The sequence below is a fragment of the Macrosteles quadrilineatus genome, unplaced genomic scaffold (genome assembly GCF_028750875.1).
Source record: "Macrosteles quadrilineatus isolate MER2022 unplaced genomic scaffold, UCM_ALF_1.0 Scaffold_2__2_contigs__length_208266976, whole genome shotgun sequence".
NCBI lineage: Eukaryota > Metazoa > Arthropoda > Insecta > Hemiptera > Cicadellidae > Macrosteles > Macrosteles quadrilineatus.
In genome coordinates this window covers 155,948,925-156,093,103 of record NW_026542595.1, presented here as the reverse complement: position 1 = coordinate 156,093,103, position 144,179 = coordinate 155,948,925, and the positions used below count along the sequence as shown (strand labels likewise).

Genomic DNA, 144,179 nt, shown 5'->3' with positions numbered 1-144,179 from the left:
GGTACACGTTGAAAGCATTTAATTGTATTCATGGATTTAAATTAGCTAAGGATTTTACAAACCATTCCTGCATAAAAATTAGTATATTTCATAGCGAGGGGTCCCATTGCAAATTTGCACATTTTCATAGGGTTCAACACCTTTTCTAAGGTAAAACTAACGGTGCTATACCCCTTTATTTTCAAAGATCATGTTTGTTTAAAGCAGTTATTAAAAGTGAATAAACTTACTAATTTACAATAATTTCCATTCATTGATTTTAGATCTACACCATGAAGACTAAAGTCACCTACCTTAATCAAGTCGCAATTATTAAAAAGTAGCCTATTTAAAATCCATTTTTATAAAATAAAAGAAATCTAAATGTGGTTTAACATTCAACTGAAGGATCAGCTTTTATATTGCAATTTAAATTCGAAAGTTAAAGTGTACGGCCTGGTAATTTGTTGATACATTAGTTTGGTAATAAGTTGCACTAGAAAAATATACCTGAATCAATGGTGTAATCAGTGAGGCGGGACTAATGGGATTTACTCGCAGGCATTGTCTTGTTCAACCCTCGTAAGTAAGGGATTAGTTCCTTGCACGGGTAGGACCAAGGAGCGCAAGCACCTCTGCGCTCCTTGGTCCTACCCCGACGAATTCTTCGGCCGAGGGGTTGACAGTTTTACGACTTGCGCTCCTCTGTCCGTTTCCCATGTGTTTTCGCTCCGGCGTATCCCCTTATTTTGAAATTATAAACCGTTATGTGAAGACAGAATTTTGAGTGCTGTTTAAAGAACTATTTTATTTGTATTTTGCTCGGACAATTATAATAATGTGCTTGTCAGGTTTAAGTACTGACTTGGGTCCTGCGAATCTGCAAGTATACATCTACTCCTCTTAAATAGGAGGGCATCTGCGGTCAAAGTAACATTTGAATCTTAGGCTTCACGAGACAAAATAACTTTAAGGTTGTTTTTAATAACTTTCCCTTTCTCGATACTTAACTTTCTTGGAGCACAATTAAGGTGAAAAATTTAATTTAACTGGTGTAGTGTTACGCATCAGACACATCAACCACTATTTTAGCCAGTGTAATGACGTAGTCGTTTCACGAAGCCCGAGGTACTTAGTAGAAGCTTACAACTTTTTACGTGTCTCATAATTTGCTCATAACGAATTGCGCTGAAATTTAACAACTATATTTTTGTCTATTTAGGTTAACATCATGAACTTAAACCTTTGGTTGTAATGAAAGAAGACTGTTTATACTGTTTATAATGACTAAACATTAGCCTAAACGCATCAAAAAGGTTCCACATTTTACAATAGGATGGAAACTGACGTTATTTAAATTCAATGAATATAAAGTATAAGTGGGTGTGTGGACATTTCCCATGACGATTAGTAAATGTTTTTCATCCAAAACAGTGTTTTAAGTAAAAACTTGGCTTTATTACAAATCATGATTGATAGAAAATATCACACAAATCTGTTGAATAAAATAAGTAGATATTCCTACGCTTTATTCACGTCTTGGACATATTGCAATTCCACTTCCAAATCACGCCCCCGAGCCGGTGGGTCGCGTCGTTTTGGAAAGGTGTCCTGAGGTCCGTCTTTCCAGTTTTGTCAGTCCCGTTTGATTTGATTGGGCCAATTAACAACCTTGTCCGGCAAAGGTAGTTGCAATTAGAGGTAGCAGAAGGAACCTGTCCCTTTTTTGGTCGGAGTGTGTCATTTGGCGGGTTATTTACCGCGCTAATGCGTCGATATCGTTATTTATGAGGAAAAGCGGTCGAAATCTCCAAACGCTATCCACTGGTGACAAATTAGTGATGCTATTAGAACATTTCTCTTTCAGACACGTTTCACTGGGGAAATGGCCTAATTTGATATAAGCTTTTATAGGTGAGTATTCTTGTCCCCGGTTCGATCCTGAGAAAAGCAGTTATTTCTTGATAGTTCCAAACTGTGACAGCTGTCCTTAATGATTGGGCTTTTAATGATCTTAAAGAAACAGTGGATTTTACTAACAAAGCTACACGAGGCATCTCACTCAATTTTACACTCATTCTTCGCTCATTTTTGGGTTGAATACCCTTAGCAAAGTCCCCATTCTAATTCATTTCATAATATTCATCTAAATTGCCAACAGTGTTCAGCTAGCAATCAGAAGATCGCCGGTTACCTATTACTCGTCCTTTGCTATTATAACCGAACAGTAAAGAGCACTCAGTGGGAAATTTCCCCGAACAAGATAAAAACACTTGGTTTACATCATCGTATTCAATTTAGCTATTGTTGTTTCTTGTTTTGATGTATAAGTGCTAACCAGGTACGCCAGCCGCAAAAGACGGGCTTTATGTCAATTGTTGTATTTAGTGCAGAAAAATTGATTGTAGTATATTTATTTATTTTGTTAATAAAAGCACTTTTCATTTCATTTCATACATCATCGCACTCAATCGTTCCCGGATATGAAACAATTAATTAGAAGAGACAATTGAAAAGACTAATTGTAGTTTTAAAATACAATACTATTATTGTCCTTAGTTGGCCTATGATCAATGTATAGTCCACACGAGCCTCGATTCGACGTAAAAATCACGTTAACGATCCATACCTACTTGAAAAAAACTCGTATAACACCTAATTCCCAAAGCTTGCAGGTCACGTTCTGATGATTAACGGCGGATCATTTTCAGCGACTGCTAACGAATGATTTTCGCATGATACATGTGTTGATCCCGATATCACAGTCGGATGAGGGCTAAAGGTGGCGACCCCAGCCAACCTGTCTGAGTCTCTATAAATCCCTCTAACTTGTAATCTTTCTCACCGCTAACTAATAGAGCCGATTTGTCTGCTGTAAACTAAGTGTAATTCCCCTCGATCTGGTATTCAACACTGACAGTTCGTAATTTTCGTTTCCCTTTTGCATATTGGAGAATTATGGGGCTGAAAACTCTAAATGTGTGGCAGGTGAATATAATGGTGGTTTAGTCTGTGGTAACAGCTTTGACTATAGATACAATCCAGTGGATGTGATTTTGTACTTTAAAATAAATTGTTTCTTAGGAACGAAAAGCCCTCTGCATGAACCAGGACCGTTTATTCGGTTTGACAAAATCATCAAAACGCTGTTCACAATTTGGGAGTCAATCATACCGTCATAAATAACTACAGATCCGCTCTTTCACTTAATTTCAATTTTGTACATATCGGATAGACAGGGACTAAAAAAACCGGGTCGTATTTTCACATCATGAAATTTTCTGCAATAAATTTCAAATAATTCCAGTGATCGAAAACGCCACAGAATGTCAAGCTCCCGTGTTAAAAAGTAATAATAACTCATAAATACCCGACCTTAATTCCGGTTCTATGCAAAATCTGTAATTTCAAACCATAAAACGATCAAAAATCAATCAGCAGGCTGTTAGCGATTATGTAAATCGATTGATGATTGATTTTAACCGCGCTTCAGACTGGACCGCGACACCTAACGTGTTATTATCTGCGCCTGCAAACGCGCCCGGTGGTTTTAATTGGCCAACGATTGCTCGATTTTGTGTAGCAATAATAAATGGGAACATGCCTCACTTCACCGCCGTCTGACATCTTTATGATCCTCAGTTGTATTCGGGAAATTATACGTTCAACATGCTCGGCGAGTTAATCCGTCACATGTTGCCGGTAAGGGGATTGTTTTGAGTTGAATTGGTATAGATTGATAGGGGTGGTTTACAAATGCATTTTTGAGTGTTTCCAGTATACATGGTGCCTATACATTACAATCGTCATACAATAGCATCTCCTCCTTCAAACACTTTCTCGGTGAGCATGACAACCTTTACCAAAGAAGACTCTTAAAATCAGACCTTCCAGAGAGTTTTCAGAAAGAATCTTTCTCCACACATCCAATGAATACACAAACTATACACAGATAACTTACAATGTGTTGTATCATTGAGTTGTATCAACAGTCAAAGAAATGTAAGTACGTAGTAAAAGTGAAGAGAAAAGGTGTCTTGTTTCACACAAAACTGGGTTAAGTTAGATCAGGGTTTAAGTGCCCAAAGACATTCTCAACAGTTCAGTGAATATAGGAAAAAGAGTTTACTAAATTAGTCTTGATCAATGCTCTAATGATGCTCTATAATGATCAATGCTCTATAGTTCTAGTTTTCCCGTAGGACGCGTAAATTGCCTTCTAGAGCGTCATCGACAGCCACACAATCAGAAATTGAGGAAACACTCGAATTGATTTAAGGCTTAAAGACTTAATAAATTATTTACAGCATTTAATACTTCATTCAATAAGCATTTGCTGCCTTCTATATTTATCGTCGTAGTTTTAGATTTGGGTCGCCGGAATTGTACCCCCCTGGAATTGTACCCCCCGGCGATCGTTGACGTCATTTTGACTTCACGCCTAGAGGGGGTACAATTCCACCCCGTACACTTTGATTTTAACGAAATCTAATCTATTTAATGTGGTCAAGTGATCAGTGAAGCGGATGATTATATAAGATATTAAAAAGAGCAGGAGATGTACGGCCCGGAATTGTACCCCCTGGAATTGTACCCCCCGGAATTGTACCCCCTGCCAACATCAAAATATTTATGTACGGGGTGGAATTGTACCCCCCTGGAATTGTACCCCCCATCAAAAAGCCAAATGTGTACGGGGTGGAATTGTACCCCCCGGAATTGTACCCCCCTCTTGGACAGCTAGCTTGGCTTCTGTACGGGCTGGAATTGTACCCCCCACCCACTCGATAACCTACTGTAATTGGTATTATGAAAATGAAGTAGTAGAGAATGCCTTCTTCGACATATGTTGGATTTTCAAACCTGTACAGAATATAGTGATTGTACCAAGGAACTATAACTGGCTTCGCCACTTTACTTGGCCTCGGGCTATATATTGTTTTATTTTCCTTAAACCATGAACAACTTGAATGCATTATTGCTTAGTTTGTTTTTACTGTAATACTTTTTATACACTATTATCTAATAATATAAAACCTTCAAACTTTGAAAATACACAAGATGAAGCCACAATCACATCATAGGTCAACGCTTTTTCTAAGAGGCTATTAAGCAAATAGCAATGCAGGCCCGAAGATATAGGGATTATTGTAAGAGCCATGACCTTCGGTAATGATTCTTCGTAAAGCAACAAATCGCTCACAAGTAAGTGAGTGACAGGGTTTCCGGTCATCTAAGAACCGATTTGGTCTCAAAAATGCACTGAATTCCCGCACTGCGTACTCATTACACTAACATTCAGCCATTGGTGACATGGTTGTGACACAAACACAGGCAAAAAGTGCTCAACTGTATACAATGAAAATTAATGTCTACATACATACATACATTAAATGTGAGTAAAATTTAAGTGTGTGTCATTGTGTTAAATGTGCATGCTATTTTATTAATTATTGCTTAAGTGTACGTATTATGGTATACATATTAATTTGAGGTTAGCTTGTATCACAATAATTATGTTACACATATTATCCAACCCCATACTAAGTCTTGTAGGCTACTCTGTTTATTTATTATATAAACAATCGCTGTAATGTGTTTAAGAGTGATAGTGGAACATTACATTTTGTACCTATATTGTTAACGTTATAAGTAGTTTACATTGTTATTATTTTGTATTAAATCAGTTTAATAAATTTATTTCATTGCGATAGATAGATAGATCGATAGAGGGATAGATAGAAGGATAAATAGGATGGGTGGATAGATAAATGCATAGAATTTCTCTGAATAATATAGTTAACGTAGCCGTTATTGTACTGAATGTCTTCTTCAAGTTTGTTTAGGAGTTTTGGATTTATTATCCTGGCTTTCGTCCAAGTACACATCATACAGATATTAGTAACATTGAATATTTATCGTAAACATAATTGTAAATTAATTTCTTTGGACCGTTGGAAGCAAAATTAATAAAATAAATAAATAAATACAGTTAATACTAGGTAGTAAACGCATCGTTGATTTAAGTATGCGTCCTTACTTCAGGAATAGACGCGGGTTTACATTTTGGATAGTTAACTTATTCAAAATATAATGTTAATCTACGTTTTTACATGTTTACAGAGCTTCTTTGAAGACTGTGTTATAAACAATGTGGTCATATACGTTGTTTTAATGGCTTTGCTATTATACAGACATAGTTTTCACTGAAAAATTGCACCCAGCAAAGCCACAAACAACTTGTGTAAAAAGAAATCATTTTGTTTTAAAGAAAAGAAACATATTCTTTTAAAATGACTTGACTTTTATGAACACCTATTAATGGCCTTGCCGTACCAGATTAATTCAGCCTTAGAGTTTTCCTTTGCCAATCATCGTAAAGTTAAGTTTATGTTTCCTACAAAATAGTAGTACTTTGGCTAACATACTTCTTCATTGTTTGTGGGAATCTTCATATAATAGGTGTTCTTCATTATATAGGTTGATAACGTTAGTAATTTAAAAAAAAATAAATCTCTATTTTTTCCACTTGGTGTCGTTCTATGACTTTCCTATGTTTCCATTTTTAACACCCGGTTCTTTCTTTCAATGATTGCTCAAGAAATACAGAAGTAGGCCTACTATATCAATTCATTTTTCTTATTTGGTAAAAAACATTAAATTGTCCAGGCTTTCTATATTGTTTTACATTGTAATATTAACGAATGTAAATGAAAATAGTAAATATTGAATTTCAACAAAATCGGTAAATGTATTTCATTGAATTGAAAAATAAATAACAGTAATTAAATTATACAGCTGATCAAAATGTAAACAATTATGTTCTTCATAAGGATAACATTGGAGCTTACAAAGCCAATGGGGGAGAGCCCAAGGGACTGTAAAAAATGGAAAGTTAGTTTGCAAATCTACGCGACACGCTCTTTCCAATGAGACCTCAATGGATAAAATCGGTTAAGAAATGGCGGAGGAGTTCAACCGACAAAGTTTCATGTAGCGTTAATTATATAGATTGAAAATCTATATCCGTACATTTTAAGCAGACTCAATATTGTCATAGCCCAGTAATCAATATTTCGTAAATACAAAAATAACATTAGCTGCTTCCAAACTAAACAGCTGTTACAAAACCACTTGCGGCGTTGCCACTTCGAAGGCCGCGGCCTAGGAGGCCGTTTTTGGTTATCAAGCTTTCTTGATGAAATATTAAAATTATCTTATTTAAAATTTCAATAATAGTGGGGTCGTATAGCTGCATATAGTGGCAGAATATTTCAGTTCCGGCAGACAGGCTGCAATTTTAGGTGGTTATAGTATACAAGTTTCTGAACCTAAAACCGCCCAGACCCCAATTTTTAAGGACCTCGGTCGTCCGTAATGACGTCATCAAAATGGCGGCCGTAAGAGGATGCTGGGTCCCCATGAATTGGCTATAACGACCGAATGCTTGAACCGATTTTCATGAAATTTGGCACACAAGTGCTTGAATACATTATCTCGGCCTGGGTTGAAAATGGTCAAGTTTCATCAAGTCATTTTAAAATGGCGGCTGATCAAAGCTATAAAAAATTACAGTATGAGGAAAATAATTGTGAATTGTTTTATACAGGGAGAGTTTTAAAAGAGTTCCCCCCCTCCTTTTTTATACATTTCTTAAGATATCAACTTTGAACCATGTCAGATCATTGTAGAGTAGCAAGAACTTCATTTTGATTGGGTTTACATTTTTGGCCGCCATCTTGGATCCGCCATTTTGAAATGTGATAAATTATTTTAAATATGAAGGTGGTGTTGTGACCCATTATTATGAACTACTTTTTTATGTTGAATTCAATGCTGCAATCCGTATTCCATTGTCATGTTTGGTTTTTGAAATATTGACATTTTAAATAAAAATAATTGTTATATTTTATCAAGAAAGCTTGATAACAAAAAACTGATACAATAAAAAGTAGTCGAAATGAAGTAATCGCTACTCTACAATTATCTGACGTGGTTCGGAGTTCATATCTTAAGAAAAGTATAAAAAAGTAGGGGGGGAACTCATTTAAAACTCACCCTGTATAAAACAATTCACAATTATTTTCCTCATAATTTTTTTAGTTTTGAATGGCCGCCATTTTGAAATGACTTGATGAAACTTGACCATTTTCAACCCAGGCCGACATAATGTATTCAAGCACTTGTGTGCCAAATTTCATGAAAATCGTTTCAATCATTCGGTCGTTATAGCCAATTCATGGGGACCCAGCATCCTCTTACGGCCGCCATTTTGATGACGTCATTACGGACGACCGAGGTCCTTAAAAATTGGGGTCTGGGCGGTTTTAGGTTCAGAAACTTGTATACTATAACCACCTAAAATTGCAGCCTGTCTGCCAGAACTGAAATATTTTTCTGCTACCCAACCTGACTATAATTCAAAAACCAAACATGCAAATGAAAAACTGATTGCGGCATTGAGTTCAGCATAAAAAAGTAGTTCAAAATGATGGGTCACAACACCACCTTCATATTTAAATTAATTTGTCACATCTCAAAATGGCGGATCCAAGATGGCAGCCAAAAAAATACATCCGTCATAACCAAGTGAAAATAGGTCGACAATGAATGGTGGTGTATACTTATCTTAATCTAGCACTATTTTGAGATTATGGTCTTAGTTTGTAAATGCACAATGTTTAAATGGGTTAAAAATAAAGTTATAAAAAGTCCTTATAACTTTAGAACGGATCAAGATTTGTAAAAACTAATTGCTGCATTGTAATCAGCGTAAAATGTTAGTTTGGAATAATGGGTCACAACCCTACCTTTACATTTGAAAAAAAACTTTGTATCCAATATGGCGGATCCAAGATGGCGGCCAAAAATCTATACCCAGTCAAAATGAAGTACTTACTACTCTACAATGATCTGACGTGGTGCGGAGTTGATATCTTAAGAAATGTAGAAAAAAGTAGGGGGGGAACTCATTTAAAAATCACCCTGTATAAGACCACGTTGAGCGAGAACTGGCAACGTTGCGTATGTATTGTGTCTTGGTGCACGACCGCCTTACCATTACAATCAATGGAAGAGTCTCTCTGGCAAACGCCCGTACTGCGCCGACACTAGTCCAGATAGGCGAGGGTGCTTCATCTGGTTAACCTACCCATTGGAATTTGGAATGTAAACAAACCACACACCCTTATGCACCATTTGGTATTCCAAATGTGGTTAGTTACCTTATCACGTCTTGTTTTGTGTGTCTCTTAAATCGCGTTATCGGTAAATTACCACATTGTATCACATTGTATCGCAAGAGATGATAACAAACAGCGTTGCCGTAATCGTGGGAGATGACGACAAATTTGCTGTGATCTTTTGGGATAACTGCGATGTTCTTGTGATCGCTGGATATACCTGTTGCCTTCCTTAGTGACTTAATAAAAGTCCAAGCAATAAGGAATAAACGTTTACGAATTAATGCTGAGCTTGATTCCCTCATGCACAAAGCTTCTAAATAATTTTATAACCCAAGCTAATTGATTTTTTTAAACGATACAAGCAGTGCAAATCCTAAGAAACTTTGTTTTTAAGAGGAGTCGCAAGCAGCAAATTTCGGCTTGGTTATATAGATTTGAAATACTTACCTTTTGATTACTGCACATAGGCCTAATAACTAAGCTAAACTAGTTTGTATACAATAACTACGCTATAAAAGTGGAATGTTTATTTGTTCACGTCACTTTTCTTCGTTCTTTTTCATCGTAATTTAATATGACCGTGAAAAGAAGTTGATGTATTCCATTTTTGTCCATTCAAACATAATGTGCATTATTGTTCATTCGGTAACAAATTATGAACAGTTATTACTGGCAAAGGTAGACAAAATACCTGTTGTAAAATTTAATTCGGGACCACGTAAGTTTGCAGATGGTGCCAGCCAATCACAAGACAAGGCTAGAGCGACTTTGACACATCGCCCGTTGACAACACTAATTAAAATATACTAAGCAATATTATCAAATCAGCTGGTATTATTAGATTTGGCAACACCGCACGGTTCTCATTGGTCCATTCAAAACCATATGGTAAATAGGCTCCTCCCTCAACTGCAAACTTACGTGGTCCCGAATGTAGGTATCTGGTACAAAGTAAATTACCCTTAAAGTTCACAGTTTGTCAAAGTGTTAACCTTTGTTAATTTAAGCTAACCCATGAACAGTTAGTACTTGGGAAGGTTAAGAAAATATTAATGAATAACGTACAAATAAGTCTGTTAGGCCTCTCGCACGTTACTCTGAATGGCCTTAATTTGCAGTTTCTTAGAATATCCTTTTACAACAAGCAATTCATTAGGTGTCGGGTAACTTACTTCATTTCATATTTGTGTGATTCCCCTCTAATATCCAACATAACTATTGTTTTAATTTTAGTTGGTAATCATAATAGACAAGCTCCTCGGTTAAATGGGGGGGGGTACAATTCCAGGGGGGTACAATTCCGGGCCGTACATCTTCTTCTGCCGTGACCAGGGGGTACAATTCCAAAGGGGTACAATTCCAGGGGGGTACAATTCCGGTCCTATAAGAAGGTCTAGACAGACGGGGGGTACAATTCCAGGGGGGTACAATTCCACCCCGTACACTGGTCAAATAATAGTGAGTTCTAACTGAGGGGGTACAATTCCAGGGGGTACAATTCCGGTCCGTACAGTTTTTTAGATGCCAGTGGATTTAATCAAACCACACGTGCATAACAATATCAAAGTTTTATGAGGGGGGTACAATTCCAGCCCGTACACGCCGTTTTGGTCGAGAAAATGAGACGTCATCGTGACGTCACAAACCAGCAGGGGGTACAATTCCAGGGGGGTACAATTCCGCCACCCCTTAGATTTGTTAAAAGCGGGGCGATTGTGCCATGTTTCAAATAAGCACACACGTATCTCCAACACTACCTGCATTACATAAATTTACTGCGGAAAGTATCTATCTATATATTAATAGGCAATCATGTTTCTTTAAAACCTTTTTTCTCAGCTTGTGTGCATCGTGGGGTAAATCTGCGCATACCGTTAGAAAGCAATTTTCCTGTAGGTGTGCAGAATCCCTTTGTAAATTTAAATAGGCTCAAAGATAAGCACAAAAAATTAGATTAAAAATTTTAAAAAATTAACATGGATCTTATGCGTTGTCATGCTGGTGACGAAATAACAACGAAATATAAACAGAAAATCAAAACAAATGGAAGAAACTCCAATCACATGTTTTATTTACAGTGTGGGGTGAAAATAGAGAAGTGAGTACATTACATATTTTTGGTCGAGTTTCGACCACTGGACGACCTCTCGTCAAAAATAAACAGGCGTTTTCCTTGTCTGTCTCTCCGCTCGTATGTTCATCTAGTAACGTGAATTAATTGTACTTACTAGTTGCTCAATATTACTGATTTATCTTCGTCATGGCCTGTATGGTCGTTATGGCCTTTGAATTTCAATAGTTTTTTCCTTTAAAAAACACTCACTTATAGATTTGATATATTTTAGAGATTATGATGTACATATTATAAATTAAGAATTTAATAGATGGATGAAGCTCTAACTGTGAGTGCTTAAATTGTTATGTACTATAACTCTTATTTCTATATCTCAAAACGAACGGAGATGAAAGGAAATGGTATAAATAGGTAATATAGGACAAAGTTCATCAAAACACCAAAACAAGTAGTTTTCCCCTACTTTATTGGAATATGTATATATCACTGTGTGTGGATAGCCATAGTGAATGCGTTTCTTGGTATTGAGTGTTAAACTTGTTTTTCGCCATATTTATAAAACAGGAAATTTCTTTATCTCGGAAACCCTTTCAAATGCAGGTCTGATTGAAAATTTGTCTCCACCTTTATTCGTTTTCAGAGTAGTCATAGCGTACAGAACAAATTTAATGTTAGGCCTAGACGTTTGGTATTTTAGTTAAATAAAAAGAGAACAATTATAAGCAATATTGTTTATTGACGAAAAGTGAACATAATACTAAATAAAGACAATAGGAGCATAAAATTATGTTGAAATAAAATAAAATATAAATCTCAATTTAACATTGAATAAATAAAGCAATCAATAATGACACCTTATAATGCAAGATGAAAAGAGATGATAAACAAATAAAGACTATATAATCTGCGTATAGAATACTATAATATATAACAATGTTAAATCAACTCGTGATAAAAAATTATAGCGTTAAATTTATTTACAGCGTATAATTAACACATAGGACAGTAGGAGTAGATCAAGAGAATAGACACTTACAAAACATACACTAATACGCAGGTGAAATGAACTTAACAGTTCACACCAAACATAATACATTGAGCAGGTCGGCCAAAAATGTTAAGCCAGTGCTTGTACAACCTCCAGTCTTTCATTAACTAGGATAAACTAAAGTGCAACAACAGTTTGCAGAACTGTAACCAAGCTGAAAAGGACTTTGTGTTATAGTACTAATTCACATACATCTTTGGGATTCGATTTTTACATGTGTTATTATGTTAAAACTTTCTTGGTTACTTACTACACAGTTAAAAATAATACTTCGGGGCAGTGGAGGCTTTAAGCTACCTTATGTTAGTTTATAAGTAGGCAATGTCTAAACTACAACTAAATTTTTGTTATATTATATTAATGTTTACCCAATTATTTTTTTTTTTTTAGTTAAAGGAACTGGCCATTACAGCACATGCACCTAGATCATCACAAATATTAAAAACAGTTTAATTAGTCGTTATTTCCTTTTCAAAAATAGTTTTATAATAACTATCAGTTTTATCAGTTTGGCTTGGATGATAATGTTAGGTTAAAATGCAGATGCTTAGAATGCAAACATTAAAACTTTGTGATATTAAAATTTCAGAAAAACTACAAATTAAAATTAATATAACTAGGCTAAAATTAAATTTTACTATACTTTTTCACCACATTACAGTAAATTGGTCTAAATAAATAAAAAAACCATTTTTATTTGAAAAAATCTAAATCTCACAATGTCAAATAACATTGACCTTTGTTATAATAATAATAAATAAATTTGTCATGTCAATAATACAAGTTTAAAATATACCATTTATGGCTTCTTTGACACACTAGAAGATATATATATTTATTCTTCATAAAAAATCATGCAGCATGCAGGTATAAAACTAATGATACATAAAATATAAAATCCAAAAACCTAACACCCATGAAAAGTTACGTCATTTGAGCTTGAATGAAACTACTGTACTTTTAAAGACTAGCGAAATGAGGTTGCATCAAAACATTAGTAAAACTACTTTCTTGGTATAAAACTGGATGTAAATATTTACTATAATAGTTTTGGTTCGCACATAACAACAATTGACACAGGATTTACTACTAGTCAACTAGATGATTTGCAATGAAACTTATCAATTATACAAACTTTTACTATATAAACAATAAATTCACACTCCATTTGGTGGAATTTCTCTCATTGTTTAACTAAAAAATATTAGTTCTCAAAATGTATTCCAATTTCTTTTATACATTTGTAATAGTACAGTACTAATAAGTACGTTAAATGAGTCATCTATTTACCAAATTGGACATATTAAAAACCAATTGCAACATCAAACAAAATACAATTTAATTTCAGTTACCGTAATAATTAACTAAACTATTTTTCCACAAAATAAATATGTTTCGCTCCTCTCGTAACACTACTTAATTATGTACCAATGATTACATAAATTATGGCTTTTTCGTGATTTGTCAATAGATACATGTAGATGATCAAGATTTCATAAAATCTTTATGTTATTCAAAACCATTATTAACATTAATTCACATAGTTTTTTCTTCTTCTGTACTGACAGTCTGACTGAACCAAAAATGTTTAAATAGTTTATTTTCAAACTTTGAAATAATCCAACATCAAACCTCCATCAAAAGATGTAAATTTATGAAAAAAGATAGCTTTGAAAGACCTGAAAAAGGTGCCATGCAAACTAAAATCTCAAACGAAATGGGATGACAAAATAAATAAATGAAGAAGTCTTTATATTCTGCTTCGGCAGCGATTCACTCTTCCTCCTCTTCATGTTCCCCATCATCCTCCTCCTTAGCAACTACTTCTTCCTCTTCTTTTACTGGCTGAAACAAAATGTAAAACGTTAATAGGTGATTAAAGAGGAAAATCTTGACAGTCAACTATATCTAAAATACATGAAGAAGTTTTTTTAAACACTACTCCTCCCTTATTTGTGGGCCAATTTCAACGTTTGAGGTGTCAAAAGATTCGTCTCAATTTGCAGTTTTGCAATAAGGTTTTAGAATTTAAAGGTTCCCACTATTAAGGGCGCGAGGTACTATCAAAGGTCGATAATTCCCCATTAAAATTACATACAACCAATTTTAAAATAAAAAAAAAACAGGTTTTTATAAAGAGAAACCGCAGTTTTTTGGGAGTAAATATTGATGTTTGTAATATTCAGGAGGTTATAGACCAATGTAAACAGTTAATCATTTTTGTTGGAAGATCAGAAAATGGCTCATTGAAAGCAGGAGGAAGAGACAACTACCGTAATAAGAGATCTTATTCATATGAGAAGAGTAGAAGAAGAGAGGTCTGGTCTAACATTAAGGAATCCAAATACACTCACTTGGAGAGATGAATAATATTTGCCAGTTCTGTTGTGCAACTTATTTTCTAAGTGAAAAAATACACATAGAAAAAAAGCCTACACATCATTTGTCTCAGTGGTAAAGTAAACTTGGCTAATGTCAGATCAAATGAATACATGTAAGAAATGTTAACTGGTACAGCTATGGGTACAGTAAGTCGGGAAAAATTTGTAGAAAACAAGACCAGATTCTGAAATATGATATAATATACAAGGAGTGTTTATTATATCAAACTGTTATTAACAGTGTGAGTATTTCCATTAGTTACATAAGCTTTTCTTTGAGTCTTTTAAAACTCATAAAAAATTATGGATGTACCGGTACTAATAATTGCTCAATTTCGAGCAACAGGTACACTAATACATTATAATTTTTTGCTTGGGAAATGTGTGACGAGACTACGCGGACATGATAAGATTATTCTGAGTGAGGGGATTAAGAGGTTTTAAAGTACTAAGATTCACAGTAGTTATAAAAATAGGTTTAATAGATATGTTATTAGAATATCTACAGTATTCTTCTTTGTAATGTTTAGGTTTTACTGACATTCTCAACTGTTATTTAACAATTTCTCCCTCCAAAGTTTGTATTTTTTTTTATGATTATCAATTCAACTAAGGGCTTCTTAGGGGGGAGCTTAATCACAATGAATGTTGTCATAATTTTTACAAGCAAAGAAATCTTTATATGCAACCAATCTGGGAACCCCTGTTAGGCCGCGTGTGATAGCACCACAATGCACATAAAGTAGTAAAACGAATTTGTAATGGGAAAATGTTAGTACAGAAAGATTGAAGAAGAAGTCTGTGCGATAGTCATTGTCAAAACGATGTTTTTTTTTTAATTTATATTGAGTTAGTTTCTTTGAAACTTTTATAAACGGTGACTTTTTATGGAGGGTCTTGTTGCCAAGGTTCCACTGTAAAATCCCTAATCAGGAGTAAAACCCACAAACTGAGGATTTGGATTAAACTTGAGCTGAAGAAAATGCAGACGACCAGTGAAGGTGGCAGGGATATGTTGAAGCTGCTCGATATTTTCTTAATACAGACATTAGCTTAACACTACAGAATTTCTGATCTGTTACAAAATTGTAAAAGTAGCCTACTGTTAAATTGTATTGTAAGTAAAGTATGTAAACAGTGGTAACAGCAGTGTTAAGATAGTTAGGCGATTGGTTTCAAACCAGCAATTTATAGCTAATTAGTCTTGAACGCTACTGTGAACCGCTACTGTGAATTTACTTAGTTATAAATTGCCCTGAGAGTTTAAGTAAGTAATGTAAGTAGCTTTATACTAATTCTCTTACACAACAACTACCAATTGTTAACTAAAAATTAATTTTATAACAAAAACGTTATTCATTGAAGTGTTGATTCAACTGTCTATCTAATTGCTACATAAAACAAATTTTTAGTAGTTTACAAGATTAAATGCATCTTAGTTATCACACAAAGTTCCTAAGTCTAGTAAAAACACCAGAGGTAGTATTGTCAATATCAGCAGGCCAGTTAGTTCCAGGCAATATCACTGTTAACAGTAAACGTGAAATATCACCTCTGTATTGTTATCAACGACCATCTCACTGTCCTCCGCTGGTGGATTCTCCTGGCTAACAACAATAAAAAATGATTTTACCAAATCACTAAAAATGTAACACAGTAAAAAAATTCTTTATAGGCCTACACAATGTAGGCTACTGTAAATGTGTTAAGTTTTATGATTAGATAGTTTAAAGGAGCACAAAATGTTTAACGAGGAAGGCAAGGAAATTTGTTTGGCACCTGGGAAGCTTTCCTTGACTCATTGAGCTGCACAAGATATTATCAAAAGTAAGTGACTCAATTTTAACCGATCATATAGTAATCTGTAGTTGGTTTGTTTCAATAATTAAATTACTTTAAGTAAGATCGGGATCAGCCTATGCACTGCACAGTGATAAATAAATCTTAACTGCAATACTTAACCTTTGAATAGACTTCAGAGAAAAATGGCACTAAGTTCAAAAATAATTAAAAAAATTATCTTAAAGATATTCCATGAATCCTTTCTGAGATCCCAGGCTTAATTTTTTTTTTGTATTTTAGTTTTATGAAAATAAATAGGCCTGGCTTATTTTTTGTTTGATTTCAACAACATTATTGAATAGTATCTCTTTCATAAATAACTATGCACTAACAAACTCAAGCCAAAATTAACTAGTTAATAAAAATTGATGCAACATCTTTAATGTCCAAGTAAAATCACAACTAAGCTATGTGTTGGCCTGTATAAAAACAGTCCAAGTGTTAGTCGCAATCTGTTACATATTTTGTCAAACAATTTCATCCATTTAATGAACAGCAAGACGTAAAATGATGAAAACGCTTACCGAAAAACAGAAAATTACAGCTGAAAAACATCTCTCAAAGATGTTATCACAACTGCTTTTGCTCCGAGTGATTTTCTCACAAAAATCTTACAATTGGCTGTCCAAACTTGGTAGTTTTTCGCCCGTGCTATATCATTCGCTATCTTAAAAAGCCTTTGGCTCTTCAGTGAGAGTGATTCGCTTACACTCACTGGAACTTTGTCAACAAAGCCTAGGTCTGCAGCTGTTAGAATTCTCCTCGCCTTGAATTTTCTCAGAAACTCTTCTTTGACAAACCGTCTGATAAACTTTACCACAATTGGTCGATTGGCAATATTCATTGGGTCAAAACAATCTGATCTATGTGCACAATTGATAGTGGCTATTGAGAAATCAAAGAACTCTATGACCTTAGCCATCTTTAGGATGATTTTCTCAATATTTTCGTTTTCAAACTCTGGAACCCCAGTGATAACGAGGTTGTTTCTGTATGAATATTGCTTTATATCAACATCAGTAGGCTTGATAGGTGCAAACTGTGAAAACTTTGGAACCTTCAGGATCCTTCGTGGTGGTCTGATATAGTTCAAGTTAAAACTCATCTGTGTCAATGAATTTGAATTACTTATATTTTCATACTTAGTATATAGAAAACTAAACTATTAATGTTTGCTGTGATTATTTGCAAATCAAGTTTTTACTAACGTTGAGGAAGTCAGACTTATTCAAACATTGACATAGTAAAGATACAAACACCAACACAACAGAACTAATACAAGATAAGATTTTGTTGTCATGCAATGATGAGTAGGAAAGGCAATAAATGACAGAGTAATCAGACATCAAATAACAATGATTCACAAACAATCTTATGAATGAGTAACCAATGTATCTGACCATACACTGACAAACCACAAGTAACATGACACAGCCGATGTGATGTAGACTACATTATATACATTTCCTGGTAAACAAATTAGTTCACCATGAACACTTCTTCCCGTTTCTATTATTTTCTGAAATGGCAGACTATCCCAAGGTGAGAATTTTTGGGAAGTTTTGGGAAATTGCAACAACTTAGATTTGGAGGGGAGGTTTGAGGGAGTTAACATTAGAATTTTATACGACACCGGGTGTAAAAGATTTCTATTTATCTTTGGGTTCCATAGCTGCTCCCTGACAGTAGAGGTTAAATCTAAAACTAACTTTAGAAAGCTATGTAATAATGTAAAATGTAATTTTTTTAAACACCTTTAAAGATTAAATTTATACTGCTAACATGTATTAAGACAGTATTTCAAACTTTCTCCGACTCAGCCAATTCAAGGAGTTTATAAGTACATCAAGGAGAGAAATGTGACTTTTTGCTAGATATATCAGCTTATTTCCCCCTAAAATAACAAATAACAGTACAGTGGACCACTGACCTCACATTAACCGATAATTGGATTACCTCCCCTCGCGCATAAAATATTACAGTTTTTTAGCCGACCTTGTTTTGAGATCAGTTTGGTTTAACCGCAGTTTTTTAGGAATCTCGGCATTTCCGCTCCATCGCTCGGTGATGGGAACAATACGCTAAACTCTACCAGAATGTTACAGGCTATAAATAAACATCCTGTCTCCTAAAGAAACAGCTGCTTTTATCTTTAATTTTGACAATAATTTCTGTAGCCTACTGTCTTACGATGGATTTAAAACATCAACTAATACTACTAAAATAGGTATTGAAAAAGATTTTTTTGACACATGCTTACGATTCCACTGAAAGTATTTGACTTTACCGTGTTTTGGTTATTTATTTATTATTTATTTGGTTATTTATTTATTACTTTTCCATCGTCAGGAAGTAAAGTGTAATTTATTTTGTAAATAATACACGCACAACTTCAGAATAGTGATTATGTAATTCAAAAAGAATAGCTTTTAATTTTTTAAAGCATTTAGGGAAAGCCCATTTTAACCGACCTAGGTCCGGTCCCATTAGGGTCGGTTAAGAGGGAGTTAAATTTGCGGGGAGTTAAAAAAATCCACTATATTTTATAACCAACACCATTGAAAAATCTTTAAAAAGCTTAATAAGCCTTAGTAATTTATCAAATATATCACCTTAATTCAATTACTTAAACTCAAATCTCTTTATTTTTGGCTGTTTCAAACTGCATAATAGTGTCAACAAAAATTTATCATTTATCAAAAATGCTGTGTTCCAAAAATTTCTCAAATTAATTACAATAACTTATACAAGTATTAAGATTAAAGATATTTTACAAACACAATTTTCCCTTAGTCAAAAGTGAAAACGAATAGTACTGTCAACTGGCCAGAGTAAAAAAATGTTGCGTTGTAAACAAGACATTAAATAGCTAAGAGAGAAAGAGATCGCTTGCCAAACTATTTGATTCGTTACCAAACACCGACCTTCATTGTTCACTAATTCAGTAGGTTCATTATTTATTCTCCGACCATTCAAACACATGTGGATGGTTTATATCTGTTAAATATACCAACTCATCTCTGCAATACAAAATTCACATAGCAGTGAGACTTTTTTTAAATTTAGCAATATTGGAGAAATAACTGTCTAATTTGTATAGCAGATAAGACAAAAACTTGTGAAAGTTGTTCACAATATTTCAGCCATAAATATTACGCTATTAGTTTTACTGAACCAGTAACTGTAATTATGTTTTATTAATCTAAAATTGTATTTAGTAAGGTATTATGAGTTAATGTTAAAAACTCTTTATTAAAAATAACATTATTTATTATTTAAGAAAACAAGCCACATTCAGTTAATGTTATATTTGATTTTTTTAGTATTTTAACTTCACTGTCACTTTATTTGTTGAGAAAAAATATCTTAGTTTCGAGTTATCATAAAAAGGAGCACAAGCCCATTCAAAGTTTTATGGAAATAATTATTAATATTGTCATTGATAAAAATTGTCAAAATGCAAAATACCTTGCAACAGAATGCCGAAGATTTTAGTGAATATTTTTAAAGTTCATTCCTATTACCCTATTAAACTTCCAACTGCTTAAACCAACAGAATAAACCCTAGAGATTTTGTAAGAAGCATATCTTTACACCATTGTTTCTCAAAAGTGTAGTTAGCTTACAGCGTTTAACTTCCGAAATATGAACAGACAATCATGAAAATAAGAAAACAAACTGCCATGTAGCGATGTGGTACGAGTATGAGACAGTGAATAACAAAGTAAATGATTGCCTTTTGATATCTCTTCCTGATGTATTGCCCATTATGATGTGAGAAAAGCTAGACTTCAATGTGTTAGTTCTTTGGTGTTGGTTAAGGCAAAGTTTTTTTATGGTTGTAATACCATAGGATATGTATACAAGTTTGTTAATATAGTCAATTCCTATCAATTTTGCTCAACCTGTGCAGCGACACATATAAATGTTTCTTTCCTGTCCCTACCCAGGGTTTCTCCTTGTCTATATCCAACAAACTTCAGATTTTAATTAGGCCTACTGTTGGTTTAAGCAGCTTTCACTATACACCATGTCCAACCATGTGTCTCGTCATGATGCCAAAGTTTTCATTAGTGTTAAATGCATTTATGCTTTTACATTACGATTCTTACTCAGACTAACACCGGACACTTTTCTACTCCTTTTATTGGATTCGGTTGAAAATTGATACGAATCTTAAGCTGAAATGTCAACTGTGGTCTGGACACTCGGCTCAATCTAGAAGCAGAGAGGAGGCAAAGTAATCAAAAGAGATAGCAGGAGAAGGTAGCAACCAGAAGTAAGCAATTTGGTAACAGCTCTGGAAGATTGGGAGGTTTTAAAGCATAAGCATGTTCTTTAAATCTGCATGAGTTTATTTCTGGTGAATAATAACCTTGGATTTGCCCCACCACATAAGACTCGTGTGTGTGTAATGCACGTTGAATTCACAGTACTGATGTATTTTCAGTGACAAAACCAGGACTTAGTTTCTTTATTGTAATTGTATTACTTGTACACATTTTGGCAATTAATTAGTAATTGTCATTCATTGTACATTTATGTATGTATAGCCCGTTATTGATTGATATGTTTATTAATAGCTTTACCATTAGAATCTATTTTTAGCTTTATCTTGTTATCTTTTAGAGTTATATTGTTGAGGAGGAAGGACTAGTCATGGGTCTGATTAGATATCCTAATATCACTTGTCCTTCAGTAGAAAACATACAGACAGAAACTGGCATTAAATATACCATCCAAAACAGGAATTTTTAAAACTGTTGTACAAGCTTTTGTGGCCATGATTCACACAGTTCTTAAAAGCGTATTTTGAATGGGAAATAAATATGTATAACATAAACAAACTCACCGAGATATCAAAATAACAGAAACATTGAAACTAAATTTGCATTTCATTGTTTTAATTTGCCACTTTAAAGTGATTAACCAAGCATTTGAAAAATGTAAGCTAAACTATTATTGAAATTTGTGGGTAATCATTTTGTTGTCATGGAAAGAACCAGTGTTTACCTCCTAAAATCCATCTCAGAACTAAAGAGCCCGGAGGCGGACTCCTAAATTGATATTGTAACGAGAACTGCCTTAGAAATCCTGGTTTCATTGATAATTTTTAACAAGATTTTGCTCATTTGATTTGGTGGTCTTTGTGTGTTGGAAAGGCAAGGCAGCACCAGATTTTTTTACAGCAGAATTGATGCACCATTGTTTTATTTTATAATTTAAAAAGTATCAAACAGATTTAAAGAACTTAAGAGCAAAGAGCAAATTTTGGAAAAAATTACCTTTCTGGTACCAGTTGATCTCCTCCTTCCTTTTCTGCTGAGTTCTGAAAAAGTCGACAGTATCGGTAAATTGTGTAATTGTGTCCTGTTGAATATTCAGAGGCTGCTATAGCTTTACTGTCACCGCTTAATTTATCTTGAACTGTTTTTAAATCGGCTGTTTCTATTCTACGGATGTTTCTTATAATTGACAATCTATTTAAAAACAAAATGTTGCCTTTTTGCATTTATTTCAAAAGTTTTCTTTTTCCTTTTCTTCTGTATTTTAGAAGTGATTAGTGATTTTTAACCTTTTTCAAGTTAAGTGACAAAGCGATAAATTGTTTACCTTCAGTAGGAAAGATACTTGTAATTTTTTAAATTTGGAGGTAAATGAAATTAAATTAAATAAAAATCCTTTATTTCAACAGGCAAAGTTAGGCCATAGATAAAACATACTCCCTTAGTAGATTAGTCATCCTAATGGAACAGCTGAAGCCAATTTTATTGTTAGTTCTGTACGTCCAACTATAGAGGTTATGTTTTGTTTACAATTTGTTTCTTGTTATTGCAGTCATTTAAAACCTCGTTTAACCTAATAAAACGATATAATCATAAACAATAACTGGTCTCCTAGTTATATAACCAAATAGTAAAGCACAAATCATGAAAATAACCGTAAAATAATAGAAACAAAATGTTGTCTACACTAGCGATCTGTGTGGACGTACATGAACTAGACGCAAAAAACAAGCATCAAAATTTACAATAGGATGAGGAGTCTACTTGTGTTGCTTAGTCTATGGTTAGGCCCACATGGCCCTTTCTTACGCTTAACTTGCAGGAACTGGTATGCAATATTATATTGAAAACCATCTGACATGTAAGGCAAGTTGGTTTTCCTAAAATGTATAAGAGAACCAAACAATGTTAGAAAATAGTGTTCTCTCAAACATACTAGTTTTGAGTTACCAAATGTGTGATAACTAAGCACTACTATTTAGACTTTTGGTTAAGCACACAATGATTCCACAAGTAATATTTCAATACATGTGAATTTAACTGTAAAATAAATTATTTGTTCTGCATAGCCTATCTGTCCTACTGTAGAAAGTTTTTTTTTTTGTAAACTTACTATTAACAGAAAAAAAGCTAGGTAATTTTGACATAGGTTTCATAAGTCGGTAGGCTATATATTAAAACAATATTTTTTCTCTCTCTAAAACCTAGTAGCCTAAGTTATTATAATTTCATTCAAAGACAAAATGAACGATTTGAAAATGATTTCATAACAAAAGAATAACAAATAGGACACTTACACAAACAAACAATTCAAATCACAAATACACAATGACAAAACAATGACAAGAAATTGAAGAAATCAAAGTACGAGCAGGAAACAGAAAATATAAATTTATTAAATGAAGACATGCAATTTTTTTTTCAAAACAAAAAAAAACTTTATTAAATAAAAAGAATAGTGCAAAACTAAGATTTTCTGTTTGCTTTCATTATAACAGCTATTAATGCCAACAACGCAAGCATGTTCATAAGTTTTATTTAATTGTGTAATCGTCTTAGCATCTAGATTAACAGTGACATATGTGTTTATTACATGGCTTTTAAAAGCAAGAAAAGGTATTTTAGTGTGTCGGAGTTTGTTACTTTGGTAATGGTCTTAGCATCTAGACTAACAGTGACATAGGTGTTTATTAAATGGCTTTTAAAAGCAAGAAAATGTACAGTATTAAGTGTGTCGGAGTTTGTTAAATGGCTTTTTAAAGCAAGAAAAGGTATTTAGTGAGTCAGAGTTTGTCTAGACTGGAGCCGTTGTGACTGTTCAATTGAAACTTCCCTACCCAAGTATACATTTACTTTGAGGACTATCACTTGAATGTTTGTGGAAGTTGTACACAGTCATTATGGCTATAGTTTCAGTAAAATAAAATAAAAACAAAACACTTTTTCCTGCTTTGTTGTAGCCTGGCTATTTGATTAACTGTGACAGACTTGTTTATTGAATGACTAACGTAGCCATTGACTAAACATGTCTGTCACAGTTAATCAAGTAGCCAGACAAACACAACTTACATAGGTACTCAATTAAAAAACAAATTATAAACATGCCTTTCCCATTGTTGGAATAAATAGCCGTTTTGATAAAGGCAAACAGAAAATCTATTTTTTATGGTTTTGCACCAATACTTTTGAAACACCGGGTATATTGCAGTATAATAAGATATAGGCCTAAAATGTGCATTTTTAAATTTTTACACAGAAAATTATAATCTCTCAAGATATTTTGTAAAATAGTAGAAAAAGTATAACTTTAATAATGCAACAGTTTGGTTGAACGTCTATAAAATTAAATATAAAGGTTTCTTTCAGAAAGTAGTTTTTTACATCCACTTTCATCTTAACTTGAAGAGTTAAAAAATGTATCATGTGACAAAACTTTGAGCAGATCAATCGTTTACAACATTTTTTTAATGTTATAGATGGACTTTTTTCTTATTATAATTTAAATGCCAAAACATTAATTGCTACTTTTAAGAATTCTTTATATCTTAAGAGTTTTAATTTCTTTCAAAATGATATTCATATTTAGTCTGTAGAAATTTAGAAAATTTGTATTTTTAATACTTCACCTTGGTTAAGCTATCGTGCACTTACCTCTCGACTAGAAGTGTTTCCATTTGCGACGTGTCCATTTTCAACACTTGCTGATGAGGCGGGAACTTTCAGAAACTTTTCCAGTTCGTCATTCTCATTTGCGAGATCAAACTCGTCATAGTCCTGAAAAACGTTTGTGAACTCAATATTTCATGATGCAAATCAACAAGGAGAATCTATCAACCTTATAGGCTGTCTTAGGACTCACAAAAAGTTGATAGTCTATTCTTTAAAAATCCCTAACTTTAATCTTATAGTGTACCAAAACTTATAAGGATCATTTAATTTTAAGGGAACAGTTAAGGAGAACACAGATATTATAGTTGTGATACAGTAGAGTCCCGTTAGTCCGAAATGGTTGGGACCGGGCCCATTTCGGATTAAACGTTTTTTTTAATTTTGAAAAAAAAAATTAAATTTTTTTTATTTTTTGAAATTTTTTGTCTTAGGACGCAGGCACGAGCCTGGAATTGTTTTCCACATTACTTAAGGCTAGAACTAGTGGCTGCAGCATTATCACTTACAGTTATAAAATCCATTTGTGATTTGGTGGACGAAAATGAAAAATGTTACAGTAATAAAAAAAATTGTGAAATATTTAATAAAATACTCTACAAAAAAGTCTATCTCACCCGGCCGCTACAGAATACGTTGACAAGGTACAGCTAACTGTGTTAAAAGTTTAATAAAAAAAACTTTAACAAAATTCAAAAAATTTCAAGTTTCGAAAAATTTCAAAAAAAACTAAAATAAATTTCAAAAAAATTTCGAAAAATTTCAAAAAAATTTCGAAAAATTTCAAAAAAATTTTGAAAAATTTCAAAAAATTTTCAAAAATTTTAATTTTTTTTATAAAAAAAATTTAAAAATTTTTTTTTTGGTTTCGGATTAAGCGGACTTTCGGATTACCGAAGTTCGGATTATCGGGACTCCACTGTATTGGATATTGGAGAACACAGAGGAATATTGATTCATTGGATATTATAGTTGTCGCCACAAGAATTTTTAAATTTTATATCTTATTTTATAAATACCTACTAAATCCCAATATACTATTATGTTTTTACACAAATGATTATTAGGGACACTGTGTTATCACTGTTTGTATATCCAATGTTTAGAGGTCTGTCATCGGCAGTAGGCCTGATTGTGCCACTGCCATTTCACTATAACTAGAATAGGCCTACTATTACTGGGCCAGCTGCTAAGATTTTGAAGTTAGTTACCATCAGGCCTACTGCCAATGACAGACCTCCAAAAAGTTCTATATTTGAACAGTGATATCACCTATAGTTATATTAATTTGTGTTAAGATATCAATCATAAAAATCATTAATAAGGCTTAAAAATAAAAATTTTGGGTGGAGCCACCAGATCCTAAATTGCTATGTAACAGAAGAGAGTCAACCAACTGAAATTGTTTTATTTAACTATAGAAAACTAATATTCTAAGATTATATTTACAAACAATAAAACATAATGTAAACAATACTGAGCTAGGCTAATTAATTTACAGCTGTATACACAAGGCACGAAGGGCTTTTGAAAAAAAAAAAAATTTCGCCTGGGCCACAGTCTTCATTGGTCTTAACAAGGCCTTTGATTGTGTTGACCATGAGATCTTGCTACATAAGTTTGAAATTTATGGAATTAGAAACAGTGCTCTAAATATTTTGTGGTCTTATTTAACAAATCGTAGACAGGTATATGCTGATGGTGAATTGTCCTCCATCGCCCTCAGCAACTGCGGGGTACCTCAAGGCTCTGTTTTGGGATCCCTTCTGTTTTTAATTGCCATAAATGATCTACCCATGACTCTTAGTTGCAATTCCTATCTAACATTGGGACAAAGAGTTGTAGAATGAGTAAAACAAAGAAAAGTCATAAAATTCAGGGCCTAAAATGTCTAAATAAATTGCCCGAAAAATTTCTATCCCTTCCTTACAAAGTTTTTAAAACAAATTTCTATCGCTTCCTTACAAAGTTTTTAAAGCTAAAATTCATATGTGGCTAGTAAACAACCCATTCTACAAACTAAACGGTTGTTTTAGAACTTCCTAAACCTTTAAATATAGTTGCGCTCATCTGCATATATTTTATAATCTCTTTGTATCTATTGTTCTTTTATTTTTTATTTTATTATTTAATGTTCTACCTGTAATCTTCCTTGATGAATGTTTACCAGCATAATATTATAATACCTTATATTGACTATTCCATTTATGGAATAGTCAACATAAGTAAATTGCATATTATACAATTTATTGTATTGTCTATTGGGAAATAAACCTTTGATTTTATTTTAACAGTAAAAGGAATCAGCGCCGTCCTTAGGGTGGAGCGAGAGGAGCGGCTGCGCGAGGCCTGCCCGGCGAGGCCTTAAGTACTATCGGTAGAAATAAGTTAATGTTTTGGAATGAAAATAAAAAAATAAAAGACAGACAGATACATGTGCCTAAAATATGTCTTATTTATTATGAATTAGCCTATATCAATTGTTGTATCGATTAAAAACCTACGAACGACATTTAAAACACAAAAGAATATCAAACAACGTTTGACAGCTCGGCGGCGATAACGGAACCCGAGCCTCGCGGCAGCCACCGAGCCACCCCGGTGAATTTGAGTGAGTCATACGCTTACTCTCTGGTACTGGTGCCAGTGCCTGGCGCGCCAACACCACGCAACCATGGCGCCACCGACGAACCTGTCATATGGTGGGGGATGGTGGGGGGGGTCCACTTTGGAATTGGAACAATAATATGTGCAATTAGCTATAATATTAACGGCCATTTACAGAGTGTAAAAGATTCATTTGTTTCATCAAAATGCTTAAAATGACGAATTTGCAAGTATCTCATTGACAATTATTTATGTAATATTTTTTACCTTTAAAACACCCTTCACAGACCAACTGCCGAAAACACAATAAACCTAACTTTACAAAAAATAAATAAACAAGATAGCCTATAAGCATTTACTATTAATTGTCGTCCCACCACTTTGTTTAATTTACAAAGTGTTAATTCAATTCACAATCCACAGTATAGGAGAAGTGTTAATTTTTTTTTATTAATGATTGTAAAGAATTTCGTGTGCAATATTTATGATATCCACTTTGGAATTGGAACAATAATGTGTAATTAGCAATAATATTCACGCCCATTTTCAGAGTGTAAAATATTCATTTTTTTCGTCAAAGTGCTTAAAATGACGACTTTACAAGTATAATTTTACAAAAATTTTCAGGAGGGGACCCCCGGATCCCCACCCTCAGCTGGGTAGTACTCCGTACCCCCCAGACCCCCTGGTGAGCTTAGTTAAACAAGGCCTCGCAATTGTGTATTGCCCCAGGCCTCGCATTTTATAAAGACGGCTCTGAAAGGAATCTAAGTATAAAAAGTGTTTACTACTACACTTATAACTAGCCTGGACCAGTTATCTAGGTCTACTTATTTAAGTGTATGTTGTTCTTAAGATGATCTCATTATTTGGTTAGGTTAGTTTAAATCTTTTAGCACAATTGGTTATATAAAATGTCTTGTGGTATGGAACTTTGTTTACAAGTTTCTTCTGACTAGTATACGTTTAGTAGCTGGAGGTGTGAATGTTAGGTGAGTAGACTTTCATACAACTAGGCCTAAGTACAAGGTTTACACTCACCCCGCAGTAGGTTTCATCGTTGAATATTTGTGGAGGCAGTGGGTGTTTTGCATCCTTGGCATTGCTGTTTTGTTGCATGAACTCTTTCTCAGATTCTTTGCCAGGCTCTGTGATATCGATTACTTCATAAGGGATGTGTTTGCTTTCCAGAATCATACAAACTCTCTGTTGTCGTTTCTTCACCTGAAAACACAAGTTATGTTTAAGTTAGGACCACTTCCAAAAAAATGTTATTGCTAGGTAAAATTGTTATTGTCCTAGTAAAAAATAATATTCAATTCCGATACTTGACTAGACTGTCTACACGCATCCCTATTTCTGACAGGGACATTGTAACTTAGGCACAGAGAAGTAATTTTTATTACATCTCTGTGGTGTAGGGTATTCCGTATACCAGCATTCGTGTTACATGTTGTTTGAGTTTAAAATGGCACGTCATAAGTTTAATGCTGAATTTATCACTGAATTAGATTACAAGACTTAAAACTGAATCACCACTTAAATCCCACCACTCAGAGGTTGCTCAAAAGCTCTTTTTTTGCAAATAACCTTGTAAATGGCGAGGAATTCGACCAAAGTGGAAGGTAATATACTGAAAGAGAATTAAATTTGCTACAAATTACTAAAATGCATTCCTTGAAAATACTGAATAATGGCAGCCAAAAGTAAACAGATGATTTGCGGGCAAATCCCATGGTGATGGGAGTAGTTACTGGGCCCAGCAACTCAGGTTTTCAACTAAATCACTCGACCCCCTCTCAACTGATCTTTTTTTACTGACTCGTCCATTGCTTGACTCGCCTACATGTCTACAACAAGCGAGTTAGAGAGTGAGAGACAAATCGATGAAATCGTATACTGACTCGCCCGCCGTACTCGACCCGTGTACGAACCAGGCTTAACTTAGCCTATGACACAAGAGAGGGTTGATTCTTACAATTTTTAAATACCTAAAGGACTAAACAAACATTAAAGATAATATGAGTTTTTAGAAGACTGGGCATAGTAGGCCTATGCGTGATGGGGTGCGATGTGGGTATGTGTGATGTACTGTAGTTTAGGATGTTGGATGATGGGCGTTTTAATATGTATTAAAACTCTTCTTATCATCTAAGATTTTATATTCATTAGGCTACATGTCAAGTAGGTACCTACTTTAAATTGTTTGTTAAACCTTATTCAAATTTGAGTTATTAGTTGAGTTACGAGCATCGATAGTTTATGTTTTTGAAACTTAGATGTTTATCTATCGATATTTAACTTAATAGCCTCAGCCTATAAGTTTTGCTTGGATGTTTAAACGTTACGCTTAACAAGAAATTGAATTTTCGTATGTAGGGTCCTGGGCCTATTTTTATTTTAAGTTCAAGGCCTAATAAAAGGCTGATGAAATATCGAATAGGGGTAGGCCTACATACTAGCCTACCAACTCAAGGGAGTGTTTTTAATCATTGCTAGTAGAGTAGGTATGCTGATAATTATCTGAGGCAGTGCAGAGAGCAGACAAAAAACTGAAAAAACATTGATGTTTTAGCAACGAAAACATCAATGATTTGACAACTGATATCATCTGTACATCGATGGTTGACATAGAGATTACCGGTACCATTGATGGTTGACCTATCGATGCTCATCCCTAGTTAAGTTATTAGAAAATATTAACCATGATTAACTTCAAGGACTTTTCTCTGCTTAGTTTTTATTGTACCTAAGTTATATTTTTGTAAATGATAAGCTAGGGTCCATGGCTAATGAAAATTAGTCAGTGCCTCAGATGGGGGTATGACGTCACCACCAACCCGGACAGTGCTGCTTTTAATTCACACAGCTAGAAAAGACCCATAACAGAATCTATGTTTTGCCTAGAAATTCAATTAGTTAGTTATAACTTAGCCTATGGCCTTAAGTTATATTGATCATGAAATCGTTTGTTCAATATTTAACTTAGCCTATATTGAGTAAACATAACTTAAGTTATAGCCTAGTCTATGTCATTTGTCATACCGACCTATGTATTTAATAATAGTCCTACACAGTAGACTCCCTCTTATCCAGACACCTTTTAACCAGACATTGGTTAAACCGGACTAAACTCGGCGGAAATGACATCTCCTTAACCATAAAATTTTTATCAGCACATCGGTTTGACCAGACTAGATTGGCAGGAAGTGGATAGTACCAAAGGCTGCACTTTACTTGACGTCCTACACTCATTCGAATGAAAATATCAATCGATATTTTGATTAATCGATTGCGGGCCATTCCATGTCAAGTCATCCAGGGGTTGTCACCCACTAGTCACAGATTTTAATGAAAATTTGTACATATAATTTAGGCATTTAGATAGGATAAAATCCAAAATTTCAGTTCATTATATCAAACGGTTTCAGAGATATGGCTATTTGAAGTTTTGAGCAAATTTAGTTTCCGAGGTCCAATTTGATGCTAAGGGAGCGTGCATGTATTCTCGTCTTTCTATGTAGAATGGACAATTTTTAAGCTAGAGGCCTCAAATTTGACTCATATATCCAAAATTTAACGCATAATCATATAGTACAATTGAAATGATAACTATTACCTACTATCACCCAAAAAAAAATTCCTAAATACAAATAATTCGATTTTTCCGAAATCGGAACATTGAGTCATACAAAAGGTTTCATAACAAAAATCTCTCTCCAGATAAACCTATAAAACTATATATCACTGAAAAGAGGATAAAATTATCTTTCAAATGGTATAATAACATGAGTGGTGTTTTGATTATTAACATTGTTATCACACGTGAAAGTCAAAAATTAAATTTGATTAACCTAAAAATTTCATTTGATGCCGAATATGGATGATGAATTTAAATAATACAAAAGGTTCATCAATTTAATTTATGTTTGTACAAATGACTAGAAATCTAAAAATATGAAACAAAATATTGGGTCCTTAAGTTGTTATTTTTGTATGAATTAAATTTTTACTTATAAAAAGCCCTAACTAAATTGTCCTATATCCTACATTATTTTTACCTAAATAAAGGCTTATTATAGCTTTACAAGCAATTACAATTACATTTTTTGCAAAATTTATAAGTTAACCACTCTTAATAACAAATAAAAAATATGTAGGGCCTATTATTAATTTTTATAGATCAAACTTCAATGTTAAATTATGTGTTAAAAAATAAAAATAAAATTGTATGACATATTTAATACACAATCAATGTTTGTAACCAGAGTTTACCAGTGAATGTGACCAGTGTCTGTGTGTGTTGGTGTGTTTGTGTTTAAAATTATCTTTCAAATGTTATAAAAATAAGAATGGGGTTTGGAGTATTAACATTTTTATTACTCATCAAAGTCAAAAGAAAACAACTTGATTGAAACGTAAAACAAAACCAAATACATCCTATTTTTGTCGTAAATTTTTTGTAATTTTTTGTAAGCTCTTTGTCAATATCTTCGTCACTATCATGAAATGCAGAATTTTTTTTCATTTTTTGAACCAGTGTTTACAACAATCAATAACTTTCTACAATTGCTGCACAAAAGCTTTCCTGGCACTAAAGTTACCTATGTCTTTAAGTTCTTTAACTTCTTTTGCCTTCCCTAGAGAAATCACTCTTAAATCTTTGTCAAGGATACCACATGTTTTTTAAATGGGTCACAGCATGATTTTTTTTATATATTTCAAAAAGTAACAAAAATGATGAGAACAAATTGAATCATTTTTATTATATTGATTATTTGTGTGCCACCTTAATGTTTATAGTTATTCATTTGAAAGATTTTCAAAATAAAATGAACATTTTTTTCTTGTGTTAAGTTAATGTAAAATTTTCACAAGGAGAGTCTGACAGTTTACCTACTGTACAAATCAAATTAGTTCTTAGCCTACTTGACTTGGTGCAGCAATACCTTCCATGATAAACATTTTTTAACGTTTAACCGGCAATGGGGTGAAGAAGTAGGCCTATATGGGACTGTTCACATATGCACGGCATGTGTCATGGTCAGTTAATCACTTGCCCGGCTGCTGTGTACAAGTCGAGGGATGCCGGGCACCCCCTCGGCGAAGGCCGGCTGCCGGTGTCGGGTAAACAAGCCGGCTTTAGTAGTGGGTGTAGCGGCCCAATGTGACATAACATATAACCATATATGTGTGTTCACATATAACCAGCACCTGCCGTCTGTCGGGTGCACCAAGTGTACTTTTAGTTCAGTTGTTTGTAGTTATTTGAGTATTACTTTTGGTTTTGTTCGCAATGTTTTGGTCATGTCGGAAATAGACATTGATCTACTTGTTAATTTAGTTCAAGAGCAGAATAGACTTTTTAAACTTAATTTTTACTCAATTTTATTTTATTTTTTTATTTTATTTTATTACACAACACTGAATTAAATTTTACTCAAATTCAAATTGAGTGAAATAAAAAAAATCCAAATATAAATACAGTTTCAATAAAAGTAATTTCGAAGTATCATTGCAATTGCTCTGTTACATTCCATTTCCATCCCTACGACACACAAGTTTCACAAGCTGGAGTACAACTGCCAGAGTGCCGGTGTCGGCGTAACGTGAAAGGTGCACCCAAGCCAGTGCCGGTTAGAAGTCGGTTTAACGGCATGCCGGATAGATGTGAAACAAGCCTTTCATGTTTAGCCTTTCTCGAATATTTCATGTTTCATGTCATCACAGGAGTGACAAACACACCAACACACACAGACACTGGTCACATTCACTGATATAAACTCTGGTTAAACATTGATTATGTATAAAATTTTATTTTTATTTTTTTAACACATAATTTAATATTTTGATCTATAAAAATTAATATAAATATTTTTTTATTTGTTATTGAGAGTGGTAAACTTATAAATTTTGCATAAAATGTAATTGTAATTGCTTGTAAAGCTATAATTAGCCTTTATTTAGGTAAAAGTAATGTAGGATATAGGACGATTTAGTTAGGGCTTTTTATAAGTAAATATTTAATTCATACAAAAAATAACAACTTAAGGATCCAATTTTTTGTTTCATATTTTTAGATTTCTAGTCATTTGTACAAACATATATTAAATTGATGAACCTTTTGTATTATTTAAGTTCATCATCCATATTCGGCATCAAATGAAATTTTTAGGTTAATCAAATTTAATTTTTGACTTTCACGTGTGATAACAATGTTAATACTCAAAACCCCACTCATGTTATCATACCATTTGAAAGATAATTTTATCCTCTTTCCAGTGATATATAGGCTAGTTTTATAGGTTTATCTGGAGAGAGATTTTTGTTATGAAACCTTTTGTAACTCAATGTTCCGATTTCGGAAAAATCGAATTATTTGTATTTAGGAATTTTTTTTGGGTGATTATAGGTAATAGTTATCATTTCACTTGTGTAATATGATTCTGCATTAGGTTTTGGATATATAGGTAAAATTTGAAGCCCATATCTTCAAAATTGTCCTTTTTACATAGAAAGACAAGAATATATGCATTTCAGTGTAGCGCAAAAATATGCCTCGGAAACTGAATTTGTGTGAAACTTAAAATGGCCGTATCTCTGAAGCCCTTGGTCAGAATGAGATAAAATTTTGGATTTCTTCTTACCTATATGTATATATTATCTATGCAAAATGTTATTGAAATCAGAAAACCTTGGGTGACAAGTCTACTTTTGGCTGGATGATTTGGCGTGGAATGAGCCTTGCTTCATTCGATATATCGTTTGGTTAGTTAGGTACAGAAAGGTTAACCTAACCTAACTAACCAAACGATATATCGAATGAAACAATCGAATGAAAATATTGAATCGAAAAAAAAAAACAATCGAATGAGTGTAGGACGTCAAGTAAAGTGCAGCCGTACCAAAATGACTGTTCTTGTGGGAAAGATTTGAGACCAGTTACCAGTATCACGTTTCTAAATACAGTGCTCTCCTAAATTTAGGTTAAATAATGTAGACAGTATTAAAACGGTCCGTTTTATCGAGTTTTTGGGGACGTCGGTTTAACCGGAAAACCCGTTATCCGGACCGTAACTTAAGAATACTCGGTCCTGAGGAATCAGGATGAGAGGGAGTCTGTAGGTAATATAAGCCAATATTACCTAAAATAGGCTATAAACTTACTAAATTTACACAGTAGGCCTACATCTTACACAGAAATCACATAGTAATTTCTTAACATTCAATAAGCCGACACTTCAAACTTTGTTTCTTATTTAAAGCAAAGCTATTAAATGCAAAATGTCTATTGGAACATTATTTTAAGGCTATTGATAAACAGATGTATAACTAAAGCCCAGTGGCTGATTCTGTTTTGTAAGCTTATTGTCTTCTGGTAGGCTATGTTTAAAACTTAAGTTAGGCCTAGCCTAGTCAGGACATAGGAACTTAACTTAGTGGTTTATTGAAATTTACTTTAAGAAGTTAATGAAAATAGTTCAATGCTTGGTAATACAATAAAACACAATTGTAACCATTAGATATGGTACTCCGTTCTTTTGGCAAGTTAATTGGTTATGGTTCATGGTTGACTCATCCTACCATTAAATTAAACCATACAAGGTTAAGTTAGCCGAGTATACTTAACAAATCCATGTTGTTACCTCTTTGTTTCCTGATATTAGAGATATAAAAACTCTTACACCCATTTTAGATAATATAATGAACTGTCACAACCACGGTAGAAATAGACACAGCAACTTCAAAATATCCCTAAAACAAAAATACAGTACTAACAAAGACAGACGCTCCCTGCAAAAATGTCGAGTCCCAGTCTCAGTCAGTTCAGTCAGACAACCCTGACAACAGCTGTTGAGTGTTGAGCTGTGGTCATGATTCTTAAAATTAAAAGCCAGGCAGGCAGTGCACTGGCAGGCAGGAAAAATACTGGCAAAAACATTTGGTCTTCAATGTTGCCAACAGCGCAGTCAACATGAACAATTAATCCTATTATAGTATATGAAAGTGAAAGGGTATCTATTTTTGTAGGGAAGGTCTTATAAAGGGGTGGTTTATCATTCTAAGCTAACGACGATTATACACTCATCAACGGATTCGAAGGATTATATCCCATAGCTATGATAAAGTTTTTACAATACAACATTTCAGAACTGCGAAAGAATGAACACAACAAACCCTCCATGAGTCCAAAAATAGTCGAAGCTATCCTGGATTCAAATTCCTCGGAGCTATTACAATGAAATGTGCTACAGAGTTAAATGAATATGAGCTACTGGTATTGGCTATGGGACCCCACGTTTTTTTCGTAGATACCATTTGGTATCTTCAGGCACTTCTGAGGTAATTTCCATCAAATTGGATACAGCATTTCTTTACAGGCTAAAACTGTGCATGATGACATTTTTTTAGTATCTTAGATCAGTTAGTACCGGTACGGCGGTACACAGTAGGAGGGACTTGAGTACTGGTAACTAGTAACTACAAGCATGCGCGGGGTTATGCCACCCAGGGGGGTGTTAACAGCTCAAGCTAACAACCCTGCGGCCAGATGGCCAGATGATGGCATATGCTATATTAGGTAGCTACTGTTATGCTCACCATGGTTGCAACCAAACTTGTAAAATTATGACAAAATTATTGTTCATGGTATCTCATATCCCCACCGCGGTTATAAGGGTTAGGTGTACCATTGAGTTGTAATCTCTACATCTCTGTGTATAGTAGTAATCAGTCCAGTAAATTTATAATAAAAAGCTTAAAATGTGAATTTTGTCCATACAGCACCGATTTGTATTGTAAAGAAAAAAGAAAAATCTCTTTTCTACTACTTGATTGATCTCTTCAAATACAAATTAATTCACGCCTACACATGAAATCTATTTATCTATCTATATATTAATAGGCAAGCATGTTTCTTTAAAACCTTTTTTCTCAGCTCGTGTGAATCGTAGGGAAAATCTACGCATACCGTTGGAAAGCTATTTTCCTGTAGGTGTGCAGAATCCCTTTATAAATTTAAATAGGCTCAAAGATAAGCACAAAAAATGAGTTTAAAAATTTGAAAAAATTAACATGGATCTTATGCGTTGCTATGCTGGTTACGAAATAACAACGAAATATAAACAGAAAATCAAAACAAATGGAGGAAACTCCAATCACATGTTTTATTTACAGTGTGGGGTGAAAATAGATAAGTGAGTACATTACATATTTTTGGTCGAGTTTCGACCACTGGACGACCTCTCGTACTTATTTAATACGCAAGCAGGATTTTTGTGACAATTACTCCTCCGAAACTACTGAACCGATTGTCATGTTTTTGGTGTCATTGGAAAGAGTGTAGCGTGAAGTTGTGCAGGAAACATTTTACAACACTTTTTAGGGAAATAATGAGAGAGTGAGGCCCTGGAGCCCTTTAAAGTTTCGTATTTCTCCATAAGATTAACATTGGAAACAAAAATTGTTATGAAACTCCAGCTGCTGTTGTCAGAAATCAAAAGTGAGAAGAAGAGCATAGGTTAATCCTAAACAGTCAATAAGTTTGCTAATATATTACACTTAGCAATTGCTCGAATTCGAGCAACAGGGACACTAGTATAATTTAATATTCCATAAAGGCGTGAAAACACAAAAAGTTTCCCCTTGATGGGGTTTAAATGAATTTAATTTAATATATGACTTATGAGGACGTTAATTACACAGAGCCAGCGCAATGGAATTTGATGTAATGAGTGTGGGCCATTATAATTAAATTACCTCAGAAGTCCATGGGGATCTTGGGAGATCTGATAATGGACCTCCTCCAATCACCAACACTTCTTAACAATTAATATACCTTTATTGCTTTATTACGTGACAAGAGAATAGATAATGAATCCTTTAAATATTTAAACTGCTATAGAGAAGTTGTGAAAATTGTTGAATAGGTACACAGTACTGATAAAGTAATTTTTTATGTTACTTCTTCAGGTCCGTGAAGTTGGCGTACCCATATTAGCGTATCCACTTTTGATCATACCAATCGTTAGTTCATCGTTAGTTCTCGATAGTTCCCAAATTTTTTCGTTAGTTCTCAAAAAATAAAAAAGTTATAGCCGATAATAAGTGGGTACACTAACTCACACTTCCGTGTTCTAGCGCACGCCGTTTCCTGATGAGCAATGTTTACATCTAAAGGGTGTCCCAATAAGAACGCCGGATTTCAGGAGCGTCTTATCCTTATCTGTATTTCAATAGGAATTCCCTAACTATCAGCGATGTTATCAGTATTAGGTCCCATTTGTAGTCATGAATCGCTACACGACGGATCAACGCGTGGTTATGGTTAAAGTGCACTACAAGTACGGGGAATGTTTCGCTGAAACGGTGCGGAAGCTGCGCGTTATTTTCGGCCGGGACAATGCACCAAATGAGTCATCTGTCCGAAGATTGATTTCTAAGTTCGAAGAATCTGGCTCAGTTTTGGACATTAAAAGACCAGTGCGCAGTCGGTCAGGACGCTCCCTTGAAAATATTGAGGCTGTACATGATAGTGTAGAGGACAACGCAAGAAAATCGATTCGTCGGCGAAGTCAGCAGTTAGGCCTAGCTCGGAGCACAGTACAAAGAATTTTGGTAAAAGACCTTCACATGTTCCCTTACAAAATTAAACTAACACAAGAAATCAAGCCAAGAGATCCCGTAAAACGGCTTGAATTTGTAAACTGGGTGGTGGGCAATCAAGATGAAAATGACGCGTTTTCAAAAACTTTGCTGTTCAGTGATGAAGCACACTTTCATCTAAGCGGTTATGTAAATAAGCAAAACTGTAGAATTTGGGGAACTGAAAATCCTCGCCTCATTGCAGAAAACCCGTTATATCCTCCGCGTGTTACAGTTTGGTGTGGGTTTTGGTCAAATGGAGTCATTGGTCCATACTTCTTTGAAAACGAGGATGAAAATGCTTTGACTGTAAATGGTGAACGTTACAGGGAAATGATACGAGAGTTTCTCTGGCCTGAGCTTGAGGAGATGGACCTGGAAAACATGTGGTTTCAACAGGACGGCGCAACATGCCATACTTCTAGAGATTCAATTAATTTGTTGCACGAACGATTCCCAGGACGTGTAATTTCGAAACATGGTGATCGGAACTGGCCAGCAAGATCGTGCGATTTAACACCGTGTGACTACTTTCTTTGGGGATATTTAAAGTCGCTTGTTTTCGCCAATAATCCTCAAACAATCCAAGACCTGAAGGAGGAAATTATTCGTGCGATTAATGGAATTCAACAGGAAGTGTGTGAAAAAGTTATGGAAAACTTTGTCAAGAGATGTCGGGCTTGTCAGCAAGCAGCAGGTGGGCACTTACAAGACATAATATACCATTACTAATCGGAGATACTATACTTTAAGATTCATGTATCATATTGTAAATTTAGCGTGAAAATATATGGTTTGTTAACGTTTCAAATCCGGCGTTCTTATTGGGACACCCTTTATATATCAATCGTTAGTTCTTCGTTAGTCCTCGATAGTTCCCAAATTTTTTCGTTAGTTCTCAAAAAATAAAAAAGTTACGGGGCATACAAAGTGGGTACGCCAACTTCACAATTATAGAATTTCCAGCGGGCACAAACACAAAACGCTCACACGTACACGTAGCTCAAAAACGTACACTCAACTATTCTTTCAAACATTCACAGCATCGTTCTTAAACAGTTTAGAAATACGTTCAAAATTAAATGTGTTAGATTATTAACATGTACCGAGAATGAATATTTTTATCTTTTGATAAATTAGTTACAATAAAATAATTATTTAAAATTTAGTATAATGATTTGCAAAAAGGGGGTTTTATTCAAGTTCCATGCCTATAGCCGGCTCCAGACTGTACCCACGCCAAGTACACAACAGCAACTCGCCAAATCGCAAGTAGTATGACGGCAAATGCTCGTGCTCGTGTTTTCCGTTCATTGCCGGTATTTTTGCTAGATAAGAGTGATTTTCAACTTTTCCTAAGCCGTGTCAAACGCCATTTGAAGTTCTTCCGTCAACAAAATAAGCTCTCCAGACATGCGCCACTCCCAAAGCACGACATATTTGCCGTTCGGCGATCAAAACGTCTTGTTATTTGCCGATTAACGAGTAAAACGTCTACACACATTTGTGGTTTTCCCAGCAACTGTTCGTTACGGGAATGGCAAAAATATACGTTCACTTTGATGTGTGCAAAAATACCGGCAATGAACGGAAAACACGAGCATTTGCTGTCATACTCCTCGCGATTCGGCGAGTTGCAGTTCTGTACTTGGCGTGGGTACAGTCTGGAGCCGGCTATAGGCATGAAACTTGAATAAAACCCCCTTTTTGCAAATCATTAAACTAAATTTTAATTAATTATTTTATTATAACTAATTTATCATAAGATAAAAATATTTATTCTCGGTATATATTAATAATCTAACACATTTAATTTTGAACGTATTTCTAAACTATTTAAGAACGATGCTGTGAATGTTTGAAAGAATAGTTGAGTGTACGTTTTTGAGAACTATCGAGAACTACCGAAGAACTAACGATTGGTATATAGACATAAGCATTTTTATTCAGAAAACTGTGCACGCTGGAAAATCTATAATCGTGAAGTTGGCGTAACCACTTTGTATGCCTTATAACCTATTTGGTTTTAGAGATCTAACAACAATATTGGAGAACTATCGAGAACAAACGAAGAACTAACGATTGGTATATAGATATAAGCATTTATAGTCAGAAAACTGTGCCCGCTGGAAATTCTATAATTGTGAAGTTGGCGTACCCACTTTGTATGCCTCGGAACTTTTTTATTTTTTGAGAACTAACGTAAATATTGGAGAACTATCGAGAACTAACGAAGAACTAACGATTGGTATATAGACATAAGCATTTATATTCAGAAAACTGTGCCCGCTGGAAATTCTATAATTGTGAAGTTGGCCCACTTTGTATGCCTCGTAACTTTTTTATTTTTTGAGAACTAACGAAAAAATTTGGGAACTATCGAGGACTAACGAAGAACTAACGATTGATATATAGATGTAAACATTGCTCATCAGAAAACGGTGTGCGCTAGAACACGGAAGTGTGAAGTTAGCGTACCCACTTATTATCGGCTATAACTTTTTTTATTTTTTGAGAACTAACGAAAAAATTTGGGAACTATCGAGAACTAACGATTGGTATGATCAAAAGTGGATACGCTAATATGGGTACGCCAACTTCACGGACCTTACTTCTTCTTTGAATTGAAAAAAAACCAGACAAAATGTATCTATCAAGGCTGTTATAAAACAATGTTTCAGATAAGCCGACTACTCCAAAAACTATGTCACTCTTTAATCATGTAATTACCGTATATAATTGGTCGAACTGCAGGTAAATAAAAGATGATATTTGAAAATAACACTAATCAATTAAAACTGACATCGTTTCTACATGAGATTATATCATACCCTCTGACAATGACAAGTACTGAAACAATGATTGATTACAGTGGAGAATAATGATTGTGCACTTTTGATCGCTATTCCCTAATACCTACAAACATGCAGAGTCTCGCGAATCGAGAAAATTAAATTATTATATTATTTATATTGTTATTATTAGGGCTACCAGACTCCCCAAATCCTTTTGTTACAACTGGCCAGTTGACTAGTGTTTGCAATAAGGGAATATTTGCACTTGAGTAGTACTACTTGTTATGCTCAGTGCAACAGGGCCAATTGACTTCTGAGTCGATTTTGTTTGATTGTTTAAATCTAATCGACTTTTATGAAGTTAATGGGAGTCTATCCACGTAACCAATAAAATTTCCTAGCCTTTAAACAAGGACAATGCTATGATTCCCCTAATCACCTCCCCCACAATCAACTACTCTCACTGAATTTATATTTAACTGTTCAGAAATATTATAAAATATGAAATGCAAAATTCTATCATTTTAGTGATTACTGTAAGGATTTTACATATAATCCTTTATCTCAGATAAAAATTGTTCTTAATTTAATTTACTTTACAAATCAGTTTAATAAATATTTAAAATTCTGAGAATTTTTACCATAAACTTTACTTTTTTTGCCAATATAGTAAATCTATCTATATATATAATACGTGAAGCCGTATTTTGTTAACGCAACTCCGCCCTTATTTGTGGACCAATTTCAACGTTTAAGGTGTCAAAAGATTCGTCTCAATATGTAGTTTTGCAATAAGGTTTTAGAACTTTAAGATGTCTACTCTTAAGGGCGCGAGACCCTCTCAAAGGTCGGGGTTACCCCATAAGAAATACACAGAACAAATTTAAAAACAAAAAACAGCTGTTTAAGTCATTAGCTTTTTTGGGAGTAAATATTGATGTTTTAATCTATATAATTAATACGCTACATGAAACTTTGTCGGTTGAACTACTCCGCCATTTCTTAACCGATTTTATCCATTGACGTCTCATTGGAAAGAGCGTGTCACGTAGATTTGCAAACTGACCTTACATTTTTGAAAAAGTCCCTTGGGCTCCGCCCCAGTGGCTTTTAAAGTTCCCATGTTATCCTTATGGACAATGCAATTGTTTACATTTGGATCAGCTGTATAATTTAATTGCTGTTATTTATTCTTCAATTCAATGAAACGCATTGGGTACATTTACTGATTTTGTTGAAATTAAATATTTACTATTTTAATTTACGTTCGTACATATTACAATGTAAAAAATCGAGAATGGACAATTGACATTATAATGTATTTCTTGAGCAATCATTGAAAGAACCGATTTGTTTACCACGAAAACTACTGTACTATTTTGTAGGAAACATGGACTTAACATTATGATAATTGGCAAAGGAAGCCCCTCTAAGGCTGATTTAAACTGGTAAGGCAAGGACATTAAATACAAGTTTTCATGAAGGTCAAGTGATTTAAAAAAAGAATATGATTACATCCAAGAAACCTTAGTAAAACTTTAATTGGAGGCTTCGTATTATTCACATTTAAGGGAAACAACAAACCATCTGAACAACATTAGGTCTTTCAATTTTGCATTTTTCCAGGTAAATATAATTTACGTTATAACAATAACTAGCCAAATTAATTCCAATTGAAGCAAATATAATTATGTCAGAGAGGTTATGCAGAGAATCAGGTAGTTCGTAAGTAATGTAAACATAATGTTATCGCTATAAAAAAAGACTGAAATTTGTAAACGTACTGGCGACAATGGGTGGTACCATGCAGACTACTTTATCATTGCCTAAGATCAACATTGACAAGTTAATGCGACTATAAGTGGGAAACATTTGTAGACTACACTAAAAAACCAGATCAGCTTTGAAAAATAATAAAATATTTACAAGAAATGTTGATTATATAGATTTGTCAAGCACGTAATCTATTCGTTGAGTCTTAAATTCATCGGAAATTATGATTTTTATTCGTTTTTATTAAGTTATTTGTTTTTCAATAACTACTTTACTTATTTGCAATTGCTCGATTTCGAGCAACACGTACACTAGTATTCATTAGGTTAAGACCAAGTTAAACAGTTAATCAGTTTTGTTGGAAGAACGGAAAATGCCTGGAGTTCAAAAAAGAAATATTGAAAACGGAAGGAGGAGACAATAAGGCATCTTATGCGTATAAGGAGAGTAGAGAAAGATAGGCCTGGTCTAACAGATACACATCCATATACACATTCACTTGGTGAGATGAATAATATTTGCCAGCTCTGCTATGCAAATTACTTTGGAAGTGAAAAAATATACAACGCACATAGTGTTGTCACGATGGTAAACTTGCCTAATGTCAGATCAAATGAATGCACGCGAGAAATGTTTACTTCTGACACTGACAGATCTCAAAAAACTTTGTACAAACAATAATAATGCCTTGACTATGATAAGTTCAAACAACAGTTCGGACAAACTTATAGAAAGTTTTTTGACTGAATTTTTATGGCAATATTAGACATAAGTGAAGGAATTAGTGTTTATGTATTCAACGATCGAGTAGTTACAGTCAAGTTTATTTTTATGATTCAGGAGAGGCAAATAATATACGCTGTTCAAAAAGAGAAAATGAAAATTGCTATCCAAATCTTATAGCTACAAGAGTTATCCAACCTATTTCGACAAATGAATCCATACTTTCAAAACTTTGGGACAGGAAGCCTATTAAGAGAAACCCCAATGAACAACGTGAGAAACCCCAATGAATGGTGCGGGTCATATACTGTGACTAACACACAACACGTTAAAATACGTTAACAAACTATCACTGATGTTGCTGCGATAGCCTATTCAAAGCAGAACCCAGAGTTTGTGGGTAAAAAATGGAGCACATTAAATGGTTGATGTCATTTCACTTTTCAGGATTCTCTACGGAGAAAATTCGTTTGATTAGGGGGATGTCTAGGCAACAGTTTCCTTAAATTCTCAATGCTGGAAAAACTTTGTTGCAACATGTTAGCTCGAATTGAAGCAGATCGTTTAGCATTCAGTTAAGACTGAGAGCAGAAATAATGTAGGTGAACCTTGACGAAACAAATAGAGATATTTAAAATTAGTTTTCTAACAAGTGTTTAAACAACTCTAAGATGTAACTAGAATTACTCGAATTTAAGCATAACGTTTTCCTCGGCGTTATGTTTCATACTATGCGGCTCATTGAGCCGTGCGGGTTCTCTAGTTTAATAAATAATTTTCAATTCTGAATTTAAGAACATGTGACTTAAGTTCACTGACCAACTAGCACATGAAATAGACAGACCAACTATAACACAGGATTGTGCAAACTATGTATGTACCAGAAAAGTGAGAAACGGCAGATTGGCAATACTAAACTATCTCTTAAAGACAATACAAAACCTTTACTTACATACACAGGTCAACACATTTAACTCTAATACTGACGAAGATTCACACACGGACGACATTTAAAACTGACTTGGAGCATTGTCTGACCGAGCGAAATTTTCACGACAACGGTCTTTTCACTGTGTAGGACTTATCAATTCTTTGTTTTTCGAGCTGGCGTAATTTTGAATCAATTGAAAGACTGTCACAACATTTACAAATCGATAAGAAATAGACATTTGCGATCAGTTCGATGCATGTACAAATTTCCTCACGAATGCAACATCAATCCGACAATTTCGAATGACTCGACATAAAACTAAAACACACCCCCAATTAGCAATTCAGAGAAATTTTGAAATTAGCTGTCATTTTGACGCACGTACAAGTTTCAGCCGAACGTGAATTTCTGAGCTACGAATGAGATATTGTTAGAATTGTCCTACACCGGGGACACACTACTTTCGAAGTTGACGCCGCTGCTCCAAGTGAAGTTCGCGCATGCACCAGTTTTAGTCTTTGTCCTCTTATCAATCCGCGTTACGTCATAGTTGGTTAGAGTTGTCCCTTGCCTTGGCGCGGATTTTAAACCTTGGGATCAGCACAGTATGAAAAATACTTCTACTTACCCTCTATTTCAAAATCTACCCTGTTCCAAGGGTTGCTTCGCCTCTGGGGGTGGGTGCCACCTCTTCTTGGAGGTGAGACGTTGTTGTTAATTTAAAATAAGTGCAGGAATCGATGAATTGTCTAAGAAACTTCAGTTGTATTTGTTTGACTTTTTATATCCAAGTTTATTGACTTTTTTTAACGGTTTTTGAAGTTTTTAATAGTTGAACAATATTCAAATACCAGTATCCTCTCCAACTCCCAGAAAAACAATTCTACTACTTGATGCCTAATAGAATCATTATTATAACTGTAGTATCAAAAATATTTTATGTATTTTGCGACCATTGCAAATGTCAACTACTCTTTTACCACTTGAAAACTCATATTATCAACAATCACAGATAGCTCACAGATAAGGTAAGGGGCTCATAAGTCGAAGGTATCAGGTTCGAGACCCATCTGGGCAAAAAATGTTCTAGTTTATTTTCAAAATTTGTTTTTATGAACTATTTAATCAATTTACTCAACTAATAATTGTGCTTTTCATACTAAATCTTTATTATTTTGTGTTATTATGTTTAAGCTCCATGGCATGGTAGGCCCTTTGTTAAAAATTGGTTGGTTGGCCAACCGTAAGACCGTAAGACTTAGTGCCAAAACATACCGATGGCCAACAATCGACAGAAACAAAGGGCCAACAATTTTTGCTTCTTGGGTAAGGTGGAATAAACTTGAATCAGTTCGCTATCCAGCATGATTGGAACTGGGTTTAACAGGGGGTTTTATGGGGTATGAGGGTTTAATGGGGTAAAAATAGATTTTTCCCATTTTTGATCCTAAAAACTTAAAATTTCATAATTTCTCTCTAGAGACCATTTAGAAGAGCTATTTAAGTGTTTTTGTCAGTGTAAGCGTCATTGATTACGGAGAAAATTAAAAAAAATGTTAATTTAAAATTCCCATGTTATTCTTATGGAGAATAAATAAACTGTTGTAGTTTGCTTCTTTATGGATATATTATATTCTAATCAAATTTGGCAATTTTGTTTATTTGATACTAAGCTATCAATATTTCAATAAAAAACACACCTGAATATCTTCCCCGTAGCAGCAAACCTAACTACACACTAAAATTAATGTTATTTAAATAGGAAATAAATCTGACAAATTTTAGGGAATATTTTACAGAAAGTAAATAAAAAAGACGCCTTATAACAATTAAAACATATATTTACGCTTATACTGTTACCCACAAGATGGTAAATATACAAAAAAGATGGTAAGTGGTGATCGATTTCGATTGGACACTCCAATCATCATCAATTCGCCTATTGGGTCTGATGAAGATCAAAAATATATGATCATTAAAAATATATGATAAAAAATCTAGTATTTTACTACGTATATTAAATAATCTTTCATCCTCTTACCGAATAAATGAGCATATCAATAATTATAGCATTACACATAGTATAAATAAGTCAACCCTACTGATGTAATTTCATTATTTTTTTATCCGAATGCTTAATTTATGACACAAAATGCTGAATGTTTACAGCTGTTAGTTAAGCAAATTCTAATATACCAAAAGCTAATCTAGAATAGAAAGTTAGCAACAGCTGCTAGACTTTAAAAAAATTAAAACTTAATATCTAAATACCCCCGCCGCAGCAAACCTGCAGACTAAGCGAATTTCCATTTGCCTGATTGGATTTACACTAAAATGTCTCCTTAAAAATATCAACATTTATTTCCTATTTAAATAGAATCAGTTTAACACATACTTAGGTTTGCTGCAACAGGGAGGGTAAAAGTGTTTTTTATGTAAAATGTTAATAGTTAGTAAGAAATAAAAACATTTTCCAAATTTGGGCAAAAAATGTTAATAAACAAGCAAACTACAACAGTTTACATATTCTCCATAAGAATAACATGGGAATTTTAAATTTACAATTTTTTTGAATTTTCTCCGTAACCATTAGGTGCATTATAACGCTTCAATATACTAAATTATTTGTTTTCTTAAGTTCTACAAAATAGTTTGGAAATAAATTGCAAAATTTTATGTTTTTTGAGTCAAAAGTGGGAAGACCCCATTTTTACCCCATAAAACCCCCCATAAACCCCCGTTCCCATCGTCCGATCATGCTGGTTCGCGAACTCGTTCGAATAAACGTAGGTTTACACGTTTGTACCAAATTTCATCAAAATCGGATCGTTTTTGCTCAAGTTATCGCGCTAACGGACACATATATAAATATATATATATATATACTAGCTGACCCGGCGAACTTCGTATCGCCTAAGTTATAGGTTTCCCCTAAGACAGACCGATGGAAAGAAAGTACCGTTACGTTTAATTTTCAAGATGATCTCGTTCGCATGGCTCAATCACGTCCTGGTTGAAGTTCGTTCGCTACGCTCACTCACCTTTGGGTTGGAGCTCGTTCGCTACGCTCACTCACCTTTAGGTTGGAGCTCGTTCGCTGCGCTCACTTGCCTTCAGGTTAGCTCGTTCGCTACACTAACTCGCCTCCAGGTTGAAGTTCGTTCGCTACGCTCACTCACCTTTTGGTTGCAAATTAGCTGTTGTCATAAATGTAAAAGAAATAATAGTGCTGCACCCTGTTGGTAATCCTTGTAACTTTAATGCTATTGAACATCATAGAACAGAACCAACTTGTTTAATTGAAACAGCTGTTAAGATTCATTAATTCCATTTCTCATAAGGTTAACATGGGAAACTCCAGAGCCACTGGGGCGGAGCCCTTTTAAGAATTTCGAAACGGGAAATAGTTTACGTCCGATTCGCATACCTACAGAATTTACACACCAAATTTCATAACGATCGGTGAAGTCGTTCCGGAGGAGTTTGCAGACAAACACTGTGACACGAGAATTTGATATATTAGATATATATATATATATATATATATATATATATATATATATATGTATATATGAATTTGAACGAATGGTGTTTTTGGCCTCTAGGGACCTCAAAACGAAAAAGTCCAGGTCTTACCATTAGTACTAAGGTAATAGCTTATTCCCTATATGGGAAATTCGCTAAAAGCTGAAACCGTAAACTAAAATTATGGCTTCGACATTCCCTAGTTCTCAAAATTATCTTTCCTTCAACACAAAAATCATGAAAATCCTTCAAGTGGTTGATTTAGAATCGTGAAATAAAAAACCCGTCACTTTTAAATATGTATGATGATGATGATGAGTTCCCTGGGGCTCAAGGAAGTAGTCATTAAATTAGATTACCTTGGTTGTTGTAGCCTGAAGCAATGAATACACAAACTATAAAGAAGAACAGGTCCTATGGACAATATTCTAACAGTATTTTCAAATTTGGCGCGCGAAATATCTGTAGTTCTGCACTGAACCACCACTCAGCGCTGTAGTCAAGTTTAGCACGCGGTGAAGTGCGAGAGAGAGCGACATACACTGTTTTCGTCCCCTGTGGGCCAGGCCACGAGAGAAAGAGAGAGGGGGCGAAAACAGTGTATGTCGCTCTCTCTCGCACTTCACCGCGTGCTAAACTTGACTACAGCCTGAAGCTCTTGATTAGGCAAGATATTCATGAACTGACTCCAGAACCCAAGAACTATAGGCTACAACAACCTAGGTAATCTAATATATTTCAGGTTCTTGAATCTGGGATAGCAAAATATGTTAAATGATTAAGTTGTGGTTCATAAACAGATTAGATTAAATTGTGTTAAAAACATACTAGACAACTAAAAGGAAGAATGAAACAACAAATTTTAAAATATCACTTTATTTATACAAATATCCAGATCCGTTTGAAACTGTTCAAATTATAAAACTACATAAATGAAACATGCTAAAACTGACCATAGGAAAACACTTTGTTGACCAAAGAAAGATATACAAATAAATGTATAATAAACAGATGAGATTTGCTAGAAATCAAAAATAATACTGAGAATCTTTGGCGATTTCATTTCAATCAACTTAACTTGTGCTTTGAAGTAAATTATATTTGTTTAGTCTTACTTTGAGGCCAGGTGTTAATCAGTTCCAAAATATTTCTGTCCGAAGTGATTTGGACAGATGTGGTGAAGCTCAGAAGTTAAAATAACCATCTGGAAAAAACGTAAAGCCGTTATAAGAAATGGCAATGTCCGCTTGTTTTTAACTCCTGTTCATTAAAAGCCTGTCCATCTGCTGCAAATAGCATATTGGGTGAACAAATTAACTGTGCTACCATTGATTGATACCTCAGAAATGTATTTTGCCACACTACATAGTAATCAGCTTCTTTCTGTACTTTTTTTTACCAGAAAGTTTTTGTTAACAGAAAGGGACCGGTGAAGTCACCTGGAGTACGGTAAACTTACTGGTCAGTTTTACGATTGACATACTACAGTACACATTAACACGTTAACTATATTTTATACCTTTTATTGTAGTATTTGGATCAGGCTAATTGACAGGAGTACTTGCTAATAAGTATATTAAAATAACATTAAAGATAGGTTTGGTGTATTGGTATTACCATTAAAACTATTTGGTAATAAAGTATTTTTTTCCATACTAATTTGTACTATGGCCTATTTTATAGCCCTACAATTTTACACTGTTACATCTGCTACCACAATTGAGTACGTTTTTTGAATTAAGTAATTTTGTATAGGTCTATATACACAACTAGCTATGTTTTGTTAACAACTTAATAAACACCGTACTGAATTGAGTGTGACTGCAGTGTAGTATAATAATTTGTAGATTTTTTAATAGTATAGAAATTGATTTCTTAAAATAAAAAAATAGTCGGGAAATCTATGTTAAGCAGGGGAAAATTGAGGCTTCTCTCCCCCCCCCCCCCTCGGGAATTTTACCAAGCAACGCCACTCCCCCTCTTCAGCACGTGTCCACCGCAAAAATGCCAATCATGTTGGTGTGAATCACTTTAATTATACAGCGCAATCGGGTATAGAGTGTTGTGATAGTTTACTTTTACTAATCAACCTATATTTACAATAGAAGGTAGGTCTGATTGAACTTAAGAAGGGTATAGGTTTTTCCAAATTATTTAACACATTCACTACCAAGTATCAGTAAGCTGCAGTGCACGGAGTGTGACAACTGGTAGTGAACCTGTCAAGCCAATGAGGTACAGCTATTACAAGAGTTAATAAGGTAAATCAACTGCTTGAGTTTACTTTCCTCTGCTTATTAGTCAAATTTAGTGTCATTTTCTCAAATCTAACATTTTTGGTAATCAGACATCTTCTCTTCCCAAAAGTGTAGGATTAAAGACTGGCAACTGTAACTGTTCTTATGCTGACAATACAACTGTAAAATTCAATCTGTACTCTGTACCTGAGGAAAGGCTGTTGTTACTGCTTTGGCTGCAAACGGAGTGGAAAACAAGTTGGACAAGATTATGTTCTCTTCTAGGACTTGGTGTTCTTTCAACACCGCCACTGCTTTAATCACAGTGTTGCCTGTGCCTGAAATGCAGTACAAAGTAGGCTAAACTGAACTTTACAGCAAATAAACTACGGTACTTATCCCATTTTAAATTCCATATCCAATGGCATATTTAGTTTACAAATCGATCACCTTATTAGGATAGCAGTATATTTCATCACTAGGGCCTAAAGTGACTCTTTCAACATGAGTTTGAGTTTATAAACCAAGAACAGAAAATGATTGAGAATTGAAAATACACTTTCGGTCTGTGTGATGTACTTTGCATCATACTTCTCAATTCTTTAAGCTAAATTAAGTAATCGACACAACGTTAATTTTACACATGGTTTGCTTAGTAAATCAGCTGCCAAAATGCTTTCCTGGTTGTTTAGCTATAGGAACGGCTTTTATTCGAATGCACTAAGATCAGTTTTATTCTGCCAGAATAATCATTCATATACAGTACAAACTAATAGTTATTAGAATTGGTTTGTTTATTATTGTGTCATAATGTATATTTTCACTAACATGTTTACCAATTTATCAAAATTTATGAGTTACTGTAATAAGATAGTAATATACGGTGATATTTGGATCGTGAACACTTTTTTTTTAGAAAATCAGCAAATTAATTTTAAATCCATAAAAATCTACAGCTGATATCTACGACTTCGGCTGAATATTTTACTTTCCCGCACACATGGACCTAATAAAAAATACCCCCGCCGCAGCAAACCTGCCGTTTAAGCGAATTTCCATTTGCCTGAATTTATTTTTAATTAAATCTGAGTACCTAGGTTTGCTGCTACAGGGAAACTAATAAATTATGTTTTTAGTAAAATTTTAATAGATTATTATAAAATAAATAAATTTGCCAAGTTTGATCAAAATATCCATAAACAAGCAAACTACAACATTTTACAATATTCTCCATAAGAATAACATGGGAATTTTAAAATCACATTTTTTAAATTTTCTACGTAAATAATAACTGTACAAAAACACTTTGACATACTGAATTATTTGATTATTTATGTTCTTCAAAATGTCTAGAGGGAAATTGGGAAATTTTGTGTTTTGAGGGTAAAAACCCCAACTTTTACCCCGTAAAACCCCATTCCCATGGTCCAATCATGCCGGTTCGTGAACTCATTCAAATTTATCCCACCTTACATCTTTTAACAAAATTATTTCCCCTTTAGGGAAATTCGCTAAAAACTCTAAATCTACAGGAAAGAAATAAAAATTAAAGCTGTCTTTAACTGATCTATAAAATGGCAAATTATGAAAGTCTAGAGTAATCAATAGAACCAATCTTTGACACAAAATTCAAAACAAACTATTCTTTGGGATAGACTTTGCAACTAACTTGCCTTATAATGCAATATCTAATAAACTCTTTTTAAAGGAACAGAATCAAATTTTGAAATAGCTGTAGGTGAAAATGCTGTCAAAGTTTTGAAAACTTTTGTCAAGTCAAAAGCAAATCACAATAGGTACTTGGTAAAACGTACAACTCAAAAAGAAGAATTAAGTTTGTTTGTTCGCTGATGCTGTAATTGAAAGTTTGTGAGACTTACTCATAATCGGATACATCAAGAGAACTTTGCGACTAGCGATGTCCTCTGGAAACCTTGCATAGACAATCCTAGCCTCGTGAGTATCTGGGTCTGACTCCACCAGTATCTTGCCAATCCTGATGGAACGGCAGCAGTCCCGCAAACCCTGCGGCAACCATAAGTATTCATAGTCGTGTTTGTAACTAGGGGCTCTGATATTAACGAAGACTCCCTTTCGTTCAGCTTCGGTTGGATCGACTGCTGGATGGTCCGGCTAGTCTCAGGGGTATGATAAGGGTTAATCAGGGGGTTAATCAGGTGGAGCAAAAACGTATCTATAAGTGAAATCAACAAGGCTATTCAAGAAAGCAAAGTCAAAAGCTTAATTTTGGTAAATAATTTTGTAAAAGAATATTTTAAAAATGTGGGTTGCCAGAAGACTGCTCCCCTGACAACTACCCCCCCCCCCCCAAGCAGGTTCCTACGTCACATTGACGTCAGAGATTGGAGGGGGGGGGGGGCAGTTTTCCAGTCACAGACTCTTTAGTTTAGACAGAAGTTTAGTTGTCATACAGTTCTAAACTAACCTAACCTAACCAACCAAACTTGCTGTAACATTTCAAAATTCTGTATGATATTCCCCACATGCCTTTCTGTTATCAAACAGAATTATTCGAATTAAAATTACAATTGCATAGCATCACATTTTGCTAGGGGGGTAATATTACAGTCGCGGACACGGCTCCCATATTGGTTAGTTGGCATATTTCAAGACGTCCCGTTTCACCTGGGGGGGATCGTTTTCCGGGGTGTAGTATTCGGCATCCCCAAAAATGTTATTGGTAAATTTTAAACGTTGGTACCTAATTAGTTTAATTATAGGGGTTTTTTAATTTTTGATAACTATTACATCCAGCTAGTCCGGTCATTGTGTAGTCTGGCTAGTGGTTGGTCTAAGGTAACATTGAGCAAAACCCCCCGATATAACGCAGCGTAATGCTATACCATAACCCCCCCCCCCCCCCCATGTGTGTTTTGTAATATGTGTATGGCCCCTAAGTAGTATCTTTCATCACTAGGGCTTAAATTGACTCTTTCAACACAAGTTAAAGTTTTAGAGAAATGAGGAAGGGTACTTTGAAAAGAACTCAGAAACTTGTTTTGAACCAGTTAATACCTTTCATTGAGGAAGGGGACAGTACTAAGACAAAGCTCAATTGTTCATGAAGTAGGTCTTTGGTGAGTTATTTACTTTAAGAACAAAACATTGGCGTTTATTATTTCTAAAGTTTTTCAAATTTATTTACTCTCGTTACTCTCGTGTCTTGCTATCATCCCATTTAGGACGAAAAGTAAATAAGATGTTGGAAAGGTATTGGTTGTCTTTTGTATGTACTGAAACAAATTATTTTCATCCAAGGGCTTAAATAGAGAGTGGGTGCAAGGCTTGTAGTAAGTTAACCACTGTTAACTTTATAGACTATAAGAGTATGGCAAAATATGATTTGGTTAAAAGGAACCTAAATACCAAAGAATAATTAGTACCTGTTCCATTGCCTCTCCACTCCTTACAATGCTAACTCCACAGTTTCCTCTTTGGTATTTCAGTCCATCGTAGTTGGCTCCTGTTGGTGTAGTGATGACACATTTGGAAAAGGGAAGCTGATTTAAACTTTCCTCAATCACCAGGCGGATCTTAAAACATAAACAAATTTAACTATGGTGAGTTTATACTGTAGCCTTATCAGACAATTACTCAAATTGATAATAATTAGATTTTACTATTTTACTACACTAAATTCTCATTGTTGTATTTTGGAATTGGATGCATGATAGATGCATTGTTAGTTATCTTTAATGATTTACAGTAGCTACAGGTATTAAAGGAAACTAATTATTAAGTTCAATAAGAAACATATTGCTCGAGATAAACAACTAGGCCTAAACAAGATGGAAGAAATCATTACAATTCTTATAGCCTTAGGTAATAATAACACCTTGGATTGTTTGAAAAAAACATTAGTTACGCAGTTTTTACAAATTATAAAAATGTAAAGTGGAATGGTAAAATAGAAAATTGAAATAAGTTAATTTACTCATTAGTAAAGATTTTAAACATAGGCTAGTCCTTAAAATCATAAGGCCAGGCGCACACAGGCGACTTTGAGTCTATCAACAGTTGGTCGACCAAAGTGTTCAGCATTGCTTTATATTGGAGTGTGTACACCAAGGAAACAGTCGAGGTACAGAAGTCCAACTGTTGTTCCCGGACCCAATTTGCCAGAGACAGCTCCGCAACAATGGAAACAAGTCTAGACACGCACACATACGACTAGTGTAGCTCAGTCTCAGTCGGCTACTCGTAGGAACTGTTAATTTGCTTGTGTCACTCTCTTATTAATTGTTGTGTAAGTTTGTTTGGAAAAAGTACATATTTAAGTATGAATGTGCGTGTTGAGGACTTTAAACAATTAATGGTAAGAAGAAGTTACGGGAGAATACGCATCCTTGGCAGTTACAAAATATTGGAACAATCTAATCCTCATTTTTTTTGTGTTTGAAACTTCAATAGCCTAAAACAGAGTAAATACTATTGTAGTATCTTTGAAATCTATCCTGTGATGTCCGACTTGCATCTTTCACAGTTGCCTGTGTGCCAGTGGCGTACACAACACCCCGCAGGCGCCGAGGTCCAGAAGGCGCTTAGGACCGATTGTCACCACCCACCACAATCGTGAAAAGGTGATATTTCCATGGTCGCAGGAGGCCAAGATGATGTCTTCAAGACCAAAGAAGAAATTCATGATTTTGCCGCAATGGAGGAAAAAGATGAAAGTGGACGCGGGGAAAGGAACATGGATGTCTTCAAGAACGAAGAATATATTCATGATTATGACGCAATCTTGGGAGAATATGACGTCGTTTTTGTGGCCGCGGGAGACAAAGATGATGTATTCAAGACCCGTAGAATATATTCATGATATTGCTGCAATCACAAAAAAAGATTATGTTAGGCCTAATTGTTTCCATGGCCGTGGGAGACGAAGATAATGTCTTCAAGACCAAAGAATATATCATGATTTTTCCGTGATTAGGTACCGTAAGTTGTTTCTTAAACCACAGGTTACAATGCTACCTAATGTAAACAAGACCGCGGATGATAAAGTGTCTTGTTGAACAAAATGTGGCCACTATTACAGAAAACAACGACGAGTTTCAATGACCACAGGAGACGATGTTTACATAAATGCAGAAGATACTGTATTCAAGATTTGGCTGCGGTCACGGAAAACGATTACATGTTTCCATGACCAATGAATGCAATAAGATAAAAAACGTCTGCGGGAATTTTTGGATTTTGAGATGATCACGGCTTCAGCTGAGATAAATGAATAAAACATAAGTGCTGATGTTCTGGTAGGGGAGGGCCCCATCCACATGTACTACAGGGTGCCGCTCATTGTACTTACGCCACTGTTACACTCCTACCCAACTATTGCTAGACTTCAATGGCTAGGAGTGAGTTGCGAAACAATACCCTGCTATAAATTGGGCAACTGTTGCTAGACTCAAAGTCGCTGTGTGCCCCTGGCCTAAAGAAGAAGCTACCTAAATATTTTTACTTACTAGGCGATCCGCAAAGAACTTGAAATCACTTCTAGATGTATTCCTGAAACAGCATAACAAAACACAGCTTAGGTAAATAACATATTTAATAGCTTTGGCACATTTTTGGATGAAATTGTTTGGACAAGATCACATTTAGTTCTTCTTCTTAACTTAACTAAACTTCAGCAAGTAATGAAAATTATGTAAAGCTCAGAAATCTGGTGAGGTTTTGTACAATTCGATAATGCTCTGATAACAATAATATGCCTACCTATATGCTATATATGCTTAATAGGTTAGCCTATTAAGGGAAGTGCGAGAAAACTTTTAAGCACATTTCCAAAAAAGATCTCAAATAGATTAAGTAGGCTACCTGCAGGAGTATGATTTAAGGTTCCTTGGCGTATTTTTACATTTTTAAACAAGAATAGGCCTGCCCTTTACCAAACTCCTAGTTACAAAATGAGAATAGAGTTAAGTTGTCTTTGACCATTTTTACTTCTTCTACAGAACTCACCGATCTCTAAGAATTGTCTGCAGTTCTCTGACTTGATTGTTGCTTGGTAAAAGTTTTAAATTCGGTCCATACTCCTCAACAATTTCATTTTTTTGACTATTTAAAACAGAAATGCTTATGCATCCATTAGCATCACCCGAGGGTCCCATATGTTTTACAACAGTATCTGACTCATTTAAAACCATTATAAACGCAATTTAACATGAAATAAAATCACTTGACACTTGAAACTAATTCAAGCAAGTTAGGATCACAAAACAAACTTAACCTATGATGACAGCCTGAGCCTACGACTTGATTTGACTATTTGACTGTTTTTTGTGCGATGGTGAATGGTGATTGTGTGACAGACGACATTGATGGCAGACGACACTTTTGTCTATGACGACTCCAATAACCCCAATACAAGGCAAAGTACAAAAGAGATCTCACTGTTTTCACCACTAGCACTGATTATGAAATGAACATAAAATAAACTGAATATATAAATAAAATAACCATACCTTTAGATTGAGTTACAGTTTCATAATATCATCCCTTCATTACAGTACAAGATTGCCCAAGACACAGAATAAGTTATGCCATAGAAAAATTCATAGATAAAACATACTCCCCAAGTCCTACAATGAATGAATGAATGAATGAATGAATGAATGAATGAATGAATGAATGAAAATCCTTTATTTCAACAGGCAAAGTTAGGGCCACATGGCCCTTTCTTACACTTAACCTGCATACATAATTATAAATAGAAAATATAAAATACAATTTAACACATTATTTACACAAAAACAATACTTTTTTTTATAAAACGAAAACAAAATGCCTAACAACAACAAAAAAGTCTCACACACTCAGTCAGCAATTACGCAAGTGCCAAAACAGTCCTAGGACGCACCAGCCGAGGCCATACGCTCAAAATACATTTTTTTCAGTGCCGCCACGAACCGAGGACGACTATCAAGCATTTTGATGGATAAAGGTAAGTTGTTCCAAAGACGGCAGGCAGTTTTGTTACAATATGTTTTATCTATGATCATTGACTATATAATAAGTCAATGCTATGATAAAACGGGAATGTTGCTGAAAGTCAACAGTCCCGGAAGGTCAAATAATTTATACCTGTGCCGCTAGGTCAAAAACTACAATGTTTGCAGTGTCTGTAGATCAAAAGTCCCAGTAAGTCAAATAGTACAGTCCGAGCTAAAAACGTGGTCTATGTTAAAGCAATTGACTTATTGGGAATTTGACCTAATGCAACAGCAGTTTTAATATAACGAAATACGGTAAAATACAAGTTCAGTTTCGCTGAGTCAACAGTGCCGGAAGATCAAAAGCAATAAAAGTGAACGTCGATTCAGTGTAAAGTAGACCTCCTGCAACGCTTACTACACCAACAAAACTCGCTTTTAGTTACTTCGTGTTTTGTCATAATTAGAATAGAGCTAAAATTATCATATTTGGTACATAGCTTATCTATTAATGCTTCTTGCCAACTGTTTGGTCAACACTGTAAATAGGGATAGTTTATGTAATAAAAAGCCTTTCGTCAAAATTTGTGGCATGAAATACACGCAAGGACGATCTGAAAATTTCTGGTTATTATATACGTTTGTAAAAGAAGATCCATTTAATTTTAGAAATATTTTATGAGTTATTATGTAGTCTAAACATAAACTGTGTAAATGTATTACGCCTCGGAAGGTTTGAAACCTGTCCAAACTATCATATATATTATTAAAACTAAATGGGGGTTTTTCACATTCTGAATCAAACCAGTCGACGGACTTTCATTATTTTTGTGTTGAAAGAAAGATAATTTTGAGAACTAGGGAATGTCAAAGCCATAATTATAATTAAGGGTCCCAGTTTTTTAGAAATTAAGTTTTAATTTTTAAAAAGTCTAGCAGCCGACGCTAACCTTCTAAGCCAGCTTTTAGTACAATATAATTTGCTTAAAATAACAGCTGTAAACATTCAGCATTTGTGACACAAATTCAGCATTTGGAAACAAATTTAAAGACATATTTAGAGTTGACTTATTTATACTATGTGTAATGCTGACCATTGATGCATTCAATTCTTAGGTATGAGGATGGCAGATTAATTAAATTTGCATAGTAAAATAGTAGGATGTTCAAATTATTTTTTAAAGTAATCTTTGTAATCATCGATTTGTTTTAGTCCCATATAATTTGTTTTAACTAACAGCTGGTTGAATGTAATATTGTTCCATATAACTATTAGGTTTTTGGCGAATTTCCCATATAGGGAACAAGCTATTACCGTAGTACTTATGGTAACACCTGGACCCGGGACAGATTTAATTTTTCGTTTTGAGGTCCCAAGAGGCCAAAAACACCACCCGTTCTAATTCATATATACAAGGTGATCAACTCAAGGAGGCCCACCATTGGGAAATTGGAAACGGTAAGAATTAGAGAAACCTTTAATGGGGGACATTCCTTTATTTTTTATGGCAGTTAAAAATATGATTTTAGTTTTTTTATCATGTTATCGGATAGAATATGCAATTTAACAACTTTTTTAGCCTTGACACTTTTTCGATAAACCCACTCGCTTAGGAGTACAGCCTATGGAAAAATTACTTCCGGTGTACATTTTACATCATGTAGCTCCTAAACGAGTAAGTTTAGAGCAAAATTGCAAAAAGTAAATTAGTCATAGAATTGCATCTACATTCCATAAAGACTATAAAATAAACAGTTTTCCACTTTTCAAGTTTGCCGCCATTTTTTTAATAATATAATTCATATTTTTAATGAATTTTATGGTCTTTTTGGAATGTGGATGCAATTGTAAGACTTTTTACTCTTCACATTTTGCTATAAACTTACTTGTTTAGGAGCTACATGATGTAATATGTACACCGGAAGTCATTTTTCCATAGGCTGTAACTCCTAAACGAGTGGGTTTATCGAAAAAGTGTCAAGGATAAAAAAGTTTTAAAATTGCCTATTATGTCCGAAAATATAGGGTGTTCGATAATAAATTTCAAATTTGGCCACCATTTTGGAAAATGGCGGCTGAATTTCAAAATACCCCCGCCGCAGCAAACCTGCCGTCTAAGCGAATTTCCATTTGGCCGAATTGATTTTCAATTGATCTATTTAAATAACATTAGGTTTAACGAGTACCTAGGTTTGCTGCTACAAGGAAACTAATAAAGTAGTGTGTTTTTAGTAAAATATTGATAGATTACTATAAAATAAATAAATTTGCCAAGTTTGATCAAAATATATCCATAAACAAGCAAACTACAACATTTTACAATATTCTCCTTAAGAATAACATGGGAATTTTAAATTTACCATTTTTTTAGTTTTCTCCGTAACCAATAACCGTACAAAAACACTTTGATATACTGAATTGTTTGTTTTTTTAAGCTCTTTAAGAAGATTTAGAGAGAAATTGGGAAATTTTGTGTTTTGAGGGTAAAAAGTGAGAAAAACCAATTTTTACCCCATAAAACCCCCCATAAAACCCTGTTCCCATGGTACGATCATGCTGGATCGCGAACTCATTCAAGTTTATCCCGCCTTACACCTTCAAACCAAATTTCATCAAAATCGGATAAAAATTACTCAAGTTATCGTGTTCACGGACACATATATAAATCTATATATATATATATATATATATATATATATATATATATAAAAATTTGAACGAATGGTGTTTTTGGCCTCTGGGGACATTAAAATGAAAAAGTAAATCGGTCCCGGGCCTAAGTCTTACCATGAGACCTACGGTAATAGCTACTTCCCTGTAGGGAAATTCGCTAAAACTAAAAGCATTTTTTTAACTGCCACAAAAAGTAAAGGTATGTCTTCCATTTTAAGTTTTCTCTAATTCTTACCGTTTCCGATATCCCAATGGTGGCCTCCTTGAGTTGATCACCCTGTATAGCCTATATTTATTTATTTATATATTTTTCCCGGGGGGAACCCCAGGACCCCGCTCCTTTTTGGGGGGTATTCCATACCCCCCAGGCCCCCGGTGACCCCCCAAAATATATGTCTAGGACCGCCCTTGTCTTCTTTACCTATAAAACACATGGGATACAGCCTTTCTTCACTGATCACGTAATGCGTGATTTTCTATAAAGTCTTGGAAAAATAAAAGGTAAAATACATAGAATAAAGGTGTACTGTATGTGGTTTACACACAAATATTCATCAAACTGTGTGATATTTTGTTATTGCAATGAACAATTTGGGAGTATCGTATTGTTTAAGTCGATGGAAAATCTCTGTTGATTCTGTTTTACAAGCAAACCAAAAAGATACAGTAGTCACCACTTGCGACATATTCTAACCAGAAAATTGTAATTGTATGATTATATAAGCATTGGTAGGATTGCAAAGTACTACACAAACATTATTTCAAGGGTAATAACAGTCACAATTTCCGCCGACTTAAAGAGTCAACTAAAATATTATACTAATGGACACAACTAAATGGAACAACTAATGGAACAACTCACGATGTACATATAACAGTTCGATATAAGCATTGAGTATACACGTCAGTGGATACGTGTATACCCAATGATATAAGCAACGGTTCTTGCAATTTATTGCTTATTGTTTTTTAGAGTTGTTTTCGGACTTACTCACACTCGTATAAGGTTGTCCACGTTTGTCATTGATAATGTAGCCATGTTACATGGTTACACCCGTTGTCAAGAATATGTTTACAAGTTTTTCGTCTGTTTTTGAACAGCGATACATTTTTTCACATACTTAAGAACCACCTGATTTCGTGCATTACATGTTCGTCTCATTGTTTGGTAAAATGGATTAAATTATCCAGCAAACCCAAATTGAAATAGTAAATATAGTATTTCAAACAAATCAGTAACATGTTAATAATGTAACCTACATTATTTCCTTGAACTGCATAACAGCAATTAATTGGGCTGATCATAATATAAAAAAATCAATATGTTCTTCATAGGCATAACATGGGTTCATAACATGAGCCGCTGGGGCTGAGCCCAAGGGATTTAAAAATGTAAGGTTGGTTTGCTAATGTACGTGACACGCTCTTTCTTTGAGACATGAATGGTCAAAATCGCCTAAGAAATGCGGAGGAGTTCAACGGAAAAATTTCGTGTTGGCGTTATACAGTATAGTTGAAAAGTCCTGGATTTGCTATATTTTTTTAACAATATAGATAAAGTAGTGAGACTTGGTATATCAATAATAGCCATAAACATCTACTGTCTTGAGCTATTATCACTTTTTTATCCCTTAAGGGGGATGGACCACAAAGGCTAAGACAAATTTCTTATATAATTTTAATACTATTTTACCTGTTTTTGAAATGGCGATCATACAAATGTATGCATTTTAAGCCAAGTATGAATGGAGTTGAGTGTGTGATGAATGGAGCGATCTTGTTGTCCTGTTAGTGACTAAGGCCGACGTAATCCTTAGACACAGCTTTTAATTAATAGTCCATACAGTCAATTAATAGCAGCAGAGGTCAAGTTTGGTAGGTATCAAATTAAAGGTTTTATTTATAAAAATACACGAGCTGTTGGCCCGTTCTACGTACGGAAAACGAGTAGTAAATTAAAACTGAATATGATTCAGAACAGCTAGTTTACAACTTGGTGGCCGATTCACACACACTGGCTTTGAGTATAGTAGCTACATACCACCTTCCACTGCATAGGCCTACTATCACTTACCGTACCTTATTTTACCACCTTGGCCACTGAAACCTCTAAAAGGATCCTGGCCTCCAGTTCTCTTTAATCCCCTGCCATTTCTGGATGACAGGAAGATACCAGTCTGAAGATATCTTTCATTACTTGGTCTTCCAAGTGGTCGTCTACCTTGTAGTACTCCTTGGAATGCACTTTTAAAAGTTGAAGTATCTTCTCTCCGCCACGCAAAGCCTGCCCAGCCCATCCGAGACCGAGCCTTTTGGTCTACTTTTGGAATGTACCCCTTTATCAAGTTTCAGAATCATACAGTACTACTGGGATAGTTATGATATGGTATGAATCGATTTTGGTTTCTACTGACACCCTGCAGCTTACTGGTCGGTTTTCTGGAGACCTACTACAACGGTTGATATTTTCATTACGAATAAAATGTGTACTGTATGCAGTCATACTTATATACAAACATCTAGAAAAAAATGTATCAACACGTAAACCACTTATATCCTAAAGGATTAAGCACTTATACTTAGACGGATTGCATTATTTATGACAAAACTTGATTATACGTTTAAAATGTTTAGTTCAAAATTACACAATCTCCTGATAACATAGATCTTTTACGGTAGAAAATAAACTGCATTTTAAAGTAAAATAGTGTGTAGGCAAACTCTGACGATCAATATTTTTGTATACAAACAACTTGTAACATAAGCATTTCAATGACAGTTAGAAACCAGCTGTTAGTTAAACCACCACTAAATTAAACGACTTTAACTCGTCCGTCGGCTGCTAGACTTTTTGAAAATTAAAACTTAATTTCTAAAAAACTGAAACCCTAAACTAAAATTATGGCTTCGACATTCCCTAGTTCTCAAAATGATCTTTCTTTCAACACAAAAATCATAAAAATCCGTCAAGTGGTTGATTCAGAATCGTGAAATAAAAAAACCCTGTTTCGTTTTAATATATAAGGATTGCCGCAAACCCAAACTCAAACGATGATGATGATAATAATGTTAATGATCTAGCTAAAACGTATCGTTTGAAATTTAACAGCTGAAAATAAGTGAAATAGAAAAGGTTTTGGTTAAATCCATCAAATTTTAATTTGACACTAGTAATTACTAGTGCACTTGTTGCTATCTCCCCCCTTCGGTTTCATATATTCCACTCAATTAGTTCAAACTTAGGAGGATTAAACATTAATGTTAATTAGTGTTAAATCCTCCTAGGTTCAAACTTGAAACACCTAGATCGAAACTCGCCTGTCGTTATTTTAACATCGCCTTATGTTTTGTACTATATTTTTCTAAAAAGAAAGATTATATTGATTTACTTTGGATTTTAAAAATGTGAACGTCTTATTTTATTAAAGATTTATGGTGATACGTAAATATTGTGGTGTAGTAAACTATATTATATTGTAGTTAAGTGTTAAATTTTGAAATTTTGGGTGAATCGTTTGAGATGAATCTTTTTTTATAACATGGGTCTCTCACCTTAACATACATACCAAGTTTCATAAACATCGGTTGGAAAAGTGTAAAGATAGGCTAAATATTTGTATGTAAAAAATACAAAATGGCGGATATCTGGTTAACGAAACGATTTTGGAAAATGTTATCCTTCATTTTCTGTTTATTTTGACCCAAGGAATTACTAGGTTAAGTATCTCTCCGCTTATTTTTAACACCCTGTTTATGATGTATTCTTATTAATATAAGTGAAAAATGTAAGCTGGTAATACAGAAAGATGTTTTATAAATAATATGAATGTACTGGTAATCTGTATATTCATCTTTTTCTTGTCCTTAGAACTGTAAATTAAAAGTCCACTCAGCAGTCGCATCGTACGATGTAGTTCTTTCCATGCGTTGCGTAATGCTAAATTTGCCGTCTTCTTCAACCCAAATTATCTACTGAACCACTGATTGTAAAAAATTCAAAAAAATATATTTTACGCATCACACTTTTGGCTACAACTTTGCCACAGACAAAACCTCTCTAACCCAAAAACAAAAAAAATCTCGCAAGCTAACTTTTTCATGTTAGAAATCACGATTTAAAACTATTTCACCATACAAATCATTTTTTATTAATTAGATCGGTAAATAGTTTAAAGTTCCAACAAAATAGTCATCGAGTAGGACTAACCAAGAAGCTCTGTGCCAAATTTCAAAATTTTAGCACAACTTTAAGTACACCAAAACACGAAATAATTGAAGTCATGCGTCGAGAGGACTATCGTTGTTTTTAACAGATTATACTTTTGACCTTCCGGCACTGTTGACTCAGCGAAACTGAACTTATATTTTATCTTATTTCGTTATATTAAAACTGCTGTTGCATTAGGTCAAATTCCCAATAAGTCAATTGCTTTAACATAGACTAAGCTTTTAGCCCGGACTGTACTATTTGACTTTCTGGGATTTTTGATCTACAGACACTGCAAACATTGTAGTTTTTGACCTAGCGGCACAGGTATAAATTATTTGACCTTCCGGGACTGTTGACTTTCTGCAACGCGTCCGATAAAACATATTCCTCAATTTAAAACATACTTGAGGAGTATGTTTTATCTATGGTTATGCTATGAAATAATTCGCTTAATTACCTTTAGTAAAATTATCTTTGAGAAACCGATAATGAAAACTAAACTATCATTGGCTTGATATAATTAATTAGTGGGATATAACCAAAAGTAAAACTTACGGGGTTACCGTATTATTTTTTCCCCATATTTATATTTACTAGAGGTCGTCCAGTGGTCGAAAATTTAACCAAAAATATTATGTAATGTACAGTACTACAGACTTCTCTATTTTCACCCTACGCTGTAAATAAAACAATGCAATGTGATTTGAAATTCTTCCATTTGTTTTGATTTTATGTTTATATTTCGTAGTTTTTTCGTCACCAGCATGACAACTCATAAGGCCACGTTAATTTTTTGTTAATTCTTAATTCATATTATTATAAATTTGTGCTTAATTTTGAGCCTATTTTAATTTATAAAGGGATTCTGTCATCGGTAGGAAAATATCTTTCGAACATAATGCGTATATTTTCCCTGGGATGCACATACGAGCTGAGAAAAAAATGTTTCAAGAAACGTGCTTGCCGTTGTATAGGATGTTCGTCAATGTTTCTACTTTATGTGCCGGTAGTAGTTGTGCAAGATGTATGGAGTAAAAGGTATTGCCGTGGTTGGGGAAAAGGGGGGATGGGAGCAAGATGGGAGTCGTCATCATCAGAAATCAAACGCCACTTTATCGTTTACTGTTTTTGTTTCTCACAATTCCCCAGCTGATAAATAATACTGACTGATAACAGCTTAGGAATGCCAATTTGGCATTGGAAATAAAACAAAAATTGTTTGAATCAGTGTTGTAGATGAATTCTTGGATGCTTCTAGTATAAATTGTGACAAACAATACATGATCCCATTAGTAATAGATCATTTATAATTAGTCTAAATAATAAATAGGCCTCTTCAAGAAAATTACAATTTGATATCTTACAGTATTAGGCCATACTCTCGCGCTCAGTAACGGTCACTTCCTAGTAACAATTAATGAGTACTTAGGTTTGCTACTACAGGGAAGGTAAAGGCGTGTGTTTATTATTTTTTTTTATTAAAATGTTGATAGCTAGTATGAAATTGCCAAATTTGGTTGAAATATATCCATAAACAAGCAAACTACTTTACGACAGTTTATTTATTCTCCATGACAATAACATGAGAATTATTTTAAATTTAGAATTTTTTAAATCATATCCCTAACCCTTAGGCGTAAAACAACGTTTCAATATACTATAAATTATTTCTTTGTTTAAGCTATACAAAATGATTTGGAAAGTAATTGTGAAATTTTGTGTTTTTTGGGTCAAAAATGGGAAAACACAGTTTTTATCCCCATAAACCTTCGTTCCCATTGTCCGATCATGCTGGTTCGCGAACTAGTTCGAATAAACGTAGGTTTACTAGTTTGTACCAAATTCCATAAACATATCTGATAATTTTTACTCTAAATATCACGCTAACGGACACACACATGCGCATTGTTATATGAATTTGGACGGATGTTTTTTTGTGGCCTCTGGAGACCTCAAAACGAACAAGTAAATCGGCCTTGGATCTAGGACATACCATGAGACCTACAGTAATAGCTTATTCCCTAAATTGGAAATTCGCTAAAAGAAGTGATAACATCTTGACTGCCATTTATATTTCTATATTACAGTTTTTACGTTGATCCAGGTTTAACCCACAGCATTTACCTTATATATTTTTGACATTCTTTTTCAATAAATGAAGTTCCATAAAGTTCCATTAAATCTAAAGTCTGATCACAATACAACTTCAAAACAAATGAGGCGGAAATAGCAAAACAAAACTGACGTCAAGAGTCACCCAAATTCAATCATCTGGAAAGAATTTGAGATTTGCTATCGGGGAACTTTGGTTTATAGTTTTAGAATCACTGTCTCAACTTTGTTTTGATCTTGCTTTTTGTTACTAAATGTATCATTCAACCGTAATGGTTAATCGTGCTGCAAATAGAGAAATAGACGGCCCTTTCTATATTGAGTTCCGGATAAAGGGGTTTCACGTACTACATTTTACGTATGAACTGGTGTAGCATCATTTCAAAACCTTCTTGTATTTAAATGTTTGTATTATGACGTGAACAGATATAGGTGTAAAATTATATTCTTTCGGATTGTGAGTGGTAATTGTGAAAACAATCGATTAGTAATAGACAACATAAACTAATCCATACAAAGTAAAAGTCAAAAGCTAGTGATTCTTTATATCTTCTTTATATTAGGTCTAACTTATGATTTTATTTTAACGAATCCGTTGATTTTTGGACTGAACCATAGATACATGTTACGGTCACTAAACTTCAGTACACCTTTTTGCGACAGGAGAGTAAAAAAATAATTAAAAATTAACTACTGATATAACTTATTAATTATTTCGTTAAATCTGCGTTCATAAAAAGAGTAATATGTTGTTTAGAGGTATCGTATCGTGCAATCTAAATTGAGTTAAGCAAATACCAAAAGAAACCCCCCTTGACAATATACGAAAGTTCTATTGGTTTTAAAGCCAACAAATGGCAACCTTATTGCCAGTTAATCCAAATAGATTACAGTAATGTCCATCGGCAGAACCTTATAAAACATAAAACCCCGGTCTAGAGTACATAAATGAATACAAATCGGGTTTTACCACAACCGGTTACCAAGGTACAATACATAACAAGGTGCATTTTTTACAAGGTATCACACATTTATCTACATATAAGTAGATATAATATCTGCTATTGGTGCATAATCATCTTTTATTTCAAAAATTGTATATTGTTTTGAAAAATCTAAAGAGCGGCGCTAACAAAATCTGAACAGTTTAGGTATTACACACGAGGGCCAGTTTCCATTCTAATATTAACTTTCACTAAGACTGCTGAGATCTTTTATTGTACGGATATAAAACAACAGCTATAATAATAGAAAAGTCAATAATTCTGTTTTCTGCTATCACAGTTGATATGTTTAATTTCGTAGGAGTTTCCATGTACGGGTGTTACTTATCTACAATAGTTGACACAGTGCTCTGGACTCTAAAGCGTGTATGAAGGGTTAAAATAGTCAGTTTGTAATTTGTATGCTAACAATGATATTCTCTAACTATACGTGACTCCCAATGCCTGATGGAGATATGTGTTAGAAAAAATAAACATATTTGTGTGTTTTGCTTAACCTGTGTCATATATTATCGTTTAATGTTATAGTTACATATGGTAGCACAGATAAGAAAATAAGTCCCTTTCTGTGCTTGTGGTCATGTAAATGCCCTTTTCAATTGTAAACATCTTGCTGTGTTTCAGCTTGATAATAATACCACAGCAAATTCAGTTTGGAAATATAGTACACCGTTTAAAAAAAATGAAATTGAAATTTTCGGTTAAGATACAAGAAATAAATACATGGGTTACCATACGAACTTTAGTGTTACCGATCACGAATATATTTTTAAATTTTCTTCATTTTTATGTTTATTGTGTACATACAGTAGTAGGCTTCTATCGAGTAGGCTACTTAATTTTTCTCTATAAGCCAACTCAAATTACAATAGAAACGTTTTATCATTTGTGTCAGTGAACTTTGTACAAATACCGTCAACAGGTGTTATGTAAAGGCGGCACGCGTTATCAGATAACACGCAACTTATCACACGCCTTATAGATAACGCGTCGCCAAGTCCCAAGTTCGAACCTTGTCCATCAAGAACAATGAACTGTCAATATTTGCATTAGACACAAAGACACGGATGTTCCCTTGTATAGTTTGATAACTTGTGACACATTTCCTCTATTTTTTACTTCGAGGAATTAATTATGCAATCGCTAGACTAATGAAGATGGTTATAAAAAAAGTTTTTGCAGTTACTTGGTAATCGCAAGTATTACTGTTGTAGCTATTTGACTCGTACATGGTTCAATAAAGGGTTTATTGATTTTGACTATCTCATCTGTCTTTTGTGAATCAGTTGCCTGTAAATAATTATGCAAGAAGACTATTATTTTAGCATTAGGTCAATTATAAAATAAAAAGCAAATATGCCTTCTCTTATTTAATAGAAAGTTAATTTATGGTGATGGCAAGCTCATTTAATTGAAGAGGTATTATGTCTATTATGTCTATTTTCCCTCACGATTAGTAAGAAACTAAATTTTCTTGTCGTTTAGCATCTGGAACTTAATCTAACTTACTCTTTATGTAAACGTTCTCTTATTTGAAAAGGCGTTTTTAAAACACTTGTATTTAAGATTTCTTATTTCTTAATTAATTAATTCTTAATTAATGATAGGTTTGTCATCGTTATTACTTTATTGAAAGTGGACGGCTTTTTGGACAAACAGTTTTCAAGTAGGTACATCAAGGCCGTAACAATATTAAAATGTAAAAATTGTAATTATATGTAAGGATGTACCAGTGATGTGAATGAATATCCTATCACATCAGATTAAGGAAGTAAGTTTTTCATATAAAGCACAGAAAATTGTTGTGATAAAAATAAAACACGTTTCGGAAAGTTAAACGTCGTTATAGGCTAATCTTTGTAATTTTAAAAACAAAATAGTCTCTTTTTTATTACATACAGTCTAAAAGTATTGTCCATTCCCAAATGTCCTAACAAATATATGTTTGGTAACTAACAGCTCGAAAATGGGGTATAGAAAACGTTAAGAGTAAAATACAGTACATCAGCATCGTCTGCATGATGTAGACTCGTAGTTCAAAAGCACTCACTACCATTGAATAGTGACGTATAATACAGCCAACTGTAACATACGATGAACGATAGCAATTTTACGAGCGTTGCTGACAAAGCATAGACAGATAAACAAAATTGAGGTAAGCAGGTTTAGAATTCAAATTCTAAAGGTGTGTTGTGTACTCAATCAAAGGTTCTGAAGACTAATCAGAGCAATGTAGCCTACAAATATCTTTTAATCGTTTTTACATGTACAATGAGAGCCAATACGTGAAGGGATAATAAAGAACAAGAAACGCACTCATGTGAAATTTAAAGTGAATAAACTGTTTCATAGAAAATAAGTTTACACTACATTGAGGCGTGTAAATGAAAAAAAATATAGCCTATATAGTTACAGTACTATGTCTACTAAGTAAATTATCTTGTATATTAATACAAGATATTTTATTGTGAAATGAAATGAAATGAAATGCTTTATTTTCCATTAGGCATGAAATGCAATAGGTATCGTCAGAACAAATAACAATATACAATTTTCATAAAAATTAAAACCAAATTGTGCAGTTCATATTATAATATTAGGTTTATAGGTGAGTGCATTTATTAATTCATGGACTGTAGCCTACATTAACAATTTTTAAAAGTAGAATGTAGTGAGATGGTGTGTATAACTTTAATAGCCAGGATAATTACTGTAATTTAAATCCCAATGATCAGGAACAACTGGGTCTAGTTTAGAACCATTAAAACGCTACTAACTTTTCTCTGGATCGATCCGGTGACCTTTGATTATAGGTGAGCACTATGAGTTGTATGTGAGCACAAAAGTGAAATATACAGTGAAAGTAGAGCTTATACTTTCTGTCACTGGACATTCCAACTGTAAGTGTTGCGTGAGGAAAGTATGAACTTCGTATAAAAGCGATAAACAGTGCTGATCGAAAAGCACTAAACCAAATCGAGCATTCGGAGTATTGTAAATACACACTTCTAGAAACAAGGCAAGCTAGAATGGACAAATTGAAATTATGAAATATGAAATTAAGCGAGGAAGATAACCCCCCAAAGAATATGTCACTATGTAAATTACATGCTATTTTAAATCAAAATTGAAACATCCGTTCAGTTACTTTGTTACTTAGATAATTTTTAATTTTCGTTTCTAAATATTCACAAGCAAGAAAGTTCCTAATTTTTATCTTCAGAATATTTTAAAGCAAAATTTAACGACTTTGTTTACCAAACTGACATTCACCAATCTTTATCCTTATTGGTGATAGGTTCTATCAACAATCATTTATCCAATCTGTGAAAGTCAACTGTCTTATTCTGTTGACAGCCATCGGTGTTGATAAAGAATCAAAGATAAACAATAATACAAACTACACGTCTGGACCTGTGGTTAGTGAAAGGCCGAATATGCGTGTCTGTGTGTGTCAACGCTTTACGGAGTCCAAAGCTCTGACTTGTTACTATAGTACCTAGTATGTTTTCTGTGGTATAACTCGCGTTCGCGCTTTTTAGATAATATTTAGTTTATGGAATTAAACATCCTCCCTTAGGTTTATCAACCTTTTGGATCTGCCCAGGAAAATTAAGGTGCGTATCAGTCAATTCGAATTGGCTGTTTTCTTATCTTTTTAAGATTGTTTTATTGCCACTACAATGATTACGACCAATCAATAATAATATTTTGTAAACTACAACACTAGTTGCACAGTTAATTATAACGAAAGAAATAGATCACACTGAAAAAGTCTTGATGAAAAATATAGAAATATTTTGTCGACAAACACGCATTCAAATGGTACAGGGCATTAAACTCACCATTTAAAACTCGGATTTGAAACTAGGATAAAAATACTTGCAGTCTTGCAGTACCTAAAATCATTGACAGAATCCTTTACTATTCCAATGAGAAATACCAACCAAAGTCTAGATACGACCCGTTTCGTACTTTAATTTGGATATCTTCTGAACGGAAGGTAAAAATTCCCTTGTTTTACGAGATTCAAAACCCATCACAAATGTTTTGGGCTTTTAAAATTCACACAATGTAAACTAAACGCCAGTAGTTCAGGAGTTTTAATACAACGTAGACAAATATAATACATTTTTCTACATTGTAAATTGATACATTATATTATAATGAATTAATGTGTGTGTTTTCATAATTTTTATTCTACCCAAAAAGTGTTTGTTGATAATTACTTATGTAAACTAACTTATTCTACAAAATGGCCGCAAAAAAGAAAAGCTTGTTTTGAAGGTGATTTGTTTTGGTGTTTGGAATATTCATAATGCTCAACCACATTGTTACGCATGATATTTATATAAATTAACATTAAACGGGAAAATAGGGATAGAGCCAGCAACCTAAATGCTTTAAGGTGAGCAATACAAACTCACGGATACATGTTTAATGTATGTTGAATTGTTCAAACTCAAACGGAAAAACGTTACACGAACAAATTAAGAACATACATTAGAGTTACAGAAAATTCCACCAAAGCTTTTTCTCATGCAAGGTAGTACATTTACGATGACAAATCTTCCAAATACATATATTTTTATAAATTAAAACTTTCCTCGCATAACAGTATTTTTTCTTGGGTGTCTTAAAAGATCGATTTAATAAAATGTTATTAAAATTCGGGTCGGGAAACAAATTTGATATTTAAATAACTCATTTATTTAGCTACATCAACAATATACAAGTATAAGCCAAGTCAAATTTGCTAAAACTAACTATCAACTAACTTGCCCATTTTGTTACAAATAACATAATCAACCCATTACCAATATTTCCCATTATCATGATCCTAATCACCCTAGCACACGTGTCAATCAATTAATCCCCACTGACAACTCAACAATGTTGTCATTTCCATATCCGTGTCCGGCTACCGCTGTAATCGCATTGTTGGCGATGATGGATGGTTGATTGCCATTTCAATAATGACAACTCCCTCAAGACGTGTTGAGCGCAAAGGTTGCTGGTTTGCTGCAGAGAGGGGAGCCTATCACACTTTACACGTGGTTGCTCAGTTGTCTTTGATCTGTGAGACCGACTAGTGACTGGCCAGCGACCACCGGTCTGGGTTGGGATTATTGTCCGACAAAGGCCTCCAAACGAAAAGGTAGGAATTACATTCTTTATCGTTTCAATGCACAATTTGGTTGTGAAAACTTGCATTCTTTAATTATTTTTTTTACTAATCCCTATTTGCTAAACAAATTTATTAGTTAAAATATGTTATTTTACTGGTCCTACAGATATAAGGTTGGAATTGTCGTTAATATTTTCAATATCTTTATTTTTTGATCGATTTTCTATATTATTAGTATTTTCGATATTTTTTAAGGAACAGCTAAAATCCTGGTTTTGTTGCTATCTTAGACTTTTTTTGTTCAAAATTTTAAATATTGTACTATGGTACAATAATTTGTTTGTTTTAAACTTATATAGGATCCCATTGGAGTTCTAAGTGGTGTAATTGATGGATAACGTATTTTTTAAATTAAATTTAATATTTAATTTAAAACATGTTTTACTCTAAACTTTTATGGGCAGTATAAGAATCTACGTAAGTTAAATATAATTCATACATCATTCAATGTCATTAGGTTTTATGATATTGAATATTGATATGAATTGATACTGATAATAATTCTCATGCGCGTTAGCGCATATACTATCGTATTAAATCAATTGGGATTCGTAACACATCTATCCTACTAATGTTATAAGTGAGCAAGTTTGGATGTATGGATGGATGGATGTTTGTGAGAAGTAAACGCGAAAAATAGTGAAAGAATAAATTGGTCTGAAATTTGGTGTGATGATAGTTCACATTCCCGATTAACATATATACGCATTCTTATCTCAAAAATCCTTTCGGGATCCGCCCGATTGGCTCTGGAGTTTGCAATGTTTACCTTATGAGTATTCATATTTAAAAGGAATAAAAGAATTTTGTTAGCCTTTTCAACTACACAAGTTGGTTCTATGATATTAAATAGCAATAAAAAGTTATAAGGTTTGCCAATTGGGTGCAGTGCTATTAGTTGTTTATGCATTTATGGCAACATCTAATTTGAACCAACTAGCAACAAAAGGCTGTAAAAATTAGAATTTCACTGTTTTATTTTTTAGGGGCAGTGGTAGAAAGAACATTATGGCTAGGGTAGATGTGCTATACTATGGCGGTACCGTAAACTAAAATACCCAAATTTTCTTAAACCTTGTCCTCTCCCAATGTAAACGCAAAGCACAATAACTGCAATTAGCATTTTATACGTATACGGCATACGCCAATCCCGCACGAAGGACGGGTACTCTACTAGCTAATTATATGTCTTCAATCCGTCTTTTGTCAGGTGTAAACTTCCGGAGCACTGATACATCGTCGAAATAGTCAATGACGACGATGAATCAACATTTGTCTTGTCAACCCGTTTACATAATGATAAACCAGTATCCTCAGTCAAGTACAAAGTTTACCAATTTGGCTAATTTGTTTACATTTTCACCCAACCATTCATTTCGGACAATGGTCGAGGCATTGAAACTAACGAAGCATTTATCTGTCGATGTATTTATAACTACAATTATGGTTTAATCCAAGGCTATCTAGTCGACGCGTTTGGCATTTCTGTTATCAAATTTTTCAGCGACCCTTCTCTGGTGAACGTACTGCGGGTGATTAGAGGCAAATTTGTTTCGAGGAATTAAGTTTAACAAACTGTGCATAATCAGAGATAAAGGTTTTTTTAGTGCTGTGGAGTTACTGCATGTATAAAAATTGCCAGATTCGACAGGGATGGGAAATCAGGATCTAGTTTACCAATAACCAATTAGATGTTCAAATAGTATAGTCTTGCAAAAAAAGAAATCCTAATTATTAGACAAAATACAAAGATTTGTAGCTCAATTGTTATTCATAAAGGTATTGTTTAAACACGCATTTTTAAAAATATATACAATAGTAATAACATTTATCCAAATACATATAATAGGTACTAATTAAATACTTTTTACAATATTGTCAAATAACACATCACTTTGTATATCATCAGTGGCTTCAGCCAACGCTTTTCGGTTCTGTAGAATGCATCTTTGTGATTAAGAATACCAAAAGAATATCACAAATTAAAAAAATTGTATTTAACAAAAGAAACCTAATAGGACTTTCTGTTATACATCATTACAAACTTATAACATATATATCTGAACTTGTTTTCGTGAAAATGCGATTTAAGTACGCTTTGTAATGATGTATAACAAAAGGTTCTACTGTGTTTCGTTCATTAAATACACATTCTTAAAGATGGGGTATTCTTTTTTCATCACTCTGTATATTGATTTTTGTCAATATACAAAATTACAGTAATTGTACAAAATAATAGGGCTATCTTTAGCCTACTGCTGGTCAACTAGTTTTTTAACCAAAGTCTAAATCCATGAAGTGTAGCCATGAAACATGTAACAAAAACAGACTAGTTGTACAGAAAATACCAAACCTTTCTCTACAACTATACAGTCTAGCGCTACAATGATTCCTACTTTCCCAGGAGTTCCCCTTGGCCCTAATTTTGACATGACGAAGCTGACTCTGGTATTAACAGTAAATATTTTAACGAGATAATAATTGTATACAATTTTTCAAGAGTTTTTATTTTGGCGAATTTCCCCATAGGGAAGTAGCTATTACCGTAGGTGGCATGGTAAGACCTAGGCCCGGTACCGATTTACTTTTTCATTTTGATGTCCCCAGAGGCCAAAAACACCATTCGTTCAAATTTATATATATAAAAGGCAAAGCCCTCACTGACTCACTCACTCAGTCACTCATCACCAATTCTCCCACTACCCATTTACCTAGGAGGCTGAAATTTGGTACACTGATTCTTTAGGCATTAAATAGGAAAACTAAGTTTATACTGATCTGACTCTCGGGCTCCGCCCCAGTGGCTCTGGAGTTTCCCATGTTAACCATATGAGTACTCATATTTAAATGGAATTAATTAATGTTAACAGCTGTTTCAATTAAACAAGTTGGTTCTGTTCTATGCTCACTTATGAAGTAAAACGGGGCAAAGCCCGCGGGTACAGCTAGTATATATATATATATATGTGTCCGTGAACGCGATAACTTGAGTAATTTTTGTCAGATTTTGATGAAATTTGGTTTAAAGGTGTAAAGCGGGATACACTTGAATGAGTTCGCGAACCAGCATGATCGGGCCATGGGAACGCGGTTTTACGGGGGGGTTTTATGGGGTAAAAATTGGTTTTTCTCACTTTTGACCCTCAAAACACAAAATTTCCCAATTTCTCTTTAGACCTTTTTAAAGAGCTTAAAAAATAAAATAATTAAGTATATCAAAGTATTTTTGTTCGGTTATTGGTAACGGAGAAAATAAAAAAACCGTAAATTTAAAATTCCCATGTTATTTTTATGGAGAATATTGTAAAATGTTGTAGTTTGCTTGTTTATGGATATATTTTGATCAAACTAGGCAAATTAATTTATTGTACACTAAGCTATTAATATTTGACTAAAAAACACACTTTATTAGTTTCCTTGTAGCAGCAAACCTAGGTACTTGTTAAACCTTATGTTATTTAAATATATTTAATGAAAATTAATTCAGACAAATGGAAATTCGCTTAGTCGGCAGGTTTGCTGTGGCGAGGGTATTTATGGTTTATACATAGCTGTCCTATAACGACCTTGCATTTGGATTCATTTTAAAAACTACATATATCAAACATACGTAAGTCTTTGGATTACGGTATATCATTATAAAAAATCCTACTGTAAAGAAAACTCATGCTTCTAACTAGTTTTAACTGTAAAAGTAATACATTTTCCAACACACACCATTGGTTAGCTTCTGTCAAGACAGATGGTATGTTATACCGTAAAATAAAAAGATGTTGTTAATAATATACGAAATAACGTTTAAAGAGGGATTTACACGAATATAAATCAGAGAAAACAATTGCTTGAGGGAATACAGCATAAATGCATACATACATCTGTACAGGTATAAATCTCTCCAGAATATTATCTATAAGAATCTCAGAATGAACCTCTATGAGTCCAACTGTTTGATATAATTAAAATACAAACGCAAATCTATAAGTATAAAAGAGGATGTTTGTATATATCTATAAGTATAAAAGAGGATGTTTGTATATATATATATATATATATATTTGTTTGGCAGTGATTAACTCAGACACCGCTGAACCGATTGCCACGAAACTTGGTACATACGTGTAGAATTTCATGGAATAGGTTTATACACCATCAATTTCGTGATCCGTCCGCCCCAGTGGCTCTGGAGTTTCCCATGTTAACCTTATGAGAAATGAAATTAATGAATCTTAACAGCTGTTTCAATTAAACAAGTTGGTTCTGTTCTATGATGTTCAATAGCATTCAAGTTACAAGGATTACCAACAGGGTGCAGCACTATTATTTCTTTTACATTTATGACAACACCTAATTTGCAACCAAAAGGTGAGTGAGCATAGCGAACGAACTTCAACCTGGAGGCGAGTTAGCGTAGTGAACGAGCTAACCTGAAGGCAAGTGAGCGCAGCGAACGAGCTCCAACCTAAAGGTGAGTGAGCGTAGTGAACGAGCTCCAACCTAAAGGTGAGTGAGCGTAGCGAACGAACTTCAACCAAGACGTGATTGAGCCATGCGAACGAGAATATCTTGAAAATTAAGAAGTTAAACGGGGCAAAGCCTGCGGGTTACAGCTAGTGCAATATATTTGTATGATTTTTTTTATAAATGTTTCCATAGAAACATTAAATCACTTCGTTGAAAAATCTCAAACAATCAACAGCACCAACAATTATCTTAGTAAGTCTTCTTTTTTTTGTCAATTAGTTTACCATGAGTCGCATTCGTAAGGTGGTGGTAGGTGTGGGTGTAGGGATCGCTGTAGGCTGGGTAGTGAGGAAAGTATTCGGGGGGGCCGCCTCCGCCACCTTTTGGAGGTGTCGGAGTGTTGGTTCCTCGAGTACTTGAACCACTACCTTCCGACAGTTTCCCTACTCCTGCACCTCCACCATCCTGGGGGTGGGGCTCTTGGTAGGAAGAAAGGAAGGTGCTAGACGGGGACTAACCACAGAGCAAAGAATAATAAGGACAAACACAAATGAAAAACAGAAGGAGGCTGCAAACAAGGAAGCCAGGCCTGCGACCCTGGACCCATCACAAGCTCTAACAACGGGCATGCAATTCTCATGACTTCGGGTAACTGAAACACCCTCGAAGGAGTCGAAACAAAAAGAAGATATGCTAGCGGCAAACCAGATAGAATAGCAACAAACCAGATAGTCTAGCATCAAACCAGATAAGCTAGCATCAAACCAGATAAGCTAGCAGCAAACCAGATAGGCTAGCAGCAAACCAGATAAGCTAGCAGCAAACCACATAGGCTAGCAGCAAACCAGATGAGCTAGCAGCAAACCACATAGGCTAGCAGCAAACCAGATAAGCTAGCAGCAAACCACATAGGCTAGCAGCAAACCAGATGAGCTAGCAGCAAACTACATAGGCTAGCAGCAAACCAGATAAGCTAGCAGCAAACCAGATAGGCTAGCAGAAATCCAGATAGTCTAGCATCAAACCAGATAGGCTAGCAGCAAACTATAAAAGACTGGTCAAGACCAACTCGATGAGGGAAATCAAGTGCGGGATGTTGAACAAGCAGAGGAAACCAAAGACTAAGAGGTTGGAACTTAATTACCCAAAGGAATACGGTGGAGATTCTTAGCTTTGCTGTAGAGTAACCAATAAATACTCCCTTCAATGAACTACATATTTTATTTTTATTTTTGAATTAGACATAAGTTAAGGGCTTCTTTATAAAAGGTAATAGAAATGTTTTGTGGATTATCTGGGCATCGTCAACAATTTTAAAATGTGTTTTACAGGTTATGAAAAGCTGTAAATGTTGGATCATGACCTTAATATACTGTTCCTAAAAAAAATAAATATCACTAGTAATACTAAAAATACTACTAGCCGTGAGCTTAAGTTTACGAATAATGTTAAGCTGCCTTCAAATTTACAAGCGTTGTTCCCTCAGGTGTTAGTGTATTGGGTTGTTCACATGAACTTCAAGTAATTTGATCTGTTGGTAAATATGCAATCAAACTTTTATTGCTCTAAAATTCTGATAGTGTGTTAGGTTTTATTGCAGTGTAAATAACATGCATATTCTTTTCTCTATCATATACTGTATAATACAAGCTGTGTTTGTTTGTCTGCCAGTCAGTGACAAGGCTCTTCTAACCCATTCGTGTGGTGAGATTAGTTCGGCACATCCAAATATTAAATAAGCAAGGCTGTTCTACTGGTACCAAATTCCGTAATACGTCTCTATGCATAGTATGATATTAAACTTTACCACCTCTTGAAATAATTATCCAGGAGAGTAGCTGCGTGTGATTGCAGGAATTATCCTTGTCCTTGCAACATTGTCAAGGACACGTGATTATAATACAACCGAGATAGATGAAGCTGACACGGAGTCGTTATACTCTATGCTGAAATTGAAGGTGATTACAGCACAGTGATCATAGAAAACACTATCAAACACTTATTCAAACATTGTAATGCTGTGAATTTGAACATTCTTCGACGTCTTTCTTCTAGTACAGCATTTGAATGGCAACAAGGTGGTGTTTTAAACATAAGCTAATTCGAGTAGTATACTTTGACCTTTTGACCTATACGACTGACACTATATAATTTGTTTGCAACATTTTACAGTTAAAGGTTTAAGTTATGTCTTGGTTTTAACCTGGCCTAAACCGACCTTAAATAATTAAATCCTAATCAGGAGTTGTGAATACGTTTCAACGTGTGAAAACATCGGTTTCGATAGTCTAACTGAAAATTCCTAAGGAAGTCTTGATGTTATAGTAATAAACAAGGTTAAACATTTAATGTTTGTAGTACTATGTGCTTTAGTTCCACCACAGTAAAAATTCTTCTTTTACTCTGATATTAGAAATGAGAAGTATATCGAATTCAGTTAATATTTTGATACTGTATAGATAATATTGTGAAAATCCAAACGCAATTTTATTCAGTGTGAAGGTTTATTATTCAATTAGCAATTAGATGTCTTTGACCATTACTTTAACGGCAGGATATCGACGAATTGGGTAAAAGTATAATTGAATGTCTGGAGATAGCGAATTGACGTATGGACAATAAATAATGCGATTACTTTCAACAATTCAGCTTTTTGAGGGTCAACAGATGGCCTGCGCCACGGGCAAACCAAGTGATTCGCGGCAGATTCCTGGAAAATGGTTTTATTTCACAAAGCAGTATTACAAAACTGCTACATTGAGGGGTAAATTATTTATCAGATCTATGAGTTATCATATTGGTAAATATATAGGTCTTATATGTAAGGTCTTATGTGTAAGGTTATATGTGTCTTATGGTAAGGTATATAACCCCGTTGAACAATTTATACACTAGCTTTAACTAGCTTGAATGAAAACGGCTGAATCAACCCACACATAATGTATTACTTTTTAAAGTTTTAAGCTTGATTTTTTTACCGATTATGGAGGCATGAACAATACAACAGTTACAATAAGTGTCTCCTTCAGTTTTGTACAGCTTAAGTTGGATCTCCATTCATACTTGGCTTAAAATACCTACTTTGTATGATCACCATTTCATTGGAAAGTACATATAAAGTATTGAAGAAAAACGCTTTTAACAGCAGCAAGCAGCATATCATGTCAACTCGATTGAACTAGTCCCTTTTAATTCTAAAATATCGTTGACTTCGGATAGTACGTAACTAACTTTTCATTCTTTCGAAAAATTACAGGTATAATTTTGTGCGTATTTAACATCTATAAGAGGAAATTAGAAGAAATTGTGGGAATTCAAAGTAACTGTCCTTTTTTAGGGTAGATGTACAAATATTCGTAATAATAAGATACAAAGCAGTAAATAATTGAATTGGGGATAGTTGAATGCAATCCTCATCAAAATGTTATTATTTTATTATATTTATAGCAATTTTACAATGAGGTGTCATTGGTATTGTGATGATACTAGAGGACAAGTGCAGTTTTATAAATAGGCAGGATGTTTTATCGTGTTGGTTTTAAAGATTACAGAAATCTTTAGAAATATACAGTAAACATCAAAACACATTCTATAGTTCGGACGCTTAGAAAACGACCTGCGCGCTAATGCTAAACCAATGCTGGAGGAGGTCGTTTTCTAAGCGGCCGACCTATAGATGTAGGCTACTAGACAGACATACAACTTAAATTGTCTTCGGCTTTTAATGAAAGGTCATGAAGAATGAAAAATCTAAAAGAGAACTTTTTTCTTTGTTATCTTTAAAAATACTCTTGAACCCAATGGAACCAATAATAGTCTGCATAACCGTGTGAAACAGTCCCATCCTAGATACACTTACCTTATGTGAAATATATTATAACGTCGACAATAGACAAACATTCAAATATAATACCCAACCAATGTTCTTCAAACATCATTATCACATATAAGCTTTTTTTGTTTCATAGCCTATTCAAACAGTTGGCATTTACTGAGAGCCCTGACGTGTGTGTCTTGTAGACTCAATGGACAAAGCAGTTCTTATCTGGTCCATTAATTCACAGTTTGTGTTTGGTAACTTCTTCAACTCTCTCTTTCAGAGGTGGGTCGCCTTGGCCGTCTGTGTCCTCTAGTACAGGGAACTGCTCTGAGATTCTGTTATGTCTTAACTAATCTTTCTGACGGGGTTCTTCTTCTCTTCTCTCGTTATAGTGTGTGTAGCCTGGAAGAATGGAAGAAGATCTTTAAATTCAGGAAGTTTGAACTTGTATAGGTAGTGTAAACAATAATCATATTTTAATAGTAAAATCACATACATACTGTATCTTAGTTGGTAATTTAGGCAGTTAATAATAATAAATGTTATTGAAAACTTTCTACGATATTGGCATTTTTATTTATTTTTTACTGTTCACAACTACTGTAGCCTTCTTACTATATCTAACGTCGACCTATTTTTACATTAAGCAAAAATTTAATGCAAGCGTCATTAAACAATTGCACAATGGCGTTTGGTTACAAAATTGATCACGAGGGATCGAACCAGCAACGTTGGATTTGAAGGTGAGCACTAGACAATATAAAATAGGTTTACGTACCTTACGTCGTCAATCCTAGGATAGTCTTTCAAGCATTTTTTTAAAATTTTTTAATGCTTGAATATGCATGAACGAAATGCTTGAAAGACTATCCTAGGATTGATTACGTAAGGTACGTAAACCTATTTTATATTGTCTTAAATCAATCCTGGAGGCAATGCTGAATAAATGAGCACTAGAACCTACTGCTACTTAGACAATTTATATTTATTACTGTAAAATATAACAATCCTAACTTTTACATACTCGTAAATTATATTTATTTACATTAACGATCCATGCTAACACAATGCTAAAACCAACATGCTAAAACACATGCTAAAACCAATGGTAAATGTAAAATGATATAGATGAGATTCATCGTAAGTCACTTTAGTTTTATCTACCTACCTAAAAAATCGCCTTGTGACGTAATTACAGCATAGGCCTACCAAACAACGTAAATATTTGGTTAACTTTCAAAATCATATTCTGAAGTGTTTCGTAATTTTAAAAATGATTCCACTATCTCGAGTGCTTCTTCCTTTGTTTAGTACGTCAACTGTCGTATTTTGCTGATAAGAGACAGACATTGTGTTTAAGTTTCTCATGTTTTATCTGTGCATTGGTAGATTTCAATGCATTTGAACACCAGTAGTTCAGCACGTGCGTTTAAGTTTGTTTGTTTGGGGATACGTTCTATTTCTTGTGATTAAATTGAACAATCTCTTAAGTCTTTGTGTACCTTGTGAAACTTAAAATTGAATGAAGTGTCCACGGTTTTGTGAACGAGTGGTAAAGTTGCAGTACATGGCAGATCTTAGTGAAATTAGCTAATGGAATCTTCAAAAGACGGTGGCATTTTCTCGTTAAAATAGGTAGGATAGTATTGTAGCTCTTTGCCCTCTATTGTGAAATATTAAGCATGTTTTGGTCCATAGGTTTGAGTGTGCTGATGTGGTATTAAGGAACAAGAAATGAATTTAGAGTAAAGGATACAAACTCACTTGAATTTTGCTAAGAGTGAAGTGTGGGGGGGGGGGTTAGATATATACTGCACCAGATGAAATGTAATACCATAGATGAAGTAATAATACTGTAGTAGGCTATTCAAATAAATCGTCGATTTGGTTTCTGAATTGGTGAAATCACAAGGAATACATAAATAGGACTACAAGATCAAAAAACCCTCTACTAGGCCTACTCTGTATATAGACATACCTTGAATTCGCCATCAACATAATGTATCATCCAAATTAATATTGTGTTTAATTGATTTACATCTATTTGTTAATCCAAACTGTACACAGAAAAAATGTGTACATATAATTTTGTAAAAACTTAATGTAAACTCAATCCAAAGACAGGAAAATTATTAAAATCTGTTAACTATTTTGTGAGTTTCAATCTCAACGAAACCCCACCTTCCCAAAACTAAAACACGTGTTCTTATTTCTTGTTATTGTTCATATTTAAGTAAGGTAAATGCACCAGTAGCTGACAGTGCTCCAGAAGCTGACAGTTTGAGTTTCTTAACATTATAATGTGGTCTCTTAAAAATATTTACACATGATTGCATTGTTAGAAGAACATATGTTTATTCTTGATTTGTTTACAAACAAATCAGCGAAATTTAGCCCATACTCGCGGAATGGTGGTGGTTTGAAAGCAACCCTGTCTGTACACATCACATTTAGTCGATTCCCTTAATGAAATTGTTAAGAAAGTAAGTTTGGTTTTTTGTCATTTCGCTAAATTTCTTAAGTAGTATTAATGATCAGGCTCATTATTTTGATCAATTATACCTTTGTTGACAATTTCATGATAAAATTGGGGTGTTAGGGGTTTTGGATTTAAAATTATATCAATGTCAGGCTTTGGTACACAAAAGCCATACAAGTTCCACTAGCTGACAGGGGATATTTGCTACTTGAACAATATTAAATTGGTTTTACCCATCGAAATTTGCATGTTATTTATAATTTATGTGATCTCACATTTTTATAAAATGATTTTAATTTTTTAATTTATTAGCGATATTATCTTAAAAAATGTATATTTTTTTTAAATATATATAAAATATATATATATATTTTTTAATGTAAATATTTTTTATTTTAAAATATGTAAAATAAATTTTCTTAACAACGTTTTACATGATTTTATAATTTAATTATTAGGTTAGATTTTATTCCTCTTATAAATTATAAAACCCTTAGGTTTAGCAGCTAGTACATTTATAGTTCCAGTGTCAGCTACTGGGACAACTGACAGTCAGCTACTGGTACAAGCACTTTTTTCACTGTCAGCCACTGGAACACGTACAAAGGTTGAATTAAGTTTAAAAATGTTATGAAATATATTTAAAAAACCCTTTTTGTATGACAAATTTGAAAACTACACTAAATTTAGAATCACATAAAATCCGTAATATCTCTTTAGTTCCTATTTATTCAAAAACCACGGATTATTAAGTGCGTATAGTTTCTTCTACTGTCAGCTACTGGTGCATTACCTTAACTGGAAGTTGGTGAGTTATATGCGAGTGCGTGGCTGAAACAATGTTCGCAAAACAGCTGACAAGGTTTTGTTCGCAAAACATGACCCCTACGTCCGACTAAGCAGAAACAATACAACAGTTGTACCACGTTCGACAGCCAAGGAGCAATGTATCACAATACAACGATACAATTGATTTGGGTTTAAACGTAATATCACATGTTTCGCATTGATTTTCCTTCTATGTTTTCCGTTTATCTACTTAAAAAAATAAACTTACATAAAGATATGCAACTTTTAAGATCCAGCATCCCGTCTTACGATATTGTTTGTAGAATTACAATCTTTGTAATAATTTTCTGAATAAACTTTAAACATCTTTTACGGGTTAGGCAGTAAATCTCCGTTTTCGCCGGATCCAACTACCCACACGATGGAAAAGAACCAAACTATTTTGTTTTTGGATGCTAGTCTCGATTAGAACAGAAACCAGTTTGCTTACGAAACAAGCTAGTTTATCTCTAGTTCTAACTAAATTACAGGTTATAAGGAATTAGGCCCTATAGAGTTTTTAAATTATGTTTGGAATACACATACGTAGTATATAGGGCCTACTTTTAATGTTTATTAATTTCTGCATGGAATTAAAGCAAAAAAAATGTTTAAAAACAAGAAGAGCTGTATTTAAACACCGTAAAAGCAATATTATGGCTTGTGAATGTATTATGGTTTTGTGTTGTTTGTTTTGCGCCCGTCTAAACTTTATTTGTATTTTTTTATCTATGTACTAGTAGATAATATGTGTTTCTAAATTTTGAGAGGATGCAGCAAAATACGATATATATACATTTTATAAAATAGTGGAGCCATAGACAGGTGGAGCTTTTATGTATTGTACCCGAGCAAACACAACAAAATTATAATCCGATTGGGCTAACGCCAAGCTTGATCGTGCTCGGCAGAGATGTAGGTCCATTCATGTCCTTGGACCTGAGAGTACGCTCCGTGGATGTAAAAAGTCTGACAGGCTCATGTGGAGGTTTTGGAAGTAAATATTTTTATTTTCATAGGAACAAATAAACAAAACATTTTATTTTTTGCTCTTTTTACATCGCCATTTAATTTGCTTACATTTCGATCAAATTAATTTAATTAAACAAAACGTAATTTTATAATATAAAAAGTGGTTTTATCCCTATGTTTTTTTTTTTTCATTAGACTAGATAGTCTCGTACATCTCAGCCGTCATACTTTTACAATACCACCCACATTTATTTCTATCTGTGTTTCAACCACTTTTACGAGAAAAGTAATCACAGTATTTGTTTTAGAAAACTGGTAAAATTACTATGTTTAAATAATGAAAACTGTTTATTTTGGCGTGCGAATTGACAACTAGACCTTGGCCTAATCGTCGCTTGTCTTACGTTATGAACGGAGCTTTCTCTAAATCACCTTATTACTCTAACCAACCCCGATCTGTTCAGGAGAGGCCAACAACTTGTCAATAAATCATCAAAGTTCCGATGGCCTTGTCTTGAATAGCAAAATCAGATGGAGAAAATTACTATCAAACTTTGCCGTTACGGCTGCAAACTTTGCAAACGGATACAGAGTTGGAATGTTTGGGTTTTCGGCGTAAAAAGTACTGTAACTTAAAGATTGTTTACACATTTATTCAGTGTCGTTTCAAAAATAGTTAAGGGAAACGTCTTACATAGTTTTTCACCTCGATTACTTTTTAAATATAATTCACTATTTAAACCCAGGGTTTACATATTAATCTGAAGACCTTCATTTTATGTTTATTCTCTACGTTTTACCGCAGACATCATTTTTTTATAAATAAATGTTGGCATATTTCCAATGGCCCAGAGTTCCAGATTTTGACTTTTTTTGAGGAAGCGCATTTAATTCAACTTGATTGTGAATCTTAATTAGGGGTGTAACAGTTATCTTATCATATTATGTCATGTATAGGCTATCATATAAACTGGACATGTAGCTGCGTGGTTATAGTAGGCCTTTATATATACATAAAGTTTTTACCGAACTCAAAACAAAAACACATTTTATTTAAAAAGTATTTACAGACAGAAACCATTGCGATGCGTGCACATGAACTCAAACTACATAGATCTATGATGATGTAACTCATTTTAAGGTACATAACATAATGACATAACATTACAATACATGACATAACATAATATATAACATAACATGAGGGTGACACTCATCCTTAACTCATAATATTTGAGCTTAAATGCACACTTATTTTTTTAGTAGGTGTTGTCTCCATCTCTGATAATGATAGTAATTTTTGTTTACAAAAGTTGTTGTACTGCCTGCGTCACTTTTACGTCTGTTTACAACTCGACTTTTTAACGTTTATCATTGTTACTAAAGATAACGGAATAAAAAATTTTTAAATGAAATTGTCAACAATCTTGGCAGCAGAGTGGTTATTGTGCTTATCAAATAACCAGACGGTCTGCGGTCTCTGGTTCAATAATGCGAAAATTAAGTAGCTTTTCTTCATAGTTTTATACTTGATCCAGTTAGCCTTGATATTGAACTTTTATAAAATGGCCCTTTCTAAATAAGAAGCTGACATTGACACTTAACAAAGCAGGTAATCAATCATGCTCCATTCCACACTATTATTTACTCATATTTTCATCCTAAAATACGTAGTACAAAAAGAGGGTTTGTGTATAAACTTTCACTAGGTCATGAAACAGAGACGCAGGTACTTGAGGTAACATTAGAATATCGCAAAAGAAGAAGCACCTCTAGAATAAGATATCCATGGGATATTAGAACTACTGTAGAAGTTGTCCATGGCATATTTTGAAGATAATCGGGACGTTGTACGAAAGATATCCGTTATAATATTAAGAAGGAATCCTGGATACTTAGAAGACGCTTGACATAATTACTTAGTATCTTCAGTATACTTAGAAGAAACTTATGAATTATTCTGTTGATATCCAGGACCCAGGATGTATTAATCAATCAACTACAAATTCTTTGAAACCATGACACACACTCGGGTGCGTATTTTAACCTGAATATGAATGATGAGCGTATATTGGAGTGGGATGAAGAGACATACGATATAGGTTTAAGATTATAAGAGGTAAAAGGAGATAGTTAGACATATCCAGAGGAAATGTTAGAAGATATAAGGATACAATTAGAAGAGAATCGTGATACATCTGAAGGTATCCGAGGTATATTTAAAAAGATGCACTCAATGTATTTAGAAGACATTTTAGAAGATTTTAAGAGTAGACCTATATCTTGGATATGATTGGAATTTCCAGGATATATGTGGAAGATAAACAAGAGATATTCAGTAGACATCAAGGATGTATTTAGGAGATATTCAAGCAAGACGGATTCGCCAACAGATAGTGCAAGCCTAGCCGCCGGATGTGTTAGTTGAGTTGAGCAGCTGATCACTAATGATCAGCAACCTGCAACCTCGTGACCCTGTCTAAGCTCAAGGTCAACAGCTGATTCACAAGACTGTCTACGTCACTGTGGTAATACCCCACACGAGTCTAGTTACCAAGCATCCGGCTGCATAACTCTGCTCTTGAATATGTAGTTACTAGTTAGTGATTGATAGTTAGCACAGAGACAATGAAGTGTGGTTTGACATGCAACATTATCTTTATGTTAGTATTTCACATATTCCTCAGAATAATAATCTATATTAAAAATATAGTTTTTTCTTTTCCAAGTCGGTCGTCTCGTCTCGTCCACCCGATCTTAAATTAAAGGTATGCACGCACAGATTCACCAATTTAGCATCGGCATTCTTTTATTTATGTTGGCGACGTATATTTCGAGTTTTGCACAAAAGCAACTTCCTCCCTGTTCATTTCTTATATGAGTTAAATCTGTTATTTTCTTTTCCGAGTTCCTTTGGCTCTTCTAAAGATTTGATTTTCATAATTTTGGTCTTAAATGAAATATATAATATATGCTATGCACGCACAGATTTTCAATCCATCAAGCATCATCATTCATTTATACCTTTCTACGTCATTTCTCGACCAAAAAACATAAATTAGATTTTTTTCGAATTCTTAGGTAGGTACTTAAATCAAAGATGTATTTCTCCAGTTCTAATTACATTATCGTATATGTTATGGTCCAAGGACCTTCAGTCAATGCCAGCTTTCATTTGAGATATTATTTACTAAGATAGGACATATCTGAAGCGCACTAAAGAATAACAAATGAACAATAATTATAATTATTTTAGGACTTTAATAATAACTTTATTTTTATTTGAGTTATTCTATATATCTTGGTCTTAAAGTACCGGTACCTACTCATAGAAATAAAGGATTTTCTTTCGAGATTGATAGTTTGAATCAGTTAAGTTCAGGATACAGTACTGTTTGCAATTTTGCGCTATTATACCCCTCGTGTGCTTTAAGAATAATGTGAATGGGAATGTAACCTTGATTATTAGATTTGTTTATTGAAGATTTTTATGCGTGTTACTTGCATGGTCACAATTTCAATTAAAAGTATAAAGTATCATGTACTTTTTGTAGAAAATGCCAATTTTTCTTAGTGTGGTTTTGGTTTTTTTTTAGAAAATGTTGATTTTTGTAAGCCAAATGATGTTTTTTTTTATTTTTCAAATTTATATAACATGTTGTCCTTATGTATTCTTCTATAGTGATTTAATAGGACTCCAAATTTTTTAAATACCCTCTGAATTTTGTGGGTTTGTTTTAATTTTAATTTCATCAGTGTATTCACTTAACTTACCTACGGTTGCTTAAAAAGGTCAGCAAATTTGGAATAGGTAGGTACCTATCCAAGAAAATTTACAGTGCATGTGTATGGGGGGCCTTCATTGACCTACTACACTGCCCTGACCTTTGACCCCCTTATCTCAACTGATAAGTCAGTAACCTCTTTGCGCCTAACTGAGAAGGCCACTCAACATTGATAAACTGCAAAAAAATAATTGAATGAAAACTCCCAAAGAAATTACATTTACATTTTTAGTGTTTCTGTACTATTATATGAAAATAGTTTGTTTGAAAAAGTTTTAAGATTATTGGAATATTAAATTTTTATTACTAGTACCAAAAGTGGCATTTTCCAGGGAACGCTCAAGTTTCATGTGAGGGACCAACCGAACACAGGAACACTAAATTTCACTTGCAACTCGTTTAATCTATGGTGCGAGGTAAAGCTGAGGACAGGAATAATTGGAACCATACACCGGTAGCCTGAAAATCCCTTTCGGTACAAGTTAAGAACAATACTTTTCACCAAAACTAATAAATACACACAAATACCCCCACCGCAGCAAACCTGCAAACTACGTGAATTTCCATATGCCTGATTGGGTTTTCACTTAAATTCAAATAACATTAGGTTTATTGAGTACCTATGTTTACTGCTACAGGGAGGATAATAAAGTGTGTTTTTAGTAAAATATCAATAGGGTAGCTTAATATAAAATATAAAATTTTCCAAGTTTGCTCAAAATATACCCCTAACAAGCAAACTATAACAGTTTACTTATTCTCAATAACAATAACATGGGAATTTAAAGTTTACAATTTTTGAATTTTATCCATAGAAAAACACTTCAATATACTGTACTTAATTATTTTTTTTTTGTTATTCAAAATGGTTTTGTTATTGTTTATATAATTTTTTCTAAATAGTAAAATGGTGTTTGAAGCTGGGGTGACCTCAGCCTACGGGAGTATCACACCTATGTTTTATCCTTCCACCATGGTACAAATACTCACTTGAATAATATGATTAAAAAATACCCCCACCGCAGCAAACCTGCAGACTAAGCGAATTTCCATTTGACTGATTGGATTTACACTGAAATGTCTACTTAAAAATATAACATTTATTCTTGATTTAAATAGAATTAGTTTAACAAGTACTTAGGTTTGCTGCATCAGGGAGGGTAAAACTGGTTTTTTTTTGTAAAATGTGAATAGTTAGTAAGAAATAAAAACATTTTCCAAATTTGATCAAAATATGTTCACAAACAAGCAAACTACAACAGTTTACTTATTCTCCATAAGAATAACATGGGAATTTTAAATTTAAAATTTTTTGAAATTTTCTCCGTAACCATTAGGCGCATAATAACGCTTCAATATACTAAATTATTTGTTTTTTTAAGCTCTACAAAATGGTTTGGAAAGAAATTGCTAAATTTTATGTTTTTTAGGTCAAAAATGGGAAAAACCTATTTTTACCCCATAAAACCCCCCGTAAACCCCCGTTCCCATGGTCCGATCATGCTGGATCGCGAACTCGTTCGAATAAACGTACGTTTACACGTTTGTACCAAATATCATCAAAATCAGATCATTTTTGCTCGAGTTATCGTGCTGACGGACACACATATATATAATATATATATAAAAATATATATATATATATATATGAATTTGAACGGATGGTGTTTTTGGCCTCTAGGGACCTCAAAACAAAAAAAAAACCGGTCCCGCGTCCAGGTCTTACCATGAGTACTACGGTAATAGCTTATTCCCTATAGGGGAAATTCGCTAATAAAGAGACAACCTGATGAACGCATTTTATGCCATATTTATTGAAACTGGCAACTGGATAGACGTAATTAAAATGTGTTACACATGCATGTTCATCACCACAGTGTTTACCTTGCTGTGTGAGTATTCGGATCATTCACTTTTTTATCATTGACTTTGGATACCGGTACTGCAAATCTCATTGTAAAATCTCAAGCCGGTTTGCATGCCTACTTATTACCAAATTATGTTTGAGTTCACAAATGTTAAGTAAAACGTTTTTATAATATTACGCTAACATTGCAGTGTGTGCTCTACTGGTATGTTGAACTACAAGTCATGGAGAAATATATTTGATTAGAATCATTACATTTGGTTGTACATTTTTTGAAGGTTGGTAAAATCATAGATAAAACATGGATGTTGAAATACAAAGGGAATATCAAAACATTCTGATTCTACATACTGACATACAAATACCTTAAATGTTAAATCAACATAACATAACAAATCCATAAGGGAGTGCACCTAATCTATGGGTTAATATAGTGAATTTTATATAAACTATTTCAGAGGTTACTATGATGGTAACTCTCATGCCAGTCCTGCAATAAAATAGTTCTTCCAATCATGATTTGAATCTAATGTAACCAATTTTTCTATTGTAACTTGTAAACCTAAACCCTAGGTTTCCAGCACCTTCATCAGAGTACTGTATACTATTACATTTATTGTTTTGTGTCTGTCTAACAAAAATAATTATTGTTTCAGAAATGGCATTGCAAGAAGTACCGTTGGAAACATTTCCTGCTAAGAAGAGAGTCAAACCAATAGAACTGCGCTTCGATGATCTCAACTATACAGTATCAATGGGATTTAGAAAAGGTAGGTAACAGTTTCCAAACAAAAACTATTTTATTTTACTTAAAACACCTGTCAGGAAATGTTTCATACAGGTTTTAGCCATCAAAATATATTTAGCTCATTTATTTTTAAGTTCATTTCATTTTACCACAGACTAAATTTTTGCATTGCTATCTATCTAATACAATTGACTAATGATAATAATACGTTATAAATAACATGTATTAAGAAAATCAAGAACAAGTTTAAAGCAATGAACAGAAGTGTTTGTGGTGCAGATTAATTTATAATCAAGTAAATAAAACTGTCAAGAATGATATGTGAAACATAGTCAGCTGTTTTTGACATATTCAATTATTGGCAGGCATCCATCATGTTTGTTTCCTAACTATATCATTTTATTGACGTCTGGAAGTTAATCAGTTTTGGATAAACTTTTACGAAGTTGAAGTTTGAATAAGTAGGTTGCTACGGCTTGCATGGTTTTTATCAGTGGTTTGCTAGAACTTCATATTTTTACATCAACCATATTTTATTTTTTAAACCTAAAATAATTCAAATAAATTTACAAGATGAGAACTCTACTGCAATGACTAATTGAACTTATCTTGCTTTGTATGGTTCTTGTTTTTTTCTCCAATCTCCAACATGTTTCGCCATGGTGTGTGGAGATAGTAGAATGATCTCTTTACATTATATACATACTATTTACACAGGTTTACGCTAAAATAGTGTAAATAATATTAGAAGATGTAACAAAATTGTGAAATATATTGGAGAAAAAAAAACAAGAATTCTGCATGATCAAAGACTTTAAAACAAGGTAAGTAATTTTAACTATTTCATGCCACTGGGAAATAAAATATAAAAAAAAACAAAAAAAAACAACTGTAAGTTAAGCAGAACCATTTTTGGACAGTTAGAAATAGAACACGAATATTGGCCACTTAGTAAATGGTAAGCCAAGCATTGTATTTTGGAATACTTTCTGGTGTGGATTAACGTCTGCACTAGTGAGTACTACGACTATCCGCAGTACTATCCTGATAATTAGACCAATTAATTCATTAACACCAAGGCAAAAATGTGGTTCGGATTCAACTGTAAAATGTAGGTCCCTTAGTTGCCATTAGCTGTATGGGCTATTAATTAAAAGATGTGTCTAAAGGAGTATGTCGGCCTTAGTCACTAACAAGACTACAAGATCGCGCCACTCATCTCCATTCATACAGTACTTGGCTTATAATACCTACCGTACTTTGTATGTCATTGACGCCATTTCAATGAAAAGTAAAGTAAGTAGGTACCTACTTAAGTATACTGCCCATCTATTAGGACCAGCTATTCAGTGTAGCCTAAATCATTGAAATCAATATGGGTTTTTGCTCTGAAATATTCAACTATTATCGCTATTTTACAGGAAAAAAAGAGATTCTTCACAACGTGAACGGATGTTTTCTACCTTGTCAGCTGGTAGCTATCATGGGTCCTTCTGGAGCTGGAAAATCTTCCCTCCTGGACCTTCTGTCTGGATACAGGTGAGGACTTTAAAATATTTATTTTTCTTATAAAGAAATAGACTGTATCTTTGAACCTTGCAATAGCCCATTTACATGGGTCTCATTCCCGTGCCTGGAACATTTACAAGCAAAGAGTTGGTCCAATAAAATAAGAGATGAGCCAGTGCAGTAGAAATATGACAGTGGTGGCACTAAAACATGACTGACCGAGCCTCCAACTCTATAATATGGCCTCCTGTAGGGACTAGCTATCGCAATATAAATAAATATTCATTAATACAACTAAATATATAATTAAGTGGTGATCACTATCGTTAGAAACGTTCATTGAATTATTTTGGTCCCCACAGTTTTCACGGAGTAAAATGTTTCCAAACAATGTCGCCCTGTTATTAATAAATGTCATTTTTAGAATGTAAAAAAAATTCTAAAAAGAAGTGTATGATTACTATTATTAAATCTAAATGGTAGGCTACACTGTATCGCTCACTGCAGACATAACATAATAACTATAATGCCAATATCTGCGCAAGGGTAAAAATCTAGAGTGCTGACATTACAAATTATCTTCTATTACAAAACACTATAATGTCTTAGTTGAAGTAAATGTTTATTACTCGGCCCCATTTTTTACTTTCATTAATGTTTAAGCATATTGAACAAACTGACAATCTATGTTGTCTGGTTTTTTGTGATTTGCTATAGGTACATCATCATAGAAGTAATTTGTCCACTTATACTTTTTTCCATTTACTTATTCAGTGGTATGTGATTTTGTAACCCTATACTGTAGTTTCATAAAATCATAACATAATTTTGTCTAAGAATTTTTGCAAAGAGAAATCTTTGTTTTATAAATCAAAATATATTGATGAAATAGTAAATAAAAAGATGATGAGTAGGCTTAGCCCTTTTTTCATTCTTCAGTGCTACACAATACCTTCAATATCAAACTTGTCAAGTCAGTGATTGGCTATTGATTTTAATTAACCTCATTCATTGATCTCCACCCACACATCCCTAGTTAGAATAATCACTAATTTACCTATTCATTAGCCTAATTTTAGAATATTCAATAATCAAAACTGATAATCCATTTCAGTTAGTTGCTCATTATCATTGAACAGATAAATTTTAGTCAATACAAAGTCCGAATAAAAGATTATTGCGATGTTTATAAATAATTAACTTGCTGGTTTTATGGGTGGATAAAGGTTGTTGTCATTACTTCACACTTGCTTCCTTGTTTATAAACCTTGCACTATGATATTGAGTTTTAAAATGCTACAAATCACATAATAGCTCAAGAATTTTACATACCGATTGAGTTTATTGTACCACAAGAATTTTTGTACCAATGGAAATTAAAGTCCATATTCACAGATTTGTTCATGTAAATTAGTTTGACTTTTACAAGAAGTAAAACTATAGCTATAATGATGAAACCACTGAGCTAAAATTATAACTGGAGGTAGCACTGCCATGGCAGAAGTCTATCAAAAGCGTGTCGCTGATTTTGTTAGGTTGGTATAGCAGCGAGTTTTCTTATCATAGCAATAGCATGGCTTCTATAACTAGGTTGGTATAGCAGTGAGTTTTTTTATCCAATAACATGGCTTCCTTATAACTCACACCTCACGCAAACATGGCGGCTGGCGACACGCATCTTTGACATTCAGTGCTACCTCCAGTTAGTATTATAGCTCAGTGGATGAAACTGAATTTCTAATAAGTAATTTCTGTTCAAATAAATATTGAAAGAAGAACACAAAAAACGGCAGCATTCCAAATTGTACGACAGTTTTTTTTATATTTGATCAAATCCTTATATATAATACTTGAAGGCGATTTCTACGAAACACTACTCCTCCGTTAATAATGGACGGGTTTTTACAAACGATGTGTCAAAATGAAGTATATTTTGTGTAGACGCCAATTTCTGTAATAAAAGTCCTTGTATTGTATAATACATGTATTATAATAATCTATGAGTCTATACTATCAATAATATAGTAGTAGTCATTCAATAATGTAGGAGGGAAGAGAGCAGTGGTTAGAGCGCAGGATTTCAGTCCCTGAGGTCCCGGGTTCAAATCCCGCCAGGTCACCAATGGATTTTATCTAAGTGATAATGCCACAACCCCTAGGTTTAGCCTGAAGTAATGTGAAAAATAATTCCGGGCTCATACCTAGCATCTTAGGACAAAAAAAAATACCATCAACAATAATAGTCCATAAGTGTAAAATACTTGATCTTAAAACAATCAGATAACACTATCTTCGTCTTTAGAGTGGATCCTTCATCTTCAATTAATCATGATTCAAAAAGACAGTGAACTACTTAGACCTAGAATATTTATTCCAAGTAGATTATGAATGCAAGTACTGAAGAAAGGGTTGGATACGGTTTGAAGAATGTACTAGAGGAGGTTATGGTTGGATAGTCTGTGTAGCTTTGTTACTGTTTCTGTAAGCTATAGCATCTTGTATGCCACATCAATTTTTAAAGTGTGTAAAACTAGAAAGAAAATATAACAATCTGTGAGTGGCTCATTTAACTAAGTCATATTTCAGTGAAACATTGGGCACAGCTGGTCCATATAGATGGGATGTCTATTATAGATTAACCAAAAGTCAATGATTCTATCTTGGAGACCACAATAGTATTAAGTTCACTTCAAACAAAATGTAACTGAAGATTATGCTATAAACAAGCCAGCTTAAAAATGACTTTACACATATCAATACGTTCATGGATACATTTAAACTTCATCAAATAATTTTTACCATAATTTTAATTATAATTTTTTACCAGTCAAATAATTGGTGTATAATGTTTGAAGAATTACAGGGGTGGAAGGGCGAGTGAGTGTCAACGGACGTCCGAGGGATCTCGACGAGTTCCGACGAGTCTCCTGCTACATCCAGCAAGATGACCGACTGCAGCCGCTGCTCACGGTGGCTGAGAACATGCATGTGGCTGCGGAACTGAAACTGGCAAGGAGTATACCAGCGGCAGAAAAACAGAACACTGTAAGTTTAAGGTTATGATTTCTGATATTTATAGTACACTCCAGTAGATATGTGGTTGAAGGATTATGATGAGTAAATAAGGTGGGGTGGAGTTAAGGATGTTGATCAGAAGAGACTAAGACAGTTTGTGCATGTTTGCAAGTGAGAATCTTAGGAATATTGAAATGATTGTGATATAGATGGTTTAACTAAAGCCTGCAATCCCTCCCTTCACTCCCGTTTAAAGTCTGAGACTTATCTACCGTGTCACTTCTCTGAACAATCTTCTTAGTTCATCTTTGGTGCTTCTCTACAAGTGCTCTGCCCACCAATACCAATACATCTAAAGGTGACTGAGGGAGGGAGACCTAGAAGGCGGATAGATGAGATGAAGAGGAATTGAGGGAAGCAATAAGATGGCAGAAGGAGGAAGAGAAAGCACTCTGAAGCATGCAACAGAATGCATAATTGCTTACATGAAACTTAAGTGCCCAGAGACTTTGTGTGCCTCTGCACAATCAATAGATAGATATATTGTACGGCTTTAGGCAGTGTTCGATTTGTAAAAAATGAAGTGCCGGAACTGTATCCTATTCAATGTGGTTTGTACAGATTGATGTACCAATTTATGCCAATATTTTTAACTTTACGAAAGAGAGGTACCGGACCTCCATTCCGCCATGTTCTCCCGCAAATCTAGCACTGGCTTTAGGCATACTAACGGACTGAGGGAACACAGCCATTTCCTATTTTGTTTCATGTTTCTACTGAGACTCATCTAATCATTCAACTCTCTCAGTTTAGTTATACAGTCTGCTTAGAATAATTCATGTCACAGATAATTACAGGAAAACCTGCTGTATTATTACGCTCAACAAATGAATAAATCATTTGCAATAAATCTTAGCAAACATACCCTGAGTGAAAATAGTTCAGTACAAGTATTGACTTAAAATGCTGAAGTCAATATGTAATGTAAAGATGTACATTATATGAGAATATCAATTAGCACTTTCTTTTTAATAAGAGAACATATAGCTGATGAATGAGCCACATAGAGTGCATCTCTAATGTTTCATTTTCTTCATTAGTAATTTTACTTTGATAATTGGTTCGGAGGGAACATGAGATACATTGTTGTTTACAATAAATTATTTGTCCCTTCAGTGTTAATAACATTAGATTTCATGAGTTCCTCAGTTTGCTACTAGCTGCTACAAGGAAGGAAAGGTGTTCTTTTGGTAAAATTTTAATATAGGATAAAATAAACAAGCTTGCTTAATATACCCATAAACAAGCAAACTACAACAGTTTACTTTTCATTATAAGAATAAACCCTAAAAATAAACTAAACATTCAAATTTTTAATGCAGTTTTTTTTTAATTTTCCCCATAACTTATAACTCTACAACGCTTCAAAATACAAATAATTTACTTTTTTTCTCTTATGATGATTTCAATAAAACTTGAGCATTTTATGTTTTAAAGATAGGTACAAATTTGAAAAAAAGTTTTCACCCTGTTCTTATGACCTGATCTTGCAAGTTCGCAAACTCATTCAAGTGTATCCACTATCCCTACACATTACTGTAATGATAAATTTAGTTAAAATCTGATCTAAATTCATCGAGTTATATACCGTCACTTTTGTCACTTTGAGCAGTCATCTCAACAATTATTAAGACTTTCCACTGGATTAATAATTTACAGTCTATTATATTGTGACTCTTGGTGGTTTTGGGAGCTTTCCCTCATCCCTTCCTTTCACTCTATATAAGTATTGATCGAAACCAGAACTTTCAAACCTTAACACTGAATCAAAAAAAAAAACTTTAAAATTGAATACCGAATCACAAAACCTAAATGAAAAACGTTTTACTTGCCTTGAAGGTTACAAAAATACAGGTAATAATCATATGTTTATTATCATTTACTATACACAGAAATAAGTTTCGATCCATACTGGCAGCATAATATAAAAATCCACTCATTCCAATACTCTTCCAGGGTGAAAAAAAATTTACAGTTATTTGGCACGCAAAGCAGTCCTTTGCCGTGGGCATCTTGACAGAGAATGACTGATAGTAACAGACAGTGAAGCATCTTAACTCACTGACATTTTGGATCATCAGCTCGGCTCTCCTACCCTCAGGCTCTCTTATTAGTGGTGATGTTTTTACCTATCTCCGATGACATCTGAAATGGCACGGCCGCGGCCGCCGGCTGAATAGGCTGCATCTGTAAAGACAAATCTGAATGAATAATAGCTGTAAATCCTTAAGGTTTTACAGTCAACGATAATAGTAATCGTTGCATCAACAGCTTCTGGGAGATTTATGCTGCTTAAGAGAAATATGCTTTATTCAACTAGCACTAATGTTGGAAGAAAATTGCTTTTTAGTTCAATTCAAACACTTTTAAAATGTTAATTGGCTAACCAGGAAAGACAATGCGGATTGTAAATTTGGCAACTGAATAAAGTAGTTTATAGTTTGTTACTTTGAAGGAAACATAATCACTTTAGAAATGGCAATACAATTTATGTTATAAATTAAATACAGTAGAGCACCGATTAACTGAATGCCGGTTATCCAAAATGTAGGTTAACCATAAACGGTGAATTCAAATTTACCCATAAGCCAACATTACGAGAGCGGCCAGCAGGAGCATACACGGCACAACGCTTTGCGCAAAACTCAGCCATAACAGTGATTGTGCTTTCACCTAGGCTCTACATGTATAGACATAACCTCACTTCGTTTTTCAGTGACATCAGTGATCCTTGCTTGCACAAAGTGTGTCACTGAAGTGTGGTTTGTAGCTCAAATTATACACTTAATGGTAAGACTGAGGGAGTCTGATTCTGTGTATAGTCAATGTTTTTATCCAATCAAAATTGAAATACATTGAACTCCTGACCCTCACATGTGTGTCTAATAAACTTTAAACCTAAAATAAACAACCAACTAAGATAAATTAAAATCCTGACATAGACATAAAAAATATCAATGATATTAAAAGTTAAACTCATTTTTAAAGTTTTGAATCTTGAAATTAACTTGCCAATCAAATCTCAAACCAAAAACTTTTCCAAAGTTTTGGTGATTTTATTTAGTTTTGTTTTAGAATTCCGTTTTGACACGTCGCAACTCCATGTACTAATTGACCCAATCTATCTTCATGAAATGAACCTTAGATAGAACATATAAAAACACAAATTGATGTTTAGTAATAACATAGGTTTTAAAGCGGAAAAGTATATTATTTCACTTTTTAACAAAAAGATAGATTGCAGATATCCTGGGCACCTTGGGCCTGACAGATGCAGCGAACACACAAGCTAAAAGACTGTCAGGGGGACAGAAGAAGCGACTGTCTATAGCCTTGGAGCTCATCAACAACCCTGTAGTCATGTTCCTGGACGAACCCACCACGTGAGTAACACACTTTGTTATTGGCTTTAGATCGTTCAGATTGTTTGAAAAAAAAGTTGGTAAATACAACAGGAATCAGCAATTTACATTAGCCTCTTCCTCCTTGATCAAGGGAATCAGCTGACTACTTACGGTTCTATCCATAGTCATACTATTTACATAGACCAACTACTTTTTACTATGAGAGTTAGAAGACGTTTAATTCTTGGTCTGAGGCATGGTTTGAGCTGTAGCCAGATGAGGAATGGAAATAAACATAGTTTAATTGAGTCCCCAACAGATTTGTGTGCTGTTAATAGTTGAACATTGAACTACTTGTAAGGAATCAAAGTTTAACAATAATCTCCGATTCCTTATGTCGTAACCTAAACGTTACGCTAGAAAAGTGGACAATAATTATGAGAGAACCACATACGATCGTTGGTGGACATATAATGACTTCTACTACACCTTACAAGTAGTTCAATGTCATGTTTCATGTTATTTTTACTTTGTAAGCGAATGTTAAATATTATTTTATATTTTAAGGGAAAATTGGCTAAATTTCTGGGTGTTTGATGCTTACGGAACTTAATCCAACCATCTATTTGATATTTTTAGTGGCCTGGACAGTTCATCGTGCTCTCAATGTGTCTCACTACTCAAGCTGCTGGCAGTTCAAGGCAGGACCATCATCTGCACCATCCACCAGCCCAGTGCAGCGTTGTTCCAGAAGTTTGACTTTGTCTACGTGCTAGCAGAGGGTCGATGTTTGTACCAAGGAGCTACAAGAAACATGGTCCCGTATCTGCTGTCAGAAGGACTACCTTGTCCAAAATACCACAACCCTGCTGACTATGGTAGGTAGTAAAATAATATTATGTAGTACAAGTAGGTGCAATAGTACCATAGGTGGATTTTTTTCAGGCAAGGGCAAACCAATGTGTTGTTCCTGGGCCAGATAAAAAGGCCCACCTCCATAGACAAGTTAATGGAAAATATGCTCCAAAACACAATTGATAGCTGTCTAAAAGTTGGAATTATCTCTTTTTAAAGATGTTTAAAATATACCTTACTTCTTTGTCGTTACAATCCGCCTAAAACCTTACTGAGCATAGTGGATTTTAAATTTGATTTTCTCAGTTGAAGCCATGACTCCACTTTCCCCACTGTGGGTACCCATGAATACCAGTTTACTTTTGAATGTATTAGGATGGCAAGTAGGGCGTAATGCAAAAAGAAAAACTACTCTCGACTTTTAACACTGTAAGGTTAACATTCAATACAATGAAGTTAACACTGTAAGTATACTCCTCATTATTTTTTATGTTACTGTTTTTAAAACAAAAATTTTTTTTTCTTTCAGTTATCGAATTGGCATGCGCAGAACACGGTGAAGACAAAATAGAAAAACTTGTCAAAGCAACACAAAACGGGAAATCATTAGAGTGGTTTGAAAATGCAGAAGAAATAGCAACAGATGTGCCATACAGTAAGTAATTTGAATTCTGTTTCTGTAATATGTACTAACCACCTAAGCTACTATATTTTTATAAAAGAAACCTGTAAAAAAGTAAGATAACTTTTGCAGAATGAACTGCGATCAAGCAGCATTTTACAATGAATATTTAACAAGATTCACAATTGGTTTGGCAAAATAATTTAACTTTAATAAACCTAACTCTAAAACCAGGGATGTTTTACCAAGGAGTTATTATAAATATTAATTTTAGAATCATTTTACACAGACGTTTCACAAGAGTTGCAATCGTTAGTGTTTCCTATTAAAGCGAAAGAACGTATAATCTATCTACCTAATGAAACCTTTATTCTTACTTTTTTTTTATAAAAACCGCTTACTGGTACTTTGACAATACAATGCCCATGAAATGCCTGTTTATAATAAACCCTACATGAGTTAATTTGCTTGAAGTACACAAACTCTGAAACAGTAAATCAATAAATTGGTGGTATTTATCTTTTGATGTTGCAGCTGAAAAGAAGGGTATTCAGCTACCTCTGAAGAAATGTGTGGGAGGACTTCAAGAAACCTCAATAACTAATCAAGTGTGCGTTCTTGTCAAAAGAGGCCTCATCAAGATCAAGAGAGATAAGGTAAAATATATGTTTTATGAAATAGAAAGGTGTAAATTGTTAATTGTTGTTAACTGTAACCTGTAACCCAGACAAACACTATATCTGGATAGAATGAATTGTTATAGTTACTATTCAGTGTGAGAATCAGGCTAATGGGTCATCCACTAGATGGAAAAGTCAGAGCTGTAACAGGAACTTTGCTTTTGTATGTACATAAATATACGAAACAGCTCTGAAGCCAATCACAATGAATAATTTGATTATTTTCCAATTAGTTTATCCAGGCTTCTTTTACCTAGCCTAAGAGAGATTTTGACATGTGTCAATTGTATACACTTTATTCTAATGAGTATAGGGTAGGTGAGCTGGTCTAGCGATGGAGTGCAGGACTTCGATCTTTAAGGTCCCGGGTTCAAATCCTGCCAAGCCCAATAATTCTATGTAAGCGATAATGCCTCAACCCCGTCAATGCTTAGCCTGAAGTAATGTGAGCTAGAACGTCAAAATACAAATTTTAACAAGTACAACTTGATTTGCAGACGCTGACTCACATGCGGATCATCGTAAACATCCTGACAGGAATCATGCTTGGTATGTTATGGCTGCAGGTTGGGGACAAAGGCTCTCAAGTACTAGACAACTACAACCTGCTCTTCTCAATACTCATGCATCACGTCATGAGCACCATGATGCTGGCCATCCTCACGTGTGAGTTGCTCACACATTACTTTATTACTGGAGAGATTTATTGTACCATTAAGTAATAAATACAATAGGTAACGTCAAAAACTATGCTAAAATAAACAAACCAATGCATATAAATAATGAAATGATTCACCATTACAAACCATGCTGAAATTGGTTAATTAATCTTCACAGCAAACCATGCAGTTGTGGCAAAAAACAAAAGAAAATGAAAGTTGTGACACATACCTGAGTATAAAAATAAAATACTTGGATAAAAGTAAAGTAATGTTTCCAAATATGGGATGTAGAAGCATTTTCTATGTACACTTAATTTTCCTCATGATTGCATTGAACTTAAGTTGTTGCTTGTCTATCGTTTTATCTTTTATCCCTTTTTATCATCAGAGCAGACTATTAATATTGATATTCTCAAATTAGTGAAGATACACATGAGTGTTAAAACACTTCAGTTTTAACATTTCAAAATTTAATAATATTTCTGATAGCCACTGGACTAAGTATATATGACTTTTTTAAGTTTTTAGGCTCCGTCAGTAGTCCAAATTACGATATATTTCAATAATTTACAGTTTGACATGCTTTGTTGCAACATCTTCAAATCTCGCAACAAATCAAAACATCAAAATTTAACACTAAACAGTACATTACACCATTACACACAAGACATTTAAACACAGGAAACGACACAAAACTTGATGGTGATGAAAACAGCGGCGTTTGAAGGTAGAACAGAACATTTATTTATAGTTAGTTTAAATATTTGTATGTTTCTGTTCTAGTTCCAATGGAGATGTCAATTCTGACAAAAGAACACTTCAACAGATGGTATTCACTCAAATCATTCTTCATATCTGTCAATATAATTGACTTTCCTGTTCCTGTAAGTATATGTATTTTTGATTCTCTACTGAATTACATGAAAATTAGTCAATACTAATTTTCATGTAATTCAGTAGAGAATACAAATGCAATACAAATGTCAATACAAATGTTGTAAAAATGGTTACTTAAATTTACCAGTAAAAAATGCCTAGAGGTCCCAACATATTGTCAGCTATTAAAAAGTTAAAGAAAATGGCATACTGGAAATTTAAAAAATAAGGAATGCTTTTGCTGGATAAAAAATAATAATGAATGCTTTTACTAGCAGCAAATTTGTTTTGTGAGGCAAATGACATAGCTAGGATATCACAGGCGTGACAGTTCAACCTCTACAATTCATTGAAAAGGAATATTATTAGCAACACCAAGGGAACACATTTAAATTTCCTTTGCAAATGAATGATTCCTTACTATGTTAAATATGAACATTGATTTAAACCAAATTAATTAGTTCTTGGTGGGATCCAGAAACCTTTTACCATGGCCTAAGTAAACTAAATTGCAAAAGTTAATCAATATGATTAAATATGTATTTTTGAGTGAAGAAACCCATAAATATGATGAACAGTTATGGTAAGGTTAAGCTATGAGCTGGAATGAGACGAGTACAAAATATGAGTTCTCCACACTTGTGATCAGCAGGTATTTCTGTGATGAAAGCAAACAACAGGTTGTTCCCCAAACAGTTTATCGTTACCGTACATCTCATTTTACAGTAATACTAAACTAGTTAGGCCTATCTACGAAACAAATTTTCTGTTGTTATAAACATGAATGTAACCAGGATATATTTTGGCAGGTGATCTCATGTGTGATATTTTCTGCAATTATCTACGTAATGAGCGGCCAGCCTCTCGACCCAACGAGGTTTACGATGTTTACCTTCATCAGTTTGCTGGTAGTCTTCATAGCACAAAGTATTGGCTTCATGGTGGGAGCCATCTTCAGCGTAGTGGTAAGACTTTGTTTTTCAATCAGCATAGTTATACTAATTTCAATATTATAACCTCAATAGCCTGTCACCATAGACTACTGAATAGGATACTGGTCTGTGTGAAGATCTAAATGCCTGTGTACAACGGCGTCACCAGACATCTTACCACCTCTTTGGTGGACGTCGCCTGTACACTGTTACACCGAAGCTGTGTCTAGGTGATTCTGTATTTACTATGCCATGGATGGAGACTGGATAGGGATAGCAGTTATAGTGATGACAACTGGTTACTATTTAGACCAAGACACTACCTCTAAGTAATAAAGTTTGGCCAACTAAATGGATTGGCGTAGATTGGTAAAAAATTATTATCATATAACGTGTACTTGGCAAAAAGTTCACTAGAGCACTGCACTTAATCACTTTTTCAGAACGGGACATTTGTCGGGCCAGTTCTGGTGGTGCCGATGATGATGTTTTCCGGCTTTGGCCTCAGGATACAAGACATCCCCTTCTACCTGAAGTGGGGTTCTGATTTGAGCTACCTCCGCTACAGTCTGGAGGGTTACATCGCAGCCATCTACGACGGCCGAGACATGCTGCCCTGCCCTGACTTCTACTGCCACTATAGATACATCAAGAAGTTCTTACTGGACGTAGGGTTCACAGATGATCAGTTCTGGAATGACATCCTAGCTTTGTCTATGATGTTGTTCCTAGTGAAAGTCGCTGCCTATGTTTTGCTCAGGTGGAAAATCCGATCCATGAGATGAGAATTTGTATATTTATTTATAACACAAAATTTCCATAAGGCCTATTAGTTCACTAGTGTTGCCAACGCTAGCGTTGGGTAAGAATTAGGTTTAGAGTACTTAATCACTTAAAACTTTTTTCAGGCAGTGACACACAAGTGTATTTTAAGCTGTAATTGAATTTAGGGTAGACGTCGAATAAATAAAGACAATCCTGTGTTTTTTACTAAGACAAAAAAAGACTTTAACCAGTAAATACTCCATGATATTTACATTCTTACTCTTTCTAAGAAACGTTAGCATTGGCAATATCTTACAAAATGGTCCTAAGGTCCTACAATGCCATTATTGGGAGATGGATTCTTTGGATTGTTGAATAGGTAATTGAGCTCTTCATGACACTATCTGAAGATAGTTAAGAATTGGGATACATTTACCTACTTTTGAAACTGTTTTATTGCTCAATCACCAAGGTGTCATTCAACTGAATACGGAATGTGCAGTAGACTTCCTCTATGTCCAATCTTTTAGGTCTGGACTTTAGTTTTTAGTTTGGCCAAGATGGTACATACAAAATAATAACCATTTAGTCTAAAACCATTAAAACATCGATGGTTTTAAAAATACTGTGGAAACAACCTTTTAGCCAAAGGTATTGAAAAACAAGAGATTTTAAAATTGTTAATAACTATATCCATATTACTTCAGGATTGGAGAAAGTATAAAATCTAGGTTTTGGTAACTAAAAAACATAATAATTTATCAAGTTGCAAGCCCTGTTAAACATCCATGTTCATCTTTCAGTTTAGTTGCGGTTTTAACGTTTGTGTTATAGTAATGCAAATATAACAACAGTTTATTGATTTTTGTCACTATTCGTGTGGTTTTGAAACGTATTTCATTTTTGCATTAACTTCTGGTACATACACTTTTAGTTATGTCAAGGTTTTAGCCCCAAGAACATGAGGAATTCTACTGAAACATGAAATAAAACATTCCAATATATCTTGTAAGTTAGTTGTGTTAAGGTTCCTTATATTGTGTAAACATATTGTCAAATGTGTATATTTATATATAGTTTAGTTGATTAAGTTACCGCACTGAAACTACTGTAACATTCGTTGAATAGCTACGGTAAATAAAATCATGCTCTTATACTACTGGATACAAAATTTTTATAGTAAAAATTATTTTTTGGCTCATAAAAAGGTTATCCTAGTAGCACAAATATGTGTTTTATAAATATTTTATATATTTAAAGTTGTATTTGATAGAACCTCGAATAAAATATATATATAATATATCTTTAATAATAATTTGATATATTCAAATATATATTTAAAATATTACCAAAAAGCAATGCAAAATATAAATTAAATATAAGTTTTGAATATATAAAATAGATTCAAAATATATTTTGATAAAACAAGTATAGAATCTATAATATACATATTTTATATGTATATTTTTCCTATTAAATATTTAAAAAATTATGTGTTGAGAATATTTTAAATATATACAGGGTGATCAACTCAAGGAGGCCACCATTGGGATATCGGAAACGGTAAGAATTAGAGAAAACTTAACATTTTCCAAAATGGCGGCCAACTTTGAAATTTCTTATGGAACACCCTATATTTTATCATGCTTTCGGATAGAACAGGCAATTTAAAAACTTTTTTATTCTTGACATTTTTTCGATAAACCTACTCGTTTAGGAGTTACAGCCTATGGAAAAATTACTTCCGGTGTACATTTTACATCCTGTAGCTCCTAAACAAGTAGGTTTATAGCGAAAATGCGATGAGTAAATAGGTCAAAGAAGTCTTAATATTGCATCCACATTCCATAAAGACCATAAAATACACAGTTTTCCACTTTTCAAGTTTGCCGCCATTTTAGAAAATGGCCGCCATTTTTAAAATAATAGAATTAATAGTTTTAACGAATTTTATGGTCTTTTTGGAATGTGGATGCAATTTTAAGACTTATTTGACTTATTTACTTTTCGAATTTTCGCTATAAACCTACTTGTTTAGGAGCTACAGGATGTAAAATGTACACCGGAAGTAATTTTTCCATAGGCTGTAACTCCTAAACGAGTGGGTTTATCGAAAAAATGTCAAAAATAAAAAAGTTTTTAAATTGCCTGTTCTACCCGAAAGCATGATAAAATATAGGGTGTTCCATAAGAAATTTCAAAGTTGGCCGCCATTTTGGAAAATGGCGGCTGAATTTCGAAAAAATAAAATCATATTTTTAACTGCCACAAAAAATAAAGGAATGTCCCCCATTTTAGGTTTTCTCTAATTCTTACCGTTTCCGATATCCCAATGGTGGCCTCCTTGAGTTGATCACCCTGTATATAAAATATTTTTGAAACTATATTATATATTTAAATTATTTATAAATATATTTTGAAACACGTCAGATATTTTTATTAATAAAATAATATTATATTTGTAGAAAATATAGCCTATAATCTTTTATAATTAGCAAATAAATAATTTGCATCTTTTTGTTTTTTATAGTGTCAATCAATTTATACATGCATTTTTTGTATGATAATTGCTATTGTGAAAGCGTTAAAATTAAGTTAATAATAATACGTACTCTGAATGGTGTCACTCTATCATACACTTAAAGAAAAAAATTGCATATAGTTAAGAGGCAGTATACATGTTCGACAGCTACATTTGGGTCAAACGAAAAAAAGTGTTGATGGGTTTTATTTTTTTAATTGCAATATGTGACAATGAATGTGGTCATAGAAATCTCGAATGATTGGCTAGAAAAGGGTGCTAGTGACTGGCGACCTTTTAACAAACTAATTACGGTTGTATATGACGTTCTAAAAATAATCATTTGATTGACATATGCCATAAATTACATAATATTTGTCATAGTATTTAAATTAATTTTTGTAGTTTACTGTATTTGTATTCGTGGAGACTACTCACTATTCACTACAGCACTATTCAACTCAACTACTTGATGCCAAAACAGATTAACAGAATCATATTATACTGTAGTATCAAAAATATTTCAAGTATTGCAACCATTGCAACTGAGGGCCTCTCTTTCACCATTTGAAAACTAATGCTTACAACAGTCACAAGTAGCTCAGAGGTAAGGTAGGAGGCTCATAAGTCGATAGGACCCAGATTCGAAACCCACCCAGGCTAAAAAATTTTATCCAGTAATTTTTTCAAAATTTGTTTTTATGAACTATTTAATCAATTTACTCAACTGATAATTGTGTTTTTCATACTAAATCTTTATTATTTTGTGTTTTTATGTTTAGGCCCCATGGGATGTTTGGAAGAGATATTAAATAAATTTTTTATTTAAATATTATTCACTAAAATATAATATTGGAACATATTTTTTTTATATTTAATAGGTTCAAAAACATATTTTTTATATATTTAATATATTTTAAATATTATATAAAATTGACATTAATACACACTTGAGATATATAAAATAGATTTTGAATATATTTATTCATATGTATTTAATATATATTTGTGCTACTAGGGATTACAAACTAATCTTATGATTAACCATTAGCATATTAGGATGTATATGTTTTTTTACAATTTCTTTTCAGAATACTGACTAGTGGAAAAATAAGTGAAGTCGTCTGTTCTACTTGATATAAATTATTAAATTATTTTGATCTCACTACTTTCCATCCCTTTCACTCGATACTAAGTTTGGATGCTTTACCATTATGTTAATGTAAAGGTTTTCAGACATGTATACAATGTATTGTATTGTATATTTATTTACATGTAAATTTGGGAGATGTACATATAAATTATGTACCGTAATTCTTAAAAGTTTTATAAATAGTTTATGACTATACTTTTGTTATATGAATAAATGTTATTTAATTTTAAAATTGTCAAATTATTTCCTACCATTTTTTGCTATAGTTTAATTTTGGTGCATACCATTCATAAAAATTACATTTAAAAAATGATATATTCAATAAATAAAAAGTGTAAAAGAAATAAAATAATCTTAACGGCTATGATTTAATTTGCTGGAGTTCTTCAACGCAAATTATTTCTGCTCTTTTAAATAATGGACTTTTCATAGATGAACCTAACATGAGGTTTTAACCTTAAAGAAATTATTATAAACGTCTTTTTACTCCACACTTAAGAAATTTCAACTTTTTACTTTTTTAAATAAAATAAATATATTCCTTATTTGTCCTTATGTTTTCACTGCAATTTGAATAGTGGCATGTCAAGAAGATAATTTATACCAAAATTTTCATTTTTCATTTTCCATTTTAAAAGTTACACATAAAATATATTTATAACTAAAAATTAAAAAAATGATAAAGAAACAAACAGAATGTGTGATATCAATATATTTTTAAGAACAAATAACTTAACATAGAATATAAATTGCATAATTAGATAAATACAACTTTACAAAATTGTCAGTTTTTAAAAAAACACTTTTAATATTTATTTTCAGTCAATAGTGATGGGGAGCACCAATTTGTGGTAATATTTGCTAGTAGCTGGAACGGTCTACTTTTAAAGTAGTTGCAGCGAATCATACAACTTCGGTATGAGTCACTTTAAGGTAATTTGTCAGGATGATATATCTTTCATCCATGCAGCATGATATTTACATGATTTTTACTATTTAGTGCCACTTACTTCATTAGTGCCACTTCTTTAAGTAGCTTCCTCATTAGCTGACGTACACTGTTGTCTAAACTTTTTGACTATTGTCTTTGGATCGGAGTTGGCATAACTTTATTTTCAAGAGCACAGATTATGTTTTCAGCTGCCAATACTGCCATTTTCTCTCTAGCTTGAAAAGTTGCACTTGATATGTGAGGTGTAACCACTGAAAAATGATTCCAATGGTTAAAGGTGTCTAAACCGGTGCACGGTAAGAATTTCTTTACAACATTATACTGAGTACCACTAAATTTAAAGAAAAGTTTATCAGCAGTTAGAAAATTTGAAGTAACAATAAATGTAAGTTTTTAAATCATATTTTCTTTGGTACGAGTCTTGGTATACTCAGGCTTATTTAACACATTTACAAAATGTCAGGTTTCAATAAGTCAAACAAAACTAAAAAAAGTTAATCACACTTCTTATCAATCTTCCTATCCCATCATTTTAAAACCTCCAGCTTTGTTCTGAAATTAGGTGGCAAATAAATTTTATAGGATTCCTGATTTTTTAGGATTCTAGCCAATAGAAACCAAGAGAAACTTTTCACAATTGACAACCAAAAGACTGAAATCTACAATGACAGCTTCTTTTTATTGTACAAAAACAAACTCTGCATTGTACAGTAACAACTCAAAGAACTCTAAAGCAGTGTAACATCCTTATTTTGTATGGTATCTATCTACTCACCAACGTTATCAAATTTCAACAGTTTGTGATCAACTGGTAAGGGTTCAGGTTGGGTAACATCCAATCCTGCTCCACCAATTTCTTTGTTTTCAAGGGCCATCACCAGATCATCCTGATTTATGACATCTGTTTGGAAAGTAACAAAAACCATATATTTTTTTAATTCATCTAGATAGTGCAGATAACTAATCTAAGACTCCCTGTTAACATTAAAATAAAAACTTTCTCATTGCTGTGAGGCAGTTCATTAAACATTAGCTCATTTTACAGTCAAATCATTCTGACTGAATGAAATGAACTCATGAAATCTGCTCTTGCTACTGTATTTGAATTGCCTTGGATGAACAAGCATCGTGATGTATATATAAATAACTAGCTGTCCCGACAGACGTCGTCCTGTCCTATGCTTTTATGTCAAATGCTTGTTCATTTTCAAGATCCTGGTTGAAGTTCGTTCGCTACGCTCACTCACCTTTAGGTTGGAGCTCGTTCGCTGTGCTCACTTGCCTTCAGGTTGAAGTTCGTTCGCTACGCTCACTCACCTTTTGGTTGGAAATTAGCTGTTGTCATAAATTTAAAAAATATAATTGTGCTGCACCCTGTTGGTAAACTTATTAACTTTTAATGCTATTGAACATCACAGAATCAAATTGCTTAGTTAAACCAGCTGTTAATTTTCTTTAATTCCATTTAAATATGAGTACTCATAAGGTTAACATGGGAAACTCTAGAGCCACTGGGGCGGAGCCCTTTTGACGGATCTGCACCAAACTTTACACAAACCATCATTGAATAATGCTTAATAATGCCTGAAAGTTTCATTACAATCTGTCGAGCGGTTTCGGAGTCCATAAAGGACAAACATACAAACAAACATACATTGGATTTTATATAGATAGATAAATATTTAAATTCAAATTCACAACCTACCACAAATATATGAAAAAGTTTGAAAATTATTAGCAGGTTATTTCTATTTAAAAGTGAATCATTTTCCGACTAAACCAAGGTTCACCAGATCAATTCAGTGTAAAGGATCACAACATTTTTAATACTTAAAATCCTTTACACAATCCCTTAAAAAAATAATAAAAATGAAATGAACTGCTTTATTGTCGTTAAAACTAAGTACAAAGTTCATGACAATCGTCAAAAGAAAAAGAAAAACAAAACAATCAAGATGGCAACTAAAATAACTAAAACTAAAACTCTAAACCAAAGTTTCATGTTTATACAGGCAAGCTTGGGTTAGAGTAGTTTTTAAAACTTGTTTAAATTTTGAAACACACAGGTTTTTGATGGATTCAGGCAAGAAATTGTACATTTTAACACCTTGGTACTCAAAACTATTTTGAGTGGCTGTATACTTATGCCTTAGTGTAGACAGATTATCTTTAGATCTAGTACAATAGTTGTAAACATCAGATATCTTTTCAAAGTGAGAAATGTTTTCTTTTACAGACAATAAACTTGCCAAAACATACAAGGATGGAAATGTGAGAATGTTAAGACCCACGAAAAGGGGCTTACAATGTGTTCTTCTATTCACACTACAAATTAACCTCACCGCCTTCTTTTGTAAAGTAAAAAGCAACCTGTTAGCATAAAAACTGTTGGCCCACAATGAGGTACCATAGGACAAATAGCTATGAATGAGGCCATAATTTATACAAATAAAGACATAATCTGAAACAGTGGACCTAAGTGCTCTTATCATAAATATGCCTTTTACAATTTTAGATCCTACAAAATCTACATGTGAAAACCACTTCAAGTTTGACTGCAAATGAAAACCCAAAAATTTCAGAGTGTTTACATCATTACCGTTACTGCTAAGACTAATAGTCAGGTCCTGAGTCTTATCAGCATTAAGACACAACTTGTTTGCATTACACCAGTCATTAATAACAGCAGATTTTGTGTCCAATGTGTCAGTAACGTCATTCAAAGAGTTACCCCGTACACACAAGGCCAAGTCATCAGCAAAAAGAAAGCTTTTTACAAATAAGTCATTATTATTATATTAATATAGTTATTAATACAAGGTAAGTCATTTATATACAGTATAAACAGGGTAGGGCCCAATATAGAGCCTTGGGGCACTCCGTGGGGCACTCCACTCGAATAGGGCTAGAATAAGTGCCATTTAGGTAGACTTTTTGCCATCTGTCTCTAAGATAAGATTGAAAAAACCTAACCAAACAAAACAGCATCAAGGTTATAGCAAGAAAGCTTATTCACAAGGAGATGATGAGCAACTGTGTCAAAGGCCTTAGACATGTCGGACGATCTAAACACTATACCACTTTTGGCCTCTAAACTTTGAAAGCAATTTGATATCAGTGCCTAATAATAATAAATAAAATAATAATAAATAATAGTAATAATAAATAATAATAATAATAATAAAAATGATAATTTATGTTAAAGGTTATTAATAAGGGTAAAATTACCTTAATTTTTATTCCAATAAAAAATACCATTAAACAAGTAATAAAAATAAAACAATTTAATGAAAAGATTTCCTGTTTCATAAAAAAAATTAACTTTAAGTTTATTATTTCAAATATTTTTATTATTTGTTAATATTAATCAAACGTGTTAATATTTCAATCATAGAAAGGGCTGTAAAGTTTACCTCCTCTTGCAGAATTGATGAGGATGGCTGTGTTTTTCATCTTCTTAAACGCATTCTTATCAATAAGACCTTTACTGTCCTTGTTTGAAGGGACAGTGAGGAATATAAAGTCACTCTTCTTCAAAAGTTCATCCAATGAAGTGTAGCACGCACCGTTCGCTTCGTCTGTTTGGATAGTAAATGAAATTAGAAAAAAGTATAAAATGCTCTAATGAAACAAATTTACATTAATAATTGTAAATTAATTACCAATTGTAATTTAATTGTTAATTGTAATTTATACCAGTTTATATATTGCTATTTTTATGAAATGAATATATTAGTGAGTTAAACTTCCCCTTGACAATACACCAAGACTTTTTTTGCATTTTGAACACAAACATGCCGAAGTACGTGACACACCAAATATGGAATTTTCTGATAATACAGGGAGCGGCAGAAATATCTGACGGTTTTCAAGCGAGTACCGTCCGGCAGCCAAGTGGAGGAGGGTGGTGGGGAGCGGCTCATTCTCAAGGCCAAGTGAGACAATTTTAGTCGCCATAGAGCAGTGGACCGGTATACATCGCGCGTTTGTCGTTGAGGCGTATTTTAAAAATGGCGATTTTGTTGTTGATAGCAACGTAAGTTTCGTAGGCATTTTAATGTGGCTCGTGGGGAACCTATCCCATCCCGAAACACAATCGGATACCTTTAGATCCACAGGATCAACTGCAAAACGTAGGCCTACAGGCCGTCCAAGGTCAGTGAGGACGCCGGAGAACGTGGAGCGAGTGCGACAAACTGTGCTAACGAGCCCGCATCGCCCAGCGCGTGGACAAGCTGCTGCTCATGGCATGTCTGAGCGCTCTACTCGACAAATTTTGCACTCAGACCTTCACTTTCACCCATATAAAATAGCAATCGTCCAACAACTTCAGCAAAATTTGTCGAATAGAGCGCTCAGACATGCCATGAGCAGCAGCTTGTCCACGCGCCGGGCGATGCGGGCTCGTTAGCACAGTTTGTCGCACTCGCTCCACGTTCTCCGGCGTCCTCACTGACCTTGGACGGCCTGTAGGCCTACGTTTTGCAGTTGATCCTGTGGATCTAAAGGTATCCGATTGTGTTTCGGGATGGGATAGGTTCCCCACGAGCCACATTAAAATGCCTACGAAACTTACGTTGCTATCAACAACAAAATCACCATTTTTAAAATACGCCTCAACGACAAACGCGCGATGTATACCGGTCCACTGCTCTATGGCAACTAAAATTGTCTCACTTGGCCTTGAGAATGAGCCGCTCCCCACCACCCTCCTCCACTTGGCTGCCGGACGGTACTCGCTTGAAAACCGTCAGATATTTCTGCCGCTCCCTGTACTAAAGCCTCTTACCCTTGTTTTTCTCCCTGCGGTTATAGTAAAGGACTTCCTTGACATCAAAAGCTTTTACTCTTTGTAAGATTTTTGAGCCAATAGCACCAAGGCCCACAATTCCTACAGTAGCATTTTCCAAGGTTGGACCACACATCCATGTGGGATGAACTCCAATCCACTTCCCCCTGTGGAAACAATTACATAATAAGTTTCAATTAACTGTTCATCAAACTTAAACTTAATCATGATGGACAGGGATTTAGAGTATAGTCTATGATTTAGATCATCAAGATACTCCATATTACTTTCAGATTGATCCAAAAGCTAAATATTTTGAACTCAATAGATTGTTTAATGATTTAACTATACCTATTTGCAGTCATCGATTCGTAAAAAACGTGGTGCCGGAACTGTAACTTATTTAATGTGATTAGTAATATGAATTTAGTAATGTGAATTTGTATTCATGCCAATATTTTTTCTTTCTGAATTTCAGGTTTAGCAGTATTTGTTGAGCTACACCAGTGACCTTCTGATACTGAAGTAGACATTTCCACATAGACCAGCTGAGCCAGCCAATTGTTACTCAAACAGAATACAGTTGAATGATCCATTCATGGAGTTTGCTACTGTCAAAATCACACACTTTCCACTTTATCTTTGAGACTTATATATGACATAGAATATGTAATTTCTCAAAACAAGTTGTTCTTTCACAACAACACAATTTATTAGTTGGGCTTAGTTCGACAACAGGAATAAGTTCCGGTAACTGACATAAGCACACTCTATCAGTGACTTAATTAAAATATATTTTATTTTTATTCTGAAACTAACCATTACCGTACTTCAACATGGAAATTGGGCTTCTACTTTTATTTTACTCATAATGGAGGTTTCAACGTTTCAACATACTGAGAATCAAGATCCCACTCACTCAATTCAAGAGAGAAAACATTTTGGCATGATATACAATTTAGTAAAATGGTTTTATTTTTTATTTTTAACAAAACTTATCAACTTAAACAACCATTTACTTATAAGGACTCCTCACTGTTTGACGGCGGCTGCGCCAGTGACAATGTTACGTGACACTGCCAACGCCAGACCCACAGCCATGTCTGCCACCGCGCTACTGAGTACATCTGGCGTGTTGCTCACTCTGATGCTCCTCTGGTGCAGCAAACCTACGTCAATGTGGTCGTAACCAGCCCCCATACTGCCTACTACCTTCAGGCGTTCGCCTATAACATTGTAATGCAGCATGTGGTAACTCTTACTGAAAAGGTACAGATATGAAATGTGAGACTTAGGCCTACAAAGCTGACTCAGAACAGGCCCAGGAATAATAGAAAGGTTGACATTCAAAGTCAGTTTCTTTGTAATACACCAAAGAGTGTAATTTCTCAATCAAAACAATGTTTTTTTTTATGGAAATCTACAAAAGCAGTGAAAGAGGTGTTGTAGTGTATTCTGCATTGTTACTGTTGCATATAATACAAATATATCTTTTACTTTACTATTCCTTTTAATTGTATTGTTATGTTGGTATATAATGTATAAGTCTTTTTTATGTGCTTTAGAACTTCTCCAGTTTGAACATTCTTTTATCTTGTGAAATAACATTGCACAATCTTATCTGATGTAATGTCAAGCAGTCTGTAACTAACTGGGATTCATGTAGTAAATGTAATTAAGTAATTGTAAGAAGACAAAAGTTATTGGGCTCTGAAGCTAGTAGTTAACATTATTTGTTGTCTGAAGGTGTAGATTGCTTTTTGTCACAAGGTTGTTAGTGTTCCAAGTTTTACCCAAAATAAACAATGGTAGAATTATTTTAAGCATGGACTATGAAAGCCTTACTTCTTAGTTTCTTACTTATTAATGACACAATAAAATTGCCAGGAAAAATTGTTTCAAAATTAAAAATTATTTGAAGAAGCCATGACTCACCAGCAGCATCAATCATTTCTTTGTCTACTTTAACGTGTCCGAACCATAAAATGGCATCCATGTTCTGGACATCTTTCAGCAAAATTTCTCTGGGTGGCGCACTACTTTCCTTTGGCATTTGACTGATTTTCAGTTCATATCCCCTGAAATATTATGTCCATTTATTCATTTTATTATTACAATGTACTCTATATGATTTAAAATTGCAAATTCTATTTTAAATAAAATGAAAACCATTGTGTAACATTCGCATTGTTAACTTTAAGAAGATTTTTTTTTTAATATTGCCGATATTTTTTATCAGTGGTGGCAATCAAGCACGAGGCATGGAAACCCAACAATAGGTTTGCAAAAACTTAATACAATGGGTTTGTTGAAAACAATTAATTATGACAAACTATTTTTGGTTTGTTGAAATGTTATTTTACTTTTAACTTACTGAGCAAAGTATGATGGCTTGAACTGTTTTGTTAACAGTTCAATCACTTTGGGAAAAATCAATCAATTTGAGTAGAGCTTTCATATCTACGTTCAAAAGATTATACCCCACTAGAAGTAAAATATTTTCAAAGTTATAAATGTTGTAATAAACGTTTATAACATAATAGCTGTTGTACCCGTTAAATAGAAACATTTTGATGAGTATGGCAGGTGAAGGTAATGTTTTTCAATAGACCAGCTGGTATTAATCAACAGCATATTCTATTTGAGTTGACTTTTAAACTTACTTCTCTTGTAACATATTGAGAGCTTTGGCAGGGATATCTGGATGAGTAATAAGGATCCTGTACTTGCTGAAACAAATATTTTGTTAATAATTTACAATATAAAATCAGTACCGTAGGTAGTTTTGTTCTTAGACCCATAAACAAAACAAACATGCCGCCCTCATGATTTGATGAACAAACATGCCGCTGATGAAACGATGATTTGTGAGTTGATTAATTGACTTGGAAGAATAGTATATTTTGTACCGTACCTAGGGCCGAAAATGAGGTTTTGCTGGCTCAAGATTGTTTTTAATTTCGAGACAAAGTTGAGAACTTAAAACGATCGAGAGCATCAAAACCGTTTCGGTCCGTGGTACGAATGCTATTTTTCACCACACTATAACCTATTACCACGATTTACCACAGTAGTAATGTACACTAACAGTCAACACAGCTACAACAGGTTATGTGAAGAAATAATTTGAGGAATCTGCAAAAATAATAATAAACCGTTGCTATAGGCAGCGGTGAAAAAAAAACAATTCTATTACAATGCTATGGATACAGCTTGTGTATTTAATACTAGCTGTGTAACCGTTCTAAGCACGGGGATTTTGTAGTAGCCTATCCAGTTGAAACCTTTTTACATTAAGAACAACAGTTGGTTTGCATATTTGCAGATATGCTGACAAAGCTATTAAACCAATATTCACAGCTGTAGTGACCTACCACAGGCCCTTTATGTGATAAATGGTAGCAAAAAAACTATGAAAGGGTTAAGAATTTTCTAAACAAATTATTTGACAATAATAGGCTAAGTCTTTGGACGCTACTTTTAACAGTTTTTGCAAATTTTACAGATTGACCTGATTGTAATTACAAAACATTGTAGCCTATGTAAGGTATCTAAGGTACCGGTATGTAAACCTATTATTATATAGGTATCTATATAATCATACTGCAAAAGTAAAAACCAAAGTGTACATAATAGGAGCTAGACCTAAGTAATAAGATTAAATTCCCAAACTGGTAATGTCGTCCAATAAAAATGTGTATAGCTAAAAGCTATATCCACCTTCAAATGTTAAAAAGTAAACATTGCTTTTGTAGTTTTGTTGAATTTATTTTGATCTGTTACTTGTATGCTTGCAACCACTCCACATAGCCTCAATAAGTTTAAGTTAAGTTCACATTCACTAAAACAAAACCAATCATCAAGTTGGATAGTTATATTTTATCATATAGTAAGTTATGGATTTATTAATTAAAGGGTACTTACTCAAAATTCATTCTTAAGCTTTTGAAATGAATGAGAAAAATAAATCCATACTAACTATGAATATAATATCCTAACCTCAAACTTAATAACCACTGCTTGTTGCTACACTGCTACAGTACAACTACTTTGTTTGTGTTTGACTTCTCCTCCTCTCTCATTTTGACACAACACAACACAACTTACAGCAGACTGCTGACCTTGAACTCTTCAGCCAGCTGTTTTGGGTTCTCTTTCCTCCATTTCCATTGTTTTGTTATACAAATTAAGATACCCCCTGTATCTTATTTTGATATCCCTGTATAATTTCTATATTCCATTTGTAGCTAGGTTTGCTGCTACAGAGAGGGTAATATTCTTTCAGTATAAAACAGTATAGCTGAGTAAAACAAATAGATTTGCCAAGTTTGATTTAAATGCAAACAGTTTACTTTCTCCATAAAAGAATAACATGAAAATTTTAAATCTAAAATATTTGAGATTTCTTCATACAATGTACTAAAATATTTTTTTAAGCCCTTCAAACTGGTTTAGAGAAAAATTGAGAAATTTTATGTTTTGAGGGTCAAAATCAAGAAAACCCTATTTTTACCCAATAAAACCCCAGTCCCATGGTCCTGCGCTGGTTCACAAACATCATTCAAATAAACGTAGGTTTACACCTTTTTATTAAATTTCATCAAAATCGGATAATATTTGCACGAGTTATCGAGCTAACGGATTTACTTTTTTTATGTCCCCAGAGGCCAAAAACAACACCATCCGTTCAAATTCATATGTATGTGATGTGGAAAGCGAAAAGGGAGCTCTTTTTACTTAACACTATTAATTTTAACTAGGGGAAACCCGTCGAAATCGACGGTTACTTTCAAGGCTTACGTTAATTCACCTAACTGCGATGAATTGGGCGAAATATACATGTTTTGAGCATTTAACATTGTTGAAAGAGTAATAAGTGTAAAAACAATAACAATATTGCGTTAGTTGCCAAATTTGGTTGTTCATTCAATGATTAAAATATTTAATATCCTATACGTCATTGGAGTTATTATTAGTATATTATATGGTATCTCTTCCTTTGGTAGAACCTTTAAATAATACTGTATTTAAATCGTATTGGTGGATCTTGTAGTTAAACACTTCCACGACTTCATCAGTGTTTGAGAAAAAATATATCAAATCAAATCATTTATTGTAGTCAGACAATATACATTGTATTACAAACGTCAACTTAAATTACTTCTGAATATAAACAATAATATAATTCAAAATTTTTTTTTTTATATTTATATAAATTGGGCTGTTCAAAAAATTCAGCAACAGAGTAACATGCACGTTCTAAAAGGTATTCTTTTAACTTAATTTTGAATTTTGCTTCTGACGTATTTTTGTTGAGAAGACACGTTCTAACTTCAAAGGGAGGTATATTCGTTACAGTGTAAGTTTGATTTTCCTTCGTCACGTCGCGTCAGTTCATATCGTACTTCTGTGCCAATGAATGAACCCTCTAGCATAGTTTTGAGAAATTGACTATGGGGTTTTAAGCTGGAATTCCTTGACATGGGGGAAGCTGGAATTCCTTGACATGGGGGATGTCAGTTAGTTGTCTCGGCCTTATCAATAACATAAAGTTGTCAATATAATCTCTCTACGGAATGTTAGGTGTAGTGGAATAGGTACATGAAGTAAAGTTGGCTTTTATTCTTGAACTGTTAGGGGCCTCCTAGTTCATATGATCTTGGCGGCTTCATTGGCAATAAATAATGCAAATGACATAGCAATGGAACATTTCCAAAAAGCAAAAATACTGTAAAATGGCTGTTATGTATATATTGACGTTTACATATTGTTAATCAACGTACATGATAAATACTTTAATCCTTTAATACGTTTTTTTTATGGCGACCATTCATAGTAGGTGAGCCAAGTATGAATGGAGATGAGTGTAGGATGAGTGGCACGATCTTGAAGTCTTGTTAGTGACTAAGGCCGACATTCCTTAGCTGTTAATTAATAGCCCATACAGCGAATGGCAACCAAGGGACCTACAGTTTATAGTTGAATTGGAACCAAATTTGTTTGCATTGGTATTTATGAATTGGTATAATTATCAGGATAGCACTGCGGGTAGTCGTAGTACTCACTCGTGCGGACGTTAATCCACACCAGGGAGTATCGCATCCACAGTGCATTCCTATAAATATCCACAATTCGTGACCTCCTAGTAGCTGGATTACAGGACGACGCCACCCGTCCCAGTCAAAGGATTATGTGATCTAGTTTAAAAGGAATATGACCTTTCTGTCATGACAGTAGCTGCTTAAATAGTATTTTCTCTTTGTACCATATTTTACAGCCAAAATGTCGTGTTATTTTCAATAATGTTACTAATTCAGTGCGCCAAAGTCCGTAATATAGGCAGGTGCAAATAATTTGTTAAGATAGGTACCATTTTAGGCAATGTTTCTAAGTTTGGATTTTATTAGACACAATAAGAGCAGATTTTTCTACATAAATATTTGATATTTTGTAGAATAATATGATAAAATGTAGGCAAAAGTGGCTAAAAAGGCACACACCAACCCGTACAATAGATATAAGATAGTTCAATAAGAAATAGTTTAAGAATTGCTGTGATAAAAGGATTTTCCACTGATTTCGTAATGGAACGTTATATGAGTTAAATATTTTAAGGTTTTCTTGATAAATGTATAATGTTTTTTTTAGTTTTCCTCCATTTCTTAATGTATTGATTAATTTGTTTAAAGTTAAATTTAATATAAAGTGTAATTTTATAAAATAACCCCTATGTAATTATAAATAATAGAATCACACAATGTAAAAATGCTACACAATGTAAAAATTGTAAAGAGCAATAAATAAAATAAATAAATATTGCAAAACATGACATGATAAAGAAGAAAATCAATTTTAAAATCAGAAAATAACATTGCAAATACTTATTTAGTAGAATTCAACTCCCAATAAATATGTGTTGTTTGAAATACAATTTAAAAATGAACAGCTGTTTCATTAAAAGTATTATTCTCATGGCCAAAATGTAAACAACTCTGTGGAGGGATCTTTAAAGGCTTCTGGGGCAGAGTCCTAAGGGATTTTGCTTAGTTTTTCTTTTGATAACTCATCTACAGACCAAGACCTTTCTTTGGACACCTCTACCAAGTTTCTACGCCCACCCGTTCTCTCAAATTAGTGGGGACAAAGTTTCCAATCATATATTTAGATTCCTTCATGTTAATCTTATGGGAGAAACTCCAACTTTGATGTCCTGTGGGGCAAAGCCCGAGGATATTTACTACATGAATTGGTGAAAGGGGGCGTCTACGCAAAAAATTCTTTATTTTGACACGTCGTTTGTAAAAATCCGTCCATTATTAACGGAGGAGTAGTGTTTTGTAGAAATCGCCTTCACGTATTATATATAAGGATTTATGAGCCTACAAAATGTAATAATATGTTAACAGACATACTCGTACACCCTAGGCAATTCCTTGAAATAGAAGAACCATGAATGCTCAATTGCAGCTCTACTACTTACCTACATTTTGTATTAGCCTGAAATCAAAATTATAGTCAATTAAAAAGTAAAATAAAAACCATTGTGATTATTCCTAAAAGTGTTTAGATAGTTATTTTTTATCATTTTCCCTTCTGTAACACATGCGATATTTCTTTTTACTAACCAAATAAAATCTATTTAAATTTATATTTTCAAAAATACGGTCTCATTAGATATTCTCCAGATGAGGCCTGTGCATGCGATGGGGACCGAGTTATAACCAGTAATCCAAAACAAAAACAGTAAAACCGATGATGGTGCAACAGGGGATGGCTTAGTTATTAACTTTTTGTTTAAATTAAAGAAATTTTGTGAGAAAATGTAATAACAATGTGTTATTTAACTGGAATGCTTTAAAAAGTGTTTATATATGCCTAACTTCATTTGTAATGTGAAAAAAGTATGTTGGAATGATAAAACACAACTATTTGTAGTTACTTAAAAACTGATACACCTATTCTTTCTGTATAGTAACAGTATGTTTTTAGAATCTTCATAGAAAAACTATATATTGTATTTCTCAGAATCTTACAGTAATTTCAATGGATATACTTATTAGCCTGCAAACAGTTTCAACTTTTAATATTATCATCCAATCTATGATAGTTTTAATATAGCAGACTAATATTTTTCATTTGGCAGTTTGATCCTGGAGGGCAAATGTTTGTTTACTGTAAATTAATTATTTTCTTCAATAATACTATCATAGGTAAAACAAACCTCCTTACTTTTATAGCACACTCAAATGTTTATTATTTTTCCTACTAAATGACATGTATATATTTCTATCTTTGGAATTTGACTTGTTAAAATAAATTATTTATAGAACACAGCACACTCTATGTGGCTTTTAACTGGCTACAATAAGTTAACTTCGACTTCACTCTAGTGTATTTAGTCCCAAAGCTATAACTTACCATTTCTATGATTTCTCTTGGTTGTTGGCTACAGAGGTGTTTTACAGACCAAATAAATAAGATTTGTAACATCAGGTGAGATAAGTTATCAGTAATCTAGAGCTCACCTCATCAAAGGAGATTATTAATTTTATGACCCTAAATCTCAGTTATCTCTTGTATTTTGATACTATGACAATGATAATATTGATCACATTAGCCCCTATAAGAAAAATTAATGAAAGTATTAAGAAATTACAGGTGTATAAGTAACTTAAATAGTAGAATTTCATAGGCAGATTTAAAAGACAATTCGATCCACCAGGGAAACAAATTTGCCAAGGCATATTGGTAAAATACTACAAGTGATTTCTGTCTTATGAGAAGTTCAAGAAACACCTGACTAACTTGATGAGTTCTGTAAGAAAGCATTGACATAGGAAATTGTGCACAGACTTCTCTTTTGTAAACTTTCTTAAGTCTATTTTGGTGAGCATTTGCATATATGGAAACATTTCAACACAGGTTTGGTATTTTACAATTGGACAAGAAGTTTACTTTGACTGCACTTTGTTGAAACAATTAATATTCCACAACTGCAGACAAAATAATGTTGATTGTAATGAAATCCATTTCCTATGGAGCACACAGTTAGTTGACAGTAAACATTTACTAAATTGATTAGTATAATACACTAGGTAAACAGTGACTAAATATAGCACTTGATCCATTTTATGGAAATATGGATGACTGAATTCTAAGTTTTTTTGTGGAACTGCAATTTTAATGGATTAAGGTACATAACCCAGATCCTGGTTTAGGGGTAGGTATAGCTAATACCTTTACAATTGTTTACCATACGAAGGTATATATTCAGGGCAATCAGAACACAGAGTCAGCATAAAAATTGATTGATAAAAAAAACTCATTGTTAGTAGACAGAAGTTGGTAAAGACGTTGGTTTTGACTTCCATGGGGGTAAACCATGAAATACCAGAGTATCACATTAATCTAAGACTAAAGTGTAGCTATATTTAAAGAGATTTAGAAAAGGAAGTAGGTAGGCTATAGTACTAATATTTCACATTATTTTAATTTGGAACTACTAATTCTCAGTACAATTAATCTATTGTATGTGGGAAAAGGTTTAAGAAGATAGTGTAAACAAAATTATATATATTTATTTACATTACTTTGTATAAATCACAGATATTGTACCATATTGACTTTTGGATGCCCCTTTGGAATTATTATCCTATGGCCATATGGATATAAGACAGAAAGTAAGGAGTTAAGATTTGTTTGGTAGTTGTGTAATTTTTACGCTACTCTAAGGAACCATAATTTAAGAATAATTTTACCTAAAAGCCATTCAACATGTGAATGTTTCCATGCTGAAAATGCTACTGTTTCTTACCAACAATGTAAATTTCCATACCTATCTCAAAACATACAATCTTACTCCTTGGAAAAAATCAGTAGCTTTTTACTTGAAAACACACACAAAATAGCCCTATAACTATACACAATAGTGTACAAATAATAAACACTTTGTCATCTATTGTTTTCTTTATACTCTTCTTTTCTTTGGGCAGTCTTTAAGTAAGCATCATAATCGTTTCCTTGTAATTCTTGAGCCAAATCAATAATCATTTTTTGTTCAGCAGCTAACAGGTCAGCATCTAATTTTGCATCAGTATTAATAACAGGTAAATTAGTGTTTACGGTTTCATTAAAGAGTTCATCACCCACCCATAAATCTTCAGACATCAGGAAATATCTTTGCGCTTTTATTTTGTACGGCCAGTTGAACTTGAGCAAATGTTCGTCTAGCATCGTGTTGATTACATGCTTTTCTTTAGGTATTGTTTCCACGACAGAATCCACTATACTTGAGACATTTGTTGATCCGTCGGTAGAGACATTGGCATACCTCATCACCCAAGTAACGACTGTAAATGTTACTGCGTTTGTTGGAAAGGCTCGAAAGATTGTTGGCATTAACCCTCGAGAGAGGCAAGATAATCCTTCGTTTGCGATAGACTTTTTTAAACAATCTACCAGCCCAGAGTACCTCCCAATGTCTGCCTGGAACCTTGTTTTCACAACGTCCAGAGGATATGTCATGACCCAGGACACGGTTCCGCTTATTCCTCCTGCCAAAAGCATTGTTGGAGTTCCAATGGGAACTGGCGAAGCTCTCGTCAAAAATTCATATGTTGAGAAGTAAAATCCGTAACCCAAAAACTCCCTGGCAGCCGTCACAGACAGACCTTTGAACACTCCATTGATTCTTTCACTTCTCAAAATGCTCATGAAGCAATCCACTGTTCCGTGGTAGGACGAACTGGTCTGCATCCTACAAATACACATGATATATTACAATAGATTCAGAACCGTTATCATTACATTGACATAATGATACAATATATAGCTTATATATATGAAAATGGGTTTCAAGAGGAATGAGATGTCTTGCACAGATTTATTACAATTCATATATAGCCTATATCTTTATAGTGAATGTGATAGATGATTTTACAATAAATACAAACCATTCATTTTAAAAATTTATTTTTTCAATTTGAAAAATATTATTATATGGCATGGCATTTTATGTTGTCTTGAAACCCTATAGATAGATCAAGTAACTACCAAAATAATGAATAAAGGTGAATTAGGTACCGAACACGCTCATTGGTAGCTTCCGGAACTGCTAAACCAGACCATCCTCCTTGTTATCTCTGTGTTCACCCCAAATGGCCCATGTGAGATGTGACTATAGTCTGTTCACAATATTTAGGTCGTTTGAGGGGAAGTTACCCCACCACTTTTTTGAAACGTTTTTATTAGCTCACTTTCTTGTCCGGTACAAATTTTGCAATCAATTTTATGATAACTTTCCGATGAGCTAGAGACTTGAAACTTGAAACATAGCTCACAAAATGGAAGACAATGCAATATTATATCATTTAATTTTCATATTTCCCTTGGGCTACGCCCCACGGGCTTGTTTTTATTAATTCGCTTTCTTGCAAAATTTGATACTTCCCGATGAGCTAGAGACTTGAAACTTGAAACATAGCTCAAAAATGGATGACAATGCAATATTACACAATTTAATTTTCATACTACCCTTGGGCTACGCCCCATGGGCTTGTTTTTATTACCTCGCTTTCCTACAAATTTTGATATCAACTTTAAACAAAGTTCCCGATGAGTTAGAGACTTGAAATTTGAAACAAAGCTCACAAGTGGATGACAATGCAATATTGGTAATTTAATTTTCATATTTCCCTTGGGCTATGCCCCACTGGCTTCCAAATTTTCCATGTTTACATTTTGTAAAAATGTAAACACATCAGTTAATTTAAGTCAGCTGTAAATGAGTGAAAATTTAAAAACGTACGTTTTCATGTCCCTGGCCTTTTACTTCGTAGATACTGTATTTGTAGTTTATTATTATGTGTTTTAATATTTTTTGGGACGGGGGCAACATGTTACACACATTTATTTGGTTTTAAATAGGTTCTAGGTATTTTTTTTGTATTTTTAAAGTCTCGAAATTCACGACCATGACGTGTCCCTACATTTTCCAACTTTCACGCTGTTTTTAGACTAATTATTCATGCCGAAATATATAAAAAATATATAAATCTGATTGCAGATATAAAGGTTTTTGTTAATAATGTCATTTGTTATTTATTTAGTATTATATAAAGTAAACAATAAATTAAATAGATTGATATATTTATAGTTAGTAGGTAGGCCATACATTCAATCTAATACATAATTATATGAAGAGAAACTCAAATAACCCTTAGATGCATGAAATAGATTTAACATCCACACACATTAAAAACTAAAAAGTAGAAAATAATGTATAAATAAAAAACTTTTTTAAAACAAAACGTTTTTAACACACTAAAAAGTAGAAAATAATTTATAAAATGTGGAGAGAATAAATACGTGTAAGATTTAAAACGAAAAACGTGGGGTGCATGCAATTGATAATAATACATTAGTTCAGGTAAAGGCAATTGTAAATTATCCATTGCATGGACCCGACGTTTTTCGTTTTAAATTTTACAAGTATTTATTCTCTCCACATATTTATAAATTATTTTCTACTTTTTAGTGCGTTAAAAACGTTTTGTTTTAAAAAAGTTTTTTATTTATACATTTTATGCTTGATGTCCATTAAGACATCAATTACAACTTACATAATGTTATTTTGTAACATTCATTTTGTAGCTCATTGACAATTTGACTAATCTCAGCTATTGAGCTACGTTTAATGGTAGGATTTAAACCGTGGAAGGAATAGATTTCTTCCCCTAAAACCGCCTAAATTTTGTGAACGGAGTATAATACTGTCTAATGTTTAGTTCACTCTGAATTCAGCTCATCACACCCAGTAGTCTACGGTGACGGGCAGGTGATGTTACAAACTAAATGTATCCAAACTACACCTCTAATGTTTTGCTAAGAAGGCCTACAACTAGGGTAAGTTGCAACTGTTGAAAGAACAAAAGATATCATCCCAAAAGAATCTGATCCTGAATCGTAGTGAAAAATTTGTCTATCATTAATCATAAAGTATTTCTCTTTTCTGAAGAATTTCTGTAATAAATTTCTTAAAACAACATAGCTCAGAGACTTATAAATAAAAAAAGACTCCTTCTCATTTGATTAAAGAGAAAGCATTACTTGAACTTTTAAAATCACAATTTGCATCCTAATACAGATGAATTTAACCAGTAAATCTCCAAAAGATATAAGTTATCAGCATAGTGGGACCAAAAATTTAGAAGCCCACATAGCCCAACCTCAACCATGACCCATGACTACACTGTTGCTTTCCCCACCTGGTTTTTACAAGTTCCACAGGGCTGGATACGACACTCTGTGCTAGTCCAGCTATGCCCCCCGCCAGAAACTGTGATCGCAGAGACTCTGGGTCCAAGAGGCCCCGCTGGAGGTTTCCATATACTCCAAACACAATAGCGTTGACCAGAGCCACTCCACCCATAGGTGACCAAACTCCTCGGTAAAACCCCGCCAACTGGGGACATTCAAAAAGGTTTAGAATATGGACTAGAGCTGTTGCCTTATTTTATTTGTATTAAAATAGAACATAGTGAGCTATTTGATAACAGTAAATTTTCTACTTTCTCCCTTAGATTTTGTTGCTGAGATTAAGTTTATGTGACAAATATGCAATAAGTTGTCCTTTCAGTTTGACTTGGTTTAAAAGTTGCTGAATTTGGCAGAAATCAGTGCATTCTGTTGGTGGCTAAAATTGACTATGTTAAATTTTATGCCAAAAAAAAAACTATCTATTGTGGGAAAGGAATAGATAGCACTATGTACTATGACAAGAATGTTCTAATATTCTTGTAATTTTAGAACTAATTAAAGAATTCTTGTAAAAATTACAGTTCTAATGCAGGAAATTTTGAGTTATTTTCAGGACCGCTTTTATAACTGGGATTGGCACAAGAGGTTTTAGGTTTGTTGGGGGTACAAGGAAGAGAATAATTCCCTCACAAAGTAGGGGGGGGGGGTCGCAATTATCTCTAGTGCCCTTATGGCATCACATGCAAACATGGCCTCATTATTTCATCTATAAGAAAGAACTGTCTAATATCCAAATTCATGAAGGGGATTAATAATTTCATATAGAAAATAATATTATAGTCTTGTATCCTTATGAAACTGAAAACAATATCTTATTAACCTGAGTTTAAAAGTGCATTTCAGTTAGAATATCCACACGCTTTTCAGCTTTGGAAGGAGCTAAAGCAAAATAAAGAAAAATTAATGCTTACCGATTCTGTCTGCAATATTTTCGTGAAACAGTCCCAAGTTCCGCGATATACTGGGTTTCTGAAGTCTTGTGTTTGAAGTTTCACCTATTAACACATAGTTTACAGTTGAAATCAAAAAATTGTAATGCATTGAAAATATATTGAATTTTTTATGGTAAATCTACTTGAAACATTCAACTAGACTGATGTAATTTACCATGAGGGTCTGAAAAATATTTGCTATAAAAAGGCATGTGCTATACAAAAATTCATTATTTAAGCTTCTTACCATTGTATTTCTTTATGTTTTACTTAAACAGTCATGCATCTCTTAAACATAAACCTGAGAAAAAATGCTTTTTAATTTTAATTAAAAACTTTTATATTGTTACTATATAGTGTTGAGAAACGGTAAAAAATTTAATCAGCTCATTTTTACAGTAAAAATTGTCTCAATGCATATACATTTTTCAATCAAAGAGATTAATCAAGTCAAACCACATACTTTCAGAGTGTCAAATGGATGTCCAACTGCAACACCCGCACAACCTATAAATAAAACAAAAATAATGTTAAAGTACTGATTGATGATAAAGTTATAATTTCAAGTGAAACTCCCAATTAATAAATATGTCAATCATCACAAAAATATAATTTAAATCTTTGGTTTACTCTCCCAAATAATGTTTGCCAATATGTGTCCAATAATTATATCATATATAAACATACTACCATTTAGTAATTGCTATCTGAGTGTGTTTTAATGTAATTGATTTCTGGTTATTTCTTAATTGCCTAGAAAGTGTGATGCACATGAGTGAAAATTTAAAAACGTACGTTTTCAGGAGTGTTGAGAAACGGTAAAAAATTTAAACAATTTAAAAAATTTAGCTGGGGGGTTGGCAGCACTGACTGCCCTGTGAGATACACATGATTTCTAGCTCCTGCATTTAATGTTATTTTAAACTGTTTAATCCAACCCAGTGCTATTATACTATAAAAATCAACTTTAGTAGTGCTTCGTTGACGGTAACACTCTGCAGCTACAATCTTCATTGTAAGTTTACTGACTGTGGGTGGAATAAACTGTCGTCAATAACCATTTGGATCCGGCTTTACTGACTCACCAACCACCAGCGTAGTGAAGGAGGGAGAAGGCTACGTCATTTTAACAACCAACCGGAAGCAGGTTTACCATTCTTCCCTGGGAGACACAACATTCCCCGCAGTCCTGCCTACACGTGGTTGCTGCTGTGTCGGTATTCCACCTTTGCAGGCTCTGGCGCTACGCTACCTGAGCTCCGAATTTTCTCTGCCCCTACATTCAACGGGCGACTACCTGCTTAACAGAAGAGGCTACTGTACTGCGTCGACTAGTCTACAGGCGACTGCTAATCCTGATCGGCTACCCCTGCTACTGCTACGCGTTGGAGTTGGACATTATTTTCTTGTATAATTCAAATACAAATGTATATTATGTATATATATATAAATATATGTGACTAACTTTCATTGTAAATACTCAATTTTATTTTTAAGATCATTTATCGTCAAGTCTGGCTAAATGGATCTACTGGAGAAATGTTTGTTAGAAAATTTAAATTTGAATCCTGATTCAGAAAACATACTACTTTCTTTGGTAAGCGAATTGAGAATTCTATCAGCAAATTTTCCAGGTATAGATCTTTACCAAATAGGAGACAACATAGCTTGTCTGGTGAAGACTTTAAATTATTTGAATAAAAAAAATTGTGACTTGGTTGGGAAAAACAATGAACTCTTTTCTGAAGTCTCTGATCTTACATCACATATAAGTTTGTTAACAGCCCAAAAGAAAAATGAACTTGATGAATCTTTTAAATTACAGGACTCAATTGTTGAAGAAAATGACACTTTGACTCGTGAACTTAACTTAAGTATGATTAAACTTTCAAGTCTCCAAAAAAAGTTTAAACTTATTAGTAAAGAGAACGAAGTTTTAAAGAATTCAAGTTGTAGCTTAGTGTCAAACCCTGACCACCAAAATGAAATAAAACTTCTTAAAGACAGTCTTGATGAAAAAAACATTGCTGTAAAGTCGTTGACTGATAGGCTTGAACGTGCTGTGGAAGCTCACTGCTTAGTTTCGTCCGAACTAAAATCTTTGAAGTCAAAAACGGATTGTGCCATTGTCACCGACAAATGGCTAGATGACTCTGTCTTACAGTCGTACTTTTCTTCATTTCAAGAAAGTGACAAAGCTGTGTCTACTAAAGCTTTATTTGTCGGACCAAATAGCCGTGAGCTTTTAAAGCTTGGATCTCCTAATGACGTAGAAAAACTAAGATCAGATCTATGTATAGATCATTACAGATATGCATTTTTCTGTTTGAATAATACTCAGGTAACAGACATTGAAAATCACCTTGCTGAGCGTTGTAAAAATGGCAGTGTCGGCTCACATTGGAGTCTTGTGTTCTTTGATCTAATCAATAAAGCAGTGTTCCATCTTGACTCATTATATTATATTTGTTGTCAAGAGAGCCGAAGCCCCCTGACTGCTTACCCGGTACCTATCCTTCAGGACATACCCGGGCCCCATGATGTAGGCCGAAGCTTACGCATCAACCTTTATCACATCATGGGCGGATGACTTAAGGTCATCAGGCTCGCCGGCTGCCGAAGCAGACCCTTCGGAAAGAGGGTTGCCCCTCAATCCTAACCAGGGATTCCGGCTGCTTGTTTAAGCGTCACTCCACCTGGGTTCCACTAGGTCGGAACCTAGAGGTCCAGAGTAGAGCGCCCCGACGCATTTAGTGCAAGCAACACTCGGGACCTATCTAATCCCTGACAGGCAGAACCCGCCATCAATAGCCAGGAGGAAGGGGACCATCAGCACGCTGACGGGGGGAACCCCAACCTCCCATTTACACCGCTGCCCGATCGAGGCCTTACCCATTGCTGGGAAACCAGAGATAACCAGAGCGATAGATCCCCAGATACCCCTGGCGGGCTCGGACCCAGCACCCGATCTACTTCGTTTGCCCGTCAGACCCAACATCACTGCCAGGCCATCAGGGTTTCCCAAAAGGAGGCAGGTATAGAAGTGGGACCCACCCGGATGAACCTATCCACCAGAGGTGGCGACACCCTTGACTCAATTGAGGTTCCGGGAAGAACCCCCCACACTCAAGATAACCATACCGTCCGTGCTCAGAGACAGGGATTGGTTTGCATAAGTACCTACAAACCGTTGCCCTCACACTGCGGAAAGTTACGTTGCCCTTGAGTGTCCCCGTGAGCTGCGGGTACTTGCCCGTTTTCACCTCCAGGAAAGGTTACTTCCAAAGTCGAGGATTTGCCCACTGAATGCTGGTCGCACACAACAAGCAGGCCGAAGCCCAAAGAACCACAGACACAGGTAGGTTAGAGATTATGATGTACTTCCATCTCTCCTAGAGCTAAACACCCCTCCATCCTGGATAAAGGAATGTCACTGGGACCCGATGCCCAGTCGACCATGTCTGTGGCCAACTTGAAAATGCCGATACCAACACGGAGCATTTACCTCCCCTCTGGGGGCTAGGTATTTCACCTCCCAGGACGAGGCTACTTCCAAAGTCGAGGATATGCCTCACAAAATGTCAGTCGTACACGACAGGTAGGACTCAGTCACAACCACAAGCTACAGGCAGGTGAAAGATCTATGAACTTAATCAACACTAGCAGAGCTGAACACCCCCACCACCCTGAATGGAGGGAATGTCACTGGGTACTCTCACTTTGGGTAAACCCAAAGAGGCTGGCTTGTCCAGTCGTCCATAGCTTGTGGTCTACCTGAAGTGCCGGTTCCAACACCGGGCAATTACCTCCCCTCTGGGAGAGCTAGGGTCCGCGTGGTCGCCCAGGCCACGAACCCACGCAAGCGTGAGCCCCCTGCGGTTTCCATCTTGACTCAGTAAAAAACTTAAATAACAACTCAGCACTAAAACTGACAAAGAATCTTGGTTTTACAGAGAAGGAATTTACTGAGGTCTCTTGCTGCCAACAAAATAATGGATTTGAATGTGGTTTAAATGTTCTAGTAAACGCTAAAGCTATCCTTAGCTACTTTTGTTCGGAAAATCAACCTGTGGTCACTTTTAAACACTGGTTTGATATGTTCTCAAGTGGTAAGATAAACCTATCTCTTTTAAATGCTGGCAATGACTTAGCAGATAGTTCTATAAATGCAGTAAAGACTACCAGTTCTGTTGTATGTGATAATGATAAGGTAAACAAAAAACTGTCTTTACGATTAAAACGAAGAAGTAAAGGGGAATGGGGGGTAGTAAATAAAAAGAAAAGTAATCGTAAGTTTTTATTAGAACAAAAAGATAAGTGTGTAACAACAGCAAACCGATTTGATGTACTTACAGTTCCTGACCTTGGTTCCGCTCCAAATGTACATCCTTCCCCAAGTCCAGAACCTGGGAAAGTACCCTCGACAAACCCATCTCCTTGCAGATCCAAAGGCTCTCCTCCGAACAACTCTGACATTCCTTTAAGACCGAAAACCAATATTCCATCTGTTGCCCCTCCTATTTGCAAACCCAGAAAAACGTCTATTGTTCTTTGCTCTGACAGCCATGGTCGTCATATCTCACGACTAATAAGAGACAAAATGAAGGGTAATAGTGAAGTGATTGAGTGGATAAAACCTAATGGAAAAATGGAACATGTTCTTGAGACTGTAAGGTCATATTCAAGTAGTGTTCATGACTATATAGTAGTGATAGGAGGAACAAATAACGTTGTTAACGGACGCTGTAGCTCTGATTTTTACCCTGATCTAAACAAAACACTTGACAGCGCCTCTGGAAAGAGGATAATCCTGGTCGGCCTCCCAACCAGACACGATAATCCCTCCCTAAATGCCACTGTGGACCTTATAAATTCAAATCTTCTTGCCTTATCTTCCAAGTATGATAATGTTGTTTTTCTCCCAGTAAACTCTATTCCTAGGTCCGCTTTCACTCATCATGGCTTACACCTCAACTTCAAAGGTAAAACCATCCTGTCCAATCTTCTACTAAACAAACTGAGTCAGTCTGAGGCTCCCACTCCTAGCCAGCTGTCCCCTGTTGGCTCTTCCCACACTCTCCGTTCTCGTACAATTTCTTCAAAACATTTTTTAGGCGAGGCTCGGAAACCGGAAGGAGTACCCTGGTCGCATTACCTCAAAAAGATCATAAGAGCAGTACCAAAAATCACCTCAAAGTAGTCCACCAAAATATTAGAGGGTTGCTTAACAAGATGGACGAACTTGAAATTTTCATAGATGACGAGCAGCCCGATATCTTATGCTTGTCTGAACACTTCTTGAAGAGCTATGAAATAAAAAATCTTATAATAAAGGGGTTTGACTATGTTAATGCGTACTGTAGGTCTAATACGAATGGTGGTGGAGTTTCGATTTGGTGTCGCCCCAAAATAAAGTTCGACCCACTCGATGCCACAGAGTTCTGTATCGAAGGTGAAAGTGAATTAACAGCAATGTCAATTAATTTAGATGAAAATGAGAGGTTACTAATGGTGGCAGGTTACAGGCCACCCTCAGGCCAAATAGACACATTCTTGGATTGTATAAATGACCTCTTAGATAAGTATTCAGCCTCTCACTCTAGAACTTATGTGCTAGGGGATTTTAACATCGACATATCTACTGACAGTTTTGATAGTAGGAAATTAACTGCGACTATGTCGTCGTTTGGTCTCCTAAATGTGGTCCACTCCTATACACGGGAAGCTTTGGGCTCATGTACATTGATCGACCACATATTCTCAAACGATAATAACAACCTCAGGAGCGATGTCATAAAATCTTGTCTGTCCGACCACTATGCTCAATCAATTTTGATCAACACTAACTTGCCTACTGATCGTTCAGGAGCGAAATTTACGTACGCTAGGAGTTTTAATTCCACCAATATAGAGACTTTTAAACATTGCCTTCAGCTAGAGAACTGGGGAGATCTGTACGAAGCTGAGAATATTGATAGTAAGTCCAATGCTTTCAATAGTACATTAAGTTATCATTTTGACATTGCATTTCCAAAAAGAATTAAAAAGCTCGATTCAAAAAACAAAAGACGAATTTCATTTTCAGCTGAACTTTTAAAGCTAAAAGAACAATGTCTTGTATACTACGAGAAGACGAAGCACCTCAACTCTGATAACGTTCTAAGACAATACTATCTGAGATTAAAAAATGAATATAGAAAACTAATTAGAGAATTAAAGACGAAAATGGTAATTGCCGAGATTGAAGAATCAGACAGTAAAACTAAAGGTATTTGGAAAGTAATAAATGAAAACAGACCAAGAAAAAAGAAGGCAATGGATAGTATTTGTATTAAGGATGACAGTGGTGGTGTAACCATTACTAATCCCAATGAAGTGTGCAACAGATTTAACAGTTTTTTTGCTGAAGTTGGTAGCTATAACAACAAAGGTGCGAGAAATCCTCCTAACTCCTGCAATTTAAACAATAGAAATATAATATTGTCATTTTTCTTGAAACCAGTGACTGAAGAAGAAATCAAAAGCATTATCAGTGAGCTAAAGAATAAAAGATCCTCAGGAGTTGATGAAATATCTCCGAAACTACTGAAAACCATTTCAGGTCTGATCTCATCACCACTCTGTCACATGATTAACTGCTCCTTCGTTGAGGGAAAATTCCCTTCCAATCTAAAACTGTCAATGGTAAGACCCGTTTTCAAGAAAGGGGACAAAACCAGCTGCAATAACTACAGGCCTATTAGTTTAATATCAACCTTTAGTAAAGTATTTGAGAAAGCAATGGTTAATAGATTATGGAGTTTCCTAGAGTCCCAAAACATCCTGTATGAAAACCAGCACGGATTTGTAAAAAACAGATCGACAACCAGTGCCATGCTTGGTCTCATAAACAGAGTGGTGAGGGATATGGATTCACGTCAGAAAGTAGCAGGGATGTTCTTTGATTTTAGCAAAGCTTTTGACCTCGTGAACCATGATATACTGTTGAGAAAAATGAATGATCTGGGCATTAGAGGAGTAGCTCATGCTTGGTTTTCTTCGTACCTGAAAGACAGGCGACAGTTTGTTATGATACCAGCTGTAAATAAAAGTGGCTACTTGCAGAACCATTCCTCTTCAGAAGTCCCAGTCAGGAGAGGTGTGCCCCAGGGTTCCGTTTTGGGTCCGATTCTCTTCCTTATCTTCATAAATGATGTTCCATCCAGCTTGAATCTTGCAAACATATGCCTTTTTGCCGATGACACTTCTATCACCATTTCAAATCCCAGTATTCAGGCCTTAGAACAGACCCTATTTCTTGAATCAAACTGCCTGCTTCAGTGGTGTGAGGATAATGAACTAATTTTAAATGCCAACAAAACCACACTCCTTCAATTTAGCATTGCTCAGCATCGCACATCCACTGACATACATGTTCTTCTTGATGATACCACTATTTCCCCCTCCCCAGATGTAAAGTTCCTTGGTTTAATTCTAGACGAGAACCTCAAATTTCACAAGCATATCGATCACGTTTCAAACAAGATATCTGTTGGGATTTTCATGCTCCGCACTCTTAAACATACTGTTTCGTGTGAGGTCCTCTTGACAGCCTACTATGGACTAGTTTATCCTTATCTGACATATGCTGTACCTGTCTGGGGGTGTGAAAGCCAAAGGACTCAGTTCATATTCAGGCTTCAAAAAAAGGCTCTCCGAACTGTTTTTTCCCTTCACCGTCGTCAATCCTGCAGAGATGTCTTCAGATCACATAAAGTTCTAACTTTCCCTTCCATTTACATTTTAGAAACATTATCATTTATCAAGAAAAACCAATCATCATATAGCTCTCCAAGTATCCATAGTTATCGTCTCCGCAACAATTTCAATCTTTCAGTACCACGACACTCAACCACTTTCTTTCAGAAAAATTTCCACTTCAATGCAGTAAAACTTTTTAATGACCTCCCTCTCCCTTTGAAAGCCGAACAGGACATCGGAAAATTCAGGAAATTAGTTAAGTCCATGTTGATAAATAAGGTCTGCTACAGCGTCCGGGAATTTCCTGGTAGTCTTTAAGCTTATCAAACATTAAAGAAAATAATTTGTATATAATGTACTTAGTAATTAATTAATTTCATAAAAATGTAATCTCTTGACTTGGCCAATGCAATGTATTGTTAATCTGGTTGAATAAAGGACTTTGACTTTGACTTTGACTTTGAGGAAAAGCACTTTTCAAAATGTTTTCCCCTGTTTTCAAAACTTTTATTATTATTTTTATTTCATTAACATTTGAAGTTTCATAAAATGTCCATGGTAACGCAATATCTTTGGTATTTTTTTTTTAAAAGAGCAACTTTAGTGGAAAAACACAAAATCCTGTCACGACCATAACATACTTTTAAATTAATATTAAAAATAGTTAATATTATTTTTATAACTATGTTTTGCTATAAACTAATTTACCTTTATGACCATTATACAATAAAAAGGTCACTGAGCTTTTGGTATATTTGGTCTCTCTAGAAGAAAATAAAAAAACTCAAAAACTTGAAAAAAGCCAATAAAATCTTTTTAAGTTTGTATAACTCCGAAAAAACTTACCTGAGACCCGAAAAATCGTTATGTTTGTATAGAGGTGTGCTTCTTTTGTGTATAAAACATTGAAATATGACGATATTTTAATTTTTGAAATTTTTATGATAGAAATCATAAACGTGATGGTCAGGGACAAGCGGTACGGTCGTGAATTTTCTGAAATAATCTAAATCTTTCTAAGCAATACTTCAATTATACTGTTAGTTATAATAAAAATATGTGTTTCAATTGAACTAAACTGTTCAATTTACAATTATATTAAAGTTATTGTCACGACCAAACACACTATAATCCATAAGGCTGGATTGGTCGTGAAAAAACCTGCAATGGTCGTGAAACTTTGGTCGTGAAATTACGTGTTATTTGGCTATGTTCTGGCGGTAGCCCTGCACCTCATGTTCGAGGATACAAAGTGGACTTCTAGATTAATCTAGCAATTGAAATATCTTATAAACAAAAATTAACACCATGTCTACTTCATCGAATTTCTACATACGGTCATGGACACACCAAAATTACAAAAAAACACAATCTTTCCTTTATTAATCTTGTAATTCCTCCTTTCAACTCGAAACGACCGGCACTACAATCCTGACGTACACCCCGAACTAGTCTCTCAAACCAACTGACTCCATCGACGCCAGGCTTGCCACTGTCGTGCTCCAAAGTTGAAATTTTTTCCCAAATGGTCGTGACGCCAAATCGAGGGACAGACTTATTTTGTCATGGTAGTCAGTTTGCAATGACAATAAAATTATAATATGCTCCTTTTTTGTAAGTTTAATAACCATTGATGACATAAAAATATGGCTTTATATATTTCGGCATGAATAATTAGTCTAAAAACAGCGTGAAAGTTGGAAAATGTACCCTAGGGACACGTCATGGTCGTGAATTCCGAGACTTTAAAAATACGAAAAAAATACCTAGAACCTATTTAAAACCAAATAAATGTGTGTAGCATGTTGCCCCCGTCCCAAAAAATATTAAAACACATAATAATAAACTACAAATCCAGTATCCACGAAGTAAAAGGCCAGGGACATGAAAACGTACGTTTTTAAATTTTCACTCACATACATACTATATGTTGGCAGAATTATTCAAATTTTTGTATTAAAACCAACGAGTAAAGAACGCACAGTGAAATTTATCTATTGCATATTTCACAAGTGAATGGACAACTAGACAAAAAACGCCCATCATAACAGGCTATAATTTTGATTTTTTACCATAGGATGAGAAGTATTTAATTATATTTACACTATCCAATAGTATTAAAGTCAATAGTATTATGTAAGCACCCACTAAATAACAGAGTGATCTCAGTAACATTCCAATGTCAACATGAATGACAGAGTTTGTATTTGAAACCATAAGCTCAAGTGATATCTCTCTGATTGCCAAAATATGTTTGCACTGAATCAGACTCACTAACAGCTTCTTATCAATCAAACACTAACAAAATAATAAACACTTTCTACGTCTTTTCAATTATTCTATCAATTAAGTAAACAGTCTATAAAGGAATAAGCTAACCTACTGTAGTAATAATTTAATTTTGATCATCTAAACTAAGGATAAATGAAAACTCGACTTTAGGAGTGAAGAAATTGTATTGAAATGTCTAATTGTTAAGGTTGTCATATTCTGTGATCACTGAAATGAAATAATATAGCACACCCTTAAAACTGTGAATGAAAAAAAGTGCAAAAATACTATTTTGAATAAATACCCCTCTTTACTCAAAATAGTATTTGTGTTTTTTTTTTTATTGAACTTATATATGGCTTAACATTTTGAGCTTGTAGTTGTCTTAATCCTAAATTTAATGTACAGTAGACTTCCCTTAAACCCCACTCCTCGGGACCGAGGCCAGTCCGGATAACGGGTTTTCTGGTTAAACCGACGTCCCCAAAAACTGGTTAAAACGGACCGTTTAAATGCACTGTATACAGTAATAAGGTGCGTCCGGTGCATAGCGATGATCACCGTGTGATGGTCGCTGGGCGTCGATCGCTTTAAGGCCTGTTTTCCAAGAACGTGTCTATTCTGTTCAACAGTTGGTAGCTTATTGTGTTAAATTCTAACTAGGCCGGTTTTGTGCACCACGAAAGTCAGGGCCAGTTTAACCCATACGCGAACTACGCGGTCGAACTATGGCGCCAGAAAAAGGTGGCGCCCACGGGACACAATTTTTTTTCAGAAGACAAAATTCGAAACAAGTTTACTGACCAGTGAACAACTTAGTTTTGTTTTTTGCTCAGAGTTCAGAGTTCAAGTATCCAAAGCACCACACCAAAAGCTTTTATTCTGTTTTGTACCAACATCACTTGAAAAATGTGTATACTTATACAGCACTTCAACTCAAGGACTCAAGGCATTGATTTGCACTATTTGCAGTTTCGATTTGTAGTGAGCTGACGCTGGGCAGCGTAGAGCGCGGCACCTGTGGGTTTCATTTCATGACTCTACAGTCTACTCGAGATAAGCGCGCTCCCGCGCAGCGCCACTTGTCACAACAAGAAACTCCCCCCTTCCTTCTTCCCCCGATCACTCTCCCCTGTTTTTCATTGTAATAGGCTTTATAAAAACTTATATTGTATCCAAGTTATCCTGTAAAAATTGATTTCACATTTAGAAATAAATTGTTAACTTTGGGTTTTGCAAAAGTGTATGATGAGTATAAAAGTGTAAAAATGTAAAATTTCTGTGAATAATAAACAGTAGTTGAAAAAAGTATTTTATTGCAAGTATTCTTCTAACCTAAACTTATAAAAAAGTTATTTCCCAAATATTTTGGGAAAAAATTTCACAAATAGGGTTCAGTTATGTTCATGGGGGGGGAATTCTAGATGGTGCTGATTCTGGTATTCGATTAACTCTGAAAAATTCCTAGAACCGGCCCTGATGACAGTTAGCTTTTACACTAAGGTGCAAAATGGCTTTTTTTACTAAGGCTTTTTAGACTAAGGTCAAGTATGACATTTTTTTATCTAAATTTTAAAGGCTTAAACATAAACAATTCTAATAAAAAACCGTTTAAGTTAGTTTTTCCTTAAAAATAATATTAAAATTAAAGCTTCGTATGCACTAGCGATCATTCAACACAAAATGTTTGCTTAACAGTAAATATAAACTTGAGAGCACGGGAGAACACAAGCACAACACTGCAATAGACGCAATAGACGCTGGCCATCCCGTCTGCTCCCAGAGCAGTGCCCCGCGTCAGACGCTTCTTGGACAACAGGCCCTTAAATTTAGACTAAAATTTAGGAGAGCTTTGTATTCAGACACGTGATCACTGGTCTCAAATCTTTCCCACAAGAACCATCGTTTCAATACTGCCCACTTCCTACCAATAGTTTGATAGTTTAACTGTGCTGATAAAAATTGTCCGGTGAAAGAGATGTCATTTCCGCCAAGTGTAGTCCGGTTAAACCGATGTCCGAAAAGGTGTCCGGATAAGAGGGAGTCTACTGTATTCGGAGAACTGGGGCTCTCATAAATTCAGATTTTACTTTTATTTTAAAAAAATTTTAAAATAATCTACACCTTTAAATCATTTTACATCATTTTATTTATACAGGGAGACAATTAAGTCTTAGGACGACTTTATAACTTAAAACGAAAAGAGATATCACAACCAAATTTTACATATCATTACTGGTAATAGTAGTGCTTTTGCTTTTCTGTGTACATGGTGATCGGATGTCACCTATGGGGGATGGTTCATAGGGAGTAAGTTGAAAATCTTACAGGTAAGCATAAATTGATATTTACATAAAATCTAAGACCTTATTGAACAAAAAACAATGCCGAAACCCGATCCTCAAATGGACAATCCAGTCAAAAATGAAAGCCATCCAAAGATTTCTTCAATCTGCCATTTTCGATCTTCTAATAGCAATAGAAACTCATGATTATTTATTTTTTTATTTTAAATAACATTGGAATAACTTTTATAAAATTGTTCTTAAAATAGAACAAAAGGCAACTGTAAAAAAAAGTAACTCAAGAAATAAAAGGTGGTAAAATTAACATTACGTAATACTTGTACCGGAGAGATGACATTTTAAAATTGGCTGCAATTAATCTATAAGAAATAAAAATCTATAAATCTACCCACAAATAATCCTTTGCCTTTCATTACTATTGACTTATTTTTTTGTGTTCTTACTTATACATTTTGTGGTTTTAGATACACATCAATGATAAACATAGTGATAAATACATAACCTGCTATGAACATCCTACTTTATTAGACAATTCACAGTCAAAACTTAGACTGTAGTAGATCTATCTTACTGTATAATACTCATAAATCAACAGTTTCTCCCTCACCAGTTGTATAATTCAAAAAGTTCCAGGGAGAAGAATTTTGGGTGTTATTTTTAGGAACAACACTAGCAGTACAGGAAAGCAGTATTTTCAAAAATAGCTGGGAGGCAATACAGTAACTCTTGTAATTTCTCTCCGCCCCCTCATAATATAAAACTGCTTAATCGATTTCAAATCAAACAAAGCTAAACGGTTTGTCTTTTTTGTTACCTCCTAAGCATCCTGCTATAAAGTCCAGCGCCATCTGGTTTTGTGGTTGAAATCAGCCCAAGTTGAACCTTAGTGCTGACCTTAGCTGCTGCACACTGAATCAGAAAATATTTTCTTTAAAGTACAGGGTTGTATTAAAATATTGGAGGTTTTTAAGATGGAATTAATGAAATATCTGAATTAGTCTTTGGAATTTCTATTTACGGATTATGTATATGTAAGACAAAATGTTTGTACCACCTCTCCTATCAAAACTCTTGAAGCTAGAAGCTAAGAGAACAGATTGAAGCTGGAGTAGGGTGTACTGTACTGATCAGGACACTCATTAGAGAGTTTGGTCTGAACTTAAGGGGAGTCGCTACTGAAAAACTACCAATTTTGTAAAAAACTTGATTTTTTTTATTATTTTTTTATCTTGTTCTATGGATTGTAAGGTTTCAGAAAAACATAACATTTGGTATAATATATATTTTTTTCACTGTGAAAAAAATATTTGAAGTGAAGCGCGCACACCTCTTTTGGGGCATCAACTAGGCCTAGTATAAACCAACGTATAAACTTCAACCGCTGTTTTCCGCGACTTTAAAATTTTGTTTTTTTTTTATATATAAGTTCTTATAACTTTTTAACTATTGCAGCTATATGAATGAAATTTTTACCACACATTGTTTATACTATAAATCAACTTTCTGTGCATGGATATTGTAATTGGGTAAATAAAAGTACATGAAAAAAAATTTATAAAAATTTATAACCTATAAATTTTTCAAAAACTTATTTTTGAAGCCATAACTTATAAACTAATTGAGAAAATAACATGAGTATGCACAGAAAGTATGTGCTTTCCTTGCTCTTTAAAATAAGATATCGAACAATAAAATTGGTTCAGTAGTTAAATAGTTATAAGAGATTTAAAAACCCCCATTTTTTCCCGCCAAAAAACTTAAAAAACTCCAAAAAGTATGTAAAAAATTTTTTTTTTTCTTTAACGGCAGTAAATCTTTTTCTAAGACTAAATGAACTTAAAAAAGTATATATGATAATTTTTAAAAGGATTTTATTAAAAATCACTAGTTTCAGTAGCGACTCCCCTTAAATTGATATGATTGACTTATGCCATACGAAACAAGGTGGCACATATTGATAATTTGTGGTACAGTACATGGGAAAAACTTGAACATGCACTGTCAGAAGATGCAAGTTGCATTCTCCTTGTAACTAAAACATAGCTGTATCCAACCACAGACTAGGGAACAAATCTAACCAACAGTTATTAGTTTCTTTTAGTTACCCCTACATTATTGTTTTCATGTTTTTCTTCAAAGAACTGACCTTTTACTTTAAGCCACCTTTGTTTAAATGGTTCGTTAATGATTACCAGTACCACTAATTTTATTCATATAGGTACTGTGATTTTAGTGGACTAATCAAATCAATTGCCCAATATTTTATCACCAAAATAAAATGCTTTAGAGTATCATCATTATTAAAATTCAGAGTAGCCTACTTATAAATAATCTTTCATGAAGCAATTTTATATAAACAAAAATATTCTGAAATATCATCACTACAATGTAGGTACTTATGGTGATATCACAGAATATGGAACTCTGTGATAACACTGAATGCAACATATAGTCTAACATATATTGGATCAAACAATGAATGTAAAGAGGATATGTAAATAGGTTAACACACAATTTTTTACATTGTAAAAATAAAAAAAAAACAAGAACAGTAAAAAAGTACATTGAGCAAAAAGCACAGCACAACACATATCATTTATCATATATTTATTTTCTGAACTTTGTTTTGTTAATTCTAAGTGTAGGTAATATATAGCTGTAATCGTCACACACATGTATTGTCATCTTTTTTTGGCCATCTGTAAAAAAATTGCAATGTGAAATGTAAAATAGGGTTTGTCGTTACAAATAAATAAATAAAAAATAAATTTAAATAAACACATTTTATGAAACTGTATTGAAGGTAATTGTAATTACATGTAATCCCTTATTGATACCCAATACAGTACCCTTATTACATTGAAATTAGAAAAACATAATTATTTTAAATTTTATTAGGCCTATCATGTATAAAATTACTTCTATCACAACACTTACTGTGTCAAGTCGTGAACCGTTGTCACTTCCAGCCCGACGTAGATTCAGCTCGCTTGCTGTAACTGTGAAGTACGGACAACTGTCGTTCCGTCACAAGAAACTTGACCATTACCTTCCCTTACCCGGTTGATGCTGAGGACACGGTCGATGGGTGAGTGACGACTGGACCCGGACTATCAGCTGGGGCAGTTATAGTCAGCTGTGACGCTATCACATCACACAGTAAGGCTCTGTCAAGTAGCCCGGGTGGGGTGCATGCACATCAATTGATTAGTGTCACGATTTTTGCTGTTTTTACGGCTCAGTGACCTTAGATTATTTCCCACTCTGTATACGAAAATAGTTTATTTATGAGCTTCATCGATTTCCACTCTATGTAAATATATGATTTTGCCCGTCCTAATTATGACTTTTCCTATCCAAACAATACCGTACTTCCCCTGTCTCAAAAAAATTATGTTCCTGTTTAGCTCAATAGGAGCACTTATCTGTATTCTTATTGTGTGAAATATTGTTTAAACAGTGGTGTTTTTAAATAAATTGTAAAACTATGCTATGAAAACTTTAAAGAGAATCACTCAACAACAGAATAATACTTCATGAACCCAAGAGTTTTGTGTGATTATATGCATCATTATGAAAAGTATCATTTACTAATCAGGATAGTTTCATTTCCAGGCTCTGTGGTTGTTACTGCTCCTGTTCATAAAACACTATCTAGCCCCAAAATGGGTCTTTTTAGGGCTAGTAAAGCGAAATATACTGTGTCATAGTCAATGGTCATAGATACTGATGGTTATTTTTTTTCTGAGTGAGTTAGAATGTGTTTGCAGAATGTTTAGGTTTTATGACAAAACCTCTATTTCATTGTAATATGATCTGATAATTTAATTGCCAATAAGATTTCTGATTTTAGTTTTGACAACATTATTTGTTTTGAAGAAATACTTGTCAGTCTTTTCTGTTCCTTGAACTAGGTGTAGGTTTATGGTTTATAATTTATTACAGTGACAAAAGTTGTTCTGAAAAGCTGGAAACACTCAATAATAAAGATATTTGTATTTATTTATTGGGTAAAAATTAAGTTTACCTTTTGTTATTGGAAACTTCCATAGCAGAACTGTCTCTTTACAACAATAAT

The 144,179-nt window shown here is 34.1% G+C and overlaps 5 protein-coding genes across 16 annotated transcripts; 1 reads left to right on the top strand and 4 right to left on the bottom strand.

Moving 5' to 3' along the window:
• Nucleotides 1-11,954: 11,954 nt before the first annotated feature.
• Nucleotides 11,955-34,906, bottom strand: LOC128986014 (SH3 domain-binding glutamic acid-rich protein homolog). 3 transcript variants are annotated; one of them, XR_008490094.1, is made up of 7 exons: nucleotides 34,715-34,906; nucleotides 28,110-28,292; nucleotides 24,447-24,569; nucleotides 21,795-21,838; nucleotides 20,622-20,727; nucleotides 16,220-16,274; nucleotides 14,092-14,131 (listed from the first exon to the last, which is right to left on the bottom strand). XR_008490094.1 is itself a non-coding variant. In XM_054406086.1 (6 exons), exons 1-6 carry the CDS (start codon nucleotides 34,757-34,759, stop codon nucleotides 14,060-14,062), a joined length of 522 nt encoding a protein of 173 aa, XP_054262061.1. In that variant the 5' UTR covers nucleotides 34,760-34,905; the 3' UTR covers nucleotides 11,955-14,059. The 3 variants fall into 3 exon arrangements, 2 of the variants coding, with proteins under 2 accessions (XP_054262061.1, XP_054262062.1); XM_054406086.1 differs by lacking the exon at nucleotides 20,622-20,727 and having other exon boundaries at nucleotides 11,955-14,131; nucleotides 34,715-34,905; XM_054406087.1 differs by lacking the exons at nucleotides 16,220-16,274; nucleotides 20,622-20,727; nucleotides 21,795-21,838 and having other exon boundaries at nucleotides 11,955-14,131; nucleotides 34,715-34,905.
• Nucleotides 34,907-48,319: 13,413 nt separating this feature from the next.
• LOC128986525 (uracil phosphoribosyltransferase homolog) lies at nucleotides 48,320-55,984 on the bottom strand. The gene is made up of 6 exons (XM_054406931.1): nucleotides 55,682-55,984; nucleotides 55,183-55,225; nucleotides 53,101-53,250; nucleotides 51,577-51,721; nucleotides 49,904-50,034; nucleotides 48,320-48,663 (listed from the first exon to the last, which is right to left on the bottom strand). The coding sequence occupies exons 1-6, from the start codon at nucleotides 55,864-55,866 to the stop codon at nucleotides 48,589-48,591; spliced, it is 729 nt and encodes a 242-aa protein (XP_054262906.1). The 5' UTR covers nucleotides 55,867-55,984; the 3' UTR covers nucleotides 48,320-48,588.
• A 15,719-nt stretch (nucleotides 55,985-71,703) lies between these two features.
• Nucleotides 71,704-105,394, top strand: LOC128985600 (ATP-binding cassette sub-family G member 4). 6 transcript variants are annotated; one of them, XM_054405226.1, is made up of 12 exons: nucleotides 71,704-71,810; nucleotides 90,709-90,822; nucleotides 92,222-92,339; nucleotides 95,165-95,354; nucleotides 98,622-98,767; nucleotides 99,368-99,606; nucleotides 100,113-100,238; nucleotides 100,740-100,861; nucleotides 101,383-101,551; nucleotides 102,331-102,431; nucleotides 103,233-103,388; nucleotides 103,799-105,394. In XM_054405226.1, exons 2-12 carry the CDS (start codon nucleotides 90,711-90,713, stop codon nucleotides 104,138-104,140), a joined length of 1,821 nt encoding a protein of 606 aa, XP_054261201.1. In that variant the 5' UTR covers nucleotides 71,704-71,810; nucleotides 90,709-90,710; the 3' UTR covers nucleotides 104,141-105,394. The 6 variants fall into 6 exon arrangements, with proteins under 6 accessions (XP_054261201.1, XP_054261204.1, XP_054261200.1 ...); XM_054405229.1 differs by lacking the exon at nucleotides 71,704-71,810 and adding an exon at nucleotides 80,504-80,574; XM_054405225.1 differs by lacking the exon at nucleotides 71,704-71,810 and adding an exon at nucleotides 81,620-81,756.
• Nucleotides 97,189-122,005, bottom strand: LOC128985601 (glyoxylate reductase/hydroxypyruvate reductase-like). 5 transcript variants are annotated; one of them, XR_008490048.1, is made up of 10 exons: nucleotides 121,954-121,992; nucleotides 121,016-121,032; nucleotides 116,199-116,264; nucleotides 115,471-115,613; nucleotides 114,572-114,761; nucleotides 113,536-113,702; nucleotides 112,160-112,324; nucleotides 109,522-109,647; nucleotides 108,805-108,997; nucleotides 97,189-97,571 (listed from the first exon to the last, which is right to left on the bottom strand). XR_008490048.1 is itself a non-coding variant. In XM_054405232.1 (9 exons), the coding sequence occupies exons 1-9, from the start codon at nucleotides 121,954-121,956 to the stop codon at nucleotides 108,873-108,875; spliced, it is 1,002 nt and encodes a 333-aa protein (XP_054261207.1). In that variant the 5' UTR covers nucleotides 121,957-121,992; the 3' UTR covers nucleotides 108,505-108,872. The 5 variants fall into 5 exon arrangements, 3 of the variants coding, with proteins under 3 accessions (XP_054261207.1, XP_054261209.1, XP_054261208.1); XR_008490049.1 differs by lacking the exon at nucleotides 97,189-97,571 and adding an exon at nucleotides 102,414-102,429; XM_054405232.1 differs by lacking the exon at nucleotides 97,189-97,571 and having other exon boundaries at nucleotides 108,505-108,997.
• Nucleotides 122,006-123,052: 1,047 nt separating this feature from the next.
• Nucleotides 123,053-143,188, bottom strand: LOC128987504 (mitochondrial basic amino acids transporter). The gene is made up of 6 exons (XM_054408383.1): nucleotides 143,039-143,188; nucleotides 140,916-141,010; nucleotides 128,248-128,291; nucleotides 127,764-127,847; nucleotides 126,801-126,997; nucleotides 123,053-124,291 (listed from the first exon to the last, which is right to left on the bottom strand). Exons 2-6 carry the CDS (start codon nucleotides 140,947-140,949, stop codon nucleotides 123,487-123,489), a joined length of 1,164 nt encoding a protein of 387 aa, XP_054264358.1. The 5' UTR covers nucleotides 140,950-141,010; nucleotides 143,039-143,188; the 3' UTR covers nucleotides 123,053-123,486.
• Between the last annotated feature and the right edge of the window lie 991 nt (nucleotides 143,189-144,179).

Bases quoted from the DNA above. Each gene is read 5' to 3' on its own strand.
- LOC128986014 (XM_054406086.1), bottom strand. From the start codon at position 34,759: ATGGGTGTAAGAGTTTTTATATCTCTAATATCAGGAAACAAAGAG. The intron at 28,293-34,714 runs GTAACAACATGG...TTGTGTTTTCAG, and splicing joins TAATATCAGGAAACAAAGAG to GTGAAGAAACGACAACAGAG. The intron at 14,132-16,219 runs GTGATATTTCAC...ATTTTGTTTCAG, and splicing joins TCGTTGATAACAATACAGAG to CCAGTAAAAGAAGAGGAAGA.
- LOC128986525 (XM_054406931.1), bottom strand. From the start codon at position 55,866: ATGGTTTTAAATGAGTCAGATACTGTTGTAAAACATATGGGACCCTCG. The intron at 53,251-55,182 runs GTAAGTAAAAAT...TTATGTTTTAAG, and splicing joins AGTTCTTTGCGGATCGCCTA to ATCCGCCTGGTGATTGAGGA. The intron at 51,722-53,100 runs GTACTAATTATT...TGGTTGCCGCAG, and splicing joins GTGGAGAGGCAATGGAACAG to GGTTTGCGGGACTGCTGCCG.
- LOC128985601 (XM_054405232.1), bottom strand. The intron at 115,614-116,198 runs GTAAGTTTAAAA...ATAATATTTCAG, and splicing joins CTCAATATGTTACAAGAGAA to GGGATATGAACTGAAAATCA. The intron at 112,325-113,535 runs GTAAGAGGCTTT...CTATCCAAACAG, and splicing joins CCGCAGGGAGAAAAACAAGG to ACGAAGCGAACGGTGCGTGC.
- LOC128987504 (XM_054408383.1), bottom strand. From the start codon at position 140,949: ATGGCGCTGGACTTTATAGCAGGATGCTTAGGAG. The intron at 126,998-127,763 runs GTAAGCATTAAT...GAATGTCCCCAG, and splicing joins AAATATTGCAGACAGAATCG to TTGGCGGGGTTTTACCGAGG. The intron at 124,292-126,800 runs GTGGGGAAAGCA...GTGTATTTGTAG, and splicing joins GTGGAACTTGTAAAAACCAG to GATGCAGACCAGTTCGTCCT.
- LOC128985600 (XM_054405226.1), top strand. From the start codon at position 90,711: ATGGCATTGCAAGAAGTACCGTTGGAAACATTTCCTGCTAAGAAGAGA. The intron at 100,862-101,382 runs GTAAAATATATG...CTTGATTTGCAG, and splicing joins TCAAGATCAAGAGAGATAAG to ACGCTGACTCACATGCGGAT. The intron at 102,432-103,232 runs GTAAGTATATGT...ATATTTTGGCAG, and splicing joins TAATTGACTTTCCTGTTCCT to GTGATCTCATGTGTGATATT.